This window comes from Sylvia atricapilla, chromosome 10, assembly GCF_009819655.1.
Source record: "Sylvia atricapilla isolate bSylAtr1 chromosome 10, bSylAtr1.pri, whole genome shotgun sequence".
In the NCBI taxonomy this organism is placed as follows: domain Eukaryota; kingdom Metazoa; phylum Chordata; class Aves; order Passeriformes; family Sylviidae; genus Sylvia; species Sylvia atricapilla.
In genome coordinates, this window is record NC_089149.1 from 10,574 (window position 1) to 117,786 (window position 107,213).

Sequence of the window (107,213 nt, forward strand, 5' to 3'; positions counted from 1 at the left end):
TGCTAGCTCTTAAGCATTAGGAGTTTCAGCACTTCCTGTAGTAAGGAAGAACATGCATGTTCAGGTGAGATACTAGAATTTTTCTATTTTGAGAGAGTTTTAAACTCCGGTCTGTGGAGACAAGTAATTATAAGAGCTATTGTTACCTACTGAGGGAGAAATAGAACTAGAATTTGGATAGATGACTGAGACTCCCCTGTACAAATATAGAACAAGAGAGTGTTTTACTGTTTCAAGTCAAGTGGTAAAGAGAGGAAAAATTCAGGAAAAACACATAGCTGTCCTGCCTGTACTTATCACCATGGCAAATGATGAGTGGAACTCGTAACAAACCCCTGCTTTCTGCTCTCAGCCAAATGTCCTGATCAGTAGGTCTTGTGGCCTCCCATCTCAAAAGAATCACTAGTAAAGGGGAGGAGGCAAAGATAAATCACAGGCCAAGTTAGGAGAAAAACGACACACATCTGCCTTGTTTAGCCTATTTGCCAGAGGAAAGGAGGCTAATAAATCAGTTGTTTGTGGTTCTGTGCTCTTCAGTGAGAATTAAATCTTTCCATTAAGTGTAAGAAAGCGGTGGGAGGTCTCAGCATTAGAACTTTTTAACAGTCTTGTAAAGACTGGTGAGAGAGGTAACTATTTCTCCAATGAGAAATAAAGGTTCACCACCAATTTTCTTGTTAATGGATGCCAAGTTAATCAAGGAACCAGGAGAACAGCTTCTACTGTAGATTGCTTGCATTGCAGATCACTGAAAATCAACCCAAAAGACAATACAAGAGAAACTGAGACCTACTCACTTCCCTTCTTACAGAAATGTTTATCATACTAGCTAGAAGAAATTATAAGATTTCCTTGATCAACTAAACATCTGCCCAGTGCAATGTGTTAAGTAACATGAACCAAGCAAATTATAGCGCCTAGCTTTTTAGAAGACTATCACATTTATGTAGCAGACGGATCTTTTTTTTTAAAGAAAATAAGGCCAGAACTATAATTTGCTCTGGGATGGGCAAAGAGAATATCCATTAGGAAAGTAGAATGTGAAATGCTGAAATAAGTTGGAGTGACAACATATTTTGATTATTCAAATAGAAACATGAAAGCCTTTGTAGTCCTATTGGAGTAAGTTACATTACATTGGAACCCTAGCACTGGGAAAAACTTGTGCTAAATTTTTTAATTCTATGCCGACTACTCTAAGGACTCGGTAACTGTTCAGTCTACTGTTCACAGTAAGGTCAAGGTGACAAGGGCTTCAAAAAGAGGACAAGATGACCCAGAACAGTTTTTGTCATCAGGGAAATTTGTGACAACTTCAGGACAAGACAGAGATGGCTGGACAAAAATGAAATCAAACTTCTCAATACAGTCTTGAATTGGACTACATTCTTTTCATCTATCTATGCACTTCACACCATTGAGATCTCTTTCCTAACCAGACAGATTATAATTTTGATGTTGTAAAAACTGAATTCCAGTACTTTAAACTTGGACTGGATACATCAAATCGACTCTGCTGGGTTGCTTTTTAAAACTATTTCCCCCTGGATTTTACAGAGACAGAAATAATGTTTAATTCTGAAACCTTCTCTACAATGTTTTATTAACTTAATGGTTTGACTCACTGGGCACATTTGCAAAATTAGTAAGTGTAATTAATTTATGTGGATAATCTTAGAAATTTAAAACTATAGAAACTCACTCTAAACAGTCTTGTTACAAGGATGGCAGTTTCTGTTACTGCTGTGCAAATCCTACCTATATTTCAAAGCTACTCCCTAGTACTTGATGTTTTGAAATGCCTTTTTAATTACATTATAAACAAGTCCCTAGTAAAATAACAGTTATTAGTCATTAAAAATAGGACATCCTATAATGTATAAGGGTAATTGGACTTCTGTGACGTGCATAGTGATGGAATTTTATTCAATTGCACAATGACATGATCATTTTCCATAGGACTTGCACCTTCTTTAGTGTGCCAATATTCACCTAATGAGCTGCTGAGCAGCACTTTGTCCATTCTGTCTGAATGCTGTCTCTTTAACCACCGAAATCGATTCCTTCTCCTTCCTCACTGGTATTTATCAAGTCTTATTGTATGCTGACAAGTAATTTTCCCTGGTTAGTTTCCATCCTCATATCTTACTTATCTTTTATGCAGTCTTAAATTTACTTCCTTCCATAAAAACTGAGGCCTAGATGGTTTTTTTGCTCAGCCTATCCTAGGCTTAGATGCTTTCCTATCCTAGTCCTCAACTCACAAGAGCTTTTCCTGAGCATTCTTCTTTTTTTCTGTGGGCTTTTTTCCCTTCTATCTTCATGCCACATGATCTTTTCTTCCATTTGTACTAGAAGCCAACAGGATACCTGTTTCTCTCTCAGGTTCTTTGTGTGACTTCTCCCTTCAGGTTATGGAGAAAGAAGTGTAAAGAGTCAGTACGAAGGCACAGATGTACATGCAATTGAGTCACACAAGGGAACCATAAAACTTACAGCCTGTTCAACCACAAACATTAGAAAAATCTCCAAAGTGCATGTGGAAACAAGTGTTAGCATGGGGCTAGATGTGGCAGTTCTCCGTCACACTTTCAAGCTGAATACTAGCAATCCTAGGGTTGGTTTTTGGGGGTTTTTTTCTGATCGTTTAATGTGGAAATCAGAAGGAATTATGCTCTTTTGCTCCACTCTAACACAACACAAAGGAACCAAGGGAAGGGGGAGGGCAGTCACCACCAGCAGCTATTCTATTGTTTTCTCTCAAAAACTTGGCAAAGCAACAAACTCGACACAGCTGAAATGTACTGGCTAAAAATTTATCAAAACTTTCATCTGAGACAGACACAAACCATGTCTAACCATCACAGAGAAAGTTTGTCAAAGCCACAGATACCAAAAAAAAAAGGTTGCATACAAAAAAAAAAAAAAAAAAAAATTTGTAATCCCTATATATGTACAACATTACCAGCATTGCCTGTCATTCTGATTCACACACTTTTGTGCATCTGATGCATGAATTATATATTAATGGTATGCCCTAAATGCATAGTTTGGTCTGGGGTTGTTATTTTGTGGTTAGTCAAGCAACACTTCCTTGATTTTGGTATCTTTAGAAGTAATTAATTTCAAAACAGGTCTACAAAAATCGTCTCAGCTCAAACCTGATCTCCTATAATGAGGAAATTAGGAGTTGGAGCGTTCTTTGTTCATGAGTTTGCATTTGAGATTTTGTTTATTTTTAAAATCCTTTCATGGCTCATCTGCCATTTCAAGTCAGAAAGAAACTCACTTCCTACCAGACCTCCCTCAGTTCATTGCGATCAAAAGGCAGTTATATTTCATTGTCTTGAGGAAAATAACAGAGCACAGGAAAGGATCTGGGCATCCTGGGGAACACAAAACTGAACACAATCCTAAAATGTCCCCTTGCTGAAAAGGTGAATGGTATTCTGGGTTGCCCCAGTCAGATCGAGGGAGGGGGATCCCTGCCCTCTGCTCAGCACTGCTGAGGCCACACCTGCAGGGCTGTGCTGAAAACTGGGCTCCCCTGAGTATAGCAGACATGGACACACTGGAGAGAGGGCAACAAAGGGCCACAACGATGATGAAGGGACAAGAAAGTATCTCTCCAAGGAGAAAAGGCTGAGGGAGCTGTGGCGACCCTTCGGCCTTGGAGAAGAGGCAGCTCGGCGGATCTCATCCACCGGTACTAACATCTGCAGGGAGAGTGCCAAGAGGACGGAGCCAGGCTCTTCCCAGTAGTTTTAGTCCTTTTCCCGCAGGGCCATAGGAGCAACGCTCCTCGTGCGTAGTAGCACCGCCGCACCCAGCCTAAGCGACAGCACCCTGACACGGTCCTACCCTCTACTCGCGCAGTGCAGTATTTTGAAGCATTCCCAAGCTCCGCTTTTATCCGAGAGGCACAGGAGTGGGTGGGCGGGGGGGTAGGCCTGAAACCTCCCGGCGAGGGCGCAGTTCCTGCCCCGGAAGGAGGGGGGTGACGTGCCGCCGCTGCAGGAGGCCATGGCGGGGACTCCGCCCGCGGCGCCGCGGGGATTCCTCGGGGCGGGGCCTTCTCCTGCTGCCACGGACGTGCCGCTGCTGGCCCCGCCCCTATATAAGGGGCGGCCTCAGAGTGGCCCTGACTGCGGACGTCGCGACTCTGGCAGCCGACCTGCGTTCGGGCACCATGGCAGGTCAGTATACGCCCGCCTGGCTCGCGCCGCCCTTCGCGGGGGCCGCGGGCCGCGCTCGCGGAGCCGCCACGCGCCGCCGGCCGCGGGATCGCGGTGGCCGCGACTGCGCCTATTTTTAGGCAGCCGTCCCGGTGGCGAGCGGACTCCGGCTGGTGGGGGCAGGGGCTGCCCGCGGGGGGCGGTCCGAGCCGTCCCGCTGGGCGCCGCTGTGCGGTTTGAGAGGACGCGCACTGTGCCGGCTCTCTCCGCACCTACCTCGATGCTCTGCTCCAGACCCCGTCCCCAACGGGAGGGACGTAGCCAGCGTGGTGGGGGGCAAGATGGGCCGGAGAGGCCACGATAGGGCTACTGCGGCTCACAGGGGAAAAACCAGCCCTCTCCTGAGACGCCGGAGAGAGCTTATAATGTCTCTGATTTTGATATTTTGTAGTGAGTGGGTCCTTACTGGCTCTCCACGTACCTGTTGGTTCTTTATTCCGTTTTGTGGGTTTTTTTGTGTTTTTTTTTTTTTTTCTTTGTTTTGTTTTTTTTGGGGGGGGGTTTTGTTGTTGTTGTTGGTTTGGTTTTTCCCCCCGATTTTCACTGAAGTTGTCAGCAGAGTCGGTTTCATTTTCAGGTTTGGAAGCCTGCAGGAAGTCTGCCCCCCCGATGCATGACTTGATAAGATGTTCCCGTCTCTCTAGGAATCCCGTACTCAAAAAAAAAAAAAATTCAGATACACTAACTCAGAGAATAGGAGGAAAGGCAAGCACCTGTGAACTCTGGCTATGCCTACAAAAAATCTTCCAGGGGAATTTTTAAATGATGTGGGCCAAGCACTCCAGTAACCTCCAGCATACCATCAAATAAAAGATCGCAGCCTAGCTCAGACTTCCAGTATGCTTGTAGGTGTGTAAGGGCTAGCATAAAAACTCGTACGAAGAGATATTGTAGTCTGTGAACTTGGGCAGACAAAGAGGTCTCTGAAGTAGCATGGTTTTGTTTGGGTAAGTCAATTAGGAAGCTGTGCAACTGCCTCTTATGCTACGTGGTTTTGAAGACATACTGTCACATGTACTGAGTTCATTCTGTTTTGAGCCTAACAGCGGCTGTTGTCTAAACATAAAATTCTGTGGAGAATGTGTTTAGAGAGACCCACACAGCTGAAATACCTGTTGTTTAGGTAGAATGGTCTAGTCTTTTGCAGATATAACTTCCATAATAAGTACCAACTGATCTTGTCCAAATTGTAGCATGGGCTCATGTACTTACAAATGTACATAGTATAATATGTAGAACGTAGTTTATTCAAAACCTTGGAAAGTTATGCTGATTTAGATGACCTCCAAGTTGGCAATATTCACCTCCTCTCAGGCAGTTGTAAAGTTTCCTTCTAGAACTGGGATGCAGTAGGGGGCTTCTTAGCCTTTACTCCATCATTAAATTGACTTTATTTCTCTAGAGACCTTTGTGAGTGAATATTCAGTTTCAAGATGAAATGGAGTAGAAGTATACCTGCTAACAGGTCAATGAAGAAAAGACCTGTCTCTCAGTGGCAAGGTCACTTTAAGAATTAGTGTCACACTGCTGGAGGGGAAAAAAAAAAAAAAAAGCATCATTCAGATGAATGTTGGGCACAATCCCACTGTCTGCACTGGATTTTAAGTGAGCTGTCTGAGAGCATAGTGACAGACTTCCATATATTGAATAGCAACATGCAAATTACCCTGTGAAAACCCTGCCCTGTTAGGAGGATGTTTATACAGCTTAAAATGTTACACACTTGCCCTTTCAAAGAAACATAAAGTTGTTCTGCAGACTTGCTGAATATGAACTAGTACAAATAGGCAGCTAAAAGTGAATTGAAACAAAATATCTCTACTCCCAGCATTGTAGAAGCTTTTTTGATCTTTGTGATTGACCACTATAATCTAAATCCCTTGGGACTAGCTGGTTTTGCTGCTAAGCAAAATGGAAGGTTTTGTAGCTGGTCTATAGATCTTGCAGACCAGGTTTGCAGAGCTTATAGCAATTATGGTACATGATTGTCTGTTGTCAACTGTTAAGGGGATATTAAGTTAAAAAGATATTGATGATGACTGCCTCATAAACTTAGGAGTTGTGCCAAACAACAATTTTTCTGAAAGGAGTCAGTGCTTTAATCTTACTACTAGACTTGATAGTAAGCCTTTGAGTGTCCAGAGCTCTCACTCTGCTCTAACCTTGTTAACACCTTCCATAAAGAAAAGAAATCAAAGTTGCTAAAATATATTTGACTCTTGAAATTCTTAAGAAGAAACTATTTAGCTGATAGAGTGAAAAATGGATTGGTAGAAAAGAGCAGGCTTTGTAAAGTGATATAACTTTGAAAGTAAGTCTACATGAAAATAGTTAACAGTGAACTGAGAAACTTTTATAAGTTACTTGTTTGCTTTTTTCAGTCCCACTCTGGCAGTTTAAAGCAAATGAAAGAATGCAAAGTTTATATAATGGCTTCAATAAGTACTATATGGCAAAACAATCTGTCTTAAGCTATATTTAAGATACAGCTGGAGCAGAAGATTATAGTACCTCTTGTCTCAGAGTAAAAAAATGTACCTGCAGTTTTAAATTGCTTTTTGTATTACTAGTTACTTCCCATTTAAATATTACATTCTTGTGACAGAGCTGTGAGCATGGGTTGCAGAACAACTGATCTGCAAAATCCTGAGCTAGCAAAACTTAAAACTGTTGTCTAAGATATAATTCAATGCTTACTTTCATTTGAAAATTAAATGCAAGTTTTAGACTGCTTTAGCTTCTGGATTGAGAGCCGAACACAGAGAAACTCTATAAAACCCTACTAACTTTAGGCTAAATGCAAGCCCACAGACTCCAAACACTTTTTACATAATAGCGTGTAAGTGGCCTAAGTAAGGCTCTTTAGAACTTTGGATTGTCTCTACATTTGGCATGACTTGTTTGACCTGTGGGCAAATTTGAACTGGTGCTCTCTTTTAGCAGTCTTGATTTTGTGGGTCATTTTACTGCATTTTGCCGGGTGTCAAGTTACCAATAGCAAGTAATCTGCTTCATTGAGTCACATAGGAAAGCCCTATACAAAGAATTAAAGGGCACATTGTAGAAGTCCCACAGCATGACTACCTAACAATACTAGGTTTCTAAGGTATCTGTGTCAGAATGAAGTAGTGGATCATGCTAACTTGATCAAGTTCATTTCTTCCAGACCAGTCTTTTGTGACTCTAGCCACAAATGACTCGTATGTGAAAGGAGCCCTGGTACTTGGTTCATCCTTGCAACAGTACAGAACAACAAAGAAACTGACTGCACTCATTACTCCTCAGGTCTCAGATCTTATGAGGTAAGGTCACTTGCATACTTCAGACGGCAACAGTTCCTGCTGATGTGCAGGTTGAAAAATGGAAGTTAAATTCCTTAATAGTAACCTTTCGAAAATCTGGAAGCTAAACAGCTAATTTCAGCAGAACTCATCTATACTATCTGGAGTTCTCTAAGCTCTTCAGACATGAAACTGTTATGTTTTGGTGTGTTTTTTTTTTTCTTCCCGACTATGAGTTAAAGAAATAGTCTGCATTTAGAGCTCTAAGCCGTGACTTGATAATGATATTTCCTCTGGATTTGTGCTCTTTTGTAGTCCTACTTAGAATTGTCCAACAATGTGATATTGCCTGTGCATTTGTAAATGCTGCGTGTACGTGTGTGGAGGCGGGAGCAGAGAATTGGTATTTATTTGTTTTGCAGAAATATTCCCGATTGAGATAATATAACACAAGCTCTCTTGAAATCTAGCAGACACTTCATATTTTATCATGGAAGAAGAAAGCGAGTAGAACTAAAGTAGCACCTGAATCAACAGCTGAACAGAGGCATCTAACAAGGTCACCACAGTACATCAAATGAAATTAATAGGCAACTGCTTCCTACAACCTCCTTAGAATAGTCTCACTATGGAGTGGACTGGATTCTCTTTCCACATGTAAGAGGGTTAAAAAAAAAAAAGACAAACAATGAAACAGTTAATAACTATGGATAACTATGGGAACTACAGATGATAGGTCAAGATTCTCTGCATAAGGAAATAATTCTGAAAAGAGTTATCAATATATAGACACAATAGAGAGGTAAGTCAATAAAAAATGCAGCGACTCTCCCTCAAGTCTCCTGGCAGCTAAATGGTCATATCAATATTAAGATGTTGCATATAGGAACATCCATTCCAGCCTACTAAGTGAGTGTGCTCTTCTAAGATGAACCCTAAATGTAGCTATGTACTAGTGTAAGCCAGCTAGTACTGTGCCCTTAGACCAGTGATACCTACGTACCTAGTGGTTTAATAGGAACTTGCATTTCTCACCTTTTCTCTGCTAACAAAGTATGCCTGAAGGTCAGAAGCATTGTCCACACCAAACTGTCAGTATCAAGACTGCTTTGCAAGGCAGAGTTCCAAAACCCATTTACAAGCTCTGTGGCTCAAATTGTACTGGTAACTGCTGAGCATTCAAGATACACTGTAGAACAGTAAGAATTTACTGATGTTCATGCTGTTTTAAGCAGCATGAACTCCTTAATATCTTGAACTAATGGTAAGGCTGTATTGATGGTAAAGCAAAGGTTGGATATCTGCCAAAAAATTTCACTACACTGCCTGAAAGTTTGTCACTTTTTAGTGAATATGATAATGGCTCAAAAGCATTTCTGTACCCACAGCCATGACTAAGTCAGTCTTGAAAAGACTTTATGAGACAAAGTTTTAGCAACTGAGTCTAGTCAGATGTCTCAAAAGTCCCACATGTTACAAATCCAGAACAGTGTAAGTGTTGCATAAAACTTTGTCTCAGCTGTTTGGGATTCAGCTACTGTCCTGCTCAAGCTAGTCTAACAGCTTCCCCTTTCTTAATTGCCTGCTCAGAGTAGACTGTGAAGTTGACAGAAATCAGAGTCTGGATTTAAAAAAAAGCTTTGTGGAAAGTTTGTACTACATAGCTACGACTTACCAGACTTGGTAGCAATGCCAACTAAAACTCTGTGGAAGAAAATAAAACCCCAAGAGTCTTCTCTGTTCCCCAATATGAACTTCGTGGCAGACAGGTGTACTTCTGCATTCCAACATATGCAGTCAACTCTTACCTTTTTCAACAAAAAATATTGCCAGGTTCCCTGTAATTCCGCTTCTCTTTACAGAATCTGTCACATGGTCTGTTGTTGGAGTAACACTAGAACTAAATCTTGCCAATTGACTCTTCCCCAGGAGAGTGCTGGAAAAAGTCTTTGATGAAGTCATATTGGTAAATGTCTTGGATAGTGGGGATTCAGCACACTTGGCACTAATGAAAAGACCTGAGTTGGGCATCACACTAACAAAGCTTCACTGCTGGGAACTGACACAGTTTTCAAAATGTGTTTTCATGGACGCAGACACAATGGTAAGTGGCTGTCTAATTGTTCCTCTTGAAGACCTAGTATCAGGATTGTTGGATTTTTTCCTGTGGGTTGTTTTGTTGTTTCGTTTTTTTTTTTTTTTTTTTTTAAGAGTAGGGGTAATAGAAGCCTTTTACTAGATGGACAGTAAGAATGTGTGTTTAAACTAAATTAACTGTCATGAAATCTGTGGGGACTATTTCTGTAAAGTATTGTCTTCCGTAAAATGAACACTGATTTCATGTTTTAATGTTGATGCCAAAGTCCATTAAAACATGATACCACAATTCCTAACCTAAAAGCATTTTTTAAAACTCCTTTGCAATTAGGTTTTGTCAAATATAGATGAGCTTTTTGAGAGAGAAGAGTTGTCTGCAGCACCAGATCCAGGCTGGCCCGACTGTTTTAATTCAGGAGTTTTTGTTTACCGACCATCCATTGAAACATACAGGCAGCTGTTACAGTTTGCCACAGAGAAAGGCAGCTTTGATGGTATGTATTAATTTGTATTTCAGTGTAAGTTAGACCAAAATGCTAGCAGTAGTTGGGATAGCTCAGTAACCACATACATCTCATGGGGACTCTGTGTGATAGAATTCTCTGTGTAACTATGCAAAAATTGTATCCCTCTCAGAAACAGAGGCTATCATTACAATGTGTAGTAAAACTACTTTTTTCAGACTTCATGAAATAAAAACTGAGTTTGGCCTCCAGACTAAAAAGTGTAGAATCATATAACAAGAGATCATATTACAAGAAATGAAACTCCAGTATTATGCTTGAGACATTCCTAACATTCAAGGCTTTGGATGTTCTATTCTAACTCAAGCTGCTGTAGAAAAAATATAGTACTGGTCAACTTGAGCACAGCTTCAGAGAATCAAACATTTGAAGATACAGCTATCTCTTCATATGCTATGGGAAGGCTTCCCATCATTTATAGGCTGGTGACTGTCTCTTTCCCAATATCAAGTGCATGTAGTAGCCTTGGCTGCTTCCCACTATAGGTTACTTGGGATTGGCCACTGTACCAGGTTTAAGCTTGACAAGCCAAGTTCTGCTGTCCTGTAAGTCTACTAAATATGTTACTACAGATTTGCAACAGATTTGTTTACTGCAACAGATTTGTTGCAGTAAAAGTGTCTCGCTTGGAGATGGCTATAGTTAAAAGGCTTCTGAGTATCACTGTCTCCTGTTGCTTAGTTTCATTATGTAACTACTGTGGTACAAAACAAAGTCTAACTTCAAAAGGTACAGAAAAATATGCGGGTTAAAGACCATTTAATGGACCTCTCAGGTAGAAGGTAATGAGTTAGCCTGTTGACTTACCTCTCAGTATTTTGTGAAAAGTAAGATATCCAGATGTCACTTCTAGTCTATAGAATAATCCTTGTTACTGTAGGGACTCTTATGTGTGGCCTTCCAAAGGACATTAGTCACAGTTGCATGCTCAATGCTACCCAATGAAAATGAGTACTGCCATGTAATAAATGTCCGTACCTTGCTGTGCAAATTGATCACCAGCTATGACAAAATCTATAGCATAATTCTGAACCGTTGCATTAAAACAAACCCCCCCAAACCAACCAAAGAAACCAAACACCTTCCATTCTAGCCCCCCCACAAAGAAACCCCCAACCCCCACAAAAAGCAAACAAGCAACCAAAACCCCCACAACTGAATAGAACTGCTTTCACAATATGCTTTCTGATTTGAAAGCTAAAGCCATGTAGTGATGAAACTTCCTCTGTCCTAAATGCAAAGCAATTGTTGCAGCACTTCGTGATTGTTGCAGCAAAAATAGTGAGATAATTGTTTAGGTATCAAATTTCTAGAACTGTAATTTGTACCTCCACTTCAAAATTTACTTCTTATTAATAGTAGCACTGATCTGAGTAATGAGACTGTGGAGACCTAGAGCATCTGTATGAGCTACTGCTGAGCTCAGGATCTTGGTAGGGAGAAAGGGAATTGAAAATTAAATTGACCTAGCAAGTAATAAAAGGCTCTAGGAAACTTAGTAACAGAAACTTGTGAAGGGTTACTGCTTTTAATAGGACACAGGGATGCAAACTTAACAACCTGATGAACTGTGTGTAGGTTGAAGTCAAGCTACAAGTACCTTGTCTGCAGTAGGAGTAACCAGGGAATGGAAGACCTTCCAGAGCATTTCTTGCATGTAACAGCAGACAGGTGTCTCCTATGTAGTGCTGTTGTCCAGAAATGGCAGAATGATGGCTACTTATGTAGACATCTATTCTGTCTGTCTAAACTTCACGTTTCTAGATAATAAAGAACACATCATGCAACTAATCTAGATACCATCTTAAAGTAGTGGATGGGAAAGAAAAGTTTGGTTTTAGAAGAAATCTGGTAGTACTGCTACCTTAAGAATGCTGCTGTTGCCTAGACAATCCTCTGACTCTTTAGCCGGGGAACCAAAATAGTTGGTTTTAAAGTCTTGCTGTACTGTGCCTTCATATGTATCTGTAAATATATAGTTCATATAAGTAATGCTTGATTTTTCACCTTATGTCTGAGATCCTGTTTATGTAACAACACTCCTGCTGAAGTCTGAATTAGGACACCTAGATGCCACTTTCCTTGCGTGCTTTGGCATAAATGCATGCAAACTGAAAAAAAGGCTAGTATGTAAAACAATCTGAGCAAGAGAAACTCCTGTAGAGTAAGTTAAATACACTGTTGCTGCCCCTTAGGTTCTCTTAGGATGGATACAAGTTCTTCAAAAGTGCTTTCCTTCCTTTATGGATTGAGAGGCAAGTCAGAGGTTTGAAATTACTGCACTGAGTCTCCAGGCTGTTTCTCATTCTGCAATCTGCATGTATGCTGACAGCTGTAACAGGATACCCAGAATTTATATTTGTCAGTGTACTGTCTGTACATCTAAGTTTATGCCCAGCATCTAGATAGTTCAGCTGCAAAAAGCAAATCCTGCACAAACAGCACTGATGGTATAAACCTTAATATGGCCCTAAACGGAATCACAGCCCAATAAAAACCTTTTCCTGAGCCAGCAGAGACTGAGACCTTGAGGAAACAAAAGATTAAAATTAAACATTGTCTACTAACTAAGCTATCCCTTTACCTACTCTTTAGTAATGTTACTTCTGAATGCAGTGATAGGTGCAAGAGTACAGCAAGTGAAAGTTGGAGGACTCCATTCCATGTCCTTGAAAGATTGCCATTTAAAGACTAATCATATTCATTGTGATAAAGAATGAAGGGATATAAATAAACAGGTTTTTACTTCTCAGTTGCTACTTATAAGCTAGTCTGCTCTGGTCTGAAGGGTTTCGGTTTTTTTGGTTTTTTTTGTAGCTAATCTACTACTGAGATACTCTACTTGCAAACTAAGAGGTCACCGCTCTGAACACGGATTGTTATCCTCATTTAGTGGTTAGTCAGGAGATTTTTAGTACAGAACTAAGAGCACCTATTGTCTGTTGAAGAATTTGATGGAGTTTACTAGAGTTGCCACTAAGATTGTGTGCTTTTCTTATCATATCAGTGTGGAGGTAGGTGTATCTGGGACTGCAGGTCTAACAAGCCACTGACACCCTAACTCTGTCAGTGAGATGATGTTGGCCATACATCTGTAAACATAAGAAATAAAACTAATTGTTGCCATTTGATCTTCTGAGCTACATTTTCCTGAAGCTAAACAGTGCTCAGTTTTATTGTTTTATTGTGGGGGTTTTTTGCTGCCTTATAGAGATTGAACTTAAGGTGTAAAAGAAAATGAATGGCAGAGTTTGTGAGCAGCTTTCTATCTTTTAACAAAAGTAACCCCATACATACTATTTCGTTCTCTGCATTTTTGGAATATTCAAAGGCTGCAAGGTTTACAGGGTTGTTTACAAATAGAATTGTAGTGGTCTGTGCCAGACTTCTACAGGACATGATAACTGCATTACTAACTCTTACTTAGTAAGGTGGCTGAAAAAGATCCTTGAACAGCTGTCTGATGCTCGTAGCCTATTAATGCTCTCTCTTTTAGGTGCGGATCAGGGGTTATTAAACACCTTCTTCAGCAGCTGGGCAACAACAGACATGAGCAAACATCTACCGTTTATTTATAATTTGAGCAGCACTTCTGTATATTCCTACCTTCCAGCATTTAAAGCGTAAGTTGAAAACTTCAAGACGACTTTCAGAGCTTACATATTCTTAATTTCTTGTAACAGAATGAAGAGGCATGATGTGAGCTTACACAGGTTTTCTATGAGACTTTGACTCCTGTCACTCAAAATATCAAAATTTCTTCTCAAAAAAAAAAAGGTTGAATTGATGAAAGTCAAATGGATCATGTTAAGATAAACACAGAGAGACAGCTGTATCTGTAGCCTAAACAACTCATCCCTTGTGATAGCACTGAAATTGATTTAGAGTAAGAGCATTTGACACATCACTTGCAAAAATAACACTCCTCCAGTATAGGATACAATCTAGTACAGTTCTAACCAATAGCTGTAGGCTCTTGAATCAACTTAAGCTGAACTTCAGCATGTCTCTGGTGGTATCCTTCCCACTTAGATAACTTGCCCTTTTTTCACTCCAATTATTTAGGGTATTTAACAACCAGTAGCTATGGTTTCATCTAATCAACCTATACCATTCAAATATAAATGTGGTGAACAAAGATTTGTATCAAGCTAGAATTCTCTCCTAACAGTGTTTCTAGACCTCTGTCACTTCCTTAAGTAACAGCAAGATGGAACAAAGAATAAAGCCAACCAGATATCATTGTTTCCTCTGTGACAAAACCTGTATCGTCCCTAGCTAGCAGCATTATTTTGGCATGTGAGTAAACTGTGTGTCAGAAGCAGGGTCGCTCAAAGCGTTATAACAGTCCAGGAGAAAGGTGGCGGGGAGAAAGAAGGGAAACTGAAGTGTTACACAGAAACTCTTTATCTATTATGAGCTGCAGAAGTTGGAGGAAAGGGAGAGGGAAAGTGCCAAGTGCATAAAAACAGTCTGATCTCTGAATGACATCAGGTTACTAGTGTCTAAAGCAGCAGCTGGCATAAGCAGGGCTTGCTGGCTCAAGATCAAACTATGTCTTGTGATCAGAATACTATTTGGAATCTTGTCCTGCCAAAAGCGGAACACTTATTTAAAGAAATATATGCAAACCTCAGAGTGACTAAGTAGCTGGATAGCATTCGATAAACTAACATCTATTGTAAAGTATGCCCTCTTTCCATGGCTGGCTGCTAGTGACATGGTCTTCATTTTACAAATTACTTTGCCACAAAAGACTAATTGTATCTGTGAGCTCCTGACAAAAATTCTCTTTAACTGAATCAGTTGGTTCACTGAATTTGTCAGACCTTCAAAAATAGAATGCTGGAAGTGCAGCCCTTGTAAGTAACACTCCCTGCTCAATAGGTGGAACAAGTTCCCTCGGTTAAATCAGCAGCTACACTCCTGATAATCAGCAGTTGGAATATAGTGAAATTTAAACCTACTGACAGCAATAGCTAAGTTTTTTGCAGCTTTGTACAGCGAGACTAGATTTCACAGCAGTCTCAGTAATCCTTTTTCCAAAGGAAAATGCCAATTCATGACAAATGCTCTCTAACTTCAAAACATTGATGAAGGACTTTTCTGGGAGATGTGCAAAGACAGATTAGTTGCTGAGGCCAGTGTGGACATAAAGCTTCCTAACAGTTGAGCTTAAATGTCAAAATGAAGTATTGCAAGTCCAGAAAGTATCTAGAAGGCAGATGCTGAAAACATTGTGGAAGCCTGGCATCTGTTGCTCTGAGTGTAAGTGGACAGGATACCAAGAGTACACTTCTACATTTGCAACAAATGCCGCATGATACTTCCTATGCATTCTTTTCTCTAACTTAACTTCTCTTGATTTTTGAACAATAAGTTTCTTCAGAACAGCAGCAGCCTAAGATGAAGAAAACTCAGGTTGTTTAGTACTGTGACAGCTAATAAAACTAAGGTAGTCTCCTTATGTTAAATCTTGACTTTTGGGATTTAAAGTTAAAGCCCAGTAACTGACCTCTTGAAGACACTTTTTAAATGCAGTTAATGCAAATACTTGGCCTTTCATGCACATGTAGGCCTTCATTCTGCAATAAGCTTTGAACGTGAACATTGAAATATAGCCAAGGACCTTAAAATAGTATGAAACCCACAACCCCATCCAAATACTTGGTTTGAATATTCCATGGCTTTTGAAACACACCTGTGTTGTCTCCATGCATAAAACTCTTTAATGTCTGAGTCCCGGTTGAAATGATCAGCATCTGCTTAATAAAAGATTAGACAAGCTACTTGATTTTACTCTCCATAACAGTTGAACTATGTTGACACCAAGTGCACTAGGTGAGATACTCACTGTTAGCAGAGAGACTAGTATTGCTTGTTCACAAAACTGAATCAAGCTGAAACCTAGTTCTGGAACTTTAGGAGAATGACATGAATGTTGTCTCTTTCAGCATTAAGTTCTTTACCTGTGAAGAGGTGCATCTCTTCTATACTTTTAATACAGAAGAATATACTGATAACAGTTCGGACAAAGCTAGAAGTCCGTATTGAAAATGGAGTTTAAATGGTTTCAAAAAGAAACAAAAACAACCCACTACCAAACCCACGCATGGCTGCCCTAAGGTTATGTAGGAAGTAAGGGTTATCTAACAAGACCCTGCAGCACTGAGATCAGGAGTCTTCTGAAATGCCTTGGTTATACAAAGTTATTATTTTGCAGGGACATGGTCTCCTTGCAGCAGAGCCATCCAATGATCCATTTCTAAAAGGCTATAAACTGAAAGGGTAACTCTTAACACTGACCCTTCTCCATATAATACTTGTAATGCTTAACTCTGTGGCATGCTGACTTTTGGAGTAGAATCTTTTTCACTTTTAAAACCAGTTCCGATTGCAACGGCTGCTTGAGACTGGTCTCTCCTGAGCTATGGACATCACCCTAAAGACTTGAGTTGTCTGTAAGTATTTAAATAGCCCAGACCACTAGGTTTTGGTTGTATTCTGACTAGTGTAATGTAGAATTCAGTTTGCATTTTTTTCTGTTGTATTTCAATGCTTTCAGTCCCAATAGACATTGGCAGTTTGATCATTTAGCATTTAGCCTCCTAAATATATTCATAGTTCTGTTTTCTGGACAAATACAGAAATAGCAGGTTAAAAAAAGTTTACCAGTCAAAACTCATTTTCTAGACACATGTACAAACTGACCTCTAAAATTTTTCTGCCCAACAGCTTTGGTGCAAATACTAAGGTGGTGCATTTCCTGGGAAGCACAAAGCCGTGGAACTATACATATGACTCCAGAACAAAAAGCATAAAGGGCAACATGGATGACCCTAAAATAGTTCACCCAGAATTCCTCAACATGTGGTGGGATACTTACATAGCTGATGTTTTACCATTACTAGAACAGCATGGAATTGTTAAAGAAAATACTACAGGGGTAAATATGGTACGTGCTCTAATAATTTTGTATATCCATACCTAAGTATGGATGACAGGTTATTTACCATTGCATCAATTTCCCTTCCTTCTGTCCACCTCAAAGCATGGGTGTGGTTTAGTTTGTGGGATGCAGGGTATTTTAGTTTTGTCCTTTTAAGCTTGGAATAAATAATACTACAAAAGAGAAGCATGCTAGACAGTTCTTGGACCTAACCGTATGCTTGCCTAAAACAAACTATGTATGTAGTTAATGTTGCACCAGGTCTTATACTGTAGTAACTTCTTTAATGTATACAGAGAAGGGCCTAACTCTTAATGTGTTGCAGCTGATAGGGTTCTCAAGCAGAAGAACCCCAGTTCAGCATGCAAATATGTATGTACAGGTCTTGCATGGTGAATAACATTTAGGTAAGCCTAGGATACCTTGAGAATCAATACTTATATCGACAGGCAGTGATGAATGCCAGTACTGATTAAAACCAAAGTAATGCTTCTAACTCTACTTCTCATTCACAGAGTTTAGTAGCCTGCATCTGACTGCAGACTTCTTAGTCTCAGCTTAGTACATGGGCCAGTTTAAGTTCTCAGCCTTTCTAAGACCAAAGTTACTGATCTCTTGAGACGTGCTTCTCTTGGTAATCTTGCATCTTTCTAACAAACTATTTGCAGCTGTCTGGCTTGGTCTATACTCTGGTTCTCTCTTGTGGCTTCTGTAGAGAGGTATGAAGAACTTAAACTTTACTTTTTTTCCTTTTTATTTTCCCTTGCTAACTTCTATAACTCTGCTTTGTGATTTTGCTAGGAAAGCTACCCAATCCCTACCCACTGGCAATGCTTGCTACTGTGCATGATAACATCTACTTTGTTGGTCCATTCTATGGCCTGTTGTTTGCTTTAGCTGTACAAAGTATTTCTATATTTTTACTCTGCCTTTCCTTTTAGGCAGAAGTTACAGAGGCAGTGTCCCACATATCAGTATCACCGCTATTACCAACTGAATCTTCGGAAGAACGCAAGGAACGGTGGGAACAGGGCCAAGCTGACTATATGGGAGTGGATTCCTTTGACAACATCAAGAAGAAACTTGATACCTACCTTCAGTAGAAGTGCCTGTCTCAAACAGTGGTGATGCAAGGACTTGTTCCAGAACTAACAGCTAGAAAGGTATAGATGGTGGTCAGTTACACTTGCTAGTAGCTTGAGGAAAAACTTCTTGGCTGAAGGCCTCTGCAGTGCTACAGATGAAGACTGAGCAAAAGCTAGGAAGCAGAATCCTTGGGCCACCTATTACTGCCCAATTTCCAAGTCTCCCCACTAGATAAAACCAGGTATTTTCAGCCTAAAATTTCTTCTGTTTTGATCAATTGGCTCAACCTATTCTTTAAACTGGGTTTGTTACCTCACCTCATTAAGATGATTAGCATTGATTCCTTTGCTTGCTGTTCTAGATGTAAAATCTAATTCATGGGATTGCTCATACACTGGAGTGGTAGCCATTCTGCTTTACCATAAATGTATTAATGACACTGGAATACATACAGTTGTAACAGTAATAGCACTGCTTTGCTCTTCCAGTCACAATTGCACTGAAATTTTGACCAGGTTCTTACGCACAGTGCCTGCAGCATGGCAGAATGCGTTTTTCAGTTCTGTATACTATGGGACTAGTAAACTGAGTTTTATCTGTTCCTTGCAATGTTGCACTTGATACAAAAATAAACAGTTGTCATGCACTTCTGTCTTCCCTAAACTCTTGAGCAATTAAAAAAAAGGAGCTCCAAAGCAGTCTAACTAAAATATTCAACAGGTATAAATACCCCTTAAGCTTTGCTCATGCTACTCAAGCTCTCATTAGCAAATGTCCAGCTTTTAGTTTGTAATTATTTAGAAGTTTACTAGACAAATTACTTAGTCATTTGCCAGGGAGCTGTTTAGGGCAAATCCCTGTATTAGCTTGCCATAAATATAGGACAGGGCACTGGAGAAAGTACCTGCTGAAGCTGCTTACATTGAAGTTTGGGAAGAAGGCATCTTTCTTTCAAGTGACTAAAGAAACATCATCTCTAATGTAAGCCCTGTAGGCTGACCTTAGTCTTGAACACAACTGTGATGGTACTTTGTCAAAGAAAGATTACATAGCTGCTTAAGTAACTGCACCTACCCCGGTAAGCAAAACTACTCTTTCCATGTGTAAAGACAGTAAAAGAAAGTGCCTTTTTTGCCACACTCAGGCTACATGTACTGACATGGAAAAGCAGTAAAAATAGAGCATGCTGATGACAGACAGAGATTGGCTGTCATCTGTACTAAGGTTTAGATCTATTCTTTAGTCAAAAGTCTAAACAGATCAAAATTAGTATTCTTTGACAGCTATACCTTGTACTAATCCAGAACCACTAAGAAAAGATTGCTTCATTATTTCCTTGTAAAGGAGGATTTTGGCTGGAATCTAATGATGGTGCTAAACCTTTACCCTAGAAATAAACAATCAACAAGATCTCACCATTTGCTGGTAAAGCAGAAGACATAATACAAGTGTAAGGGTTGGTCTGTTTTAACTTGTTTTCACTACTTAATTAGTCTATGATTTAGTTGGTCACCATTTAGGAAAAAAGCTAAAGTATGAGGTTCGAACCAAAGTAGCTTGTAGCTACTTAAAAGAACATAGTATCTGAACTGCCAGTTGTAACTAGCCCTTTCCTATATGGGTTTTCCTTTTGCTGTGGTGGGGTTTTTTGTTGTTTTTTTGTTTTGTTTTTAACAGATAGGTTTGAAGTTGTGTGAAAGCAGGAGGGATTACTAGTTACAGTCTGTAAAGACAAAAGTGTACTTTATCAAACAAATATTGGAGAGTTCTGACTACTCTATGGAAGGTGGTAAAATACTCTTTTTAAGCTAAACAGTCTAAATTTTCCTCCCCTTGTCTGTATTCATGCTTGAGAATAGGCACATTTACTTCTTTTTAAGCTTAGTTGGAGAGGACCAAGAAAGTAGACAAGTATGATACTTATTACCTGCCTGAAAATTTGGTCTAGCATGTAAGTTTTGTTACATTAATACAGTAAGATAAAGAGAGATGCTGAATAAGATGAAAACCAGCATGTTTTGGGTTAACAAATATGGTTAGTGAAGAAAGATAACCTGTGAAAATTATTCTGTTGTAGCCTCTGTAACTCATAGGATGATCAAGTGCTTACCACAGCCTCAGGAAAGGTATGACATCTATACTAAATTCTATGCAGCTTATTTTCAATAAAATGACCTGTATGTCATTATTTGCCACTATTTCCTCCATAATCGCTGCAGGCAGCTTTTGCAGAAAAGCAGAGCTCCCTTTTTATTCCTTGCAATAGCATCACTCGATACATCAAGAAGTTTTCTGCTCTAATCTGAAGGTACTCAAAAGAGCACTATACTCTAAACATCATTATTCAGATGAATCACAGTGCTGCTTAGATTGCAACTCAGAGTGGAACTTCATTTGCCATTATGAAGCCTATCTAAGGTATTCCTTAAATGGTGACAACTCAGAGTAACTCTTAGAAGATTAAGAAGCATTTTTTTCCATACACATCTTTATTTTATGTATAGGGTAAAAAACAAACAAAACAAAACCAAAAGAAACAAACAAAACCCAACCAAGACCAGAATGATAGACTGCTAACTCAATCTTTGGAATTAAAAACAATTCCAAAAGCTTACTTCTAGAACATACTGTTCAAACTCCATGAAAGAGAATGCCAAAAGCCAAAGACTACTTACAGGTCATCAAAAGCAGAAAAAAAAAAAACCCTAACAGCCCGAACACCAAGGTATTTAACCACCTGTTAACTGAACAGCTCTATCAAAATCAGACAGGACTTTTCTGTGCTCAGCTTTTACCTCTTTTCTCTCAGTTACATTAATGGCTTTCTTTGGAGAGATCATAAAGCTTAGTACTTCCTTCGGTAAGTTATATGTGGCTTTGGAACGTGGAAATCATAATCTAATAGATAAAAACAAAATTAGTAATTGTTTTCAGCTGTTTTCATAATTGTACTAAGCCATTTTGCAAAATGTCAGCATATTTTTACATAAGTGATGATGTAGCTTGACTAGCCCTAGAAACGGTTCTCTCGCCTGTGAAATTTTTACTTGGAAAATGAACATTAAAAAAGGCCAAATCCCCCTTTCATAATTGCAAATTATTTTTCAGCTTATCTCTAAATATCAAAATCCAAACCAGAAAAACCCAAAGAAAGTTTAACTTACATAAACTCTATTAAAAAAAAAGAAAAAAAAAAGGGCAAAAAATCCCCCAAACAAACACACACACCCCAAACAAACAAAGCCGCTATCCCCCCCAAAAACTAACCCCAAAAAACCCCCTCAAACCCCAACTTCAATCAGGTTTACTTCTGTTCTCTTGTTCTTTTTCAGCTTTTCACTGACAATCAGATACTGGGGTTCATGCTGTCTTCGTTTGTGTCCTTGTAAATCTTTCTCTAACAGACTTAAAGTATGCCTCTCTTCATAGCTAAGGTGCTGGCTCTCCAAAAACTGCATCAGTTTGTTAGTTTGCTTGTTTTTAATTCCTTTCTCTGTTCTTTCATTAGCTCACCTGTTCCAAATTGTAGACATCTTCCCTTAATTTCTCAGTCCTTTTCCATTTCCTATGTTTGCAATTCATCTTACAATCTGCTGGTTGATATTTTCAGACACAAGAAAGGCTTATACAAGCTTTACAGACTCCATTTCTCTGCTGCCAAATACACTTCCCAAACGTAAACAGTACCTAGATACAGCAATCTCTGCCTCCAATTTGAAGTCTGTGCATCACAGTGAAGGGAGCAAAATGTTAGGTAAACACGTATCAGAAGACAAGAATCAAATGGAAAGAAAGAAAGAAAGACATAAATATTCAACTAATACTCAACTGAGCTTCTTCAGCGCTGATTTTTGCTCTGTGGTACATGAACAGGTGTAGTTTATCAAATTCTTCCTGCATAAGTCAAGGGGCATGCAGATGAGCATTCCATTAAGACATATGTAAAGAAGTGAAAAACATGCCATTTTTCCACTACAAGAGGAAAAGCAGTACAGGAAAACTGTTAGAAAGCTGGCAGCTATAAACTAATTTATTTGTTTTAATTTATTTTGTAAGGACTAACTCATTCACTGACATGAGTGGATTAGATTCTACTTTGCATATAGCATGGTCTTATTGTTCAAAGTGTCTGTTGAAATTACTAGATAGCATGCTGTCAATACATGCCTATGATTCTAGCATTTTATTCAAAGAAACTTTACTTTTACAAAAATCATTGGAGTTCTGTTAAGGTAAAATATTAAAAGAAAGTATTTTACAAATTTAAATATTTCCTTATTACAGACTCCTGGGAAGTAATCATCAGAGGAACTCCCTCCTGCACCTGTGTATTATTCAGAACTAGTAAAAAACACTTTAGAATTTTGAATTAAATACCATCTTTGGACATAGCCTGCAAAAGTAAGAATTCCTTATGAAGTGTCACTGACCACCTTTTCTGAAACAATCGGTGCAGATGATCCGTTTGTTTATCAGGCAATACTAAGATAGAAACATGAAACTAATTCATTTATAGACAGTTTTGTCTGAAGGAGAAGACATTTGTTACCTTTTATTACCTTTTCACCTCTAAAATGAGATGAAACGCTTGTAGGTTAGAATGCATGAATATGCATTTTGGTTTTGGAGGTGTTTTTTGTGCTCTTATCCATTATACAAACAAGCAGCCTTTTGAAAAAATGAACACTGGAAAATTTTCAGGCATTTGTGTGCTTCTAAATTAAGATTTAGGAGAAAATTTGTTTTTATCATTTATCTGAAGCATGTGTATTTTGAGTACAAAGACAGCAAAACTGAAAATTAGCATGGGACATGCAACTTGAAGAGAAGTATTATCCCAAATATTAAATATGTTATTTATGCAAAATACCACAGGATCAAGCTATAAATCAATCAGAGCCTTAATTTCGTTAAATATTTTTTGTTTTATTTCACTTGCTGAAGGCTTTTTGGTACCAAAGGCTCCTGCTGCAAGTTCCCTCTTTTTGTTCTGAATTTTCAGGATATTTTCTTCTACTGAATCCTTCACAATGAATCAAAATACAAAAAAAAAAAAAAAAAAAGAAAAAAACAGAGAGAAAAGAAAACCCAAAAAACCCCATAACACTGAAATAGAGATGTTATATTTCTCTAAATAAAAGTTTAGGGTGAGATATTTAGATATTCCAGAAAAAATTCTTGGGAGCTAAGTATCCCAAGTACAGTTACATTATTTAGCTATTACTTTGTAAACACAGAGAAAAGGGTTGTAAAGCAGTTGGAGCAGTTGATTTTTTTGGTGCTTTTTTTGTTTTAAACATTTATTGGAAGGCTATCTATCTCTTCTCTGCTACTTTTATTAGAAGAGAACCTGGCTTCAATTTTCCTAGTAATATTTTTGTGATGGAATATTAATGAGGTAGGCTGGCTGCTCTGCCACAGCTAAATAAGCCGCTGCTATGACAATGACAAAAGTGTTCTACATACCTTCAAGATAATGAACTGTAATAGCCAGGCTAACCAACTGCTATACTACCCCATTTGAGTCACTCCAAATAGCTTAACAGAGATATTTAATTTCTAATATTAATATCTTACATTCAAAGCACACTTCAACAGTCACTCCACAATTTAGTTTTACTGGTGAGACTGTGATAGCACAATTATTTTTAAAATACCGTAAAGCTTCTCAGAAAATAATTATTGATTCATAACCAGAAAACTGTTGGGATCATCTTTCACCCTAGTAATAACAGCATTATGCTTCTGACCCAGCATGTGACGCCTGTCAAAACACTGGTGTTTTGCAGTGGGATTCCAAACTATTAGTAGCAGCAATGAACAACTTAAATAACCTCCCTTCAAAACATAGTAGTTTGCACGTGGCATCACCTCTTGAACAAATATTGCCTGCAGATGAATTACTCCCTGCCTAATGTCTTACTCTTTAAGTATTCTGCTATAAAGAAAGCTTTGAGACCTTCTGGTTAGATGTTCATAACAAGCAGGAACTTCAGGTAAATGCTTTAAAAACAGAAACTGTCAGGAGTCTAGGAGACATCAAAACAATCCTGCTATTTTAATTCTGAAACAAACACTGCATATACTGATTCAGTACCTGATGGCAAAATCTAAATCAGCTGTTACGCAAGAGTAAACTAGAATGCTAAGAAAGCCCGCATATGCTTTCATTAGTATATACAATAATCACCATGTTAGGTAAATAAGAAATTTTGCTGGACACAAAACAGTAGTGTAGCTGTTACTACTTATACTTTGAATGTACCAATAAATGAAAGGATCTGTGAAATGCCTAGTCTGTGATCTGCATTTTCCCAGCACATTTTATCTATCTAGAGGTATAGTACTACTAGTTCTCAGATATTAGATACTTAAGTCTACATCAACTGTAATAATGTTCCGTCTCTGATAAGCAAGTCTCGTGCAATGGGCTCACCTTGTCATGTCACCCACATGCTGCAAATTGTCTAAGAATTTTTCTTAATGACTTGTTTTAGATTCTAAGAACCTCTGATGCCTACGCACACTCAGAGACATCAAGCTGCAAGATAAAAGCCAAACAAGTCTTGTTTCTCCAATCTGTGTAGTAAGCAAAAGAGCAACAAATTATGTCTTTGTCACTGCAAGAGGAACATTCCTGGCAAGCTATATATGGCAAACTGTTCCATTATTAATCTCACTGTATAAGAACAACATGATGTCTGGAGGAAAGACCTAGCTCAAACATGCAGAAGTATGTTCCATTCTATTTTTGGTGTAGTCAAGAATGACTGAAGTGCACTACTTTCACACTTCTCTCATCAGTCCAGCACAGGAAAAGTGAATTGCAGAACTTCTATACCTTTCTGCAGTATCTTCTACAAAGGATACTTATTTTACATTGGAAAATACTTTAAAACCTGAGCCTTCCAGAAATATCTGTATACTTGTGATACTCTCACATTAAAGGTTCATATTTCTTCCTAAAGGTGAGAATTTTGCATCTATGATTGTATTAATACAAACAAACAATTTTAAAAGGGAGGGGGGCACAGGGAGAAGGTAATCTATGGTTGGATAAATAGTTCTTCCTTGCACTGTGGTAGTACACCTCTCAAAGAAGGAATGCAGACCTCAAAGCTATATTTCTACAGTAAGTCCACAGAACTTGAAAAACTGGTTACTCCACTGGTATTTTTGTTTCTTAAATCCTATTATTGCTGCTAGTACACTTCAAGGAATGCTGATGCATGAATGAATCTCATTTGGCACTGATTATTCAAAAGTGAGATCATAAAGGATCATGTGAACCCACTGCTCCTCCATCAAACACAAGTAGTCACCCACTGCCATTTGGGATGGTTAGCATCACAGGATGGTTATCAGCAGGATGAGAAGTTGCTGTTCAGTGGTGTATAAAGGCAGCAATTATATTTGGCCCTGGGTTGTTAGGTATACCTACAGACTGTAGATGACTTGGTGCTAGCAATGCTTAACTTATTTTCTTACAACTGCTTGCCACAATACAATGAATTCATTATACCTCATTCGTTATCTTCACAGAAGATTAGAATTCTCGTGCAGTTTCCGCAAGTATTCAGAGAATTGTTGAAAAAAAGAAAGAAAAAGCAGTGGTCAGACTTGATGGCAATATGGTAGTGTAGGTCCCTTCCAACTGAATGGATCAGTGCAGTCCATACAGAGACAATATTTGTGAAAACACATTGCGATTCATGAAAGAATTGTTTCATGGCAACTTCTCTATACTCTTATTAATACTAATTTCTTTCATTTATTAAATAAATAGCTTTTGTCTTCATAGTGTTAATGTCACTGACCTGATGTCTAAGCTACTACTTTCTCTTTACTATTGGCAGTGACATATGCCCAAGTCCAAAGCTAAACTATTGTTTTAACTTACTCTGTTTCTTTCAAGTGCAGATTTTGTTTCAGTTTCCAACTGCCAAAAAACTTGGGAATTACAGCAGAGGAGTGAACAGGGGGAAGGAAGGAAGTGAGTAGAACGCCCTTAATCTGGTACAATGACACAACACATGAACCAATTTTTCTAAGAATACCACTTTGCTGTCAATAAAGGTAAATTACATTTTTATTCCTTACAAATAATTTTGCATTTCTGAGCGCTTTAATGAAAGGAAAAAATTTCTTAAAGGTAGGTATTACCAGTCTTCCATGACCACAAAATGTAACCTCAGACTAACATCTTAATTTATAAATAAATTCTCAGTAATAACAGAAGAGACTAGAGCAGACAAGCACTACCTCAAATATATACTGTTCCTGAAACTCCACTTTATGGCTTTTGAAGTTCATAAACAACAAATAGAAAGCCTCATTCAAAAGTGTCAGAAAGAAAGAGAGATATGAAGAACAAACACATAACATGCTACACGATAAGGTGTCACACCACTCTGCTAGTAGTACTACTAGCATTCTTTCTACTTACAGTAAATAAATGGACAGCACAAAAATACAGTGTTAAAACAAGAAGATGCTAGGGAAACAAATGAAGAAAAGTCCTATTTCCTATTTGTCTTTTATACAGATCCTCATCAGTGTCATTCTCTCTCAGATGGGCTTTCCTTCTGCCTCTTGGGAGAACACCAAAGAAGCTTCACCTAGGTTAGGCCATATCACTATGAACAACCCATTACTCACAGGATCCATTAAAAACACTAGGAAAGCTGCTGTCACATTTCATCCAACTTCACCCACTTTGAGAAACAAAAGCATTATAGTTCAGGACCCTGCTTGGTTGTTTTGGAAACAACAAACTGCTTCCATTCTTTTCTTCTGTGCCATTGACCCATCCAAATGAGTAAAAGCAAACCCTGATTCTCTAAAGAGAAAGTAAAAATGTTCAATTTAACAATCCATTTTCGGTGACAACAGGAAATAAATACACTAAAATTCTGACCTCTGCTTTGAAATGTGTATTTAAAATTATGTTTTCTTTGTGAGATCTTTCTAAAACACCATAAAAGCACGTTTATTAAAAATAACATCAGTTCTACTGACTTCAAACGTTTTCTATCAGTGACAAGAAAGTTGCGAACTGAGAAACAATGAGACATTTAGCAGATGGACTTATCCCTCCGTAGTTCTACTAAAGCATGCATAAGAATGTTTATCTGAAATCAAAAAATGTATTTATTTGAAATGAATGGAACTTATTCTGACTTGGCTAGAGTCTATTCCTATGGATGGCTTTGATAAAGTTCACATCAATTGACAGAAACCACTGTTCAGTAATACCTTTCAAATGAACTAATCTTGAATTCTGTGGGTAGGCTTTCTTCTAATTTCCATAGGAAACTAAGGGTTCAGCATTTTTAATAGTCACAAACTACAGGGTGATTGAGAGTGCTTTGGGAAGGAGGATTCACAATCCATTTTTCAGACATACTTCACATTGTCAAAAGTTTGCAAGTCCCCTATCTCCAGGGTATATGGAAAAAGGAATGAAGTAGTGGAACTTCAAATAAGGCTTAAGCAATGGACAGCCCCAAGGCAAGTGATCTACCATAGCAATAATCAAGAAGTGAGAAAGGCTTCCCCCAGAAATACTGAGGCAAATAAGGAATGCAAGACCCTTGACTAGGTATGACACGGGATAAGGAGGCAGCAGAAGCTCTCTTGGAACCAACATGAGAACAAAAACAGGGAATTGGATCTGAGGCAGAATACTGCTAGTTTTCTCAGTAAAGTTTAGCTATGATGACATAAAGAACCGCTAACTAGAGAATGAAAGTAACTGCACCAGCTTAAAAAAAAAAAAAAAAAGAATAAAAATCTTGATTTATTCTAGAGCATAATGTCTGAAATTAGTTCTTAGGTCTCCACAAGAAGATTTTTAGGGAATACATTTGTAAACAGCATTTGAAAAGACACTTTCATCATTAAAAGCTAAAACCTTAATGTCTCAGAAAAGCAATCTCAAAATGAAAAGGTGAAAGTACTAGCTGGAAGATACAAATTCTGGCAGCAAATGAGAGTGAGGCAAAGAAGAATGATGTGGCAGACCTTGAGAAACAAGTCTACAAAGTAAAGTAACAATATTGCAATGTTTTTTCTGACAAGTGTTGTATTGAACATATGCCCATTTAGTTTTCCCCTCTAGAGCAGAATACATATTGTTTAAATAAGATTTAAAAAAGAAGGATTTATTTAGATTTTGTTTCCAAAAATAAATTAAGATTTTAATAAGTTTCAGTAGTTATAAAACTGCTTTATCTTCAGAAACTGAAACAAAAGGCAAAGCTCTTAATTGGAAGTTTTATTCAATTAACACACATCTAGGTACTGAACAATGACCAGCATCCAGTTACAACTGGTGTTCCTTTTGTCTTGTTTCCCTGCTGCAAAATTTGTTTGTGGTGTAATTTTAGTATGCATTTTCGTCTGTGCTGGCTAGACATGCTGGACAGACTTCTAAATAATAGCTTGAAGTATGTTATCCATACGTATAGTATGTTCAGAATATTTACCTAATTATAAAGTATGTGCTACAAAAACATAATGAAAGCTAAACAAAACACAATATAATGCACCTTTGAGCTAGATATCCACTCCTGATGCGGCTTCTTTCCATTACTGGAGTCTGTTTCCTCTTCTAGGGGGCCATTCCACCAAGTTGTCTACTTGAAGCTCATTCCTACAGAGAAGGCATTTGGCTGTGCAAAAGCCCAAACAACATTAAAAGAAATTTATTAAATGAAGTTATTTAGAGTGAATGCTAAATACCACCTTTACAAAGCACCTTTTATGCATTTATTGAATTGATGTTCATGTTAAAAAATCCTTAAGGATTCATTCTTGTAACATACTTTGTCATTTCTGATGTGACAGTTAAAATATTTTATTTGCAAGATAATGAATACGCAAGAACACAAACCCTGCACATTTTATAAATACTCAGCCTTCCTTAAAAGTAAAGTGTTCTTCTTTCTGAGCATATTTAAATTGAAATATGTAGCTCAAAGTTTTAAAGCAAGGGTATATTTGGACCATGAGAGTAAGATAATTTAAATATGAGGAAAATAAACCATCTTTCAAAGACAATATCATTCTTAGCTGCAAACAAAAGAATGACCTTTTACCCTTTTTCTTCAAAGCCTGCACAGAAATAATAGCAGTCTGATAAATATGCTTTGTCAGGACCTAACACAGGGTATCTCCTTTTTTTTCCCCCCAACAGACACATGAAGTAAGACATAATTTAACACCAAAAGCCTTTTTCTCTGAAGTACATTCTAGACAAAGCAAAATTTATACAATAGCACTTTCATAGGGCTACTCAGAAAAATTTAATAATAGACTGTGTGCACTATACAAATGGACAACTTCGTGAAGCAAAAATGACAGACATGAAAAACTTCTGCCTAATGGAGCAACCCTTTAAAATCAGCTAACTCTGTTTATATAGAAGTCTGGCCACAGAACCAAGGCATCTTTAGAGAGGCTACAAAGCAGGACTCACAAAACACATGGATACTGAGGACTGCTAATCTGGAATAAATCGCTAGCCAATTAAAAAGACTGGCAGTCATAGTCTGATACATTAATTAATTGCAGCAAGAAAGATATCCTTTCAAGAGACAGACTCTTTAACACAAACAAATTTGAAATAACAGTTTTCCAAACATAATGAATACGATTCCTGATTTGACAGCAAACCAAAAATCCTCCAGTGACAAGAAAAAATAAATGAATTCTATTAAATCTCAAAAAAGGTTTCTGGAAAAAAAAAAACCCTCCTAACAGTGCTCATAAAGAGGTGGTTTTTGGTGGTGGTTTTTTGTTTGTTTGTTTTGGGGTTTTGTGGGGTTTTTGTTTGTTTGTTTTTAATAAAAAGCTCACATCTTTCTGCCTCCCTTTTCTACTTCAGTACTGTAATTATAAACAAAACTCAAAAGTCAGCTGTATGTTGCCAACACAGATACTAAAGACTTACTGTAAAAGAATATGAAAATGACAAAAACCCAAAAGAAGTCTCACAATGAACAGCTAGAAGAAAAAAAAAAAGTGCTTGAATGCATATCTGTCAAGATTTTATAAGAATGCAGTTGATACACAAAGACTTTAGATTACTATAGAGATCTCAAAGCTTTATTGTGGCTTCTCATAGGATCTTTACTTGAACAACGCTAAATTTAGTCTCAACAGAAGACTGAAATGAAGGTAGTATTAACTCTCAAGCTGTTAACTACCAAGTTTTTCTAATTTCAGTAAATGCTTTTGGGTTAACATTACAAAGATAAAATAATTTCCAAGTCTGTAATACCATGACAGACCAAACTTTTCACTCAGCAGTTTTGCGTTTGCAGCTTCACATCTCATTTCTCACTGATGATTTAATGCTTTCATTTGTATTAATAATGAAAACCCTTACCTTGCCTGGAAGAATCCTGCTTGAATCCAAGATGCTTTGGGGAGAGGGTATGCCATTTGTTGGTCTCCTTTGTTTTCAAGGTGATACCTGAAGTGCTTTCCCATGTTATTTACTATAAGACAATTGCATTGTAACCATTCAGGCAGAGAAACTACCCAGCTCAGATGCAGTACTAGTACAAATACCTATAACGTGGAAACAGCGAATTCTCCAACTTCAGTATTTAGGTGCATGCCAGAGTTTTGGCTAAAATCTGCAAAAACTTCCTTGGCAATTGATTAAAATCAGGAATCATTTTGAAGGTAAGAAAGCTTATTCACTCACTGTTTTAGAAAATTATGACAGTTCAAAAGAGCAGAATCCATACCCATCTCTATGAAAACAATGCAGATTATTTCTCTGCATCTTACAAGCACCAGAAGGTTCAGTAGGAGCACTGATTGCTACAGACACATTAAGAACTCCTGCACAGGAAAAAGGCCTCTGCAATGCTCTTTCCTTCACTAGTTTCCCTCAAAATTCTCAGAAACTCTACAGAGTGGGATAGCTGCATCAGAATTCTGTGTATCTGGCAAATGAACAATGTCAGTCCAGAAGCCAGACAGACCACACTTCCCACTTCTGTCTCCTTAGGTTGACTGACTATGCACAAGCAGGGACTAACCTGTCCCTGCTTGTTCCTAATAAAGAACACAACCCAGGTTTGTGCTAACATTTGCAGGTCTATTCTGGCTGAGAGGGAGTCAGAGCAACTCCCAAGAGTAAGTGAAGCAGTACTGGATACAGATGGTGAGACTACCATGCCATTATATTGCCTGGGAAAGAAAAGGGCAAACAAAAAGTGTATCTTAGTAAATATACTATATACTATATAGTATGAAGTATATCTTAGCAAAGTAAAAATATATCTTAGAAGCACACAAGATAAAAGTTATTATGGTTTTCAAAAGAGCAATCCAAGTATACTCATCCACAAGCTTTTTCTGAATAGAGCCATGGGAAGGGACATAAAGATGGCCCTTTAGCAAGACAGCTATTTCACTGTCAAAGTTTATCAGCTTGGAAAAAGGAGTGTAGACATAATTTTAATTCAACAGTCAACTTCCGATACACAGCTTTGGTCTCTCTTAAACATAATAATATATATGAGCATCACCTACAAGCAGTGAGGAGGCACCCAGCCATATAGAGGCAGACAATGCTGCACACTTTTACCCCAGGGAAAAAGTAAGTTAAAAACTATAGAACAAGCTTTTAAAAATACTGGCGGACCTTGGCACCGTTCAGCTTGACAGCTACTCTCTCCACAGATTGACTTCAGGCCAAAAGACAGATGATAACTAGATTTACACTCTTCACAGTTTAAACAAACAATAGCTAGATGGCCTTCTGGTGATAGGAGTTCATTGCTTTTGAATAGCTATTACAATTACTTTTACCCATAGAAAACCCAATTCATTAATTTCTTAGGACTTCAAAAATACACATTTTACAAAACACATGTGCACAGTGTGTTATCACAGGAAGAGTCAGTGATTCCAAGCAAACTGTGCATTCCTCATCTGAACCAGAGCTCAGAACCAACTTAATTTTACTCAGTAATGCCTCACGCAATTCTTCAGGAGCTTTATAATATGAAAATACAGAAACACACTTAAACCTGGAGATTTTCATACGCTAAACATTCTGATCTCTCATGCTTCAAAACAGTTCCATTGATCAAAATGCAAACAGAGCACTTGATACACAATGAAGAATATAGCCTACAGTACAGAAAAACACAAGCTGCCCCATACTACAGAAAATTCTGGCCTACCATTTCAAAATATATTAAGAGTAATCCTACTTGGAAAAACAGTAATTAGAACTTAAAGTACCTCAACTGTATGCTCAGTGATTAATAAGTATGCAACACAATGCCTAGTGGGAAAAAGCAATTTTCATGTGGCAGCTGTTCAAGTAGCAACAATACTATGACACTATAGTTAAGATTGCTTTATACTTTAAGTAAAGAAATTCAAGCAATACTTAGTTAATATTTAGGCTCTAAAGAATAACAGAAAAGTTTTCAAATTATTTTCCCTTCTTGTACTCTTCAGGAAAATAAACAACATCCTTCTAAAAAGGATTCTGACCATATCTCTCATTGGTCTTCCAGTGTCCTGAAAAATTCACAAGGCTGTCCCTCTTGTTATCTTACAAAAACTGTAGATAACACTAATGTGCTAAGAGGTGTAATGTTCAAAGGAAAAGATGTTATATTTTGACCTATTTCCTCAGAATACCCTAGTATTCTTATATTTCAAGAGCAATAAATTTCTCTATTTGGCACTTTGACATTCTCAGTAATATTTCATTCTGGGCATGTAAGCAAAAAGGCACCTATCTTCTCCACCTTCCTCAGCTGGTTTGAAGAGTTAATCACACAATCTCCAGAAGTGCCAAAGCGAATCTTCCTAGTCAAAAGCAGGGAGTGGAAAGTGTGCTCAAAACTCATAGAGTGGCACTGTAATTACAGTACCACTCCAGTTTATATTTCTATCAAATCTCCCTTGGGAAAGCAGATCTGTGTCCTTTTGCTATTGGGAGAGAATACAGGAAGTAGCACTTCTGTAACATCACACCCAGTACAGATCACGTCGACATACGAAGACAGCTTAGCACGGTGGTACCACCCCACCGTCACTGCAGGCCTCCGCACCGAATCCCCACTAAGCCGGGCGCCGTTTCCCGCCTCGAGAGGACGGCGCGCGCCCCACCCCGTCGCGCCCCGCCCTGGACACGCCCCTGTCTTGAGGCCGTCCTCCCTGTCGCCGGGAGAAGAGCTCCCTCGGCCAATCAGAGGCCTTCCCTCGCGCCCAGTCCGCGCGGGTAATGGCCAATGGGGAGCCACCACCTGAGGCGAGGGATTCCAGACGGTTAACGGTCGGTAGTTGGTGCTGGTCAGTTGCGGCGGCGGACATATTGTAACGCAGTCGGAGCTCGTCATCACCTTAGCGAGGAACCATGGTGGGAGACGGGATCCTTGCGGCTGCGGGGGGAGAAAGGGCGTTTGGGAGACGGGATCCCTCTGGCTGCGGGTGGAGAAAGGGCGTTTGGGACCGCTTATGTTGCGGCACTTCAGGGGAGTTCATGACTCACCTCCTGCTGCAGCACTGGCAGGCCGTCTATGCTTGAAGTCCCCGCGGCAGCTCTAAGGCAGAAGGGTTGGGGAGAAGGAGAGAAATTAGTGTGAAAGCTTATTAACTTTAGGGGAGGTGAGGCATAGAAACCGGCCGATAGCTAGCAAGACGAGATACGTGCAAGGGAAGTTTGTTCGCAGCAGGCACCTCCTGCGAGGCGAGGGATTAACTGAAGCCTCTGTCCAGGCGGCGCGAAGATAGCGGGATAGAGCGTGGTGGCCGCTAGCCGGATCTCCATGCCGGTTTTAGGCCGCCTTGGCCCGTGAAGCCGTACAGGGCGCAGCGCGTGCTCGAGGGACGGCGGCGGTGAGGGAAGGGGGGGAGCGGCGCGCACCTTAAGCCGCTCTCTGGGTGTAGCCAATCAGAGGAGGGGGTGCGGCCAGCGGCCGGGAGGGGCAGGGCGGGCGGCGCGTGCCGTGGGCCGCTCTCTGGGGTAGCCAATCAGAGGAGGGAGTGTGGCCGGCGGCGGTGAGGGGCCCGGCGGGCGGCGCGAGACTCGTGGCGGAGCTGGAGAGGAAACTGCGGAGTTTGATAAAGCTACCGAGGAAGCGGGAAAGGGCAGCCCAGACCCTTTTTCTTTTCCACCTCTGCTTTCTTCTAGAATCACTCTTAACAGTGAACTAAAAAATAAGCTTATTTCCATCTCAGGTGTAAGGCAGTTGAGGTATTGGGAGATTAAACATAAGTGTCGCAGTTGTTTAGAATCGAAAGATCTAGCTTAAAGGAGGCAGATTACTTTTGATTGGGACTGTAAGACAATTTCACTTAGGAATATGTATGAAAAAAAATTACTAATTGCTGGGGCCTAAATTCTGCTATGCTTATTATAAATGGTCCTGTACAGGAAAAATTCTTGCAACAGTTACCCAGTACATGGTCTGGTAACAAGTCAAGGAAAGTGGGGGGATATTATATAAAGAGGTCTTCCAAAAACTAAAAGAAGACTAGGCTGAATATTAAAAATGGAATATATATGCCATTGTAATTGAAAGGGATAACAAATTTTTATTCACCCATGTGTACATAAGAGACTCTGTTGTCTTTAAGATCTTCCAATATTCACAAAGTCAGTAAAGGTCAGCAAAAACGAGTAGTGGCTTGCCAGCAGCAGCCAACTTGTTCTCCTAAATTGTCACTTAAGAGCAACCAGGGAATATTGCAGCAGAGACAGATCATGGAAAGTACAACCCGTGGGCAGATAGCTCCATGTCTCATTATCCTTCTCTTTTTACTTTGCAGCGTGAATGCATATCCATCCACGTTGGCCAGGCTGGTGTTCAGATTGGCAATGCATGTTGGGAATTGTATTGTCTTGAGCATGGGATCCAGCCTGATGGTCAAGTGCCTAGTGATAATACTATGGGACGTGGAGATGATTCATTTAACACTTTCTTCAGTGAGACGGGAGCTGGTAAACATGTTCCAAGAGCAGTGTTTGTAGACCTAGAGCCAACCGTAGTTGGTATGTACCCAACATTAAAGGTCTTAAATGAAAAAAGTGGTGATCCTTGATGGATTCCCTACTGTCTTTTTTTGTTTGTGTAGAACACTCTAGGTTTTAAAATGTATGTCTTGATACTGTTTTGACATTTGTGGGCATTGTTATTTGAAAGAAATTAACTAATGGTCTACAGGTAACAATCTCTGGAAAACAAGAGAATTTTTTTACAGTCTGGATGATCTTTCCAGACTGCTGCACTGCATACAGAGTTTTGTTTGAGTGCTGTCCAGTATCATGTCTGTACCTGTAATATAGTTTTCTGAGTGATCTCTGTGTTCCTTGAGTACAAAATACTGCTTTGTGTGTGCCTGATGGGTACCCTAAAACAAGGGACAGAAGTTGTGCCAACTTCTTAGACCAGTCAGACAGGCTGTGTGTAGTCAGAGGTCCTGTTTACGCTCTTTTGACACGTGTCCTTCATGTGTAGTCACTAGGCAGCACACACAGAACTGAACAGATCAAATTTATGATGTGGTATTTTGGGGTTTTTTGTAGATGAAGTACGTACAGGCACGTATAGGCAGTTATTCCATCCTGAGCAGCTCATTACTGGGAAAGAAGATGCAGCCAATAATTATGCCAGAGGCCATTATACCATTGGAAAAGAGATTGTTGATCTAGTGCTAGACCGCATTCGCAAACTGGTAAGGATTCATGCTGCAAGGTAGTATTTAAAATAATTGATACAGCTCTATATCTGGCTAAATTGATGGTTTGCTGGCTTTTCGTTAAGAATTTTGTGCATAGTTAATTTTTCAAAACGAAATAAACCTTTAATTTCCTGAGCTGCTCCGTCCCCCCTTTAAATAAAAATTCAATCAGTTAAACCAGGACTTTTCAAGAACACTGGCTTTTTTTATAATAACAATGTAAAACTATTTATAATAACAATGTAAAATTCAAACTTACGACAGAAATGCTTTTTAATGATTATTTTAATACTGATTCCTCCAAAACCATCCATAACTTCTTTCTCCCATTTTTTCCACCTTGTTATAGGCTGATCTGTGCACAGGGCTGCAAGGCTTCCTCATCTTCCATAGTTTTGGAGGAGGCACTGGTTCAGGGTTTGCATCACTGCTCATGGAAAGGCTGTCTGTTGACTATGGCAAGAAATCTAAACTAGAGTTTGCCATTTATCCAGCACCACAAGTTTCCACTGCTGTAGTGGAACCCTACAACTCAATTCTAACTACCCACACAACATTAGAGCATTCAGATTGTGCCTTTATGGTAGATAATGAAGCCATTTACGATATATGTCGTCGTAACCTGGACATTGGCCGTCCTACTTACACCAATTTAAACCGATTAATTGGGCAAATTGTTTCGTCCATCACAGCCTCACTACGTTTTGATGGAGCCCTCAATGTAGATCTGACAGAATTTCAAACTAACCTGGTTCCATACCCACGAATCCATTTCCCCTTGGTAACATATGCCCCTATCATCTCCGCTGAAAAAGCATATCATGAGCAGTTATCTGTGGCTGAAATTACCCACGCTTGCTTTGAACCAGCCAACCAGATGGTCAAATGTGACCCTCGCCATGGCAAGTACATGGCCTGTTGCATGTTATACAGAGGCGATGTTGTGCCCAAAGATGTCAATGCAGCCATTGCCACTATCAAGACTAAACGTACCATTCAGTTTGTGGATTGGTGTCCAACTGGATTCAAGGTATGTAGCCTTTTAAGTGCTCAGTATCTAAATGATTAGGAATTGTGTAGTTGTCAGAGGTGACAGACATACTACAATGTTGTAATGTCCCTCTTAAATATTTTGATAGAGGACAAAATAACTCTAAGCTATTTTATTTGTTTGTAACAATGGTGATTTTTGATTGTGAACAGAAATGAGTCTTTAAGCCTTACCATTAATCTAAGGAAAGTTCTCATTTATTTTCTTGAAGGTGGGCATTAACTACCAGCCTCCAACTGTGGTGCCTGGTGCTGATCTTGCCAAGGTGCAGCGGGCTGTGTGTATGCTGAGTAACACAACTGCTATTGCAGAAGCATGGGCTCGGCTTGACCACAAATTTGATCTCATGTATACTAAGCGTGCCTTTGTGCACTGGTATGTTGGGGAGGGGATGGAGGAAGGAGAATTTTCTGAAGCCCGGGAAGACCTGGCTGCACTTGAGAAAGATTATGAAGAAGTTGGCCTAGACTCAGTAGAAGCAGAGGCTGAAGAAGGAGATGAATACTGAGAAAACTAAAGCTTGGAAAAATCTATTTACCGAAAAATAAAATTGCAGAACCCCGTTTGTTTGCTTTCAAATATGTCTCCAAATAAAGTTCCAAAGATTATACTGCTTTTTTTTTTTTTTCTTCTTCTTCTTCACTATTAGCGTGTGTATTCATGGAGGAAGGACAATTTGAGATTGCAGGTTTTGGTAGCAGATCTGTGACCTGCTTTAAAAATGCATAGTAATTTCTACATTCCTACATTAGCATAGTAAAAAAAAAATCTAATATCCTTTGCTAGTACGGTTACATGGATAGAGCTTTAGAGACACATGGAAGCAGCTGTATCATAGGACACTTGGTTTGTGTAAAAAACGCGTTGACCCAGCTGGTTAGAGCACGGTGCTAACAACAAAGCTGTGTTTTCAATCCCCATACAGGCCATTCAGCTGAGAGTTGGACTCAAGTGATCTTTGTGGGTCCCTTCCAACTGGGAATGTTCTGTGAAATAACTAGGCTTTTGTTTGGCAGGTTCGTTGGTTTGGGGTGGTTTTTTTTTTTTTTTTTTTTTTTTTTTTTTTTTTTTTTTTTTTTTGTGTGTGTGTGTGTGTGTGTGTGTGTGTGTTTATTAAGAAAGAATTGTTGTATTTAAGTACCAAAAAAGTCTCTGTTTTTGAGAGACTGGGAGACTGGAACAACCCACGTTTCATTAGCCTAATGCATTAGGCATGCTTCTGCCGGCGGTAGCGGCTCCAAGCCGTGCCCAAGTGGAAGCAGCTCCGCACTCGAGCCGCCACCATTCCCAGACAGCGTTGCTCTGCCATGACGGCGGATTCCCGGGGCTGCTCACCCAACACCGGAGTCATGCCAAGGCCACACGGAACCTCGCACGAGGGTATCTGCCCCGGGGCGGCCTCACACTGCCGGCCGAGCCCGGCCCCGCACAGCGCCGCTCCGAAGCGGCTCGGCCCACCGCGGAAATGCAGGGCGCCGCCCCGGAAAGCTGCGGGTGCTCTCCGCTGCTGCGGCAGAACTTTTCGGGACCATGGTGCAGCTTTACAATCTGCACCCGTTCGGATCGCAGCGAGTAGTGCCCTGCAAGCAAGAACCGGCGCACTTCTGCTGCGGCCAAGATGTTCTGTTCGTGGCCAGCACGGCGGCCAGCTGCAGGGTGGAGGTGTTCGCCGTGTGCGAGCAGGGCCGCTGCGAGGCCCTGGGCTCCTTCGCCACGCTGGGTCCGGTACTGCGCATGGCGCACAGCTCGGCAGGTCAGTCCCGGCGATCGCTGGGTCCGTGAGTGCTTGGCTGGGGAGGCAGGGACGAGAGTCAGGCTCGAGTCCGTGGAGCGACCCTGGGGCTCTGCCGGGACTGGGGCGGGGGGGGGGGCTGTGGGAGGCGGGCGGCGAACGATGCCGCCCGGGTTCCACCGCAAGAGGAGGGCCTGGCCGTCCCACCCGCCTCTCCCTCAGCTTCTTTGTCAGGCTGCTTCCGAGCCGGAGGTGGGGCGGGCCTGCTGGAGCGGGCCGGTCAGCGGGCCGGGTAGGGAGGCGCGGGCCGGTCCCAGCGTCGGCAGCGCTAGGGCCGGCAGGGAGGGTCGGAGCCGCATCTCGCGTCGTCGTCTGCCTTCGCCTCGGTTGCGGTCTGCGCTCCCGCCCTTCTTTTTGTTTGTTTGTATGGTGTTTTTTGTTTTGTTTTGTTTGTTTGATTGTTTTTTAAGACACGGAGTGGGTGGTCGTTTCAGCCCATTCCACGGCTGTTCATGAGTCTATTGGTCTATTGCTTTCCATGGTCTGCAGAGAACTACACATTTCCTCATTAATGGATATGAGAAGGTGTGGGGTGGGGGAAGCCTTGTATACAGTCTCAGTTTATAGAGAGGATTCTCAGCTTATAGAGGGTTACTCTGGACCTACATCTGTAAGTCCCTGCTTTTAGTGGTGTGTGAAGTGTGTGCCACCTAGCAAAGAAACTTGTGCTTTGTATTCAATTAGAGAAAAATTAGTGAAAATTGTTTTTCGAATGTTCTGTAAGAGTTAAGTCTTGAAGATGTTCTTTGTTGTGTACTACAACAGCTAAAGAGCGCAGAAACTGTCATCTATTTTTTAATTATGTATCAGTATTACTGCTTTCTTTTAAGGAGACTATCTGGTGACAATTGAAGAAAAAAGCAAAGCAACTTTCCTAAGAGCATATACGAACTGGAGATGCATGTCTGCAGGGAGCTCTCGCGTGTGTGTTCGGATGGTTGGTCACAAGATGGAAGAGTCATACAGTGAAACCTTAAAAGAACAGATGTCAGTTGTTGAAATGCCACTTTCAGATCCTCCACTGTGCATTTCGTGCTGTCCTGTGAATGGAGATCTCCTTGTGGGCTGCAAAAATAAATTGGTCATGTTCTGTTTGAAGTACCGGGTCATAAACCAGAATTTGACTGTGTTAGATTTTGAACGATCCTTAATTTTGCACATTGATAACATCATTCCTACTGAAGTTGCATTTTGTGCCAGACATATAGCCATAACAACAGAGCTGGATGTTCTAATCCTGAAACTGGAACTGGTCCAGCAAAGTGCAGACAGGACAGAGCAATGTACTCAGGGAGTCAGTGCACCAGAAAAGGCTGTGGATGGAGGTAGGTACTGAAATAATTTATTTTTTTTTTTATTTTCCAAGAATCTGGTAATTGGTTCCCATTGTTCTGAAAGTAGTCTCAAACAAGGTCTGTGCCTTTCAAAAAAATATTTCCAGATTGTCCTATCACTGACTATCAGCTGAACATCCTAGAGCATGAAAAGTTGTACCAACCTGCAGTTGGAGGTAACATTTCAAGCAAATATGCCGTTGTGCTGCACTGTTAGAGGATAGTACAGCCTTTGCAGACACAGAATTAGGTCCCTGCTTTAGGGCGCCATGATGAGGCAAGTTGAAGTGGTAGTAGTTCAGTGTGCTGTGTTCAGAAAAATTATTCTACCAGTGTTGCTGCCTAAGTAACTGGCTTACACAATTAAGAATGTTTCTGTTGTGATGCCTGTGTGCTTTTGTGTCTGTTATGCTCAGAACCTGCCATAATCAAGCAAATTCTCCTTTTTCAGTCCTTTTTCTTATTCAGGGGCTTGCCTTAGAATTCTAAAAATCCCAGAAACAGATGTACTCAGGAGGTTTCATTCCTGTGTATTGCAAGATATCAATCCATATGTAATCAATTATCAATTCCCCTTTTTCCAAACATATGTGTATCAGATCAACACAAATAAATCTTAGGACGGTCCTTTCTTTATAACTGAAGAAACTTAAAAGGATGGTTGTTTAGAAATGGAAATTGTACATAGAGAATATTTAAAGGGTAAGAAAAATGAGACTTTTCAGATAGGGATAACATAAATGCAGTGCTCTTCACTGAGTGAAGATGGGCCTTTTCTCAGATAATGGCATCCTACCTCTATGTTTTTTTATTACTAAAAACTACATGGAAAAGTTCTGGTTACTGAGTGTTATTAAGATTTGCTTTCTAGGACTTAAATGAGTTAAAGATAACACAACTTCCATGATAGCTGCCTTTGCCTTCTCAAAACCTCTTCAGCCAAAGGTCAACGTTTTTTGATGACCAGTCATTTGTGGCACTGGTTGCCTTCGACTCACCTCCTGATGAACAGTTTACCTGTTTGGGGTGTTTTTCCAGAAATCTTGACTCTTAAGTATTCAGACTGTTGAGGATGAAATAGGACTTGTTCCCATCTTCTAGTATGGCTGTTTTCAATATCTTGTGGTTTGAGGAAGCCAATGCTAGCAGGGTAGCTATAATTGGAGTATTTAATTGATGTTGTCATACCATGTGTGGAATGGTTTGAGCAATTACGATAGCATTTTCGTTGCTCAGGTGTGAAAGATGAAAGTCCTTCAACACATCCTTTACAGCTTGAATTAGATGAGTTCATCATATGTCAGAAGCCTGTGGAACTGCTTGGGGAAGAAAGTAAGCTGTGTGAGATACCCGTCACACTGGAGTCCACAGAGTTACCTACAGAAGACACAAAGCACTTCCAAGTGCAATATCTGCTTTTTAGGTATTACAGATGTATTTTCCTTCTCTGGGTTAATTTACTACAGAAAACCAAACTGAGTCATGTGTTTTGTCTTTTCAAAGGGAAACTCCTGATATTTTGACTTCTGGGGTTTTTATAAGGTTTGGTGTTTCTTTTGAATTGAGGAAATTATGGGATACCAAAGAAAGACGGTTTTTTAGTATCTGGGAATATTTCACTTGGAAGGGATCTGCAGCAATCATCTAGTGCAACGGCTTCACTACTTCTGGGGTGAGCCGCTGTTAAAGCATATTATTAAGGGCACAGTCCAAACGCCTCTTGAACAGTGACAGGTCTAGGGCATCATTCTTGGTAGGAAAATGCTTCCTCACGTCAAGTCTGAACCTCCCCTGGCACGGCTTTGAGCCTTTTCAAGGAGTCTTGTCCCAGGATCCCAGGTAGAAAAGTTCAGCACCTGTGTCTTCAGGTCCCCTCCTCAGGAAGCTGATTTAAATTCATCAAAATTTCTATCAAAAGCTGAGGAAGAATTGATGCCAGGGTCCAACAGTGAATTCCAAAGCAAATCAGGGAAAATGATGACACATAACAGGAAAAAAATAGTACTGGAGATGGCATGATGTTCCATATAGCTCAGTGGACTAAAAACAAAGAGGAAAAAAAAGGTCAAAATCAAGCGCAAGATTTCTTCAGTGATGTCAATCTTTGATGTGCATTTTAAAGACAAGCAAAGAGAGACGATTTTGGTTACAGGAACTCGTTAGAGTTCTATCTAGCTGTGCCATTTTTTTTTTTTGTCATTGCTGTGCTAATGACATTTGGTAATAGGAGTGTATTGTTGTTGAGTGTTAAAACATGAGCTGTGCCTCTTCTAGCCATTGCTTTTTACTTATCCTAAGTATATCATCATAATTTCTCACTGCACTCCCATGTTGTTTTGGACTTTTTTCCTAGACGTTTTGCACCTGACCAGTCACCTTTTGGGTTTTGTGAAGAAATAAAGTTGCACTCTGTTCAACTGCTTCCTGTGTACCAGACAGGTATGTGGGTATGCATGAATGCACAATGGACTGTGTCACAGGAGACTTGTGAAAGGAGTTTCTTTGTGTATCCTGTTTCATACACTGTGTGATTTCTGTATGATTTGTTTTGAAATTGAGATCTTTCCTCCCTTTTCAATGATTTAAACTGAGCTTCTGTTAACAAAAAAGTATTTTAATTTCTCCAAGTTCTACATAAACCTTGAACTAAAATACCAATTCAGCACACCAGAAGTGTGACTAAATCAGCTTTTAATCAGTTCTTTACCTATAAATTTTGTGTTGCAAAACAGCCACAATGTAAAACATTGCATTAATAAAATTCTCCTTAGTGTTACAAGATACTAGACTGCCACTCAGCCAGCCAAGGAAATCATAGTAGTAAACCTTAATAATCACTAAGATACCGTTACCTTTCTGAAGGGCCCTAATTAAAACTGGAAGGAATGAATGCAGATTTTAGGGGTTCTCTAGCTCAAGTCCCAAAGGATCCATGGAAGAAGTTAATGTGTGTTAGCGCTCACATTTCGTAGAATCATAGAATGGCCTGAGTTGGAAGGGACTCACATGGATCATTGAATCCAACTCCTAGCCCTGTGCAGGAGAGCCCCAAGAGTCCCGCCAACTGCCTGAGAAGATTTTCCAAACGCTCTTTGAGCTCTGGCAGGCCTGGGCTGTGACCACTGCCCTGGGCAGCCTGTTCCAGTGCCCAGCCACCTTCTGGGGGAAGAACCTTTTCAGAATACCCAACCTAAACCTCCCCTGACGTGGCTTCATGCCATTCCCTCAGGAACTGCACGTAAAATGCTCTTAGGTCTCTCCATGGTCTCCTCCAGGCTAAGCAAACCAAGCTGCCCTCAGCCACTTCTCCTATGGCCTCCCCTCCAGACTCTTCATCGTCTTTGTAGCCCACCCTTAGTCTCACCCTTAGGTTTATATCCTTCTTGTATTGTGCTGCACCAAACTGCCCCCAGGACTCAAGATAATGGTGCCTCAGTGCAGAACAGGGCAGGACAATCCCATCGCTGTCCTCCCAACAGTGCTGTGTCTGATGCATCCCAAAAGCCCTTGAATTTTACAGACTGCTCACTTGGTTTGAGATGGTTTACTGTCTGCTAAGTAGCAATGCCTCATTTAACTTGCAGCTGACTGAAAAGAACAAGCCACTTGCCATTTAACTGCAGCTGTATTAGGCTCTTGTGTGATTTACAGGCTTTGACAAAAAGGTCTGTAGAACATGTAATTGTCTAAGTAATTAAAAGTAATTTTCTAAGATCGGGCTTTCAGTCCATGGATGAATAGTTGTGGTGAATTTAGGACTCTAATGCTAGAGAGTTACATCTATAGAATTTCTGTAGTTACATCTATAGAATTTCTTCACTAGGTGCTATGTCCATATTTTTGTGTAAGTGCCTCCAAATGAGGTAGCATGTCATAGAAACTTTTGACATGTGCACTGTGCTTCATATGAAAGTTATTTTTACTATCTACCAAAAAAACTAGTCTGCAACTTGGGCAGGTTTGATTGTATCTTTTAGGTATCAGGCTTGGAATGGAATTGCCAGGTTTTTATTTATGAAATATATAAAATGCCTTGCTCATTTTTACATCTAGGACTTTCTGCAACAGCCTGTGAGGAAACTGAGAACAAGAGAAAGCTTCTGAGTCTCTTCTGCTTTTTCTCTTTACCTCATGTTGGATATCTCTACTCTATTGGGAATTTAGTAGAACTAATTTCTACTTATCAATATTCGGAGAAGTCAGAGCAGGCAGTCCTCACTCCACAGTTCCTGCATGTCATTACAAGGTACTGTGTTTACGGTTTTACTGATAGTATTACTATGTTTCTTTATGCTACTATCCTTTTTAATTTTTTTTTCCCTCCAATATGTCCTTTATGGTCTTCTGGAAATCTCTGGGCAGGCTCATGTGCTACTTCAGCATACCCTCCTGCTTAGGCTTTTAATTCCATTCCTTCAAAGGAAAAAGAGGTGATTCACTGTAGTCTTGGCTACTTGGTTTTTGCAAATCTTAATTTTTTTCCTTCATTGTTGTGTTTTCTTCTTTTCCTCTAGTCAGAACTTGCAGTGTTTCACAGTGCGATGCAGTGCAGCAGCAGCTCGTGGTGAGGATCCATATATTGACACGACTGTGAAGGTGCACCTCTCATTATCTCACTAATAAATTGGGGGAAGTGGGTGTGGCACGTAGTTGGCTTAGGTTTGGAAATCCTGTTAATTTCTAGTGGTTAACCAATATAACAACATGCAAAATGAATGGCATGTTGTATTTTGGTGGTCTACAGATGTCTCAATGAAACAATCTAGTACTGCCATGTAAAATTCTAGACTATTAGTAGAATGTTTTCAAAAACATGAAAAGCTATAAAATCACTTTCTAAACTAAATTTTGTGCTTTTCTGTATAAAGCCACACAAAGGGTGCCGAGTTTTCTTTTATTGTATGATGTTTCTCGCTCTTAGGTGTCCTTGAAAAACCAGTTTTCCTAAGAGGCAGGTAGGCAATCAAACAAGTTTGCTACCAGTACTTAGGGCATGTTTTTTTATAGGAGGGCTTTTGATCTCTGGAGGTCTAAACTTTTCCCTTCCTTAAATTGCTTATTAGAAAAATCTATTGAATGTAAAGATAGTGATACACGTTAATAAAAGTAGTAGGAAAGATAGATGTGGGTGTATTTTAGGATAGCATTTAAGGATTTCTTCTGACCATGTAGCTAGCAGACATAAGAAAACCGTAGGACAGCAGAAGTTTTACAAAATTTTAAGGAGCTAAACATGTAGTTCTCTGCTCTGGATAGCTAATACTAGAATGTCACTCAATCTCTCCTGTCTATTCTCTAGTCTCAGCTTTCTGTGTTTTCACTGTGGATTATGTTGAAATACTTCACAGTTCCTCCAGTAAGTCAACAGGCTGCCTCCTGTGTCTGTAAGAGTTTTACAGAGATATGAAGGCTGCAGTTCTACACAGATTTCTGTGCTGCAGCAGGCCATATGCAGTGTACCCACCCACATTTAGAGTATTTCTGTGCAAATGAGGTTGCATTTTTCCATTTTTAGTCCAGTAAAGATAATTGCATATGTTTTATGTGAAAAGTGCATATGGAACATATCGGGAAAATAATACTGGTTATGTAGGTAATAGGCAAGCAAATATAATACTTCTGTGTGTAATTGCTTTTTATAAGCAACTGAAATCAAGGCTTTTATAACCAGGCAATCTTTTAAAACTTGGCCAAATTCAAACTATTCAGGACAAAGTTTTGCGCATTTGGCTTCTACCTTGGGTTGGATTATTTTGAGAAACCTAGCTGAAACTGTGCAGTTGCTTTGAAGAGTGAAATAATTTTTTTCCACTCATTTTTAAATGATTCTTGTTAAGCATTTATGAGTATTTTTATTCTTGCTTAAATAAAGGACTCAAAGTTAGGAAAGCCAGTGAATGTTTTTAATGTCAGATCATTGTACAAAGATTACTCTTCTTTTTTTCTGATTTATTTAAAAACTCAACATATACCAAGTAAAATTACAGAACAGTCACTTTCCTTTATAGGCTTGTCCACCTGTCACACTGGATGTCTGTACATTAAGAATGCAGCTTTTTATAGGACCAAGAGCTATCTGTCATTTCAGAAACCATATAATTCTTTTGACTAAGGCAGACACAGAAGATATTACTGAAAGAAGAAAGCCTACAAGAAGGATGCTGTAAGGATTTGTGTCTTTTAGGGAGATGGTACTTACAGCTCTGTGCACAGTGCTGAACTTGTGGATATTGCAGTTTAAGAGTGGTTCCTCTGTTGAAAAACTCTGTAGAGATAATTGCCTTCTTATTGATTGAGAAGAGCAATCAAAGTTTTTTTTGTCCCCCAATTCTATTGTATTTACTGACATAGAAGAAATGAGCATAAAGTCACAAATGCTGGAAGTCAACAAGATGATAAAATAACATTACTAAGAATTTATCCTGAGAATTTTTTTAAAAATTACCTTGAGAAAAAAATGTAGACTACCAAATATATGTAGTGCCAAAGCTACATGTTAGAAAATATGTTGCAGTACAAAATTAAATGTCATATCTTTGGCTAAGGCGTAGGCATGTTCTATTATTAGCCAGTATGACTTAAATATATAGAATCATCTATATATTTAATTCTTTACAGCTTAGCTCTCCAGCACTTACTGGTCTGCAAACATACCTATTTCTGCATTTGAATTATGAAATGAGTGCACGTTTTTTTTGGTTGCATAGTGTTTATTTCAGCACTGACACCTCTTTTCTCTAGTTCCAGAAAGGCTGACAGCATCAAATCCAGAACAAAATCTGAGTCAGAGCCTGGTTGGAATTTATATATTATAAACACTGTTTCAACAATTCAGCTTTACAAAGAAATGGTATTGCCCAACTCCTGCTTTTGTAGTTTGCTAACTAAAAATAAGTACTGTTAATTAATCTCTGATGCATGTCATTGCTGAATATAGTGTAATGTATTTCTTGTGAAGAAATACAACGGCTGCTGTCCTAATTAGAATTGTTCCTGTATATTCTTAATTTTTGTCATCAGCCTAAGTGTATCCTGTGTCTGTTCTAGGTAGATTATAGTAGAACCTATGAAAATGTTAAAACTGAGAGCTGCATCCATCTTCTAAGTGAGGCTCACTTACTGGTCAGAGCGGCTATAATGGACCCTTATTTCCTTAAATCAGATGAGAAGGAAGATCTTCTAAGAGCATTCAGAGAAAGTTGTGCCTTTTTAGGAGACTGCTACAGCAGGTATGTTTTAGACGTCAAAGTGGTATAGGTGAGCTATGTTTCCAGTAGTGTAACCTTAAAATAAAAATACATAATTCTTTGCTATTTTCCATTAGTATTGCATATGTAATACAAATTTTTCTGTTTGACAAAGCTAGCTTAATCTAGTCGTCTGTTCAGTATCTGGTTGTCTTTATTGTCGTTGAAGAGAATTCAATTATTCAGAATTATGTTGAATTCAACAGAATTATGTTGAATATGAACAATATATGCAGATAACTGATGTGCCTGCAACGTTGTTTGATGTCATTTGAGTTCTTACAGTGATGGCAAAAGCGTTGCCCTTAGTTGTTTTGTTATTTTTTCCTTCTTCTCTATTCCTTCAGGTTTGACACAAAGGATTACCACCTTGCTTTGCCATACTACAGAATGTCAGGTTTATCCATGACTGAAGTTTTAAAGAGACTAGTTTCAGAAGGTGATGAAATACAGACATATGAGAGAGGATTTATATTTTACTTAACTCATTCTCTTAATGAAGACTCAAGTGAAGAATTAAGCAAGGTAGAAATAAGTTGGTTTATTTGTAATCTGCTCATTTAGTTCTGATTTTAAGAATTGTGTATCAAATATTAATCACTTTCCCTTTGAAAATGCTGAGCTGCATTTTAAATTTTACAGTTATTCTTTTTCACATTATTTTTATTTTCCCATCTTTATTGAATAGCAAGCTGCTTTGGACTGTGATGCTTTGGACTGTGTTCCATCTTACAGATTTGGCTATCATGATGCATGTTGCTATGGTATGGTTCCACTTGCACAGAGACACTTCTGTTTTAGGAAAGCTCTGCCTCAAATTTCTGTCATCTCTCATTTCTGTAGCAAAACAAACTTGTTTCTTTGATCATTGCTAAATTGTACAGATTGGTAAAAATAATTAATTTTGGTGGTGGATGTTCTCCTAGCATGCCAGAATATGGGTTGAATCACTACCAGTTAAAAATCCTTTACTTTTACAAGTAGGGAGGAGAGAGGCAGGAAAGGCACTGTGATTTGACAGCTAAGCTAAACTTGTCTGTTTTAAAAAAATACAAACAAACCAGCCACAAAAAATCAAAACAACAGAACTGCACTACTTTGATATGTCATAGAAGAATGTGTATGTGCAAAGGTCTAAACTATCAAATGGCTTTTATTTCATTAGGAATCAGGAAATAAAGTTCTGCAGATATTCTATTTCACGGACCCTGTGCAGCTGCCTCATATCCTTTGTAGTCCCAGCATGAGAAACGTATGTCCTTTGACAGCTGTGAAGTATCTTCAGAAAGTAGAAAAGATGATGCCATCAGTGGTCCTGACACTTACTAAGGCTTTCTTGGCTTTGAAAATGGGAGACCTGACAATGTATGAACGTGAAATGGACTCCTATAAGGAGGTAAAGTATGCCAAGAGCATGAACTATTCATGCTTTACATGTCCAAGTCGATAGTTTGACTTGTAGTTGCATTTTACAGTAAAAGAAACCTCTGATCACTCCTTTTCCTCCTGATATGCTGTGTATACTACACAGACTGTCTGCAGTAACAGTAGAATGGAGGGCTGGCATTCAGTGGGACTGTACAGTTTACCCTGCAGGTAGGGTAGTCTTGTCTTGGCGAAGACTTACAAAATAAACAAGTTTTAAAGCTCCTAATTCTTATCGAGTAGATGTTGTTTTACTGGAGTGTAACCAACTCTGCCGGTGCTCTTCAGTTGCATGGGAGGATTGTATAGTAGCATTTCTACACTTCTCCACCTGAAATTAATGTGATATGCCTATTGAAACACCATCTGTACGCAAACAGCTGTTACAAAATTGCTCTTGAACAGAGTATTTGTCCATGGTGCTCACAGACTGAAGTTTCCGTATACAATTTCACATCTTACGTGAAATCAAAGCTCTTAACTCTTACTGAGAACAGCTCAGAACCTACTTCAGAGCTATCAAAGTAAGAATTCCCGATCACTAGGGGCAAAAATGTTAGTGGAGCTGTCTCTGCCATAGATGTTCACATGTGTGAAACAAGTCTGTAAATTCTTGTTGAGTTTGATAGAAACTATCAAATATAGTGGAATATTCAAAAGTGATAGAGTTTGAAACAGAGGCTTTTTCTTAAAAGAAAACGTTGGGAGTCTAAACACTTTTGAAATGAATGGATAGCTGTTTCAAAGTTAGTTATCATGCGTTGGTGGGAGAGGTCCTGCAGGATTTTTAAAGTTAGCTGGTTTTGAGTGGCAAGGTGGGAATTGTGGGGAGCTGTTTCAAAAATTATATTCAGCACCACCTGCTTTTGCAGCCCAATTAAGTGAAATTGCCGTGTTGTGAGCAAACATACACTGCATGGATGTTATTTTGAGAATAAGGTGGCTTAGGCTTGAGTGATTTTGGTTGGATTTTCTTTCTTTCTAATCTGATATATTTAATATGTTCTATTGCGCTTCACCTTTAAAAAAGCATTTTCTTTCAAAGTAGGGGAAAAACCCACTTTCAGAAAGCTAATCAAAAATTTTCTTCTAGGTCTGCCTTGTATTTCCGGTGTAATTCATTGAATGTGCTTAGGCATTATTTTTCCACTGTCTTTAAAATGGGAATAATTTGTTGTTATACTCAGCTTCAAAAGCACTCACATAACTCAAAATAGCTTATTGTTGCACAAAGTGCAGCACATTTTGATCATTGTTTCAGGGGTATTTTCAAAATAAAAATCACACTTTAGCAAAGTAGACTACTGAAATTTAGCAAAGTAGCCTCTTGAAAAGTCAGCCAGTGATTTTTCAAACCACTATCTATATTAAATGTCTTGGATTTCGTCATGAAATCCATTTAATGTGTGCATTGCCTCTGTCTTTCAACAGCGTATTGCTTTCAGTGTTTAGACACAAGGCCTGTTTTTCAGGAGTTGCTGCTCCAGAATGTGGTTTGAATCTCTGTCTCTGGAGAGCTACTCTATGAATTGCAGAAAGGATTTATTTCTTCTCTGACTACTTCCATCTAAATTTCACTGCCTGGGGAAGCACTGAGTTTACTGAGTAGAATCATCTATATATTTAATTCTTGACCTGATTTACATCTAATTATGTTTGTAGACAACGCTGGCTTGTGGCTTTATTGGGCAACCACGACTCCTGCAGCAGCGTACGGAAGGAATTGTTATGCCAACTGAGTTTGCTGTTCACCTGAAGGAGATGCAGCCTGGTTTATTGGTGGCTGCCACTGTGGCTTTACATGAGAACAGTAAAATTGAACTAGAAGAAGCAGATACCTTTTTCAAGGTTGGCCTGTGATGATGTTTTTGCTTCTATTTTTTTCATAGGGACATTGTTGTGGGAAAGAAAAGCAGCCTCAGTTGCTCCTTCACTCACATTTCAGCATTTCTTCAGAAAGAGCAAGATGAGGGTTGGAGATACTCTAGTCATGATAGATGGTTAGAGAGCCAGAAACTGGGCCTTCTGGAGTGAAATACTGGTTAAAATAAGCAAAGCAAAAAACCCCAACCAAAAAACCAACCAAACAGAAAACAAACAAACAAAACCCCAAACAAACAAACAAAACCCCAAAACAAACAACACAAAACCTCCCAAAAAAAGTCCCAAACAAAACCACCACAAAAACACCCCAACAAAAACATCCATTAAATTCCCTGTTTTTACCCTGTCATTTGAATGGAAAATACCCTGATCTCAGAGCCCTTTCAGTGGCTTACTAGTGATTGATCTTCCTAAGGCCACTGAAATGTAACAGAATTTAGATAAATTAATTACATAAGCTCCTTTTAAAGGAGTCTTTAGAATTAAAACATACTTTTAAAGAATCAGGCTTAAATATGAAGGTGTATAATGTTCTCATGATTTGTCTAAATTGGTGAAAGAAAAGTGTGTATCTGCAGTTTATAAGAAGAAACGCTAATAGTTTTTCTAGTGTCCATGAAGCTTGCTTTCTTTCAGCTGGGAATAGACAAACCTTTTTGTCTTTTATCTTTTGTCTTTTATCTTCACTATATCTGTTTTTATGAAAGACCTGTATCAAAAAGAGAAGTCATGAAGTTCCAGTTGGAACAAGTGGTGTTGTTTAAAAACCTTTGGAAACCAAGTAAAAATCCTTTTTGCTGGCACAGCAGATCTTAAAACGTCTTCCTTATGGGTCCTACCATGATACCCAGCTGAGCTACACAGTGGATCTTATCCTGGACTATAGAGACTACTTTTGAAGGCATCTACTTTCTATTGGCATATGTAAAAATCCTCCTCATTAGCAGTCTGCAAATACTTGCTGGCAGTTGTACTAAAATTTCTGTCAGTGGGCTAAATCTTAAAAAATTAATCAAATCTGTTGCTCAGAATTGATTACCTTATAACCATTTAATGAACTTTTTACTTTGCATAGCAATGTATTACATAGACTCACAGGACAAAAAAAGAATCAAAATTCTGCTTGTAGTAAAAGTGAAAAATGGTTTCTCCTGTCTTTTGTAACTTTTGCTACTAATAATCACCATAGTCTAACTTACTGTCTTCTTTAATTTTTATTCTTAGATGTTGTGTAATAGCAGTGAAAACACTATTCCCCAGCTCCTGGTGGATTTTTGGGAAGCTCTTCTTGTAGTGTCCTCTCAGGAAGAAATACTTCAGGAGCTCCTATTGAGGGTTACTTCTCAGTATGTTTGGAGAATATCAAGGAAGCAACTTCCTGAGACTAAGCCATTGAAAACAACAGAAGATCTAGTAAGTTGTGAGCCACACAGAAGAAGTTTAAGGAATTAAGGAAGTTTAAGGACTCTGTGAACCACGCAGAGGAAGTTTTGGAGTGTTCCTCCAAAATCTATCCAAGTACCATCCTTAATATTATGATTCTAGACAGTTTATCTCTTAAGAGAAGCAAGACTGAAATCAAACACGGTGGTGTGGAGTTACAAATTTGTGTTTCTGTCTTTGGCCAGTCCTGCTCTTTGGGGACATTTGCAAATATGGTTCTAACAGATATCTCAGCTCTGAAGAGAAATAAGGGTTAAAACAAAACAATGAGAATTTGTCAGGTAGATTATTTGCAATTTTACAAAGCTAAGTAAATGAGAAAATCGTGTAAATGATGAATTCTAAAGAATTATGAACAGGAAAGCTGAGATACAGAACTAAATAGAAGTTTCCAATTTATTTGTTACTAAATTGCATGGACCAGGAAAGAAAGGGTAGGTGCTCTTTTAAATTATGCTATTTGAGATTAAAATTTTCTTTACTCACTGTGACTTTCGTATGGAACTGTCACTAACAGAAATGTTTCTTTTATTGCAACTTGATTCTGTCTTGTATAGATAAACTCCTGTAGTCATTTTGGGTTGATTGTCCCATGGGTAACTTCCATAATGTCTGTGGGATGTTCATCTGACAAAGATTACCATGAGGACATCTCAAGGCTACAGGTATGAAACAGGTATTACATCTTGGTGCTTTGTATCTTAGATCCATTCTGCAAATGTTCATGTTTGTATGAACAGCTTTCTCCAGCAAACTCTCCTCCTTCTTTCCCCCTAAGTTATCCAAGTCAAAGTAAAAGGTTGACTGAAATGATGGAAGAAAAAAATACTGAAGAGTTCTGTTGATAACAGTATTTACATTTACATCTACTCTAAAATGGCTTTCTCAGTTTTCAGCAATATTTATTAAAGGAGGTGATTATTTCATGATTATTCCAGCAAGTAAGGGCTTCTGTTCTAAGGTTGTGGTTAGCATTTTTTGCAGCATTTGTCTTAAATCCAAACAATACTTTTTCTTCTTGTCTTCAGTCTCTTTTATGCAGTCAGTCAATCAATATAGCTTCAGCTCTCCCTTTTTTGGAGCCCCTGACAGAGGCTGACAATGTTGGCCTCACCATCTGTGTTCTCTGTAATACCCGTCTGGGCAAGTATGAGGAAGCCATCGACCAGCTTCTCAGAAGGTGTCCTGATGCAGTTGTGTTCTATGCTCAGCATGAGCTGAAAGGTGACAATCAGGTGGGCTACTTTCAGTACAGTTATTCACTATCATTTGGGTGTTTTTCCCCATAATGGAAATGCTGTATGTACAGCTGGGTTCTGGATGGATCACATAGCCTAGCTTTCAGACAAAGTAAATTGCTTAGCTTGAGTTCAGCCTCTTCCTTGGCATTTTAATTCCTTAACTCAGTCCCCAGTAATTATAACGGAATATCTTTCCTCCAGTTTATTTTGTTGCTTGCTTTATTCATTGTAGTAAACTTAAAGCATAGTCTTTTCAGATGGCAGAGTGCCTCAGAAGAGTGATATGTTCTTTTTCTACTGTAGATGGAAAGCTACCTAGTTTCTCACTGACTATGTTCTAAATTGTTTCTCAGTGCTTATGATGTGAAATCTTAGTAATAAGCTAATTGATAAGAGAACACGTCCTTCAAATAAAATTGCATTTAAATATGTTCTTCCTGTGTTTTAGGGACCATCTTCTGACCTTCTAGCAATTAGAATGGTATCAGTACACTAGTGGGAAGATTATGTCCTTTTGCCCCATTTTCCCATTAGACCTCTATACAGTTTTAGTGTTGGAACTGATTTTATTCTAGTGTTCCACGAATACAGGAGTTTATTTCCATTTGCCAGCACAGCAACTCAATTAATTGTATGCAGCTTTGCTGACCAGAGTCAGCAAAAATGATCTCTACCAGATGGATATACTATTCAGAACCAGATCTGAGCTTTTTATTCAGATCTGAAAATAGTTTCTGTGATTGTTTCCACATTAGAGCAGAATGTGAGGTTGCAGTACTAAATCTGAACACAAGGGAAAGAAAATAGTTGCCAATTTGGTTTTTTTTTTTCATTCTCCCGATTCTTATCTACAAACTTGTGCACAAAACCTAATTTACTTTACTGTTGGAATGAGACAGATCAGGTCGGGAGACAGAGCATTGCTATTCACCACTTTCCACGGAGCTGTTTTGAGAGAAAAAGAATTATCTGACTGCATTGGTATTGCTAATTATTTGACTTGTTTTAATCTTCTAAACTTTTTTCTATAGAGGTATGAGGGACACTGTAAAGATTTTTGAGCAGAAATGAGTTGCACTGAAGATTGAAAAACAACATATGCAAAATCACTGCATTTCTAAGCATTACATTAACTAATTATTGAGTTCATAATAACTGACCTGTATTTGTACATGTCTGAGCTTAGTTCAGGGTGCTTTTAGCAGGTCTTTCGTACTCTTAATTGCAGTCCTTGTTGATTTACACTTTTGCTATGGGGTTTTGTGGATTAGGCTCTGTGGTGGAACAAGCTGCTTCCTGAGCTTTGCAAGAGAACTAGACTTACTGGAAATGACTGCCGTGTTCTTATTTCATCACTGAAAGGTAAATCAATTGGTTGTAACTCAACTCCAGAAGGCTTTGTACATCATCTAACATTCTTAATAACTGTTCAGCCTAAGGATTACTGATAGGATAATTTGGAAAAAACAGGGGGTCTTTTTCTTCCGTTAAAGCGAATGGAGTTTAGCAGCGTTTCTGGTCATTAGCACAGAATTCTGCAATCTAGGTGGTGTAGCCACATAAAAATCACGGCATTCCTTTTGTATTGAAAACAGGTTGCTATCATCCTCCTTCTGTATAGGTCAGGAATCGACACCCTTAAAAAACCTACTAAACAGAACTAATTGTGAGTGGTTTTTTTCTAGGCTAAGTGATTATATGGTTCTTAGGTAGTAGGCTCCTATTGATAACGCAGGGGAGGCTTAAGTGTGTACTGATGTTTAGGTCATAGACCGAAAAAACCAGTGTGTTGATACTAGAAGTTGAGAAATCCACACTAGTAGTTCTGTAGTCCTATCGTTACATGTTCGTAAGAAGCTAATAATATTGTGTATAGCTGAGGAGCCAGTGTGATTGTTTTGACAAATTAGGAATATTAAATAAATCCACATACATTGTTAAGAGTTTGCCATTGAAAATGTATGCCTGAGAAAAACAGCATCGGGGGTTCACTGTGCAGAACAGGTTGCCATGCTCTATCATAAGCTTCTAGTTTCTGGTGCCAGCAGTTTTTCTTTGGATTTATTTTCATGCAGTAACTGTGCTATAATTGCTTAAGAACATAACATTACACAGCTTGGTCTGAGAAGCTTCTTGCAAAGTGTCCAGTTTTACCGATAGTGTTGAGTTAGGGTCGTAATAAGATTTCTAGGGCTTGCTTTGCATTTCATACAAAACATGTGAAATACTAGATTCATTAGTAAGTGCCATATGTAGACCAAATGAGTCAAGACAGAGGTGTGGTTTTGATCGACGTCATAATTTCAGTTTACTTTTTAGATTTCCCGCAGTTGTGTTTGCGCCCAAATGGCTATGTCTCAAATTTCATTTGCAATATTTAAATTATTTGATGACTTTAATTAATAATTACATTGTTAATGCTTTAGGGTTTTTTTCTTTATTCTAAAGACAAAATACCTAAACAATATTTTCTCCCCTGCTCTGAGCAGAAACTTTATCAATTGTTGCAATGGAGCTGGAGCTAAGAGATTTCCTCAGTCTTCTACCAGAGGATGGAACTGCAGCATTTTTTCTGCCACATCTTCTTCACTGCAGCCAGAAGAAGCTTCTGACCTAAAACAATGACCGGTGGACCTGCTATCCACTCGGCTACAAAGAATGTGCTGTAATAAAAAAGTAAATGAAACAAGCAGTAGAACTCCTTATAAGGTACTGTGGGATTCCCTTCACATATATCTTATGTCAACTACTGAAGGACAGCTGTTTCCTGAGGCAAAGCATCTGTTTTGAAGCTAATTTTGGTGCCAAAGCAGCTAGGAAATACAGACTCTACAGTACAGCTGAACATACAGTGTTCACTGAAAGTAAAGTAGAAAGTCAGTCTTAAATCTTTCTTAGTTGGATTGCTGACCTAGGGAGGAATTCAGGCTCAGGCATGTGTCTAACTGTATGAGTAAAAGTGAGTACCTTACTTTTCCAAGTGGAATTGGGCCCAACTGACTTGATATTGCAACACAGACATTTCCTTCCATTCTAGCTGGCAAAACCAGGCCACTTCTTTGTCATCTTAGTTACATACCCAGGCAAGTGTTATACTGAAAATGTTTTAATCTAGCAATTCACAAGAAAAGGCCATTAATCAAAGAAAAACAGAAGTGGAAGATACAGACTGCGGTTGGCTTGCTGGTCTTTGTTTTCTTTCTTCTGTTGTGCTCAGTCAGTAGACAGTGTTTGAAATATCACTAGGCCATAAAGCCAAATACTCTTACTTCTTCCAGGGTTTTTGGTAAGCATCTCAGCTGCTTGTGCATGTGTGTACTGATGTTTGTCTGTCTTGTGAGCAGAAAGCATCTTTCTATTCCTTCAGAGCTGAAATTCAGTCTTAATAAGCTGTCACAATGTTTATAACTTTCTTATGAATGTAATTTGGGGTTTTTGACAATTACTAAAAATACGACTCCCATTATCCCATAACCTTCTAAACCATCTGAAGGCCTAATTAGCTGACGGTAACTCTATAAAGATGTTTTCACTGGAGTTGCAATGTTATTTAAACCTGTAGAAGTCAGTCAGAAGAGATCATCTATATTTCAGCTAAAACACATGAACAAAGAAACAAACAAAAAAATCAAAAGTAGTTTAACTTACATAGCATTCCTGCTGCAGGTAAAATGAATGATCTAATTTACTGTTAGGTATTATGCCAGTTTCAATATAATCTTTAAAAAAGACCAAAGTGATTTAGGCTTATAACAGAGAAGCTATTTAATTTTTGCTGGTATAAACCCCAGATGTCTTGCTTTCCCTGCTTGTCCCATACATCTTTCCTTCTCATTTGGCACAGATCTAATGTGAGGAGTTGGGTTATTGAAACACAACTGTATCTCTCCTACTGTTTTAATTTTTCACTAGCATCAGCCATGCTCTAATACTGCTGCTTCCATCTGGCAAGAAACACTTCCTTTTCCTTTTGCAGCAGCAAAATGATTCCACTGCAGGAGTTACTTAAGAGTCATCAGAACAAAGCTCTTCAGTACCATAGTCACCAAATTTTGGCCTTCACTGTCTGCATTTCATCAAGCTTATTTCAGCCTAATTTTGCCTTGGAATTATTTTCATAACAGAAAGCCAAATATTTTCAATGCACGTTCTTGAAAGATACTACTGAATAAAATTGTAAAGTAATTCAACAGAAATAGTAGAACTATTTTGTTAACTGCTTAATTCTATATTACCATATATCTTCTCACTGTGAACCTACAGATAAAGTAGTAACCAAATTCCTGTTTTCTAAGCAGTTACTGCAGACATTCCTATCTAGTAAAATGTGACAGTATGATGACCAGGACCCCAAAATTTGCTGTTATACAGGGTTATTTGCAAATTAAAAAAAAAAAAAAAGTACATTTCATTAGCTCTTCCATGTTCCTCAGCTGCTAAATAACATGCACTAACCATCATCTAGAATGTTTCACTTGCAAGATACTATTTTAATTTATAGAAACATATGTTTATAAGCTATTACTTCCATTCAGCTGTCTTAGTCTGTGGTTCTTTTCTTAGCCATGGCCACTATTTGAAATCTTCCTAAATGTGTAGAGATGAGTGGTCCAGAAGAGAGTATTTTCCAAGAAATGAAGGTAGACCTTGGAGGGTCACTGTATTAAAATGCTTTCATCATTCTTGAGTGCCTGGCTTGGCTTTACATTTGAAGTGAGTGAATAATCTTGGGAACAGAGACTGTTTGTCTAGAAGGGGAAAAATAGGTTTTTGTTGCATTTCATCAAAAGAGTAGTCTGTGCATGCAGCCAACAGAGTTCAAAATCAGCACAGGGGATCCAAGTAACTTTTGGACATTGTGAGTTAGATTTAAAAACAACTTTAAGATGCACTGAAGGATACATTTTAAAGAAGTATAGATGGCTAATAGTAAAAAAAATCCCACATACTACCTATCCAAGTTAAAAGTCTGTTTTTACGTGTTTTTCTGTGTACTCTTAAATTAGCCTTGTTATTTTCTGGAGGTCTGGCATAACATACTCCGTAAATCAGTTTTAGTGTTTATAAAATAGAATTAGGTTGTTTCACAGTGGTGTATCAAAAAGAATTAGATTTTCTGTTTAACATTGCATTCTGTATTTTTAGTATAGCTATTAATGTAAATCATGTAGATGTGTATATATACACATACATCACATTTTGAATTATTTCTGCTGGTCACTTTTTGTCAATGCCTGTTATGCTCTGTCTTTTGAGTACTGGAGAATGTTGTTTTTAAAATTGTATTAACTTTTTAGAAACAAGAACTTTGAAAATTCTTCAAAATTCAAGGTTTTTCACTGGTAATATTGCTAGAGCAAGGTAATAGTATCTGTAAAGCTACAACATGCCCCTGAGAAAGTAAACTCTGTTTTAGTTTTTCAGTACTTCAGCTGTATGGGGATGATGAGTTCATCTGTATTTATCAGCTGTGCTTGTTTTGAACAAAGATTGAGATGAAGTTTTACGCTAGTGGCACTTCTTGGGTACAGAAATACTCTGTCTCATAAAGAATTCTTTTTAAATAAAAAAATCTGTCACTTAGATTTCATGGATGGTAAGTTGAAGTAGTAGTCAATTATCATCCAGTCCTTTAGCTACTTCATTTTCCTGAGCAGTACTGAGGGAAGTATGACCAGGTGGCCTAGGACATCTTGGCTTCTAGAGATGGAATACTGTTGGGTGCCAAAACTGGTTCTAAGGGTGCTGGCCTGTGTCTGTGAACCCCATTTTGCATCTGAAAACATAACATTACTAAGCTAGATGTCTCTTACCTTCTTTTGGGAGCACAGTGTAGGTCGCTTCCATGCCTGCGTGGATGTGGTCAGTAACATGACAGTGTAACAGCCAGGTTCCAGGGTTCTGTGGAGTCATTTCCACAGTTTGAGATGTCCCAGGGAACAGATCAAAGACGTCTGCCCGGTAAACCCCTATTTGCTTCAAGACAAAAAGAAGAAACAGTTAGACTGTGTTAAACACACTTTCTGCATGTCATTTCTACTGAAGCATTGCTTTGTACATAAACGTCATGCTCCAGAGTTTAATAAACTAGCAACTAAGTGGAAACAAAGGAAAACCATAGCTTTTGTCTTACCACAGCCATGAAAAATTCACAACTGTCTTGTTGAAGTAACTTCTGAGATTACCAGTGCGCAAATGCTACTGGCAGATATGCTCTGGCTCTTGTATGTTGATCAAGTACAGGTTTGAGGCATAAAGCCCAAAGCCATTACAGTTGAAGTCCAAACCCTGCCTAATTTTGTAATACAACTTTTCACCATAGATAACAGTCCTTGGTATTTGACTTACCTGTCATTATTAACAAAGCAAGAAAGGAGTGAAAAAAACCCTGATACCTTGAAGTTAAAGCTGTGGCCATGGAAGTGTACTGTGTGAATGTCTATTTCATTGCCCATTCCCATCAGATACCAGCTGACATTATCCCCAACATGCATAGTCAGGCCATGCAAATTTCCAAACACCTTTCCATTAATGGCTAAAAAGAAGGAAAGTAAGACAGAGAAAACAAATAAGATTTTGTGTATTGTGAATTGTTGGTCTCTAATATAACACAGATTGAAAGATTTGAAATCCAATGCTAGACAAAAGTAATGGCTTTGGACAGCACATCATGAATGATTGTGTTTATATTCCACATTAAGCTAGAAAGAAAATTTCTTTGCTCTACACCATTGCTAATATTTAAAGAGCTGTGGGACTTGCAGATTTTTTTAAAACATCTGCAATTACTGTAGATCTTTGTAAAAGAGTTACCTTTACAGAGACACTCAGGATGCGCATAGCCTTTCCAACATACCCAGTTGTTTACTGACATCAAATCAGAACTCCAAATTTAATTTTTTTTTCTCTACTCAAAGCTTCAACATGAGAATGTACTAGGGGAGCTTGTTGTTGTTTTGTTTTTTGTTGTTTTGTTTTTTTAACTTGTGAAATAAAAAGTCATTTTACTGGCATTAGCAGTGTTTTCAAACATTTGAGTAAAAACTTTCAGGCCTTACATCCTGCAACTGGAAATTCAGGGGGCTGAGAAAGTTGAATTTATATGCAGCACTTTGAAATACATAATTTTATAAAATTTGCAGAGCTATTTGAACTAAATTGGGAAACATACCGTGCATTTTATTACTTTCAAGGAATTCCTCATTCTCTTTGTCAACAAGGTGTGGGTTGGTAGAATATGTTTTAATGTTTTCGTCCAAGTACCATGACTCGTTTTCATCAAAAACCATAAAGAGAAGAGCAAATTGAACTTTCTTTTTAGTGTGAAATGATGGCAGGTAGTGTCTATGACACACAACGAGCGTGCCTATTAATCCGCTGTAAGTGTCCTGAAATGACAAATGAAAACCCACATAATTGCAAGGTGTAACTAAGCAGAAGTACTTAAAATGACGTGTGAATCCTGTCTTCACAGCTGTCAGTATCTGGGAATAAGGGCAGTCAGTGTCAAATGAAGTTATTTCTCACTGTTATATACTACCCAGGATTCAAGTTCAATGAAAACTGCCTCATTTTCATCACTTTCTGTAAATGAACATTTATTCCATATTAAATTATTGCTCTTTTTTCAAACTATTTTTATAATTTTGTGCAGATTTACATTCAAAATATACTTCTCGGCACTTTATTTGTATTTGTTGAGACAAAGGCAAGAATACATTGATTTCCATAGTATAGAAAATACTATGTTAAGCTAATACATGCTTGGTAAAAAATGGCAGAGTTGTGTTTCACAGTTGCATTTTAGTTTTCCCACAAATGACTGATTATATATTGAGCAAGCTATAAAGTGTTAGCTTTATATGATGATCTATAGCAACAGCAGAACAACCAGGAAGCAAAACCATGAATATCTACAGCCTTGGATTTCTGACATTCTTGCCCTGACTTTCTTGCAATTTGCCTTCAAGAAACATTTAAATTCAAAGGAATGGTAATAGGGGAAATAACCTGGCAGAGAAAACAGAAGTTTTAAATTCAAGTCCTTTGGCTATATCTATATTAGAGACATGAACAAAACTGGTATTAATACTATACCTTAACAATGTCCACTGTTGAGTGGTATGCCCATGCAATACAATGTGAATCTCCTCTTCCAGGACTAGATCTCTCTGGGATTTTCCAGACATATATTTTTGTTTCACCTGAATTAAATAAGTATCAATTAATTTTTGGAGTTTTCAGATCCCTGATTCTTCTTGACAATGGTTTTGTGTGAGTGTGTCTGCACTGTCCAGTTCACCATACTTAATAAAGTCAATTGTATATTTTGTAGAGCTCACAGAGGAACTTGAGAGGTAATAGCATAAGCTGTGCTTTCCCTATGGAGCCAAATCTGTTTACTTTCGTGAAAGGCGCAGCCACATTGTGTCAAAACATTACTGATCAGTCGAGGACTAGGATACATAGCAGTAGTTAGCAGGGGCATTTGAACTGTAGAATTATTTGTCATAATCAGCATAAAAAAATTAAGGACTTGAGGCAAGACAAAAGTTACGTTTTTCTTGCTATCTGGAAGGTTGCTAAATCTTGAAGTTCTTACTAAATCTTTAGTTCTTGCTAAATCAGAAGTCTTGATGATACTTGCTGGAAATAAAAAAGGGTGGCTTGATACCTGGGTTAGTTACAGCAACAACAGAACTGTCTGTTTTCACTCCATGGGCATGGATAGAATAAGGTCTGGATGCTAAGTTCTTAAAAACTATTTTAATTTTATCTCCAATATTTGACACAAGCAGTGGCCCTGTTGGATTGAAAAGAAAGATTAACTTGGTTTTACAGAATATCAGAGCAGACAAAGAGCCTTGTTGTGTTCAAATTCAAAACACTGGCTTATAATTCAGATTAAATCTGTATAATGTTCATTATGACATGCTAGCTTGAGATGTTAGAGATAGGCCTCTGCATCTCAAGTTCTGAGCACCTGCTGTGTACCTGAAGTCAGTTTGGATGTTGCTGCCCAGTTTTGCACTAACTTAGGAAAAACTGACCTCTGATCAGGCAGCAAACCAAAAGTTTTTGTTGGTTTATTTTCTCTTGTAGAGCAAGCAATGTTATCTTGCAGGGAAAGCACCACCATAAAAGTCGCATTTCCATGTAGGTTTTCTGTTTAGATTGAGGCAATTTTTGTGGGTAGAACTGTAGTCAATATTATTCAAATAGTATCTTGATTTGTGTCACTGCATTGTTCGCATTTTCAAAACTGAACATGATGACTTTACCTTGAATTTCCAGGTGCTGCTGTTCCTTTGTTCTGTTTTTGAGAGTACTGAATGTCTGATCGGTGTACTCACGATAGACTACCTTTTTGTACTTTGAGCCAATGAATTTGTCATCCTTATTTAAGAATGGATTGCCAGGGCTGCCAAAAGAAGAAAGAAATGCATTCCTTTATGTATTTTAGAACATCTTTTGCAGTTATGTCAATCGAGCAAGAATCCAGCTTAGTGAAGGAGTAATCTCTTAAACTGCTAGTATCTTCAGCATGGAAACATTCTTGTTAAGCTGGGAGGTGCATCTTTAGAAGATTAAAAACCCCACTATAAATAGCTCAAGTCTCTATGGTACTGAAAAAATGCTCAGTGCTTGGCCTGGCAAATGCTTCAAATTGCAAAAAGAATGAGCAGCAACTTGCATACTGAAAGACAGAGCCTTTAGTGGCTTGTGTCCATCTGAAATGAAACCTAAATCTTGTAAAGGTTAAGTGACTTGCTGACATTAAATGGAAGGGATTCTCTGCTGAGATCATGGGTCTGGACACAATAGATGAGGGGAAAGTGATAACAGCATAGTCCATATTACTTGTGCTTAGATTTATGTCAGAGTCCACTGGTGTACAGGGCAAGGAAATGTACAATCAAACTGAGGAAAAAGAAGAAAATACAATTAAGTTAATAACAAAATGCAGTTATAATCTGCTACTCAAGTTATTGATGTGGAACACAGAAATCCATCATTCTTGTTTAGCCATTTCTGCTAATTGACATGAATTATTTGATCTAATCAGTTCTCGCTCATTGAGATTCAAATACTGGAAATAGAACACCAAGACAACAAGCTTCATGGTGAATGGATTCAGTCATGGACGTATCTTGTGTAAGGCTGTGAAACTGAGAGGGGTCAAAAGAGCCTTCCTCAGACTACAAATAAACATGAGAGCAAGACCTTGTTTATCAAGACATAGTCATCATAGATAAGATGATAGTGAACATTTTAAGCTTTCCATAGCAAGGACTACCAGCATCAGTAGGTAATAAATGGACATGCAATATCCAGGATCCATTAAAATCTATAGCTGTCCCACAGAAGGTTGCTGCTGGACTATTTCTCAAACATTGTGCTGTCTGTCTCAGTTACATGACAAGACTGCTGGGGAAGGGCAAGTTCAAGTGAGCAAGAGAAATTTATGTGAAAAGAAAGTGTGTCTAGAAACATCTGGAAGAGGAAAAGGTTTAGAGAAGTGAGTTGCTCCTTTTCGCTTTTTTTGCATTTTTTTCCCCTGTGTATATTCTAAAGTACCTTTCCTCATGGTATTGATGCCGCTCAAATTCCCATATCCTGTTAGGAGAATAGTCCCATTCAACTTCCACTGCAGCAATGTAATAAATCTTTTCATGCAAATACGTAGATAAATCTACATTCCACCAGTGGCATTTTTTCACTTTGTAGTTCTGTTTCATGCCCCCAGTGTAGTGGTCTGTTGTCAGGCAGGACACTTCAAAAACTCCTAGGGGTCATGTAAGAAACAAAGACTTGAGGAGACTGAGACACAGGTTATTGCTGATAAAAGGTCCAAACATCGTCCAGTATGGCTACTTGTAGTAATAAAATTCAGTGTACAGGAGCCAGAAAAATCAAGGCTTTAGCATTAAGAGCCTATGTCCTTACAGTTTGCCCTTCAAACACAGCTGTTCTAGCACTAGGCTCAATATACCAGCTACTTAAGGCTTGTCTCTATGCACAAAACATTTGTAGGTAACAGATACTGCATTAGTAACAGGATTTTTAAACAAGACATTTACCTTCAGAATCGGGCTTCATAATAGCTGTAAGAACAGTATGTGGAAACAGATTTGCTGTATCCCTTCTTGTTCCTTTAGTTACAAATGTGTTTTCTGAGAAGTATATCCCATGGACATCAACTTCTGAACCCAAGCCCATCAAATGCCAGGAAACAACGCTTCCTTTACACATCTCAAGACCAGGCTGATTTCCATACATATAACCATTAATGGCTATAGAAGATTTGAGAAAGCAAAACCCACCTTGATTAATATATTACTTAATTCTACAATAGAGATTGATTAATAAACACTTAAGATGTAGTGTTTGCCTTAGACTGACAGAAATATCAATAATGAAATACTTTATCACATCAACAAAACTGAAGAAGCAATTCAAGCAAAACAACTTTTAAACCCCAGTGTTTAAAAATTATTTCTATCTGTTTCTCTTTTCAGTATCTATAGCAGATATTGCTGACTTGGCCAACTGGAAATTTCCCTGCTTTCCACTCATCAGGTATACAGGATGCATAAAATCCCATTTTACACCATGCAACACCCTCTAGCCATACAGTGGAGGCAATCGGAAGGAGTTTTTAGTTTGAGTTACTAACCCTTTCTAGATAGTCCTTTGCAAAACTTTCAAATTCTGGGCTTCTCAGGTACTATTCAATGCTCAGCACCAAGAGTCTGTAAACAGGAATGGCCCTGAGGGGAAAATTTTTCAAAATGCACAAACAAATAGGCTTAAAGATTAGTATTTACTGGCAGGGCTAGGGCCTGAGGGCTTAAATGTCTTTTTCACGTGAAACTTGAAAAACCATTTCTGCAGTACTAAATCACAATCAGTGTGAAGCTCAGTTCTGCCCTATTAAAGAAGCAAAGAGCCATTCTGAGGCAAAGTCCAGCTGGCAAGTTGAGGGGTAGGGATCCCTCAGCACTGCTGAGGCCACACCTGAAGGGCTGTGATTCTGAACTTCCATACTCTGCTGAGTATGACAGGGACACACTGGAGAGAGAGCAACAAAGGGCCACAACGATGATGAAGGGACAAGAAAGTATCTCTCCAAGGAGGAAAGGCTGAGGGAGCTGTGGTGACCCTTTGGCCTTGGAGAAGAGGCAGCTCGGCGGATCTCATCCACTGGTACTAACATCTGCAGGGAGAGTGCCAAGAGGACGGAGCCAGGCTCTTCCCAGCGGTACCCAGTGATGAGGCCAGAAGCCCAACTGACACTTAGAGACACCAATTGACACGCAGAAGATTCTCTCCAAACATCAGGAAAGATTCTCTCCAAACATCAGGAAACATTGTTATTGTGAGGCTGACCAAGCACTGGCAGAGGCTGCCAGAGAGATGGTGGAGCCTCCATCCTTGAAGGCATTCAGAAGTTGTCAAGACATGGTCTTGGGCAAGTGGCTCTGGGTGGCCCTACTTGACCAGAGGATTGGACTAGTGATCTCCAGAGATCCCATCCAAGCTCAACTTCTCTGTAACTCTGTGAAAAACCTTCTTTGAGCTACATCATGTGCAAAGCAGGGGTCAGTTTTGTCTGGCTGTCTGGTTGCACTCGTAGTGGTTGCACACAGGCTGAAGACCTTATTCCTCCTTCTATCTGCTCAAAGTGGTACATAACCATGCTAAATCCTCAACTGCCATGCCAGACACAGAACAGCTGGCATTATACTTTGAACTACCACATTTAGTTGAAACTTAATTGCAGTGAAATATTTTAGGGTTTTTTTCCACTGGAAAGGAATGTAATATCCCTGCACTATACAGCTTTCCTGCCTCAAACATGAAACCATAAAAGTAAAAACCTTATTGTAGAAATTAATATTTGGCTAACTAATAATCTTCTTACAGTGCATTTTGTTTGACTCTTGGAAGTCTTCATCATCCTTGTCAATTTTATCAGGACTTAGTGTAAACATCAAAATATTGTCATCCAAATACCAGCTCACATTCTCATCAAATACTGTGGCAAGTAGAAAAAACTCCATGTTCACATTTTTCTGTTGAGAAGAAATAATAGAAGGGAAATTAGAAATGAATGAACAGAAAATGTCAGGGGAAAAATCCTATGTTCATAATAATTTATGAGTACAAGTCACAAAATAGAGTAAATGCATACATTGATAGTTCACTCTGATAATCTCAAAGCTTTGTAATTGCTGTATCTTGTAACTAAGTATCTACTGTTAATGCTCTTTCTACCAGCAGGGAGCACCTCTCGAAGTGAGTTTCTATTTGGTCTTTAAAATCTCTGCTTTTTCCTAGAGATTCTCATCATAGCTGAAACTTGAATGCCAGCAGCTGCTCATGACAAGGGTGTTTTCACACTGAAGTAACTGTCTACCTGGAGCCAGACTGAAAAGCAATGCCACTTTCTTCATGTTGCTTATTCCCCTTAGGGCATAGGTGAAACTGTGATGTGGAGAGGTGATAGTGCAGTCTTGGAGGACAAAGCAGATTCAGCTTTGACGATGCAAATGTTTCTATTTTTCTTCTTTGACTGACCTGTTTCCCAGAAGAAAGCAGAGCTCCTTTCCTGCACACTAGGAGAGGACCCACAAGGCCAGAACTGGTGTCTCTGACTGCATCCACAGCTGAGTAATAAAGCCAGGTTAAACAGTCTGGGTCTTGCTCTGTGGGACCCACATCTTCTGGCACATCCCATTCATACGTAAATGTGGTACCAGGACTCACATGAGAGGCTGGATATTCAGTACCTATTCCAGAAATCAGCATTGGGAATTATGCCAAGTGCATGTTCTTTCTTTCCTCACCTTTAACACATGGGCAGGTAAGACAGTGAGTGCTCAGGTGCTGCAGCACCGCACAGGTGGCTCACCTCCAGGGGTGGTGCCGTAGCGCGCCCCAGCCTCGCTCCTGCGGTAGCTCACGCCGTGGGGCTGGATGCTGAATGGGCGGCTGGCGTTGTTCCGGAAGGTCACTCTGATGCGCTCACCCACTTCAGCCCTGATCACAGGTCCTGGAAGAGTGTACATGGTCTAGTTACAGGATATTTCTATCAAATTATGCACAGGTCACCACGAACTTCTGGCATTCAGTGACTGGCTGCTTTTTCCCTTCCAGAAGGAATGCCCCTGGCCTCTGTGGCCACAGACCAGGTCCCTGGCAAATGGCCTGAACCACACGACAGCTCAGCAGCAACATACCCCAGTTCATGTGGAGGCCAGTGACTTTCAGGACAGCTCCTCCCTTTGGAATGGGATTCACAGACATCAGCACCAACCCATGCTAGGAGCAGCAAGGTTATCAATAGGACTAGATCTGCCTAGCCTGGCCTCGTGATTAAGAGCCTGACCTTTGGAGACCATGGCATGCTCCTACAGGGAAGCTGGGTATCATGACAGTGTTGCGTTCAAGAGCTTCTTTACACCTTGGGGGAAACCACAGGTATTAGCGACTGCTGGAGGCAGTCAAGGGCTTCTCCTTGGAGGTGGGGACACTGCTCACTAACTAGTGGAAGTGACTGTTTACTCTCGTAAATCTTTGACATGAAAAGGTTCTGGATTCTCTCACCTAGGAGCCCAAGATGTGCTTCCTCTGCAAGCCGTTTTTTATGTTCAGTGAAAGAACCGTCTGTGTATTCTTTGTAAATTGCTTTTTTGTAGGAGCCACCAATTCTTGTCTCACTTTGTTCAAAAAAGATGTGAGATTCACTGTGTAAAAGAAATCGCAATAGATGCAAACACTTAAAGTCAAAATGCTCAGGTGTATAAAGGCAGTTGGACCTTAACCCTGTTTTCTGAGGTATGACATGCTGAGTTTGTCTTTTGCATTTCTTTTCAGTGGTATGGTTACACATTCATATGCAGTCCTGCAGAAGATGTGCAGGAGTCCATTATCCTTCACTAACTTCTCATTAAGAAAAAGGCACTGTGCTGTACAAAGCCAGTATGCTTAGAGACTCATTGACAATGTTTTCTAGTGAGCATTGCATAACTTTGAGTTTACTCTTCTCTTAACTTGAAGTGACAAAAATTCAACGGGAGCAGATACAAACACCAAGAATATGTAACATCTATATACAAAATGAGAGGATTCAGTCTATACTTCCACTTTTTAGGAAAGGACCTTTCAGTGTTTTCCAAACACTATTCAAACAATGAACCGTGCCTTGTTGCTTGTGGAAAAGATTAAGTATGCTTTAAGTCATAGATGAATAATTTGAGGAATCAGTGTATTCTGTGAATTGATTCAGGTCTTAAATATGTAAACACAGCAGAAAAGGCAAAGCTATCTCATATTTCCTAGTTGAGATACCATTAGCATGAGCTTCATCATCTAAGGCAATGGTCATGAACTCCCACTTTGTTCCCTAACTCAGAATAATCAACCATCTTGAATAATTAGGAGAAACAGCTTACATATGACATAATGATTAATCTTAATCCCGGTGAAATGACTAACATAGCAGCTAAATTCAAGGTAAGATTACCAGGAAAACAAATTACCCAATTTGGTCTGGTATTTATTCTAGCATTAATATTTAAGCACAGATGAGGAGAATGAGCAATTCTGCTTAAAAGTGAGTTCTACCATATGGCTTACCTTATTTAGCATGCTTAAATCAATTCTGCTTGGAAAATAAAAATTCTTTAATTAGAGACATTTACCTATCAAGGATTAATTCTTGTCCTGTAAAATGGTTCACTGCAGATGGGCCATAATTCCAGATGATCTCTTCAGCAGCAATGAAGTACTGTCTTATCTTTGTACTCTCATTGTGACCTGGTGTGGATTTTTTACAATCTTCTACTTTAAAAAGTGCCTGCATACCACCTGGGAAAAAAAGAGGTAGAGAAACCTAGGGAGAAGGAACTGCATTTTGTTTTCTTTTTCCCTGCATCCACCAGATGTTCTGTTCCCTGGACAATTCCCACACCATTGATGGATATGCAAATCACAAAGTGGATGATGAATGCTATAAAAGAAGGCATGCCAGCTAAGCTAGGATATAGAAACACAGCTGTGGTATCTACAGCAAGCAGACAGGTAAAGGGCATTCTGTTTGTAAAGCTGCCACTGGCATGGCAGAGAAAACTAGGGTAGAGTGGGCACAGGGCTATCAGTGAAGAATCCAGACAAGGTCAGATGTTACCATACTGACCATCCTCCATCTAAATATAATCAACAGCTTGCTTGTGGAACTCCCAAGTCTGCATCCAAAGGGAAGCAGTTAGCAAATCTGCTTGCTGGAGATACAAATTATATAATGAAGAGATCCCTTTTACAGCTATAAATCAGGCCAATTTGTAGGATTTAAGTCTTGGCCAGGATGCCTCAGCCATATCAGGATGTTGCTTGATCTGATAAACCCTGGAACCTCTGTTTAGTTGAATCTGTAGGTTACATACTTCTTTTTATTTTGGAGTTTTCAAATCTTGAAGAATGATTTTCAGTTCTGTGTTCTTTCCCACTTCTGTGACAAATTGCTTTCCTCACTTACAGGAATATAGATCATTCAAAAGTGTGCAATTAGCTTTTAAGTATTTCATATGGCTATTAAAACTGAAAATACAGGATAATACAGGGAAGAGAAAAGAACATCTCTGCTTATTCATGAAAGAACTTTCCAGAACATGTATTTTTCAGCAGGCAAGTTAGCTTGCCTGTCCTGTGCCCCTTGTCAAACATGGAGTGAGCCCCAACTGTTTTGTTGGCAAACAGAAAATTGTGGTTAGTTATCTCCAGCAGGAGGCAAACATCACGCTGGGTTTTTCCCCAAAGGTGAGGCTTGCAAAAATGCAAGCTGTGCTAATTACTGCCAGCTGATGATGACATCCATTAGAGAAAGGAATCCCTTGATTCCCATGGCTACAGGTTCAAACCCATCTAATGCACTTGTAGGTATTTCAAATACCCTGAGAGTTTTGTTACCTAGAGGACAATATTGCCTGGCATATCACCAGGTCAAGAGCCCTGCTCAAGCTAAAAAAATCTGATCACTGAAACTTGTACTGTACCTTCAATATGGTCATTCACTTGGCAGCTGAGCAGCCATTTCCCAGGGCTCCTTGGTACCATGACAGCATCAATGAATGTGGCTGGGAAGAGGCTGATGGTGTCAACTCGATGATGCCTTTCTATTAAGGTCTGTCCATGAAAGTAGGCTGAATGGATATCAGCTTCATTACCCATGCCAAAAAGATGCCATTTTATCTTATCTTCCACACACATTGTGAGGTTTGGGAGGTATCCATACATGTACCCATTGATTGCTAAAATAAATGTTTATTACAGTTAACTTCACAGACCTTAGATTTTTTCTTCAAATGTAGGTATCATACAACCACTGCTCTATTCTTTAAAATAGAAAGAGCTTCTAAAAAAGCTCCACACCTTTGAAAAATTACTGCCAGTATCATATACGTGCTTCCTCTACATAGCTGTCATTCTGGAATACATGCCAGAGCCAGAGGTACCTTATTTGTTTACACTAACAGTAAAAACTGTTTTTCTAAACTGTGAAATTATAGTACAGAGCTCAGGACTGTAACAGAAACAGAACAAAGTAACACAACACTGTTTAGAGTGCCTGGGAAAATAACACTGGCAAAGAGTTTCTTGGCCCCTAAGAATTTTATATCACAACTCCTTAGGTTTGATTGTATAATCATTGCCATCACTTTTTAATTTTTTTTATTTGTATTTTAAAGAATCTGTCTTAATGCTCTAAGAAAAAACCCCTGATTTTTAAAAATCTACAATTAATCTTTAAAAGAGACAAGGCAGAAAAATATTACTTCATGATATCAGTGACAAGTAACATTAATATAATGTTCTCTTACAGTGCATTTTATTGCTTTCCTGGAAATCCTCATCATCTTTGTCCACTTTGGAAGGCTCAAAACAGTATGTTCTGATATTTTCCTCTAGATACCAACTGAGATTTTCATCCACCACAGAAAACATAAGGATAAATTCAGCATCAAAGTGTTGATCACTGTCCCTTTTCATTGTACCTGAAAAATAAAGTGGTATATTCAAAATCTTTGGTAATTGACATTAATTTTTTCTAAGTTTTAACTGTAGTTTCAGTAGGGCTGGACCCTGTTTACTTCATGTTTTGACTCTTTCCTTGAGCATGACTGTATGCATAAACTTACAGACATACTTAGGAAACAAAAATGCCTTCTGACAGGTTCTATAGAAGTACTGTGAATAAATAAATATTGCATGTTAATCTCTTTCTTATATCAGTATTTAGAATTCATCGCACATTGCTAGCATAGCACATCTCGCTCATATGGATTTGTGAACAAAGTATTCTGCAAATTATATTCATTCTCATAAGCAAAATCAAACTACTTCCTACACTATTGAAGGCAGCTGATTGAGAAGACCAAAGGCAGTTATTTTAAAATCAATTATAATCTTCTCTTACAGGAAGTTATTTCACTAATATTTGTCAATGATAATTATCAACCATCTTGCATATGTATTTATTTACTCACTTATTTATGGCTTACCTTTCCTGCAAATTATTAAAGGCCCAACAAGCCCTGAGGCAACATCTCTTGGAGCATCTATGTGGGAGTGGTAAGCCCTGGTTATGCAGTCTGCATCTGCTTTAGCTGGACCTTGATCTTCTGTCACATCCCATGTGTAAGTGTACTGGCCTCCAGGCTCCACAGCATCATCTTGCTTTTGCAAATCTTTGGTGGTGTCAGGATAAAAAGCACCTGAAGAATTCCACACAGCCACCATTAACACAACACATTCACAATGGGGTGTCAGGATAGCACCTGCCATGCTGGAAGTTGACTACATGCTGCAATAGAATGGACTGAATATCCAAGTACAGGTTAATACCCCACAACTTTTGAATCAGATGAGTAGATGTTTTCTTTCTCTTTAGGAATCTTTTCATTTGCCTTTGAAGTCCATAGGAGTTCTCCGATTAACGGCCCATTAAAGCCAGTCCTTAATTTATCTGGAGGGGACTATGTACTTCTTGTAAAAAGATAACAATTCAAATTTGTTAAATATTGATCTTGGAAACTGTTCTAAAAATTGCATATGCCCTGAAGGAATATAGGTGTTGCTGGAATGATAGCGACAGAAAAAAATCAGAAAAGTTTACACACTGCTACATATACACTGTTCTGATCCCACAGAGTGTGTCTCTACCAAGGCACATACCACTCATAATGAAAACAAATTACTAAGCAGTATCTGTTGCTCCATTTCAAGCAACTCTTGTGTATCATAGATACCATAAACACAAATTTACTATTAAGAATTTGGAACAGTACATTATTATTGTTAAAAATGCCTTCCTCACAGCATGAAATTTTTATGTATCCTCCGCACCTGAATCTCTTATGTACCTTTATACTCTTATTTTGGTTGAAACACAAATACTCTTATTTCAGGTAAAATGTTGATCTAAAATTGTCTTCTTCACAAATTCCACTCTTGGCTTTGTATTTCACTCTTGAAAAATTATCAAACTTAGCTCCTATTTTAAATTGATCCTGTTCTAATTTAAATCTCTTTTTACTTGGCCAGTCTTCTCTCTGATGGAAGAATACCACTTACACTCAGAGGGACAATTAACTTTTGATAAATTCTGGCACAGAATGGAATCAAACTTACCTTCATTTTCTTTTGTGTATCTTACACCATGTGGATGCAGCGTGTAGTTTCTGGAAGCAAAGTTTTTCAAGTGAATAGTAATGGAATCTCCAACTTCTCCCTTAATTATAGGACCTAAAAAACCCAGCCAGGATGGTTTGTCAACTATCACATCATATAAATGACTGGTATACTGAACGTAGGTAGCCTTCTTGTAAGTGCTTCCTATCCTGTGTGGTCCTCTTTTGAGAAAGACTTCAGCCTGCCTGTAAAGAAAATGCACAAATGCATCTGTAGCGTGGCTTTGAATTCATAGTGTCAAATAAAGACCAGGCTTTTGCAGCACCATGCACAACTACATGCAAGCCTTGTGGTGAAATGAGTTAATACTGCCCAAAAATGCAAAGGAATTTCTACGAGGTGGAGTATCATTTGAGTATATGGGAAAGGAATTGTAAGCACCTTGGCAAGCGCAAGTCTGAAGAGTAAATAAAATGCCAGTCCAGAGCTCCACTTGGTGAGCAAAGGCTCAGTTACTATAATTCTGAGTACATGAGGCTTGTGAGCTGCAACCTAAATGAAATATATATGGCATGGCTCTTCTTGGACCATTTAAACAGCTACCACTTAGTTGTAGTGTATTCCTTCTGCATTGTGATTTTTTCTGCCCCTATAAAAGTCAAATTTTGCCTCTTAAAGAAGGAATAGGGGAATCAGAGAAGCTGAAACTGAAAAGTACAATACAAGGAACCAGCTCCATTGAAGGCATGCAAACACTGAAAACCTGAAATTAATGTAGCATGCTGCAGGTCACCACAGGCCAGAGAAAAGCAGCGAAAGTGCAGTGAACAGTAATGGTTTGCTGTATAACAACACAGCTCTGCAATTCTCAGACAAGACGCCCTGTTTCCACCCCCAATCAGAATTATTAGCTTGCTAAATCCCTGGCAGTGTCTTACACCTCACGAAGTTTGTGAGTGGAAAAAATAAAAAGCTGACTGTTTCATCTCACACCTGATCAAGTGGCAGGTTATGGCGAAGCTCTCACTACAGAAAACAAACCACAGGAATCTTGTAATCCCTCATCCACATACTAAATGAGAACTGCATTTTTGAGATTTTTCTGATTTCTTATTTCTCTCATCATTGTTTTTGCTTTGTTATAGTCCTATTTGATTTCAAAGGCTCTGAAAAAAGAGAATAAAGGAACAGTTTTCCTCTCTCAAATATTTTTCTGATATCTTTTATATCTAGGTTTTCTTTATTGGTTATTCAGACCTTCAGGGTGCTTCCCTCCTCCTCACCCTGCATATCTTCAGCCTACTTACTGGTCTCACTCTGCATAGGACCCTCTTTGCCTTCTAACAAACAACTCTGCTCCTTCACTGTGCATCGAAATACCTAACTGTGCTTCTGCACCAGTGAAAACCACCCCTGCCAATGAATAACTAAAAAGGAAACCTGTGCTCAGTAGGAAAGTTTTAAATTTGTCAAGGTTCTGCCTTTAAAAACAGAAATTATTTCTTCAGCACTAGTACCTTAGACATTCAAAATTAAACACCATTAGACACTCAGGGTCTTATTCTAGTCTCTACTTAGTAAATATTTCATTACAACAAATTTGAACTCTTTTGCGTATTCCAATGCTTTGAATTAGCAGAACATTGGAATGCAATTCTCAAGCAAGCCAGAAAAAAATCAAAATTCCCTTATATATCTGACAAAAAATCCACTGACACCAATAAGTCTCAATTCACTACCTTCACCAGGTTTTCAGTACAGCCCTGGTGTCTAAACCAGATGAAGTTGTAAAAGCAAACTTAACCAGTGACACTGCTTTACTTACTCTTCCTCTGCAAAAAGCTGCCCAGTGATGGCATTGGCATTGCCAGGAGCATAGTTCCAGACAGTCTCTGTAATGCCAATAAAGTACTCCCGGTTCACTGCCCCAGCTTGGCAACAGCAAGAAACCAGCAAGCAGCTTAGGAGAAATAGCTTCATTTTACATTCACAGACCTTCTGGAAAATGCAAAATAAAAACACAGGACAGGCAGATGAAATTTCCTTTTATATGTTCCTATCTCTCCTACTCCCCACATCCTTACCTCCCCCTCCCTGCTCCTGTTTGCTTTTGTGAACACAATAAAAGCAATTGCACCATGTCTCTGTGTGTCAAGAGCAAACAAAAGATTCTGGTAACCTTGTCAGTTCAGAAAATCAAAGAATTTTTTTTCTATTTCTGCCAACCTACAATCACACTAATTCGCATTCAGATTGTCATAGACTGTAAAACTTGTCACTGAACTGAAAGCAGATTTAAATAGATTTACAAACAAACTTCATTACATTCTTCACTATCTTCATCACTCTCTCTACAGCTTGTATACTACTGAGAAAATAATTCTATGATATGTGGCACAAGAACACAATTTCTCAAGCACACTGTGAAAAGTTCAAAGTGACACTTTTCCCCTATGTATCTGCTCTGCACTGACACAAGGAGCCCAAACCGTGCCTGCTTCTGTCTGTTCATACCACCAAACTGATGTGGGACAAGCAGAAAAGAGAGGCTTGAGATCACTGGGACTAGTGTGTCCAGCAGTGCTTGGGTTAGCTCTGCTATCCACTACAGTTCCCTTAGAAATGTAATTTTAGCACAAAGTGGGACACATATCGCTAGAGATGGAAAGTACCAGCCATTCATGGATGGAGGTGGGGAGGTTTGCATCCCCTATCCAAGCAGTTTTAGTATTGCAGAAATGAGGCTCAGAAATTCCACAAAATCACCCTGCTATATTATCTTCCTCCTAGTCTGTTGCTGGACAGGATAAGCTACATTGCTCAATGATTAAAAATGTAAGATCCAGATAATCTTAACTGTTGGCACACTACCCAGTGCCAAAGTCTTCTTTTGCTTTATTCAAGTTCTGTCAACATTTTGTATTGGTTTTGCTGAAAAATAAGAACAAAATTGGGCCTTAAACATGGAACACTTTAAAGCCACCTAACTAAAGTTTGCAATGGCATTTTTTTGAGTTTATATCCATTACAATGTGGTTGTATGTGAAACTTTAGGCATACAAAGCCACCTGCAAACTTCTATTGAAAATATGTGCTTTCATCCACTTGGGAATTCTTTAAAAATGTCATCTGTGCTCTGAGCACTGAAACAGTCACACTCATTCTAAATTAGTATTCCAGTTTGTCATTGAATGGCAACTTAAAATTATCTGTAATAAGCAGCGTATCCTTTGCAACCATTTTAATACTGGTCAGAAAAAATATTATTATTTTGGATAGAAGACAGGTTCAACATATAACTAAAGTATAGCAGTTTTCACTTAGTGACATAAAAATCTAAGTCTTATTCACCAAGACTATGATATAAGATAATTTACCAATTTTAATTAATATTCCTAGCAGGAACTGTCAGAATATTTAATTTCTTCACATTTCTACACATCTGGATTAAATAGAGGACTCTACTTATCTCTAAATGACAAAGGTGAGATTTTGAAATATGCCTGAATCTATGATGAAATCCTGGAGTTTTACAGGTTGATGTCACATGTTCAAAATTATTTCTGTAGGGATTTTTTTCCTTTTCTATTGATGAAGATAAGTTGTGCAGTAGAAAGATCAGCATATCCAGGTTGCATATGCCTCATATGTAAATTAAGTGAGGTAAAAATGAGAAAATTTTACTTCCTGTTAAAATACCTAAGTTCAAAGTAATTCCTTAATACATTCCTTAAAAAATAAGTTGTTCATACATATGTAGATTTTTGATTTATTTTTGTTCAGATTTCCATTTGATTGAGGAAGAGGAAAAAACATGCAGGCAATACCCTTGAAATCTCCACATTTTTTGAGAGTAAAAAATATAAACTTCACTTTGCCTTACACCCCTGAATACTCTAAATTACTCTTCCTTGATTTGCAAAAGAACTGAATGTTTTTCTTATGTAAAAATACAACAAAAAACTTCGGAGGGGCAATATTTTCCACTCCTGCTTTTAATCACACCTCCTCCAAACTTTCAGTTTATCTGTATGCCTAGAGCACTCTCATCTTTTACTTAAGGAACTCAAAAAACTGACCAAAGTACCTCAGCTTCACAAGCCAGTATTATCTTCAGAGGATGTCTGAAAAGCAGGAACTTCTCTCAGGACCTAAATAAAAAGACCCTATTTAATTGGTTAAATTGAGAGTCTGCAGTTTGGTGTCATGAATATCCCTTTATTGTTTTAGGCCATTTCTCATATTGATGATGCTGAAATACTCTGACTGTTTTTAAGATCTCCAAAACTGCACTGAAAAGATAAAGTCAATATTTTACTTCAAAATTTTTCCTTGAAAGAAAACAAAAAACAACCCCCCAAATGGAATGTTCTGTCAAAAGGTCTCAATAAGATCACACAATGAGGCTGAATTGAGCCCCGACCATTTCACAATTCCCACATTTGAGTGATGTGTGTCTATTGCCTGCTGCCCATGCTGCTGTTCTGGTTGCCTGCAAACCTCTGCAGTTAAACCCTTTAAAGACCTCGTGCAGCTTAATTTGTCCTCTGGCACTCTATATGGAAAAACCCTCTATCCATAATGGGAACAATGAGGAAACTGTAGCTTAGCAGGGGTCACTTTTACCTACACAAGTATTAATATACCCAAAAATGCAAACGTGTGGATGGGGCTCCATAGTATTTTACTACAAAACTGAGTGTTTACAGTGATTTCCAGCTGCAGTCTTTTAAATGAATGGCATTACTGTTCCAGACAGAGAATCCTGAAACTCGGGCAAAATGCACTGGCTGTGGGTGACAAATAATGCTGGAACTCTTACTGCAGATTCAGCACTAACTCCTCCCTGCCAGGAATTTCTAAACTCAAATTGGCAGCTTTCTTCCTCCTGTGCCTGGAATGTTTTGTGTGGGGATTTCAGCAGGCAGGACACACATTTCATGTTCAGGAACTCTTGCACAAAGAAGGATTACTCACATTCCAATATGGGTCCTGGCCCCAGGGCCGCTTCTCCCTGCTCTTGTTGTGTGAGGTCTGTGTTGTGCAGCTGGATGGTCATATTGCCTCGAACACCACCATCAGGATCATTGGTTATGTCTAGATTTCAAGCCAGTTAATTAAAATTCTGTACAGGAATCTTGGTTCTGCTACCAGGTACAGCTCATAGCACCTCTTTTTAAAGAAAAAAATACTTGGGATTGAATCAGGACTTAGATTAGATCATGGTTAACTTTGCCTTACATCCAAAAGCCATTCATGAAACTGGCTGGTAAATTTGGAAATACAATCCATTGTTAGTGCTTAGTATTCTTAACAACAGTTTCAAATTAATAAACTGCTCCTTTAAAAGCTGAACCACCAAGCTGCCGTAGAATCTGGCTGTGGCAATGGACATGCAAGATTCTGGATTACAGATAAAAAGGGTTGCAGGATCAGGAAGTTCAACAAGAGCTACATTACATGTCTTTTTATTTAATTTAAGCCCTGAAATTAATAGATATCTGGGACAGAGTAGAAATGTAAATTCACCAGACACAATCACACAAAAAATTATAAAAAGACAGATCTGGAGTGTGCAGGCAAGAAATCAGCAAGATTCTCTGAGATGTTTGGTAGGAGTTCAGGTTGATTTTTAAGTTTTATTTCTTTTCCTTCTGTCCACAAACAACATCCACAAATCGATAAAAATGCAGGATTATCACTTAAGATAAATGATGTCACATATTTAAGGCTAGAGAAAAACAAATGTACAATGACACAGTCCTCATTTTATCATTATGTCTTTGTATCATGCACCTCTGACAATCCACATCACCTTGAACCATTTTCCAAAAGACTAGCCCCATTCTTAAATATCACTAATTACTTTATTACTTCTTGCAACTAATTAAAATTTGAGATGCATTCTTAAAATCTTACAGGAAGAAACTAGCTGTTCAAAACAATCTGATAAAAGAATATGAAGGCAAAAAGCTCAATATTGTCTTGAAATAGAATTAAATGACTGATATCTTCTACTTTTTTTCTAAATAATTTACCCAACGCTGACACTTATTGTGGGGTTTGCAATTCTAACAGTGTTTAGTATTTGATGACAGTGTACCTGAATCCCAGTAGTTCTGATGTAATAGGGATACAGGCATTACTGCAAGTCTGAAGTACACATTACTCTTTTCTCTGGGTGCTCCTTGTCTAAAAACTGGAGTGCTAAATACAACCAAATGCTGCCCATGCATCTGCAAATGACCCAGGTGTCCATTTCATTGTGAATCCCTGAATTTTCACTGGAAATGAAAAAATAATTCTCTAAGAAAGTAAAAATACCTTTTACCTGCTAATTTAAAACACACTATTGTTTTTCATCTGATCATTATTGTCAAAAATATTAGCCTTCCACTGTAGCAAGGTCAGGATACTTGGAAAAATATTAATAAGCTAGTATTGGGTGCTCACAAGGTTCTCTCATATGTTCCCTCAAGTCACATCATACTTGACTAAAAGGAAAAAGTTTGCCTTTAAGTGTAAAGTGAAAAGAAACCTAGTGCAGCTATTAGCATGTACCAATTAACACAACTGAGTTCAGACCTGTGTGTCTAATATGTCAGTCACGCCCTTTTTTTACCACAGGAAGACTTGATGGACTTTTTTCAGTTATTGCTTTTTGCAGTTAAGAAATTTTAAGATGGAAGGAGCAGGGTAGGCTCTACCCTGTATTGCCATTATGGTCTGTCTATAACTAAAATTCATTCATTTCCAAATCATGGCTTCACTCAGTGCACTAACAACCCCCTACTGGGCTTTGAATTAGGCCCTTTCAGAGCAACAAACAGTCATATGGTCTAAGCAATAAGAAGGGAGTACAAAACCAGTTTTAAAGCAATTTATTAAAAAAAAAAAAAAAGGTTATTTCAATACAAAAACAGTTCCGTTTTATTCGAACAATCCCTATTGTCACAACAAGCTGGAGGGTAAAAAAAGGAAGTGTCGCTGCCAGGAGCAACAGGACAGGGGAAGAAAAATGTAGGTGTCAGATAGTTCAAATATACTTCATCCAAAATACAGAAGTTTGACAGATTCAAGACAAGGCTTTCATTTTCCTTTGTAGCACTCAAACCTAATGCTATGGTTTATGAAGAGGCCATTTCTCTCATTTTCCAGGGGTGGGAGAGAAGCAGCAAAAATTTCCTTGCCATTTTCAGAGAACCCCAGCCTGCAATTAAAAAACAAAGTGCTAATCTTTCTCATCATTGCTGTGAAAGCCACACATTTGTAAGAACATCTGTAAATTGAATATTAGAACAAAATGGTTCAACAACCTCTGCTGACATAAGAGTAATGGACTTGGCATCAGTGTTAATTTCCTAACCACTGTTTTTTCATCTCAATCCTGGTTTTAAAGGTCAGAGTAAGCAGCCACCAACCTCTGTATACCACAGGAAATTAGTGGATTAATCAAAACAAACAAATGTATTACCAGCACATATTCTCTGGAAAAAATATGTAGTAACATAGAGAATGCATAGACCAAAAGGGTAGGTCCCCAGCTGAGAGAAATTGCTGAAGATACAGTGACAAGGAGATGCTGAAGAAATTAACCTCAAGTGTTTTGTTACCTGTCCAAAAACAGAATAGGTTCCACAGAGTGTTCGTTTCAACTCAGCGGCCACTTTGAGAATGCAGATAATCAACTGCAATCCACTGAGAGCTATTAAAATTGAGAGTAAAATGATATTCCACTCCACTATGTTAGCAGGTTCCGTGCACTTAGACCAGGCAGGGTAATCTGTGAGGTACCTATTAGAAAAAACACCAGACTGAAGTAAGAAGAATGTTCCTGACTACTGATAAACAATTTCTTCCAGAAGACTTACACCGATGTTTCTTACCCTCCAGCAGTGTCTTTGAAAATATAATTCCATCCACTTGATGAATTGCAGAAAGGGCCTTGAATCAAATGAAGGGTAAAAGTGATGCAACTGTATCCTGAGAAGGCAATTCCAAGCAGGGCTAGCACAATAGAAATAAAACTCTGAAGTAAAGAGAGAGATAAGTATTACTTTGTGGGGATAGTGTCAACAGCAAATATGATCATTCAGTCTGTCTAGCTACTTCATTGGGGCTGAATTTCACGTTTGATTTTCCCAGTCTTCAATATTCAGAAAGAAAAATATCAGGTAAAGGATAGTAAGAATACACATACAAAATAAAGATTAACACAGAGTTTAATACTGTTCTACAACTGTAAGTTATATATTATTTGGGTGGCGTCTTTTTACACTTGCATTTTTGTAAATTGTTTCTCAGAATACCAGAGGAACACAACCATGTATTAAATATTTCTGCATCCCAGATAGTGTGTATTGAGTCATTTCTGAAAAAAACCCTCACTTCCAAATAATGCAGGCAAAGAGTGAAGCTATTTAGCTGGCATGCTTCATTCTATGTTCTTATTTTATTTTACAAGGATTTGGGGGAAGTGCGTGTCTAATTTTCTTTCATCCTGCTTATCCTTCAGAAGAAAGAAGCTACACTTTCTGCGACCTTACAACCCAATTTAGAATCCTCTGTGAAAGGAAATTAAAACAGCAGTGGAGAGGGCAGCAGGATGTGCTGGAAGCACAGGAGTGGGAAGACATTTGAAACAAAAGCTAAGGAGATGCACAGAAATAAAACATAGACTCACCCTGTAGGTTTTGTTACAGCTCTCACTCTGGCAGCACCGATAGAACACACTACACTCCAGTGTTATCAGAATTGCTGCCAAAAGAAGGATCTGTAAGAGGACGTCATAAGGTCAGTGGGATGACTGCAGATACTAAGCCAAAGCCTCCTTCACTTTTGGAAGGCAGGGACTGCATCTCTTCTACTGGCTTGATATTTTAGTGCTGATCCATAGGACAGCACAATTACTCAAGGCACAAATGGACCTGGAATGGTTTTAGTAGGCTGCTGCTGTACTTGTGTCTTGTACTTGAAAGACAAGAGTACAGCATCTCCCGTCACAATAAAGTGCTATGAGCTTGGGCACAGCTACACCAATGAAGCTGAAGCAATAAAACCAAGTTCACAAGCAAAAAAATCAATACCAGTGAAAAGAAGGGTATTCTATTGATACGAATACATCAGTTCAACACCTTGCTGACACAGGCACACAAATAAGGGAATTGCCTTCCTCATCCACCACATTTATGCTAGAAAAAGTCAGTAATGTAAAGTTTTGATTAAATTCACCTGGAATTTCATTTGTTTGTCAAGTCTCCATATTGATCTTTTCAGACTATTGGATTATTTAAGCCTGATCCTAGAATAATTTTGACAAATAAGATCTGGGCTCCAAACAGCCATTTAGAGAGGCACAGGTTTGAAAAGGGAAGTATGAGAAAAGAATATTCCTGAATCACAACACTATCCTTTCACATGCTGCTGACGGGTTTGTAACAGAATGATACATGCATTTTTAATAAATTGGTAATAATCTTAAGGCTAAAAATGCTTCAAAATATCAGTATCACTGTTGCAGTTAACTTTTTCATACATTTGCAACTGTTTTTCTGTTTGAATCTTCTGTCTTGTAGGTTTTTTTTCTGCTAGAACAGAAGGTTTTCCTTCTGCTTTAAAGAGAATACACAATTTCAAAAGAGTGTCTTTTTAAATAACAGTTCAGTACCTTCATAAAAAAACCTTACTTATGCAGATAAACCCTTTTTAAGCTTTGTGTGCAATGCACTTTGATCACATAACTGCTTTCTGTTCCTAAGGCTACAGCTCTTCATGAACATGGTGAATCACATGAACAGTGAGCAACTCCATGGTAGTTTATTACTGCAGATGAGCATGTTACAAATGTAACAGGGAAAATCCTACTACGCTAATCCCAGTGAGACAATTTTTTGTATTTAGTCTGACAACAGTACTACTGGATTCATTGTGAACTCTGTTCAGTCTTCTAAATAGTGGATTGCATACAGCCCTTAAAAACATCTGAACCATCATGAGAAGCTTTTTTTTTCATTTGCTAAAAGAGCTCTAATTCAACCTCCTAATTAAGGTGATTAAATCAACCATGTTTTCCTCCATCCTACAAGCATAAATTACATATGAACAAAAAGACAGCAATAAAAAAACCCCAACACACCCTGCAAAGTCATTTGCACTTAATAACATATATAACTTGTCATTCAGTATTCTAACTTTTTTTTTTTTCAGTTTGATTGAGTTTTTTCTGCCTGAAGTGATTTTTGTTGAAGTAATCCATATACTCTTTAAAAAGCAATTTCTGAAGAGTTTTTCGAGATTATTTGCAGTAGAATGCAATTCACTAAAAATCCATAGACTGAGCACTTACCATCACACCTGAGAAACAGATCCCTTCAAAATACCACTCATGGTTGGGGAGCTGGTAACTGGCAGCATGCAGAGCTTTCCCATTCGGAAAGTACAGGAGGATGTTCACAACAATACTCCAAAGCGCAAGAGGTACCAGCAGGCAACTCAAACAGCTTCCACATGTCTCCAAAGCCATCTTTCAAGAACTCTGGAAATTTTGTCCTTCTAAGCTAACAAAAGTTTACAAGAAAAGGCTTTCAATATAAGAAGTGTTTTGACATCCCCTGTTTGATTCAGTCATTTCATATTCACAGGAACCAGTGACTGGAGTGTGATTCCATGGACTGAAGTGCACAAGAGATAGCACAGATGATATTCATCTGTTAGAACAACAGAAGAATATCACTGTGTAAACTCACTGTCCTGTGTTAAGCACGTCTTTAAGTAGCCATTTCCCTTCTAAACGATTCTCCTTTGTGATCTTCCAAATTAAATATGTCTAGGAGTCAGACTCAGGAAGGAACTTCAAAGCTCTCATTTCCTAGTGATTGCTCAAAAAATGTCCTCCTCCCTATGACACAAACTGCAGCACAGTTTGTGACAGAAGCAAGGTTTTTCAACCTTACTGCAGCATGGGGAAGGGAGCTGTTAGAAGATTAATAAGCCCAGTCTCTATACAGAAGGCCACATTCTGCCTCATACTACAGAGATTTATTAAGAGAACTCTAAGGGGGAACTGACTTGCAATAGCAGGCTGAGTCTGGGTCATCTTGCAGAGAGAAGAAGAGAGAAGCCCAAGAAACACTGGTTAGAAACTGCAAACCAGACTTATTTTCACACTTTTAATCAATTACTCTTTCCTACAGCATTATGTGGCTCCAGTGCTTTGCAAATTAAATCCTACTATTTCTCTAATTGTTTCATTCTGTGCTTACAGCTGAGCTTGCACAGCTACAGACCTGACCTATGTACACGTGACTTCTTGTGCAAGACAAAAGGTCTGGCTGTTATTTTGAAATGCCTGCTGTTTGCACTGTGCAAAGCCAAAGTCAGACAGCTTTCCCATTGTCTCACGTCATCATTCCCCAGCCTCTGAACATCTAAACACTATCCCAGTAACACAGAACCAGGGCAGTTTCAGCACTTGCAGCACAACCCAAGCCTTGAGTCTATGCCCCTGAGAGTCATCAGAAAAGTAACTCAGGAATGACCTTAAGCAAGCCTTACTCAATAAGAAAGTTCTTGTCAGAGAATCAAAAAAAAAAAACAACCCGAACCCCCCAAAACCAAACAAAACCCCAAAACAATAACAACAACAAAACCAACAAAAAAACCCCAAACAAAACAAAACCAAGAAAAACAAACCCACCCCCCCAAAAAACCCCAAACTAAACCAAATAAACAAAAAAAAGTGGGCGGGGGTGCTCTAGCAAAAGCAGGAAGGCTGATTTTAGAAGCATGGAAGCAATGACATCACAACATATTTTCCTTGTGTTTCCTCATGAGCTGGTTCAGGCTCTTGACAGATGAGACTTCTCTCATACTCTCATAAAAGCTGTTTGAATTGAATGTTGTAACAAATTCCATACTATCACTTAACCTGAGATCACACAAGGAAATGGGCATGGTGGTACTCACACAATTACACCATTTTTCTGCCAGTTCTCTGCTGTGACTTTCCTCTTTGTCTAGGAGGTTTTATTTTGAAATCCTCATTCTTGATCTTCCCATATTTTCTGTTTTATTCTCTCATCACTGTGGACACCTTTTTTCAGGTCTCTCTCTAATCAGAATTAGTAGCAAACCTGCCTTTCCAGAGTCATAGGCAGAGACAGAACTCATGTCATCAACACTATGCCACAGAGAGCAGAGGGAACAGCTGCATTTAAACCATGCACAATCCACATGACTGATTTTTTAGTACAAAACTCAAAGATCATATAATTGGCTGAAATATTTTCTTAAAAGCAAAGGCCAAAATTAGTAGCAAGCATCTTATTTTATAATCAAAGTTGATGCTACTTCCATTATAATCTGTTCTGATTAGAAGAAGCTAACTTGGGAAATGATGACTGAAGCAACATTTGTTCTGCAGTACAGCAGTCTGCTTCATGACTTTGTTTTTAAACTGAGCTCTGCAAATACCAAAACAGTGTGGTTATTTTTCTGTCACACAATGCCACTAGAACAGGAAACAATTATTTTATACTAAGAGTTAAGCAAACCTGTAACCCAATTTCTCAAACATCTTCCCAAGTATTGCAAGCACTGCTTTTCCATTGCTGTCATTATTCATGAGTTGATTCCAAGCCTCTTACTGAAAAGCCATGTTTGTGTGAGTAACTTCTCTGCCAGCTGAAATGAATACAACCTAAACCAATCACTTCTTCACAATGCAACTGATAAATCTCTCAAAACACTGTCTTACACACCAGGCAATAAAATAATCCAGCTGGCCACTTTTTATGTGACAATATAAATACGAGGAGTAATGCTGTGCATTAGGGCTACAGGAATCTATTGGTACTGCATGCATTTGTGCTGAAGTTTCAAGTCTAAGCCCAGGTGTAATCATTCTGTATATTGGAATTCATAAAATTGTTTCTGTTCTTAAATTATTAGTGTGTACTAGAAAAACAAATAACCATTATGCAAGAATAAGATTTTTGCCTTTAAAGTTGCATGATAATTATACATTATTCCACTGAGGACTCTCTTTTCCACTTTCTCTCCTTCCACACCCCATTTAAACTTGCAGACATTTTTTCAAACACTGTATCTTTACACACAAAGACACTGTACCTCACAGCTGCAGGGAATTTTGTGTGTATACATATGTGCATGCACATATTCTCCTTCCTCCCTCTCATAGCAGGGCAGGACAGGGATAGACACTACAAAGAAAGGGCATTAAATGGTTTAAAGTCCCTCAACTACTTCTATGTATGTAGGTATAAATAAATACTCTTGCAAAATTCAAGAACCCTGAGATTCTAGACTTCTAGAATTCTTTTGTTGGTGTAGATCGATGTGGACAATTTTGTTTTCACAGTTCACTTCTTTTTTTCTGGTATGTATTTGTACAGGGCAGACTTAACTGTACAGACAGCTTGAGATGCACCTGAAGTTTCTGGCTACCTTTAAGAACCACCCTCCAAGGGACATATAAGCCTAAGGATGCACTGACACCCATGGTAACTTCTTTTTCTCCCATGAATAGAAACTAACTTGCTTGTTTTCAAAGACAATATGGAAAGCTAAATTCCAAAACTGAGCCTCATTCCTTTAAAATGGAGATCATGTCACATTCTGGTTTTCACTTGAAAAGTGCCTTTCCCAGCAGCAACGTTGCCATGCTGGCTTTGCCAGCAATGCTCTTGGCAGCACATTATTCAGATGTGCTTGTGATGAAACATTCACTCTAACTGAAACAAGCTAATTTCAGAGGTTCTTGCCCAGGACCTTATAGTAATGCCTTCAAGGTGATAACCGGTGAAGTCAGGTACTTCAGCTTAATCTGTCTTTGCTGACCTGAATTTGGACTGTATTCCTTGAATGCTGTGAGGTCTGAGGGTCTGCTGAGTGAGATTAAAACCAGGAGTCATGCCCACATCTTGTTTTATTTCAGGCCTGTAATGGAGCAATCAGGACATGATCCCCCTTGGGAGGGCAGGAGGGGCTCAGCTGGGCTCAGCTATGCAGGCACACTCTCAGCTCCCTGGTTGGGAAGTGCCAGCCCTGATCCAGGACTGAGAGTCCACATGTGCTGTTGTATCTGTCCCAGAGCTGTTGTTGAACCCTTACTGATGAACAAACACCTGTTTCAGTTAAATGAGCCAAACCAAGCAAGGAAGCAGCTCCCACTCTGGCAGAGCCTGCTGGAGAGGAAAAGCCTGACTGCTTTAAATCCACATTCTCATGCCACCACTGCCCTTTACTGCAAGACCAGGCAAGCAGTGTTTCAGCATGGGCAGGGAAGGAATCACTGACATCTCCTGGGTATTTTTATTACAAATCTTTATTTGTGAAATACAGGGGAAGTTCAGAAAAATCCTGAAAAGCTCTCAATCATTTACATATTACTGCTGCTTTGGTTTGGGTCCAGCTGACCAAAATCTTTTATCCAGGCCAGGCTGGATTTGGTTTGTGCTCATTCCAAGATCAGAATGAAAGAGCAACTTTTTTGGTAAAACATGACAAAGTACAGAGCTGTTGTGCCAGTAGAAAGAGAAAAATAATAAAGCCACTTTAGTGACGTATTAAGGCAGCTACCCATATCAAGATGAAATGAACCAAAGTTATTCAGGGTAGATTTTGCCTTTCAGTTCAGGCAGGTTAATGAAAACCCGCATATGACTCCATCAACAAAGGCCCAAGGTCTGTTAAATTCATGGCAACAGCACAGTTTGACAACAATGTGTATTTCAGTATGCATGGAATATTTTTTAAAAATCCACAGTATACTCATTACAGCACACGCATGCACCAATGTCAATGCATCATCAGGTGTCTAGCAAACATATGCCTGTGGGGGGGAACAAAAAGAAAGAAACATTTTAATGGAAAGAATGCTAATATTGTATCCAACTAAAAATGCAAAAATTAACCCGACCACATTTAGAAAACCATAGCATAGCTCTTCTATACTGCAATTAGAGCAAGGAAAACAGGAGGAAGGAAACAGTAATAGCTTTGAAAGAGTCTCAACACTCAACTATGTAAATTAAAAATGTGAAACGCATGCTTACCTTCAGAGTGTGATATAAATTATATCTGGTTCATACTTTAAGCCACTGATGATTCCAATACTAGCACTCTGATACTGATTTTGGAATATGTCCAAACTATTTAACAAGGCTTTAAAGAAATTTGGAGAAAATCTCCTTTCCTCAGTCAAAAAAAATCTACCTTCAAACCGCCCCCCCCAGATCCGTCTGCAGATTTTTTTTAGCTATGTGCAGTTAAATTCTTTCTCTTATCTTGCTTCCACTAAGCAAGGCAGGATGCTGCAGTTTTCGTTATATGCAGCATATTGTCAGTAGCTTATGAGCTGCTGTGGACAAAACGCGGGGCTAACACAACATAGTTAGAACAAGCAACAGTTAGAACTGTGTAACAATGGTTCAGGCTAAGACCACAACCACCAGGAGATCTGTATCTCAGTTATATCACCTATAGAGGGCTGATAATCACGTGCCATTGGTCAGACAAAAGCCCTCTAGCACCTAGCTCTCAGGCAGACTAACACCACTGTGGCAGTTGAGAAATCAGCTGAAAGCACGTGATCAAACACTACATAAAAATTCTAATCACAACACAGCTATAGAAATAGCTGTACAGGGAATTGTGGCTTAATACCTATAAAGTAACTGCTGACTAAAACTCCACAGTAGTATAAGTAACAAGTTTCATATTCATTTGAGAAGCACGGATATATCTGCAAATTTCTTACCTCCTCATGATTGCAGCACAACCCACACAGTCCTCCAAGAATGCCATTGATTATCTGTATGAAGCACAGAATGAATTCTATTCCTCCAAAAACAAGGAGGATAGAAAAGAGAGTGACATTCCACTGCACGATGTTTTGAGGTTCCTGACATTCAGACCACTTGTTATACTCAAACAAGTACCTGTACACAACAATTAAAAGCATATTAACATTGTGTCAGAGTGAGATACTTACCATATACTAGAACCAAATTATGTCTGGTCTGTAACTGCATTGAGGATATTCACTCTATAGAGTCCTAATAGGCTAGGTTCCCTTAGGAACAGATTCCTAAAGGAATAGAAAAAGCAGTGGTTTACTCCATGCAAGGTTGATTTGGTTTAGGAACATGTTGAAATACCAACCACACATTTTTGCTAAGCCAATTTCTTAAAAAAAAAAAAAGAATCTAAGCTATAAAGGCAGAATTTTCTATTGCTGATTAAAGTGAGGCATAAACTCAAAAAAGCTGAAAGAGCAGAGGTTTTTCTCAGAACAGTCACAGAGCTTTGTAGGACTGGGCCTTTTTTCCAAAGATATCAGTCACTGAGGCAAATGGGTCACTTCCTCTCCTGTGTTGCTGTCTTTGGGCCCTCACAAGCTTATTTGGACGAGCCAAACAGAGAACAAATTTGGTGAAGTAGTATTTCAATTGTTATTGTAAAAGTATTTCAACTGTTACTGCTTACTCACATCTTCAGAACATCAGCACTTGCCTTCAGTAAGGACTTAACCTAGTTCCTCTACGCTCAGTCATGGTCAGGAGGATGAAAAAGGAGGAATGACCCCTCTTGTGAAGATACAAGTGAAATATAAAATTCAAACTCTATTGCAAAGAACTTTATGCAGCCTCTTAGTACTCCGACTACCTCTAGTCTGGCATCAGCCGTAAGCTGTCGAGGTTGCCAGCCTTGAGGTTGCCAGCCTTACAAACACTTTAAAAGCATGCCATGATATGAACCACATCAGGATTTATGTGCATTAATGGGGAATAGTACACTGAGACTTTTTTGCTGGAGAACTTTAATTAGGGATAATTAGGAGCTTCTTGCCTCTCTGCCCTGCAGTGTACAAAGATTCTTATAAACCTTCTCAAGTTTCTTTTATGAGATTCGATGCCATTGTCACTAATGTGGGCATTGTGCCATTTTAGGCTGGGGCGAGGCAACTTCAGAAGCAGGCCTGACAAAACAAACTCTTACACAAATTATAAGACAAAGTCCTAGCAATCACTATTCCTAGTTTGTAAATCCTTCAAAGTGCTAAAACTTTATACTTTGTTAGAGATGTTCATTGACATGAACAGTATATGATGTATAGATTTATAATCACCTATAGGTATTTCTGTGGCTTTAGTTTTACACTGTAGCAGCGAGGGTAACTGATGCCATTTATTCTTACCGAGTGGAAGTTGTGAATAGATCTTGGTATATGGTTACTGGACATTGCTGAAATGTACTGGAATAAAGCCCATATGTACATTGGGAAGAGAGATAACATCCTCATGAAAAGACAACTTACCCTCCAGAGGAGTCAGTGAAAGGATAGATCCAGTTTCTCTCTAGGTGGGTAAAACAATACGGTCCTTGAGACAGCCCCAGTGCTGAAATGATTATACAGTATCCAGAGCCAAGGATCCCAACAAAGGCTGCCAGAACTGAGGACAGCATCTGCACAGCAGACATAAATATGAGCTTTCAGCACAGCCATTGCCTTGTCTTTGGGATGACCTGGGACTGGGATACCCAGGCTCACTTACCGCACAGCTCTTTCCACAGCTCTCACGGCCAAAGCACCCACAGCAGTCATCATTGTGAAGCCCAATGAACACTGCAGCTGGAATGAGTACCTGAGTATGGAGCAAACAAGCCACACTGTTCCTTTTGGTTGCACAGAGAGAGCAGATAAAATACAGTCTTCAAATTTCATTCATTTATGTTGCTTCTTGGCAGTCAGCCTGTACAGGTGATTCAGCTTTACTCCTGTTTGACACAGTAGGCATCTTGCTACTGACATCACCAACCCCATGATAGATATATTTCTGTTGCCACTTTGTGGCAATTTTGCACTTAAGCAAAGAAGGAGACTGTTGGGGTATTGCTACAGCTGAAGTATTTAAGCTTTAGAAGTTTCTGTACACATTAAAGGCGGTATTTGCAAATAAAATGCTTTGTTAAAAAAAAAAAAAAAAAAAAAAAAAAAAAAAAAAAAAAAAAAAAAAGCATTGACTTTATTCCAATGAGGACTACAAAATAAAGATTTTTGAAAAACAGCTACTGCCAATATTTTTGTTACATAAGAGAAATCATAATTGCTTGTGTAACAAGTCTGACTGGAGTAGAAAGTCTAGTAAAATTTTGCTGAATTCAGACAAACATCTCATTACAAACATCTACTTTTTCCCAAGATTTCACAACCAGTTTCCAGTGACAGAAATGTGAAGTAATAAAGCAGAAGTTATCCATGTGAAACATAAACCTTCCATACTCCAGAGCTTTTAGCATAAAATCAAGAATGAACAGAGATGGTTAAACAGAGGATCCTCTCACCAGCAATAACAGCAATTAACAGTGTCCGGTTATAAAGACTCTACACCCAAGAGTATTCTGGAAAACCATAAAGAAAGGGTAGAGAGTTATTTGCAAACACCACAGAGTCACTTAATATAAAATCAGAAGAAGAACTGTCCTGTTTAACAGACACATACTTGTCAGCCCTTACTCAAACCCATTGCTGAGCCCCAAAGCTTCAAGTCCAGAAGAGGTTGTTCGAGTGTGCTGCAGGAGAAGTTCCATTGATTTCACTTGTATTATTCTGTGTGTAAAACCCAGGCTTTGCAAATCCCACTCTAGGTCCCAATGGGACTGTAACACAGCTGTAAGCACCTCTCATATCACAAAGCTCCCTTGCATGCAATTGTTTTTAACCTGTGATTTGCAGACCCCTTCAGATCATAGAATCACAGTGTTAAGAATTGGTAGGGACTTATAACCTATTTCTAAGAGGACTTCTAAAAGCAGATTAAAAAGGAAGCCTGGAGTCAGAGGTCTTAAATATGCTGTAGTGTGGTCTACAAAACTGAAAAGGTAGAAAATAAGAGCTTCAGATTAATGACAACCTATAATGAACACACTCAGTCCTTGCATCCTATTATTCAAATGCAAAGTTTTGACAACTACCACTCAATTGCTCTGAATAAGCACCTAAGGGTGCTCACGTAAGGTGACAAGCAGAGGACTTGTCAGCATGTCAGATAATAGAAATTACGGAATTGTATCTAAATGCTCGTTAGTTAGAGACATTTAAAAGGAGAGTGGTTCAATAATATAACAAAAAAATAAGATTTAACCCTTTAGGCAAACTGTGACCTGCTGAGACGCTTGGTTTCACTTTTGCATTTGGATTCTGTGCCCTAGACCCTATGAATTTTTCAGCTTTAAAGTGACATAATGTTGTAGATAAGATAATCAATTGTAACTAACATGGGATAATATAGCTCTTTTTAAATACAACTCCAGAGACACCTGTTGACAAGATATTTGATGAATAAATTCAGGTAACCAATAGAGAAAGAGGAGTACCAAGTACCTCCAAAATAAACTTGAAAGAAGACACTAGGTTATTACTTACCAGAAAGCCTCCACCTAGAATGCCGTGAAGGCACTCTACGTATTTGCTGAGGTGATGCTCTGAAGCAAATCGTGTTTCGCCATTGGGAAAATAAAGTAAAGTGTTGGCCACAATGCAGAGGAGGGCAAGGATGAGCAACTTATAACCAACACATCTAGCACACCTTCCAAAACACATATTCTCAGCTTTAAAAATCCTCCTTCAACTTATCCGGTTCAACCTATCTCACACCTGTCCACACCTAAAAGAAGATCAGTGTTTATTCTCACCTCCTTAAATACCAGAGCTTACCTAACTACCTGGATGACGTTTACAACCCTTCCTAACCACCATTCCCAATTGCAGAGTGAGAGAGCAGGGATGGCAGAATGCCACCGCCCTTTTTTAATGCAATAATTGTAGATGCACCAAATGCAATGAAGGAAATACTGAATACTGGGTGATTTCACACTAACTATGATGCTTGGAATAATCACTGGTGAACATGACTAGATGTGAACAACAGGCTTAAACCACAACACAAGTTCTATAAGGAACTGAAGGAAAAATGTTTTGTTTTCTTTGTTAGAAGTAGCTTTGAATTTTAGGTTTACAGACTGATTCAAAACAACCTGAAGCCAGGGGAAGACTTGGCTGACTTCAACAGCACTGAGTCAGAGTTTTGAGTATAAACAGAACAAGGTCTACAGCAATGGCAAATATGTAGAGCAACTTCTCACTTTGCTATCCTGTTGATGGAACAACAGAAAACCTCACCAGAAGGTTGGAAAACAAATAAAATGAACAGGTAGGCTTCTTAGGAGTGTCCTTGTTCTTTCTTATAAGACAAACTGAATTTAGATTAACAGTCAATTAGTAAATGGTTTGGTGACAGCTAAACCAAGCAAACACTTGTGAAAAATACTGCTTGAAAAAAAAGCAGGATTATAAAATAGAGTCCTTGCACTAAAATATAATGCATAGAAACACATACAAAAAAATGCTGAAAAAAGAAACAGATTGTATGCAAGGTTTCCAAATGGCATTTCATACGCCAGTAACAACAATTTCCATGGTAAATGGAGACACAAGAAGAGTTATAAAAATTGAAATCTAGCCTTTTCTCTTTTCCCTCATGAAAATTTTTCTAGAATAGCCCAGAGCATTTTTCTTCACACACGGCTCAACACAGAGGTGTGAGCTGCCATGTCCACTGTCATCACATGGCAGGAGGTAACTAAAACACATAGGCTCAGACTAGATCCAGGTGTTGCTGCTGCTGCCATCATCACAGTACAATGTAATTCTCATTGCAAAACCAGAAGCTTGACAAATGGACTTTAGGAATGTACAGGATGTTAGAGGACTACAATGAAACTTGAAAAAAAAGTTCAAGTTTCATTTTTTGAAGGTGGGGTGAGGTGTGTTTAATAGCTAGATAACACAGTGGACAGAAGCCCAAGTCAAAACCACAGTATTCTTGCAAGAGATGTGAGCAATGCTTATGCTGAGAAAGACTGTGCAAAACTAAAAGGTGGGGGTGAAGCGAGGGAAGAGAGCAAGCTGGTGCAGCTGTGGCTTTGTGATGTAACTTCTCCGGGTATTGTAGCTGCTGACCTTGGAGACTTCCTTCATTATGAGAAATATCCTCCAATTGTACAAACATAGGCTGGCCATTATTGTGTGCTTCACCTCTAATGACTAAAACAACCCTAAACATGATCCTGCAAGTTTCCTCTGCAGAAGATAGACTGAAAACTTCCTTTATTTTGTTGGGCTAAAAATCCCAAACCACTCCTTCCTCAAAACCCACCACTCAATACCCTTCCCCCCAGCTCAACAACCACACCAACATATGGCCTGTAGGACATGGATTTAAAGCCCTAGCCCTAACCATACATTTGAAAACTGTTCTATTTACAACTTAAATAATAGTGTTCTAAATACTTCATTAAAAAAATACATCATCAAGAACTACTTATATTTAAAATCAATTCTATATTTAAAATGTCTTCCAATGACATTGAAAACAGTGTGAAGAAAGAAAGAAAGAAAATAAACATTGTATTTGATACAAATACTATTTTTTTACATTAAAAGACCTGTTCAGGTGTGAATCAAGGGGGCTTCACTAATGCCACTGCCATTTGGACATCCTAGGGTACAGCTTCTACCAGAAAGTCTCAATATAACTTTTCTTTGCACAATTTCTGGTCATCCCACCCACCATCCTAAAAAGGTTAATGGAGGAAAGTGCCTCTCATGAAAGCACTGGCAGGATGTGGCAACTCTATGACACAGCATAGGAAATAATGGCGTGGGCTTCACCGATTCATTTGGAAAGACTGGACAACACAACATATGTATTTACACAGGCTGCATTCTCTTGTAAGCTGTTCTCATTTGGTCTTTTACTTTTTAATAGGTTGCTGCTCATGGAGGCCAATGCTAGCTCAGACAATTGTTGGGAACATACTGGGAATGTGTTGTCATCTGTTGGCTAAATTAAGGGCAGGTTCTTGGCCAGCTGTGCAGACAGAGTTCCTGGTGACCTTAGTACAAATCCAACTCCCTTTGACCCATCCATGCTGTCATCCATTTCTCAATGTCCAAATGATGCATTACCCATGTTTTCCAGTAATCATCCATAAAAACACTGTGATGCAGCTGTCACTGACCTTAGCACCTCTCAAGCAGACACTGGTTGACAAACTTGACCTGAACAATCACAAGAGGAAGCTGCTCATCCTGAAGTCCTTGGTGCCTATGGTCTCTTGGCCACAGACAGAAGAAATTCTCCAGATTACTTTCATTAATTAGATCACAACTCCCCAGATGAACCAATGAGCTACTAATGAGCAAAAGAAACTACCTGTTGTCATGAGAGAAATTGCTCCTAACACAGCTGTAACACACATGCGAGTGCTTGCTTGCTACCTCTGCCACCACTTTGAGATAGAAAACTGATCTGAACCATGGAAGTCAACTTGGAAAGAGAGCTCACATTCCTACATAACAACACACACACATACAGAGAGCATTTCATTTATTAGTAATAATGCTGACCTAAGAAGGAGTCAGTAACAATGCAACAAAAGTAGTTTTGCCATTTGACCAACCAGTTTGGAGACTGAAAAGCTTACAATCAGGGCAGAGCTACCACTAAATGTGTATATAGAAATCCCTCTCTTTAAAGAAGAACCCATAAACCTAACTTAAGAACAACTATTACTGACCCTGGACATGCAATACCACAGTCAAATAAACCACTTCAAACACTATTTTCTGGTGACATGCAAGAACCATGCTGTAGCCTGCATTCATTAATTCTTCCAACAATGTTATTATGATAAAAGTAGGACATAGGACAAACAAATCCTTTTTCTATTTCTGCAACAGCCTCTAGGTCAAACCTTGGCCTTGCAGAATGGCTAGCAAATGTTTGTTTCCCTTGGATTGTATTATTTACACAAAGGTTTGCATTTTAGATTTCTAGTCTATCCCTAAAAGTGTGATGTTCTTGCAAAAGTTAATCAAGCATGAGGCATTACTATCACTGTACTATAAGCATCCTCTCTTCTACACTGTATGTTTGTAATGGCTGTATGGATCAGAAAACAGGCATTGGCTTAGCATACACAGTCTGCATAGCACAGCACAAGGAACAGATGGTCTTCTGGCTCACAGTGTGTCACTGATGTCTCCCCTCCCCTGCAGCAACCACAGAAAACAGACATTGAAAATCTAGAACAAAAATTACCAGCATTGTGGCTTTGGATCTTGTGGTGCATAAATCAGATAGTAATTACCTCTGTATTTCTCATAAAGTGATCCTGTTGGTAGTTATCTTCTAATCCAGAACAGCCCCCCCCCCCCCCCCAAAAAAAAAAAAAAACCAAAAAACCCACAAACCACCACCACAAAAAAAAAAAAAAAAAAAAAAAGACAAACTACATCCATCATACCATGTATTTTAGATCTGTAAATTAAAACAAAATAAAACAACCTGAAAGCACCAAATTCATACATTGGTCATGCAGTCTTGCCTCTGGAATTGGCCATTAGTAAGTTCTTATCAATTAAAAGTTTTAATTCTACTTGCTGAACAATCCCACAACTGCTGCTTGGCTGGAAAGAGCCAGCATATTGATTCCACAGCAGCAGGATGGGAAATGAACGTTTAAATTTAACACTTTAACAACATCTTTCACATTAGCATGACTGATACTGCAGCATGTGGCCTTTACTTGCCTATCTTTCAGCATCGGTAGCAGATGAATCAGACATCACAATCAGAAAAGCAAACCAGACATGACCACAAGACTCTCAAAAGATGATTTCCTAAACTGCAACCCCACCCTTCCAATAATCTTTGCTATCATCATTTAAATTGGAATTCTGAAATCGATTTAACAATATACATTCAGTGTACAGAATCTTTGCTACAAGATGTTCCTTGAAATGGCTGTCAATGATAAAGCCAACTCTTTCACAGTCATGTTCCTCCAAGGGGTACATCAAGACCTCAAAAAATGTTATACAAAGATCGCACATATTTTAGTAGAACGGAATTTTTAGAAAAACCCCCAAAACATTATATTCAAAAGTATTTAAAGAACCAATTAAAAAGAACCAATTAAAAAGAACCAATTAAAAAGAACCAATTAAAAAACACAATTAAAGAATAAATTAGTCTATAGAGGATCCTTTTTCATCTAAGCAACATTTAACAAAGAAAAGTAGAAGAAAATAACATTTGATGCTGATTATGATTGAATTAATTCTTAATCTTTTTGTAAGGTAACATACTGGAACAACACAACTGAGACCATATTCTCTGTAAATCTAAAAGACATGTCTACCATGTGGTACTAGATACAACACTCTGCTGCAGCTAGTCTTTTCAAAAGATTTTTCAAACTCACAGACATGGTGCTATTCTAATGAACTGCAATTGGTTTGGAGGATTGGGAAATACAAATTTCCTGAATTTGAACTTTTCTATTCCTTTGTACTATAATTAAAGCTAAAAGTAGCTGTGTCATTTGTGTACCAAAACATGGAATTTAATGCTACAGAAACACAAATGTGTTCATTCCAGAGCAACATTCTGTCACACAGCTATCTCTGACTCCCAGGAGTCAGATCCTGCCCATGGGATCTTCTGCTGTGCTCAGCAGATGGAATACCCCATGAACTCCACCAGCTCCCTCTATTGATAGTCAGGTTCTGCTGGGCCCATGCATGGGTCTCTGCCTCCAGTGCCCTCTAGCTCTCAAGTCTTCCACAATAGCACCTGAAATACCATCTTCAGGTGAGAAGCACCTGCCTTTGGTGGAAGACAACACTGCTTAGTAACAGCTCCTTGTGGTACAGGAGCCAGGCACTCTTACAGGAAGAGGCACTGAACTAAGGCATCATGCACACCAAGTCAAACCTCGGGGCTTTGACAGGACAGGTGGGATTTGGTTCAGATGCTAGTTCCAAAAGAGAGTTCTTCCAAGAACAGACTTATAAATGGTAAGTTAAAAAAGAAAATAAACCAACTTTCTTATTTTACAGAAAATAGTCCTGTTCTCTGCTCTCCTTATACACAAAGACAAAGGAAACAAAACAAACTGGAAGTATCCTCTAAAGGTGAGGAGAAAAAAAAACCTCAAAAAAATCCAAGTATCACAGTCCTTCCCCAGTGTTTGCACTGAATCAGATGGAATTTTCCTCCAAAAAGGCAGGCACAGTATTTGAGGAAACTGCCATCATGTCAACAATAGTACTTGCCTGGCAGGCAAAACATCCAGGGATTTTTGTGTTGCACTCCATTGACACTCAGGATTCTGATAGATTACACCCTACTCTAAAATGAAGACATAGGGCTTACTAAAAGGAGCACTCCTTAGAAGCATACAAAGGGCTTAAGGAAAATTTAAAAATTGTGTCCTGTGAAACCATTACAATTACGAAACCATTACAATTACAAAGTCATTACAGCATTCTCCGTATGCAGACTTTTAAAGTAGGTTGCTGATTAATCTAGCCTATGCTTAATGTGCAATGATTAAATAGATTATCACAGCAGAAATTAGTTTCCAGTCAATTTTCATTATAATTTATTATTATTGTTATTGTTTTAATTATTAAACTCTTCTTATCTCGACCCATCAGTTTTCTCACTATTAACCTTCCAAAGTACTCCCCATCCCATCAAGGGCAGAGTCAGCAAGCAGCTCTGTAGGGCTGAGCTGCTGGCTGGGTTAAACCCTGACAAGTGTCTAAACAGTATGTTGCTAAGTAACATTAACAACAAGGTTCTATTAAAGTTTCCTGCAAGTAACTCAATCCTGATAATGCTAGGCTCATGAAAGAAAGAAAGAAAAAATGAATGAATGAATGAATGAATGAATGAATGAATGAATGAATGTCACCAAGACAGAATCTGGATTTTGTTTTTAATTATTTAAGATTATAAAGCAGTAATCTGAAAAACATAAGACATTTTTACTTTTCTGTCAAAGTAAAACGAAGACCTAAAATTGACAAGCTCGTCTTGCAAAGAACTCAAAAGACCATCCTTAACATTGTAAATTGTGCTTACAAAGAGCAAAAAGAAAAGTAATCACCATTGGTTAGAGGCTATACAGTTGTCAGGGCTATATAACTTTGCACTGCTAATGGAGTCACCTTATCTTAATGATTTAAGAGTCTAAGTACCTTAGAAGTCATGAGAGACACTTCTATCTTTCCTTGCCTTAAAGAAAAAAGGCTCAGCTATGGCCACAACAGGGCAAGAGTAACTTCATCAACATGGTATTTGCATAGTTCTACATGGAACTGTGGCACAAGGCTGAACTTAGACTGTGAATTATAGACAAAAGGCTGACCTGCTGAGGCTGCTGAAGGTGTGCAAAACCCTTAGCTCCTGGACTCAGCCAACACACATCTGACAGTCTGTCCTCTCCTGGAATCTCACGTCTGCTCTGCAGAATGAGAAAACAGGAAGAAGAGGCTGGAACCCCACTCCTGTTCTCCTTTTGCATTAAGAAGGATTTGTGTGGAAAAAACCAAGTTCCTTCAGTCAGGCAGAGCTTAACATAAACAGAAAATACATAATCAAATAGTCTTCACAGACACTAGAACCTTTTTTTGGTAAGTACTTTCTCACTTGTGGTCTAAGTTCTTAGCTATCTGGAACCAGTCCTGTTCCAAAGCCCATGCGATTGCATTTGAGTAGAGAGCAGGCCTCAAGGCATTAGCTCAAGGATCCACCACAGTAAAGTGATTCATCTGAGTTCTAATGGCAATGCATTTTCAGAGCTAGATTTCCTACTGCTTGAAACGCAGAAACTAAAACTTGGCACCCATAAAAGTTCTATCTCAATTAAAAATTAACTACCATATACCTATAAGACAAAACTTACCCCTGTGTTGTGAACTGTCCTACTGGAACCAGAAGATATATTTGTATGGGCAAATTCCAAAAATAGGATCCTAATCCATACTCACTTTCTTAAAGCAAAGGACTGTATTAGGCTAGATGCCTCATACTAGCACTGGAGAAATTTAAGGAGAGCACTTCCAAATTGATAGCATAAGCCATAAGGAAGCAGCCTCAAGTTGTGCTTAGGGAGGTTTACAGGAGATATTTGGAAAATTTTCTTAAGCAAAAGGTTTGTCCAGCCCTATGGTGGAGCCCCCATCCCCAGAAGGAATTAAAAGCTGTGCAGGCGTGGCACTTGGGTACAAGGGTTATGGTGGTCTTGGCAGTGAAGGGGGAATTGTGGGACTCAATGTTCCCAGGGGGTTTTAATAAACTGATTCCATACCTTTATGATAATCTGAAACAATTGAGACACACTAAGGTTTAGACAGACACTTGGAAATGATAGGTTCTATCATATGAAAGACAAAACAGCTACATGGAGCCAAGGTCCTCTAATAGCTATATGGAGCCAAAGTCCTCTAATAGTTATATAATGCCTATATCCATAAGATATTTCAACTTTATAACTAATAATTGGTTAGGTTCAAACAAAATCCTGCCAATAAACTAAAGTAAACACATCTATCTAAAGTACACAAACCCAGACTAACACAGCCTGGTACTTACACATGTGGGAATTTCTATTTCTGCATGAGTAATCAGTGTGCTGCTGCTGCTCTGCTGTACTGGGTGTCTCTCAAAACCTTTTTCTACTTGAGATGGCACATAGGAAGGCAGCACAGCTAGCATGACCTGCCTACTGATAAGGTGTTTAACAAAAAGATGTGGTTTAGTAAGTCCTCAGGCTGAGGAAGGCCTATGTCTTTCCTCATGCTGAGGAGCATTTTAATGATCTGTTGTCAAGAATTGGGCACCCAAACTTTTTCTTTATCTGTATTCCAAAAGCAGTGACGTCTGTTCCACTTTTAAAATGTGCCTCTGCACACAGATTTCTCCCAGCCTCCAAAAATCTACCTCTTTTCTTTTGACAGGATCAAGGATTGACCCATTCCTCCTGGCCATCAACATACTCAAGCAGCCAGCTAAATCCATCCCAATTGAAGGAATTCCCTCTCCCTGCCACAAGGCTCTGACACAGGTATCCTAACACCTTCTGGAAATTAGTGTCAGTTCCAAGGTGCCCTTGCAGGTGTCACTATAAACCATGTCAAGACAGATCAAGCACTTCCAGTCCTCTTCCAGCATACATCATCCTCATCTCAAGCTAACTCAAAATATCTTGCTAAGTCTACAAAATCTTGTGAAGTTCTATGTTTGCTTTCAAAGATGCTATGTACCTGGATGTTTTGGTTTTAGTACAGCTAAGCACATGAATGTTCCCTCTTTGAAAACAGTCAATTCACTTGCTCAACAGGTAGCCCATTATGTTTAAGAGTCTGTCCTCTGTTGCTCAACTTGGACACGGCTCCCATGGATGTAATTAAAAAGCCTCCTCAAGTAAAGGCTGCAAGCATGGGTGTGGGTGTAGCCAGGAATTTCAAAATAGTCTCTGTGAACCATGCTGGGGACTTCTGCTTCTTTCTAAAAATACCACTTAATAGGCAATGGGTGTGTCACTGAACTAATAACTTAAGAACTTTTTCCTCCTAGCCCTGGATTAGATGGAATGCTTGCCTTTGGTGTTACAGGGTACTGCATCAAAGAGGTGGGCGTGCAGAGTACCCTGACCTGCCTGCTGGGAAATTCAGCTCATAACTGCTAATAAAATCCTTCCATTTTCCTACACATTTTGCAACCAAGCTATCATTATCTAGCCTCACTATAAAAAACTGCACAGGTTTTCAGAAGTATGAGGAATATTAGGAAATATAAGTAGGTAAAGCTGAAATATCTAATCAGAAATAAATATCTAAAAAAAAAATTAAAAATGCAATCATATCTACACCTTTTGTGTAGAAGCATTCCAGCTGAAAAATAACTTGGGAACAAACTCTCTGTGTATCAAATGCCCTAGAATATTATGTAGAACTAAACATATCAGGTTTTATTTTTGTGGGTTTTTTCTAATATTCTTACTGCATTTAGCAGAAATGCTTGTTATCAGGGATAATGATTGGAATAGTCAAGAAAACAGAGGCTTTTTAAAAAGCCTTTGTCGTAACACTTCCATATTTGTTACTTTTTGAAGACTAACAGAAGTTCTAAAAAACCTGTTTTCGTGTCATTACAGATATGACTTAAATGCACCACCACTAAAGAAGTATCATTTCTATGGTCTACCAGCACTACTAAGAAGATTCCTTGCTTTCAAGTGGAACAGGAGGAAAATACCCACTCAGTACAGACCATCAAGTCCAGTAGCAGATCTCTTATAATTTAAATCTAAAAAGCACAGTGCATTTTTAGTGACTGCTTCCAGCATAACATGGCTAAACAGGCAGGAATTCCTCAGGGATTTCCGTAGGCTCCACAAGGGTACATCTGTCATCTGTAGGGTACATCAGGTACATCCGAAGCCAAGGCTTCAGACAGAAAATCACCACCTGAGCTTGTCCCGAAGAGCATCAGGCAAAAAGGGCATTGTTTTCAGAGAGGAGACAGAATGGTCCTGTGTGAGCAGCACAGCACAGGGACTGCACAGAAACAGTGAAGGGACAGAGTGATGCTAAGCACCAAGAAGTTACAAACACCACTAATTGCAGAGGAAGACCACTGTATGAGGGCTACATGTGTTTCCTGGAAAAATATACAACATGTACATTCATGCTGAATTGTTGTTCATGCTGAAAGCTGATTGCAGTCTACACACAAAACCCCAAGGGGATTTCAACTAGTGTATTGTGATTTTCAGTATCTTGAAATTCAGGTCACTTACTCTGTTGCCTAAATAGAAATCAAAAACAGAAAAACCCATGCTCCTCAGTGACTTTCATTTAAAGACAGACAAAACTAAGAAAAGCATAAAAACCAGAAGTTTTGACAAAATCAAAGTGCATATCTGCTGTGTCTGGGAGAAACTGGTTCTACCTGTGAGCATGAACATGGCTCTGAAACAGCTATTCAGCCAGAGCTTCTCCTGCTCTTCAATGCTAAAGAAATGGCATTTTTATCCCATGCAAAGGAACATATAAAAGGGCTTAGCACATTTCAAACTTGTTTTCAAATCCACAGAATGAACTCTACATTGCAATTAAAGTGACTAATAAGCCAGTAAAACCAGAAAAATACAGAGATGATTACCAGGAGACAGCTGAGAAGGCAGAGCCAAGGTTAAGGGAAGTGGCAGCAGAAGGCAGCACATCTCAGGGGTGCAGTTGATGCCTGGCATTGGTGACAGGAGATGGTAGAAAAGACAGTTTAAGGGACAGACAGGAAAAATAGAAAACATGAAGTCTAAGCTCTGCCACAGTCTCTTGAGGTCAGGGCAGCTTCAAAAGGCTCAACATATTTTTCACAATGAGATACAGATAACTAACTAGAACAATCGTTTGTTTGTTTGTTTGTTTGTTTGTTTGTTTTAAATCTGATTTATTTCTAATTTTTTGCTGATCACTGTAAGACCAGAATTAGGCTCTTGGAATCTGAATGTTTGCACTGTTAGGATCCATGGCAGCCCTTACATAAAGATAAACACAGCAGAGGCACTGCACCTTTGAGGTCATACAGCACACTTCATCCCAGATCCCTGGTATAAATGCAGGAGATTCACTATCTGTCAAAACAATATGGGAGTGTTCTAAAAGGAACAGGGTACAGCCTGGTACCGTACCATTAAATATTAACACAAGTGATAACTAATCTAACTCAAGGTGAGTCAACTCTGACCACAGTTTTAACCATTTACCAAAAAAAAGTTTAATAAATCAAGACTAAGTGCATAAATTGTTGTAAAACATGCTACATTACAGGTCTGTGAGAAGACATATATGTGAAAAGATCTAAATTTTATTTTGCTGTTTGAAAAAAAATTAAATTAAAAAATTTTGTAACCAACCTTGAGCTTGCAGTTCTAACAGTTTCACAAAACCCAGTGTTGTGCATTCAGACTAGATTACTTCCATGCCTTTAGAAAACAGAATAGACCACTAACCCATACATGATATATCTCCAAAATAGACTGCATTCTAGTATATGTCTCTCTGGGTTTTCCAACTGCATGGTAGCAAACAGCAAATTTGAAGTAGAAACAGAAGCAAGAGGGCTTTTTCAGAAGAGATTAACAGTTACTTGGCCCTATCACACTCCTAAACACAATAAAAATTCAAGAAAGAACAAAAGAAAGAATAAGAGAAGAACAAGAGAAAGAACAAACTAAAGGAAAAAGAAGAAAGAAAGAACAGACTAAAGGATGACCATTGCATTTTATTTCCTGCAGCTGAGATGCTGTATGAGGTTTTAAGCTGGATGAACCTGCATTATCAACAGGTTCACTCTCAATTGCCTGTTTATTTTTGCTAACATTTGGTTCTCAGCAACCTGTAACATTATATTCCCTACACAACAATCTGCTCATGATATGGAAATTTATTGTAACTGCCCACTTACGACTGCACAGGAAGTGCAGTCTTCCACTCAGTTCAGCCTTACTGGCACAAAGTTGCCCGTGAAGCAGAAAGAGTTGCCATGGAAATAAACCAATTTAACAGAGGCTGCTGAAAGACCTCCATTAATTAACCTATTATGGTAAAGCAATTTTTATTCTCAATAAGTGTAGTTGGTTTTATTTCAATAGAGCTAGAATGTCCTTTTGTTTAGTAAAAATTCAGCAACCTTGTCTAAAAAGATACTGCATAGTGACGTTGACAAGAATTACATTGTAAGAAGGGACAGGGCATGCCCAGAAGCAAGATTTCCAATGTTAAGGTTCATTTGAAGCTTAATGTGGATACTGTAACCAGCAGTATAACTCTACTCCTAGCCTAGCAAATGTAATAGCAACTAATCCATAATCACCAGGCACAAACAGTGTCTAATACAAAACAGTTGCCTTACACCATCTGGATGTCAATTTACAGAGCAATCACTTTGTTGCTGTACCTAATGTAGATTGCATGATTGGAAAAGGAGGTAGTGGAGGAAAATGTACCTCCACTCCTGTGGATTCTCCAGACACAGAAACAGGGCAAGCTTCTCAAAGCTGCAATAGCAAGAAAGAACTGAAGGGGCCAAGGGGTTAGGAGAAGGTGTAGAGGTTTCAGAGGTCTTCCCTCCAAAATTCTAACTAAGAAATCCAAGCTAAAAGAAAGCAGTAATGATCTGGTGACAGGAATAGCATGTCACATCCTTGCTCCATGGGCTTTTCTTTGGATAGTGGAGCTGTCAGTAAACAGCATAGAATTCACAAAACCCCCAAGATTTCACACATTTTCAACCAGTTCATAAAAAGGACACAAACTTTCACAAAATTTGTTGGAAAGTAGACTTAATGTTGCATGATCTGCCTCAGTTCTTTAATTTATTTGTTAACTGAGAAATCAATTAACTACTTCAACAGTGCAAAAGCAAATGCTCAGCCTCGTATCTCCACTACTTCAATGACTAGTGAATAAATCTACTGCAGGCATGGCCACAAACACGTAGTCTCACGTTGCCCTCCACGAGCCTGTGGAGTCTATTGCTGATAATAGGAATACAGGAACTCCAAGATCAAGCCACCAGCAACTTGAGCATATTGGGCAAAAAGACTTTGGGTAAGATTTCTCACTTCTCCTACAGCAAGGCTTCCCACACAAGTTTGCAGGAGCCATGGATACATCCAAGGCATGCAACTAGATTCTTAATGTGTTAACTAAAAATGAAAAGTTTTATTTATTTTGGAAAAATAAAGAAAATGTCAGGGCTGTGAGTTCTAGGCCTTCTGCAGCTAAAAACCCAACCAGCTGCTTCCTTTCGGATTTTTTGACTCTTGCTCTCAGAGGAGATCAGCATAGAAAAAAATACTATTCAGTCTTGAAAATCCCTTTCTGTAATAGAATTACAGCATGGGGATAACAAGGAAAACAACTGAAGAGGAAATAAATTGTAAACATGGACTATGACCACACTCTTAACAAATGTCCTGGTGAAATCAGCACAGGAGGTAGACTAGCCAGCTGGAGGCATGTTTGTAGTTATGAGTAAGACAAATATGAGTTTTATATGCATCCTAGTATCTCACCAGATGGATTAAAGAGAATGGTGTATATAACATTCTTACTATCAAAAGCTGCCCAGAATTGCATCTAAGTACATGAGACAGCTTAGAATGACCCATAGCAATCCTTAAATTTGAACACACTCAAAACTGCAATGGTCTTTTCAAATCTGACCATTTCCATTTGAAAATGGAAACGGCTCTATTTCCACAGAAATGACAGCCTTCCTTCCTTCTGCACTTCATTCTGCCTCTCTACACAAGGCTTAAGGCAGACATATCCCTTACAGAATTGCAAGAGAAGCAAAAGAGCCAATGGCCGCAATCGTCATTTCCATGGAGCATGTGAACAATTCAGCTGGACAACTCAAGTGGAGAATATGAAGCAAGGCAGCAGGACCAAAACTGGACAGAAAGACTGGGTTTGATGGATGTGCAGCTTGCATCTCCTCATTACCACAGGAACCAGCATTTGGGGAAAGCTGTTTATCAGCAACACAAACAAGCTGCAGAAATAAAGAGGAGGTTGTCTTCTACTCCCATTTCCTCAAAGTCTAGGTAGAAAGATGAGAAGTAAGTCTTCTCTTCCAGGGTTAAAGCAAAGCAATCCATGAAAGCTTGCAGCATTATTCCTGTTTTACATTGGGGTCACATAGGGCTCCTAGATATGGTGAGTTAATGAATTCACAAGAGGATTTTCATCTCAATTACACTGATATCTAGCAAGGGGTGAGAATGCACAGGCTTTATCTCTGGCACCTACCTTCCCCTAAGGCTATGGGTGCAATTGATGTTTGCACCCCAGTAAAGACAGAAGCAGCCTCCACCTGCATCAGCACAGATAGTTTGGAGACAGGGAGGGCAGCAACAAAAGCCACAGTAGCCACAGCAGCACTCTTGCATTCTATCAGGTATTTGCACTAGAGAGGATGGTAAAACCCTGGGCTATCTGTAAGACCCCTTGAAAGGAGAGTGGGAGAGAAAAAAAACAGCTGAATGGCCCTGTCACACACCATAAGAATCTGAGTGTTTATAAAAGCAAAGAAGGAAAATCTTTTTAATTTAAAAATATTTGCTGTTGCAAAAGACACAGAGATAGGATAATTTCAAAATACAGACATCAAAACCTGTCAAAACCAAAAATACAAGGATTAAAATCTGTCCTCACTGAACATGATGGAAACTAGTTGTAGCCAAGATTTCACTCAAGC

The 107,213-nt window shown here is 38.9% G+C and overlaps 6 protein-coding genes across 14 annotated transcripts; 3 read left to right on the forward strand and 3 right to left on the reverse strand.

The window, feature by feature from the left end:
* Positions 1 to 4,031: 4,031 nt before the first annotated feature.
* On the forward strand, positions 4,032 to 26,263 carry GYG1 (glycogenin 1). 4 transcript variants are annotated; one of them, XM_066325587.1, is made up of 8 exons: positions 4,032 to 4,196; positions 7,402 to 7,537; positions 9,446 to 9,620; positions 9,945 to 10,107; positions 13,634 to 13,760; positions 16,873 to 17,092; positions 17,755 to 17,805; positions 18,028 to 18,818. In XM_066325587.1, the coding sequence occupies exons 1-8, from the start codon at positions 4,190 to 4,192 to the stop codon at positions 18,187 to 18,189; spliced, it is 1,041 nt and encodes a 346-aa protein (XP_066181684.1). In that variant the 5' UTR covers positions 4,032 to 4,189; the 3' UTR covers positions 18,190 to 18,818. The 4 variants fall into 4 exon arrangements, with proteins under 4 accessions (XP_066181684.1, XP_066181688.1, XP_066181685.1 ...); XM_066325589.1 differs by lacking the exon at positions 4,032 to 4,196 and adding an exon at positions 7,987 to 8,173 and having other exon boundaries at positions 7,490 to 7,537; XM_066325591.1 differs by lacking the exons at positions 17,755 to 17,805; positions 18,028 to 18,818 and adding an exon at positions 26,093 to 26,263.
* An 8,746-nt stretch (positions 26,264 to 35,009) lies between these two features.
* Positions 35,010 to 37,497, forward strand: LOC136365708 (tubulin alpha-3 chain-like). The gene is made up of 4 exons (XM_066326416.1): positions 35,010 to 35,207; positions 35,742 to 35,890; positions 36,246 to 36,926; positions 37,159 to 37,497. The coding sequence occupies exons 1-4, from the start codon at positions 35,105 to 35,107 to the stop codon at positions 37,453 to 37,455; spliced, it is 1,230 nt and encodes a 409-aa protein (XP_066182513.1). The 5' UTR covers positions 35,010 to 35,104; the 3' UTR covers positions 37,456 to 37,497.
* Positions 37,498 to 38,422: 925 nt separating this feature from the next.
* Positions 38,423 to 58,903, forward strand: HPS3 (HPS3 biogenesis of lysosomal organelles complex 2 subunit 1). Of its 2 annotated transcripts, XM_066325637.1 has the most exons (17): positions 38,447 to 38,700; positions 39,570 to 40,064; positions 41,310 to 41,496; positions 42,427 to 42,512; positions 44,127 to 44,319; positions 44,588 to 44,669; positions 46,082 to 46,236; positions 46,815 to 46,923; positions 47,121 to 47,302; positions 47,668 to 47,845; positions 48,486 to 48,716; positions 50,408 to 50,593; positions 51,854 to 52,042; positions 52,630 to 52,737; positions 53,101 to 53,307; positions 54,585 to 54,675; positions 55,803 to 58,903. In XM_066325637.1, the coding sequence occupies exons 1-17, from the start codon at positions 38,478 to 38,480 to the stop codon at positions 55,928 to 55,930; spliced, it is 3,030 nt and encodes a 1,009-aa protein (XP_066181734.1). In that variant the 5' UTR covers positions 38,447 to 38,477; the 3' UTR covers positions 55,931 to 58,903. The 2 variants fall into 2 exon arrangements, with proteins under 2 accessions (XP_066181735.1, XP_066181734.1); XM_066325638.1 differs by lacking the exons at positions 46,082 to 46,236; positions 46,815 to 46,923 and having other exon boundaries at positions 38,423 to 38,700.
* CP (ceruloplasmin) lies at positions 42,079 to 75,005 on the reverse strand. Of its 5 annotated transcripts, none has more exons than XM_066325642.1 (19): positions 74,831 to 75,005; positions 73,006 to 73,250; positions 71,877 to 72,089; positions 71,196 to 71,369; positions 70,371 to 70,625; positions 69,021 to 69,186; positions 67,924 to 68,063; positions 67,229 to 67,369; positions 66,895 to 67,106; positions 66,239 to 66,389; positions 64,395 to 64,607; positions 63,892 to 64,099; positions 62,595 to 62,734; positions 61,988 to 62,116; positions 61,411 to 61,517; positions 60,485 to 60,701; positions 59,709 to 59,848; positions 59,127 to 59,289; positions 42,079 to 42,113 (listed from the first exon to the last, which is right to left on the reverse strand). In XM_066325642.1, exons 1-19 carry the CDS (start codon positions 74,983 to 74,985, stop codon positions 42,106 to 42,108), a joined length of 3,177 nt encoding a protein of 1,058 aa, XP_066181739.1. In that variant the 5' UTR covers positions 74,986 to 75,005; the 3' UTR covers positions 42,079 to 42,105. The 5 variants fall into 5 exon arrangements, with proteins under 5 accessions (XP_066181739.1, XP_066181737.1, XP_066181738.1 ...); XM_066325640.1 differs by lacking the exon at positions 42,079 to 42,113 and adding an exon at positions 55,763 to 55,976; XM_066325641.1 differs by lacking the exon at positions 42,079 to 42,113 and adding an exon at positions 56,404 to 56,907.
* Positions 75,006 to 79,529: 4,524 nt separating this feature from the next.
* Positions 79,530 to 83,825, reverse strand: TM4SF18 (transmembrane 4 L six family member 18). Its single transcript, XM_066325592.1, has 5 exons — positions 83,351 to 83,825; positions 81,689 to 81,778; positions 80,892 to 81,034; positions 80,619 to 80,799; positions 79,530 to 80,215 (listed from the first exon to the last, which is right to left on the reverse strand). The coding sequence occupies exons 1-5, from the start codon at positions 83,525 to 83,527 to the stop codon at positions 80,201 to 80,203; spliced, it is 606 nt and encodes a 201-aa protein (XP_066181689.1). The 5' UTR covers positions 83,528 to 83,825; the 3' UTR covers positions 79,530 to 80,200.
* A 3,575-nt stretch (positions 83,826 to 87,400) lies between these two features.
* On the reverse strand, positions 87,401 to 92,666 carry TM4SF1 (transmembrane 4 L six family member 1). Its single transcript, XM_066326417.1, has 5 exons — positions 92,453 to 92,666; positions 90,582 to 90,671; positions 90,344 to 90,492; positions 88,784 to 88,964; positions 87,401 to 87,856 (listed from the first exon to the last, which is right to left on the reverse strand). Exons 1-5 carry the CDS (start codon positions 92,627 to 92,629, stop codon positions 87,842 to 87,844), a joined length of 612 nt encoding a protein of 203 aa, XP_066182514.1. The 5' UTR covers positions 92,630 to 92,666; the 3' UTR covers positions 87,401 to 87,841.
* Positions 92,667 to 107,213: the final 14,547 nt, after the last annotated feature.

Excerpts from the sequence above, each read along its gene's own strand:
- GYG1 (XM_066325587.1), top strand. Across the intron at positions 13,761-16,872 it reads TACCTTCCAGCATTTAAAGC|CTTTGGTGCAAATACTAAGG; the intron begins GTAAGTTGAAAA and ends TCTGCCCAACAG. Across the intron at positions 17,093-17,754 it reads ATACTACAGGGGTAAATATG|CTGTCTGGCTTGGTCTATAC; the intron begins GTACGTGCTCTA and ends AACTATTTGCAG.
- LOC136365708 (XM_066326416.1), top strand. The coding sequence starts at position 35,105 with ATGGGACGTGGAGATGATTCATTTAACACTTTCTTCAGTGAGACGGGA. Across the intron at positions 35,891-36,245 it reads TAGACCGCATTCGCAAACTG|GCTGATCTGTGCACAGGGCT; the intron begins GTAAGGATTCAT and ends ACCTTGTTATAG. Across the intron at positions 36,927-37,158 it reads GGTGTCCAACTGGATTCAAG|GTGGGCATTAACTACCAGCC; the intron begins GTATGTAGCCTT and ends ATTTTCTTGAAG.
- HPS3 (XM_066325637.1), top strand. The coding sequence starts at position 38,478 with ATGGTGCAGCTTTACAATCTGCACCCGTTCGGATCGCAGCGAGTAGTG. Across the intron at positions 50,594-51,853 it reads AAGCAGATACCTTTTTCAAG|ATGTTGTGTAATAGCAGTGA; the intron begins GTTGGCCTGTGA and ends TTTTATTCTTAG. Across the intron at positions 54,676-55,802 it reads TCTTATTTCATCACTGAAAG|AAACTTTATCAATTGTTGCA; the intron begins GTAAATCAATTG and ends TGCTCTGAGCAG.
- CP (XM_066325639.1), bottom strand. The coding sequence starts at position 74,985 with ATGAAGCTATTTCTCCTAAGCTGCTTGCTGGTTTCTTGCTGTTGCCAA. Across the intron at positions 70,626-71,195 it reads GGAAAGCAATAAAATGCACT|CAATCAATGGGTACATGTAT; the intron begins GTAAGAGAACAT and ends CATTTATTTTAG. Across the intron at positions 61,518-61,987 it reads TGTTGCTGTAACTAACCCAG|GTGAAACAAAAATATATGTC; the intron begins GTATCAAGCCAC and ends TATTTAATTCAG.
- TM4SF18 (XM_066325592.1), bottom strand. The coding sequence starts at position 83,527 with ATGGCTTTGGAGACATGTGGAAGCTGTTTGAGTTGCCTGCTGGTACCT. Across the intron at positions 81,779-83,350 it reads TCTGTTTCTCAGGTGTGATG|ATCCTTCTTTTGGCAGCAAT; the intron begins GTAAGTGCTCAG and ends GTCCTCTTACAG. Across the intron at positions 81,035-81,688 it reads GCTGTAACAAAACCTACAGG|AGTTTTATTTCTATTGTGCT; the intron begins GTGAGTCTATGT and ends TCTTTACTTCAG.
- TM4SF1 (XM_066326417.1), bottom strand. The coding sequence starts at position 92,629 with ATGTGTTTTGGAAGGTGTGCTAGATGTGTTGGTTATAAGTTGCTCATC. Across the intron at positions 90,672-92,452 it reads TTCTAGGTGGAGGCTTTCTG|GTACTCATTCCAGCTGCAGT; the intron begins GTAAGTAATAAC and ends CTCCATACTCAG. Across the intron at positions 90,493-90,581 it reads GCTGTGGAAAGAGCTGTGCG|ATGCTGTCCTCAGTTCTGGC; the intron begins GTAAGTGAGCCT and ends TCTGCTGTGCAG.